Source organism: Phyllobates terribilis, unplaced genomic scaffold (genome assembly GCF_046119375.1).
Source record: "Phyllobates terribilis strain yellow unplaced genomic scaffold, ASM4611937v1 Scaffold_7__3_contigs__length_470593459, whole genome shotgun sequence".
Taxonomy (NCBI): Eukaryota; Metazoa; Chordata; class Amphibia; order Anura; family Dendrobatidae; genus Phyllobates; species Phyllobates terribilis.
The window spans coordinates 451655774-451799952 of record NW_027362767.1 but is presented as its reverse complement, the minus strand read 5'-3'; the positions used below and the strand labels follow the sequence as shown (position 1 = coordinate 451799952).

At 41.9% G+C, this 144179-nt stretch overlaps 1 protein-coding gene across 2 annotated transcripts; it reads left to right on the top strand.

Annotated features, from left to right (window-relative positions):
- The first annotated feature begins 23912 nt into the window (after positions 1-23912).
- On the top strand, positions 23913-136796 carry XPNPEP2 (X-prolyl aminopeptidase 2). 2 transcript variants are annotated; one of them, XM_073642185.1, is made up of 21 exons: positions 23913-24096; positions 25211-25275; positions 69957-70067; positions 70616-70679; positions 85002-85106; positions 88429-88515; positions 88894-89040; positions 90303-90404; positions 93739-93820; positions 94815-95010; positions 95318-95407; positions 96500-96609; positions 96944-97021; positions 97427-97498; positions 126247-126307; positions 127058-127127; positions 127481-127585; positions 128074-128133; positions 133888-133964; positions 134806-134904; positions 136430-136796. In XM_073642185.1, exons 1-21 carry the CDS (start codon positions 24024-24026, stop codon positions 136628-136630), a joined length of 2055 nt encoding a protein of 684 aa, XP_073498286.1. In that variant the 5' UTR covers positions 23913-24023; the 3' UTR covers positions 136631-136796. The 2 variants fall into 2 exon arrangements, with proteins under 2 accessions (XP_073498286.1, XP_073498287.1); XM_073642186.1 differs by having other exon boundaries at positions 23914-24081.
- The last annotated feature ends 7383 nt before the right edge of the window (positions 136797-144179 follow it).

Below are 144179 nucleotides of genomic sequence, written 5' to 3'. Positions count from 1 at the left end.
GTAATTCTCAGGGTTTCTTTCGGTGGGTCGCAGTTTTCGGCTGGCGTAAGCAATTACCCGTTCTCTCCCCTGCTGGATCTGGGACAGTACGGCTCCTAGCCCGATGTTACTTGCGTCGGTGTAGAGGATAAAGGGCTGGCTGTAATCCGGGTACGCCAGGATTTCATCCCCCGTGAGGGCCATCTTCAGCTGGCGGAAGGACTCTTCTTCCAGCTTCTCCCATCTGAAGGGCGGCTTCTGGTTCTTGGCCTTCCTGGACTGGCCTATCAGGAGGTCCTGCATAGGAGCTGCCATTTTGGTGAAACCGGGAATGAATCTTCGGTAGTAGCCTACCAACCCGAGGAACTGCCGCACTTCCTTTACGCTGGAGGGTCTTGGCCATTCCTTAATCGCGGTGATCTTATCAGGGTCGGGGGCCACTCCGTCAGCACTCACCACGTGTCCCAGGTACTGCACTTTTGGTTTTAGCAGGTGACACTTCGACGGTTTCACCTTCAGACCGTAGTTTGCCAGGGCTTCGAACACTTCCGCCAGGTGTTTCAGGTGGTCCTCGTAGGTTTTGGAATAAACTATAACATCGTCCAGGTACAGCAGGACCGTCTCAAAGTTCCGGTGTCCCAGACAGCATTCCATCAATCGTTGGAAGGTTCCTGGTGCGTTGCAGAGTCCGAACGGCATGCAGGTAAACTCGCTAAGTCCCATCGGGGTGGTGAATGCGGTCTTCTCCCGGTCCACCTCTGCGACAGGAACCTGCCAGTACCCGCTAGTGAGATCCAAAGTGGAGAAGAAGTTAGCAGATTTTAAAGCAGCCAAAGACTCCTCTATCCTTGGTAAGGGGTACGCATCTTTGTGTGTGATACGGTTGATTTTCCGGTAATCTACACACATTCTCATGGTGTTGTCTTTCTTTTTAACCAAGACTAGTGGAGCTGCCCAGGGGCTACAGCTATCCCTGATTACCCCAGCCTCCTTCATGTCTCTAAGCATCCCCTTGGCGTGTTGGTAGTGTGCAGGGGGTACGGGACGATACCTCTCCTTTATGGGAGGATGGTCTCCCGTGGGGATGTGATGTTCCACTCCCTTCACTCGCCCGAAGTCTAGCGGGTGTTTACTGAACACTCTCTCGTATTCCTGGAGCACCCGGTAGACTCCCTGCTTTTGGTGAGCGGGTGTGGAGTCAGTACCCAAATGCAGTTGCTGACACCAGTCCTCCATTTGTTGTTTAGAGCCGTTACCTTCCTCTGGATGAGATGGAGGCAAGGGTTCCACAGACTGTACAGAATTTTGGTTGATGGTATACAATTTGGCTAGCGTAGCATACCGGGGCAGGTACACTTCCCTCTTCCCGATATTTATTATGCGAACGGGCACCCTCCCATGGCGTACATCAACCACCCCCCGTGCCGTCAAAATGGTGGGCCTACTATCTGAGTAGACTGGTTCTACCATTGCCTGGTAATCTCTACCTCTCAGACCAATAGCTGCCCGGCACCAAATCATCATTTCACTTTTCGGGGGCATGGCAATAGGGAAAGGGTCACACATTCTCACGCTACCAATCTCACCACCGGAGAGTTCCACCTGTTGCCGTCGCATCAGTGCCCGGATCTCTTTTTGGAGCACTCGCTGCTGGCCGGAGCTGGCGTTCTTGGCAACCTGCTGTAAAATGAAAATCACCTCTGCAAGACAATTTTCAATCACATTAGTTCCTAGAGTTATCTTTGGGTGACTCTCGCGCTTGTCAATGTCCACAATGATCAGTCCCTGTGCTGCCAGTTCGACTTTACCGATTTTAATGGTCATCTCTTTAAATCCAATCTGTGGCACGGGCTGACCATTGCTGGCGATGATACTCAAGTCGTCGTCTGGGTAGCGGGTTATATCCGAGTCATTCCAGTACTGCTTGAAGAGCACGTACGGGATGGTGGTGACCTGTGACCCGGTGTCAAGTAGGGCACTCATAGGAATGCCATCCAGTACTACAGGCAAGACTGGACGTCCTCCCACGTATTTGTCACGCCAGTTCGATGGGCCTGGTGATCTTATTCCTAGGGGTTGGCCCTCTACCCCAGGTTGTGCCAGTTTAAAGGACAGTACCTTGCCATATGTCCGGGTTGATTGCAGCGGCGGCAGATGGGTTGTCCGTCCTCGTTGTATCGGTCGCTGGGTCTTCCTCTGGCCGGTGGGGTCCTCCTTGGTCGGCGCCACGGGATATCCTCCGGTCCGGATGCCAGCTGGATCTTCCCTGGAGTAGAAACCTGTAAAGACTGCACAGTTCGGGTTAGCGCAGCAACGCTTTTAGCTAGCTCTTGGACCTGATGGTGCAGGTCTGTAGCCGGGTCATTGTTTAAAGCCTGCGCATCAGCTCCCACAGGCCCTGCCGACAAGGGCGCCGCCTCCTGGTGGTAAGTGGTAGCAGGGCGTTTGTGGGTCACAGCGCCACCTGGTGCCGGTTCTCGGAGCACCCGGATGGCTCTGTCCTTGAACTGTGCAAAGTCCAGATGAGGGTCCTGTAAGGCCATTGCCCGCAACTGGGTTCGGTGGGCATTACAATGTAGACCCTCTATAAATTGTTCAGTCAACAGTTTGTCTTCGTTTCCCACGCCGTCAGGGTCGGCCTGCTTAATGGCTCTCAGGGCCTCTTGTAGGTTTAGCGCATAGTCCCTTATATTCTCATGTGCTCGCTGCTTGCACCCGTAGAATCTAAGCTTGATCTCGGCTGAGGTACGGGTATCAAAGGTGTCCTTCAGCCGGGCTAGTATCTCTGCGACAGTCCTCCTCCTCCCAAGTGGCCAGGACTTTACCTCCCTTTGGGCTGCCCCTGTTAATTGAGCCACCAGGATGCTCACTTTTTGCTCTTCTGTGAGGGGGTACACCTGGAAGAGGCTATCCAGCCTTTCTCTGAAGTCATTTAGGGTATGGGACTCCCCTGAGTACCGGGGTAGCCAGGCTGCCCCCGGGATGTAGGGCATGGTGAAAGGCATGACCGCAGCAGCGGTGGTGCTGGCGGTGGCTGTAGCAGTGAAGCTCTCCTCCGTATCCGACATCCTCCTCCCCCCTAGTGGACCGTGGCCTACCTTGCGATGATCCTCTTCCGTAGGCCGCGGCTCCGCAGTGGATCGTCAGGGTTGAGGACCTTCCGTCGCGCTCCTGTGACGTCGGCGTCTGCTGGGTTCCTTCCAGGACCTTACGCAACGTCCGGACGTGAGGCGGGGCTTCAGTTCTCGCGCGCTTTCGGAGTCCACGCCCCTCTTCTTCCCGCGCGGCGTCCTCAAGATGGCGTCCAATGGCGGGAAGACTCCACGGATGGCGGGAAGAAGGCAAAAGATGGCGTCGGATGGCGGGAAAACTCCACGGATGGCGGGAAGAAGGCAAAAGATGGCGTCGGATGGCAGGAATCTTCACCACAGGTAAGTTTAACAGTCTTTTTCAGGCACGCAGTACCCGGTGGTTGCGGGCACGAGATCCTGCCGACTACGCCAAAAGTTGACGCGCCCCCTGGGCCATGTTGTGTAGCGTTGCGCACTCGGGGAATACCCGGAGCCGGATCAGATAGGGGTAGTAGTCCTCGTGGCGGTGACCCGGTCCGTGCCCAGGGTGTCAAGCTAAGTGGCGATGTCTTTAGTGACAGATGTTATATTGTTCGACTACGCCACCTGTGGATTGCGGTCAGTGGGGACCGCCGCTGCACTGCAGACCGCTGAGGCTGATGTTGTTTGTGCAGCGCAGTATGGGATGACTCCCCACAGGAGGAGTATTGCCTCAGGGCAGCTAGTGTGGATGATGGGGATAGTGGAATTGCTCGCAGGCACCAGGAACCACTCAGAGACGGTGCGGTGTAGTTCAGGGTCTTTACTGGTGACAAAGATAGACCCTCCCGGGAGTACTGGCTAGCGGTCGGGATCTGGTCAGTCCGTGAGCAGACAGGATCTCCCCTGGCCAGGCGGAGTTGTAGGCCTCCCCAACTAACTGTACTCTTCTTGGCTACCTTGTTAGAAGCGGGTAAAAGTAGCCCACGTCCCTGAGTGTACCGTGTGGTGCTCACCCGTATGGCCGGTGACTCGGGGCCTTCTGGTAGCCTCCGCTCCACGACGGCGGTGCTGGTCCCTTGCGTGTGACCGTGCCTTCGGGTTTCTTGGCCAGAGGACCTGAAATCCCCTGCCGGTCGGTTTCTGCTGCTGGGTATGGAACAGTCCCCACAGCCTCGGACTCCGTGTCCGGTGGGATCTCTTCAGTCCGGACGAGCTCTACAGCTTCCAGTCCCGGACTCCTTTTATCACTGCTCCCACAGAGCTCCTGATCTTGCTCTCCCTGTATGAGCTCCACTCCAGACCAGACTGTGTCTCTGTCTGGGACTCCTCTTCTTCTCCCTAACCCTGCCTCAGCCCTAGTTTATATAGGGGAAGTTCTTCCCCTCCCAGGACTGGGCAGGAGGTGTGGCATGCTTAGGGTTCCTGACCAGGAGACCTCCCACCTGCTCACAGACGTAATACTGCTATTACTGTGGAAACCAGAACCCTGGGGTGCCACAAAAGCATCGCAGATATTAGAATATCATCTTCACATTTATACTCAATATTCAAGTGAAACACAGGATTTTCTTATTATGGCAGTAACTTTTTTGCAAAAACAAGGAGCCCCAATGGTCGCAGGTTTTTTTTTCTTCAATTTCAAAATATTTAAGTGTCCTCTTGGGAGGAGAAATACATTTTTTGCGTCTATGAATCCTTTCCCCTCCCATATCAGGTGGTGTAGTCGCTTCGTAGACGACCGGCTCCTGATATGGGAGGGAGATTTAAAATTCCGTTACTTCATTCATAGAATGTGTCAATCACAATGACATGAATTTAAAGTTCACGCATATTGTTCAAGAACATAACATTTATTACTTGGATATTACTTTGGAACTAATATAAGTTTCCCCCTTTAAGAAGGATGCAACAAAAAAATACTAGCCTCCTAGCCACTTCATGCCACTCCAAAAAAAGTTACTAAAAACATCCCTATAGGAGAACTAATAAGGGCTAAGAGGAATACGTCAATTAAGTTTAATGAAGAAGCGGATAGGGTAAAACAAAGAGCAAGGCTGTGTTCACACACGTTGTGTTTTGCTGCGTATTTTGCAGCAGATTTTAATGCAAATATTCAGCTGCAGCACCAGCAAAGTCTATGAGAAACCAGAATTCTCTGTTCACACGTTGCTTTTTTGTTTGCTGCGTATTTTCTGCCTTGCTTGCGTATTTGGAAAATAGAGCGTGTCACTTCTTGCGGCGTTTCTGCAGCAGAAAATGCATCTGCGTATTTGCTGTGTTTTTTCACCCATAGGAAGTAATGAGTGGTCAAAAAAAAACACAGCGAATAGGCAACAAAATACCCAGCTAAAAACGCAACAAAACCTGTTTTTTTTACGCAGCTGTTTTCCTGCCAGAGAAAAGTTAGCAGCACGAAAAAAAACACAACGTGTGTGAACATAGCCTAAAAGAACGAAAATATCCCAAATGGAAGTTGAAAAGAGCGGACACAATAGTGAATGATATTAATAGAGAGGAATTATTGGCAGAAAAAGAAGAAAAAAGTAGAAACTAACTATCTGGAATCAAAAACCAATGCTATTAATTTTGTGTCCACATATAGTCCTCAATTTAATAACAATAAAACAGATTATTATTAATAAACATTTACTCATTCTATATCAAGACAAAAAAACTTAAGGAAATCCTTTCAGATCCAGTGAGCTTTTCGGCTAGGAAAGATCCCACATTGGGAGATTTGTTATCTCCAAGACTTTTTTCAAATCATTTTCCTGCTCCAAATACTTGGTTGAATACTAAAGGTTTCTATAAATGTGGGCATAATGTTTGCACTTGTTACAATCATGCCGTTAATACAACGAAATGGAGTTCATCAGTTGCAAAAAAATCATATTATTGTAATACATCTTTTGTAGTCTATGTAATATTTGCAATGTGCAATAAATAGGATGTACAACCAACCCTCTAAAGCAGGGTTTTCAGGATTTCCTTAGTATTGCACAGATAATCCCATCACCTGCACAGGCAATAATCCCACCACCTGCACAGGCAATAATCCCATCACCTGCACAGGCAATAATCCCACCACCTGCACAGGCAATAATCCCATCACCTGCACAGGCAATAATCCCATCACCTGCACAGGCAATAATCCCATCACCTGCACAGGCAATAATCCCATCACCTGCACAGGCAATAATCCCATCACCTGCACAGGCAATAATCCCATCACCTGCACAGGCAATAATCCCATCACCTGCACAGGCAATAATCCCACCACCTGCACAAGCAATAATCCCATCACCTGCACAGGCAATAATCCCATCACCTGCACAGGCAATAATCCCATCACCTACACAGGCAATAATCCCATCACCTGCACAGGCAATAATCCCATCACCTGCACAGGCAATAATCCCATCACCTGCACAGGCAATAATCCCATCACCTGCACAGGCAATAATCCCACCACCTGCACAAGCAATAATCCCATCACCTGCACAGGCAATAATCCCATCACCTGCACAGGCAATAATCCCATCACCTACACAGGCAATAATCCCATCACCTGCACAGGCAATAATCCCATCACCTGCACAGGCAATAATCCCATCACCTGCACAGGCAATAATCCCATCACTTGCACAGGCAATAATCCCATCACCTGTGCAATACTGAGGAAATCCTGAAAACATGACCTGTTGGTGGTCCCAAGGACTGGAGTTGGGGAACCCTGCTCTAAAGGTTAGAATTAGGAGACATCTAGAGGATTCAGCTAAAAAATTAATCACTAAATGCTCTGAAGCTACGAAACACTTTTCCATTATGGACAATGGGGATTCTGCAGCAATGATGCGTGGACAGCGCGCAACGACGCGTGGAGCTTCATGTCAGCCAACCAACTTCTGCTAAAAGAGGTTCTGCAGCAGCTCTCTGAATCGTCACTCTGATGTTAGATTTCCGGATTACAGAGATGTCTCTCTAGATCATCCAACATTACTCCTCTTCATTATTCACAGAAGTCTACAGATTTTTTGTAGGTTTGGGGTCCTCTGAGTTGACCTTTTTGCTGCTGGTACAGATGGGGTTAATGTGAGAATTAACCCCTAAACCAGTAAATGTCTGTGGCCTTAGTTCAATTTTGCGCAGAACGTTCCCCTCGCAGTCTGAGCAGAGCGCTGCAACACTGGGTCCTTGTTCCTGAGGGTCCCTCCGTCCGGCAGCGAGAATCGGCCAATGAAAACACAGCGTCTGATACGTAGAAGCCGAGCGATCGGAAGAGGCCGCCATCACATCTGACCCCAGGTGACGGCGGCCGGAGCCCCCTCAGGTATAGGACTTCTGATGACTTACTGACGCGTCACATGTCCGGAGCCTCCCCCTGTCTGCATGAATGTGGCCTCTGCCCACCGATCACATCTGCGCAGCGCCCACATATACCGGCACATTGTATCATACAGACGAGCGCTTTTCAAATATCTTTCACCTAAGAGATGATGCGCAACATTAATAATCTGACACAGTAACCATTCTCTAGATGATTGTTGCAACCAGTGAAAAGTGTCAAAAATGGAACAAAAATGGCGCACGGCGAATCCGTGAGGATGAGGAGCGGTTCAGTAAGAAGACTGGTGCATTATACATAGCAAATCTCCAATGGTGTCTCCTCCACTCACACACAAAGCATAACGTCGTCTCTAGTCACACTCAAAGCATGATGTCTCCTCCACTCACACACAAAGCATAACGTCGTCTCTAGTCACACTCAAAGCATGATGTCACCTCCACTCACACACAAAGCATAACGTCGTCTCTAGTCACACTCAAAGCGAGGTCTGCTCCACTCACACACAAAGCATAACGTCGTCTCTAGTCACACTCAAAGCATGATGTCACCTCCACTCACACACAAAGCATAACGTCGTCTCTAGTCACACTCAAAGCATGATGTCACCTCCACTCACACACAAAGCATAACGTCGTCTCTAGTCACACTCAAAGCGAGGTCTGCTCCACTCACACACAAAGCATAACGTCGTCTCTAGTCACACTCAAAGCATGATGTCTCCTCCACTCACACACAAAGCATAACGTCGTCTCTAGTCACACTCAAAGCGAGGTCTGCTCCACTCACACACAAAGCATAACGTCGTCTCTAGTCACACTCAAAGCGAGGTCTGCTCCACTCACACACAAAGCATAACGTCGTCTCTAGTCACACTTAATGCATGATGTCTCCTCCACTCACACACAAAGCATAACGTCGTCTCTAGTCACACTCAATGCATGATGTCTCCTCCACTCACACACAAAGCATAACGTCGTCTCTAGTCACACTCAAAGCTAGGTCTGCTCCACTCACACACAAAGCATAACGTCATCTCTAGTCACACTCAAAGCGAGGTCTGCTCCACTCACACACAATGAATGATGGTCTGAGCTGTCAATCCAGCGGCTGTGCAGGAGGCCGTGGAGCTGTGCGCACTGATGTGATCACAGCTGATTATAATAAATGCAGCTCTGGCTGTGGCTGGAGGATGGAGCTATGGCAGTGACTGAGTATAAGCTGCTATACAGCAGAATTGTGAGTGCAGCTGTGGCTGGGGCTGGAGGATGCAGCTATGGTGGTGACTGAGTTTACTTTACAGCAGAATTGTGAATGCAGCTCTGGCTGTGTCTGGAGGATACAGCTATGGCGGTGACTGAGTATAATTTGCTATACAGCAGAATTGTGAGTGCAGCTCTGGCTGTGGCTGGAGGATGCAGCTATGGTGGTGACTGAGTTTACTTTACAGCAGAACTGTGAATGCAGCACTGGCTGTGGCTGGAGGATACAGCTATGGCGGTGACTGAGTATAAGTTGCTATACAGCAGAATTGTGAATGCAGCTCTGGATGTCGATGTAAAGGATTTTTATTAGACCTAATTGTTACTTTTGTCGGCTGATGGGAATATAAGAATCTACTGTCAGAGTTGTGAATTCAGCTCTGGATGATACTGGAGCAGTAGATGTCACAGGAGCAGCTCATCTGCTTAGCAGCAGAGTTATTCTTTAACCGAATACCATGTTTAGATGGACGCCCCGTAAACCAGTGCGGCAGCGCCCGCCGCTATCTGGCAGGTTTCGGCTGATCCCATTAATGATTGCACAGCAGCGGCGCTTTATGGTCATCTCACATGTCATCTTCTCCGTCACATCAGCGCAGCAGTAATCAGCGGTTAATCAGTCACTCGCTGCTAATCGTCTTCTATCTCCTCAGAAGGAATCTTTGAACTTTGTAACAAGTTAAATTATTTTTATAGACATTAAATAAATACCAAAAAGAATGAAATGTAGCAGAGCTGAATAAGTTCTGGAGGTCATGTTATAAGGAGACCTGCAGGCTGAGGAGCAGGAGGAGGTGGACGTCTGGAGGACCACGCTGCTGCGAAAGGAGCGGATCCGCCAGTGGTAATAGCTCAGGTCACTGCTTGAAGGGTTCGATACAAACCTGAAACGCGTCTATAAAAGTTACTTGAAGTATTATCACACGTGGATCCACTCTGTATTCACAGCAGCGCGGTCCACCAGAGCGTCCACCTCCTACTTCTCCACATTAGGGTCACGTTCACACAGTCAGTATTTATAAGCCAAAACCAGGAGTGGGTGATCAATAAAGAAGTGGTGATTTGTTCCTCTCCTGGTTTTGGCTTATAAATACTGATGAAAAATACTGATCATGTGAACGTGGCCTTACAGTGAGGCTGTCATATTGTGAAATAATAATGCAGTCCTATGTAACACCACAAATCACACAGTGATAACTCCCTGAGTACAGATAATGTAGTAGATGTCACCTGCAGTCCTATGTAACACCACAGATAACAGTGATAACTCTCTGAGTACAGATAATGTAGTAGATGTTACCTGCAGTCCTATGTAACACCACAGATAACACAGTGATCACTCTCTGAATACAGATAATGTAGTAGATGTCACCTGCAGTCCTATGTAACACCATAGAATACACAGTGATAACTCTGAGTACAGATAATGTAGTAGATGTCACCTGCAGTCCTATGTAACACCACAGATAACACAGTGATAACTCTCTGAGTGCAGATAATGTAGTAGATGTCACCTGCAGTCCTATTTAGTTAAAGGGGTTGTCCATATATAGTTACATAGTTACATATAGTTTATAAGGCCGAAAAAAGACAAGCGTCCATCAGTTCAGCCTATTTCTTGTGCACTGCAGCTATTCCGCAGCGTTGATCCAGGGGAAGGCAAAAAAAACCCATGCGGTATAGGCCAATTTACATCATTGAGGAAAAATTCACTTCCCGACTCCAATCTGGCAGTCAGATTAAATCCCTGGATTAATTAACTATCACTAAGCATAAGATGTAATTTTATTGTTCTCAAGAAAGGCGTCCAGGCCTCTCTTGAACTCATTAAGTGAGTTGGACATCACCACTTCCTCTCCCAGAGAGTTCCAGAGTCTCACGGCTCTGACCGTAAAGAATCCCCTTCTATGCTGGTGCAGGAACCTCCTTTCCTCCAGACGCATAGTGTGCCTCCTCGTCTTTGTCACCATCCTTGGTATAAACAGGTCATGGGAGAGATCTCTGTACTGCCCCCTGATGTATTTATACATGTTTATGAGGTCTCCCCTAAGCCTTCTCTTTTCCAACGTAAATAGGCCTAATTTTGACAACCTCTCTGGGTATTCTAGTCCCTCCATTCCCTTTATTACCTTAGTCGCCCTCCTTTGTACCCTCTCTAGCTCCAATATGTCTTTCCTGAGCACCGGAGCCCAGAACTGTGCACAATATTCTAAGTGCGGCCTTACCAGCGCTTTATACAGAGGAAGAACAATGTTCTCATCATATGCCCCTATTCCTCTTCTGATGCATGTCATGACTCTATTTGCCTTCGCAGCTGCTGCCTGACACTGGGCACTCCAATTTAATTTGCTGTTAACCAAGATGCCCAGGTCCTTCTCCATGTCAGATTTCCCCAACGGTTTCCCATTTAATATGTATGGGTGACTGCTGTTTTTCTTTCCCATGTGCATGACCTTACATTTATTGGCATTGAGCCCCATTTGCCATTTTTTGGCCCAACTCCCCAATTTATCTAAATCCTCCTGTAGCTGTGCCCTATCCTCATCTGTATTAACTACTTTACAAAGTTTAGTATCATCTGCAAATATTGCTATTTTACTATGCAACCCTTCCACTAGATCATTAATAAATATATTAAATAATATAGGGCCCAAGACAGACCCTTGAGGCCCCCCGCTAGTAACCCTGACACCCCCTGAGCTTACTCCATTGATAACCACCCTCTGCTTTCTATCACTCAGCCAGCTATTTACCCACTTGCACACATTATCCCCCAGACCAAGCATTCTCATTTTATATACCAACCTTTTGTGTGGCACGGTATCAAACGCTTTGGAGAAGTCCAGGTCTACAACATCCACTGCCTCTCCCCGGTCCAGCTGTGAGCTCACCTCCTCGTAGAAGGCCATCAGGAGCGATCCCTCATGAATCCATATTGATATGGAGTTAGACAGTTATTATCATTAAGATATTCTACAATAGCATCTCTAAGAAATCCTTCAAACAATTTACCCACCACAGACGTTAAGCTGACTGCTCTATAGTTCCCAGGGTCACTTTTAGACCCCTTTTTGAATATTGGTACCACATTTGCTTGGCGCCAGTCTAGTGGGACAGTCCCTGTCCATAAAGAGTGCTTGAATATAAGATACAGCGGTCTGTCTATCACATTACTTAATTCTTTTAGTACCCGGGGGTGTATGCCATCTGGGCCTGGTGACTTGTCTATTTTGATATTATTTAGGCGTTTCTGAACTTCCTCCTGGGTTAGGTGGGTGATATTTAGCGGAGGGTTTACTTTATCACTCTGCATTTCCTCCGATAAATTGTTTTCTTTTGTGAAAACAGTGGAGAAGAAGCTATTGAGTAGGTTTGCTTTACCCTCATCGCCCTCTATGATTTTACCCAGGTGATTTTCCAATGGGCCAACGCCATCAGTTTTAATCCTTTTACTGTTTATATAGTTAAAGAACAGTTTGGGATTCGTTTTACTTTCTTTGGCAATTAGTCTCTCTGTCTCCTCTTTTGCTATTCTTATTTGTTTCTTACAGATTTTGTTTTTTTCCCTATAAGATATTAGCGCTTCCTCGCTGCCTTCTTGTTTAAGTTTACCGAAAGCCCTTTTTTTGTTTTTCATTGCCCTCTTGACCTCCTTATTTAGCCACATTGGCTTCCTCCTATTCCTAGCCCTTTTATTCCCATAAGGTATGGACCTTCTACAGTGACTATGTAGGACTGTTTTGAACATTTCCCATTTTCTATCCGTGCTCCTATTACTGAAGATACTATCCCAGTCTATAAGGTGAAGGGCATCTCTTAGCTGAAGTTCAGTGTTTTTGTGACTCCCTTGCTGGGCACCTACTGAAGCACATGTGGAATTGTATCATGTTGTGGTCACTATTTCCCAGGTGCCCCCCGACCTGCACCTCAGTTATTCTGTCTGGCCTGTTAGTTAATATTAAGTCTAAAAGGGCCGTCCCTCTAGTTGGTTCCTGCACAAGTTGTGACAAATAATTGTCTTTGATAATTGACAGAAACCTGTTTCCTTTCGGAGATCTACAGCTTTCGGTTTCCCAGTCTATATCGGGGTAGTTGAAGTCCCCCATAATAATCACCTGGTTATTTTTTGCTACTTCGTCTATTTGTCTCATTAATAGACTTTCCGTGGCTTCTGCTATATTTGGTGGTTTATAACAGACTCCTATGATAATTTTATTACTGTTTTTTGCCCCATGTATCTCCACCCATAAGGACTCGACCTCCTCATGTCCCTCCCATACATCCTCCCGTATTGTAGGCTTTAGACACGTCTTTACATATAGACAGACTCCACACCCTTTCCGACTTCTTCGATCCCTTCTAAACAGACTGTAACCCTGTAAGTTAACTGCCCAGTCATAGCTTTCATCCAACCATGTCTCGGTTATTCCCACTATGTCATAGTTACCTGTAGATATTTCTGCTTCCAGTTCATCCATCTTGTTTGTCAGGCTTCTGGCATTTGCTAGCACGCAGTTTACACGATTTTGTTTTGTTCCAATCTTCTCCCTGTGGATTGTATTAGAAATTTTCTTACCTCCCTTCCAAGTATCTTGTCTTGGACCTTCTTTGTCGCACTTCATATCTTTCATTAGTATGTTCTCTGGTTGCATGTTCGTGTCCGGCGTTTTTCTTCCCATCCCCTCTTCTTCTAGTTTAACGCCCTCCTGATGAGTGTTGCGAGTCTCCTGGCGAATGTGTGTTTCCCGGGTTTGTTGAGGTGTAGTCCGTCTCTGGCAAGGAGTCCATCATAGAGGTAATTCACACCGTGGTCCAGGAATCCAAATCCTTGTTGTCTGCACCATCGTCTTAGCCAGTTGTTCACCTCAAGGATCCTGTTCCATCTCCTGACGCCATGCCCGTCTACTGGAAGGATAGAAGAAAAAACTACCTGCGCATCCAGTTCTTTTACTTTCTTCCCCAATGCTTCAAAGTCCTTGCAGATTGTCAGTAGGTCCTTCTTTGCCGTGTCATTGGTGCCAACATGTATCAGAAGAAATGGGTGGACATCCTTGGAACTGATGAGCTTCGGTATCCTATCGGTAACATCCTTGATCTTCGCCCCTGGGAGGCAGCATACTTCTCTTGCGGTTATGTCCCGTCTGCAGATAGCTGCTTCTGTTCCTCTCAGTAGTGAGTCTCCCACCACCACCACTCTTCTTCCCTTCTTGGCTGTCCTTTTTCTTGTCGCTTCTGGGTGTTTCTGGGTGCTCTTTCCTTTTTTGCTTGCTGGTAGTTCCTCATCCTTAGGTGTGCCATCTTCGTCCTCCACTAGTCCTTGGAATCTGTTTCTCAGTTGTGTGGTTGGTGGTGTCTCCATGGTCTTCTTGCTTCTTTTGGTCACTTGCCTCCACTTGTCTGCCTCTGGAGGTTCTCTGACGCTTCCTTCACTTTCCGTGACCAGTAGTGACGCTTCTGTTCTGTCCAGGAAGTCTTCATTTTCCTTGATGAGTTTTAATGTCGCAATTCTTTCTTCCAGTCCCTGCACCTTTTCTTCTAAAAGAGCCAGTAGTCTACACTTCTGGCAGGTGAAGTTGGTTTCAGCTTCTGGTCGATCTGTGAACATGTAGCACATGTTGCAGCTCACCATGTAGGTTGTCACATCTGCCATGCTGCTCCTTGTCCCTGCTAACTTGATGTCTGTCTTCTTTCTTGTGATACCCTAGGACAAACAAATTAAACAAATTCGGGCACCTGGAATATGCAAATTGTCCTCTTCAAGCTTCAATCCCTGGTTTGGCGATGCTTTCCAAGCAGCTGGTCCCGGCTGTACCCAACAATCTTCTAGCTGAAGGAGACTCTTCGCTTTTCCCAGAAGGCACCTGGAATATGCAAATTGTCCTCTTCAAGCTTCAATCCCTGGTTTGGCGATGCTTTCCAAGCAGCTGGTCCCAGCTGTACCCAACGATCTTCTAGCTGAAGGAGACTCTTCGCTTTTCCCAGAAGGCACCTGGAATATGCAAATTGTCCTCTTCAAGCTTCAATCCCTGGTTTAACCCTTCAAACCCTTCCACTAGATCATTAATAAATATATTAAATAATATAGGGCCCAAGACAGACCCTTGAGGCCCCCCGCTAGTAACCCTGACACCCCCTGAGCTTACTCCATTGATAACCACCCTCTGCTTTCTATCACTCAGCCAGCTATTTACCCACTTGCACACATTATCCCCCAGACCAAGCATTCTCATTTTATATACCAACCTTTTGTGTGGCACGGTATCAAACGCTTTGGAGAAGTCAAGGTATACAACATCCACTGACTCTCCCCAGAACTTTTAAAAATATACCACTGTGTTTTAATTAGTGATGAGCGAGCACTAAAATGCTCGGGTGCTCGATGCTTGGGTCGAGCACACTGGAATACTCGGGAGCTCGACCCGAGCAACGAGCCCAATGTAAGTCTATGGGAAACTCCAGCATTTTTCAGGCGGCTCTCCCCGGCGGTCTGCAGAGGGCCTAAAAATTGCCCAAATCGATAGGAACAGTGCTCAAATGACATGGGAACAGCATGGGGAAGACCCCTGGAAGCATTTCTGACCTCCAGGTCACTGCTGGTAACAACGTTGTCAGAGTATTACACCACTTTTACGGACTCACAATAAAACATACAACTAAACCAAAATGATTTTCCTGGGAAATATGTTAAGGAACATCCTTTCCAGGGTAATGACTTGTATATAATGCAAAATAAATAACCAAAAACAAAAATACTCCTCCACACCTTGGGCTATGTTCACACGTAGCGTTTTTGATGCATTTTTGCACTTTTGTATTGCTTTCAACCAAGACAAATGCATTCACCGGGAAATGTCATTTTAACATTTTACAACCTTATCTGGCCATGTGGTGTGTGACACATCATCAGACACATGCATACAGTGCTGAAAAGACATGGGAACAGCATGGGGAAGACCTCTGGAAGCATCTCTGACTCCCAGGTCACTGCCTAAAAGTGTGCCCATCAGAAGTGATCCATGGCGCATACGAAGATGCCTCCCGCCATGCACCTGTCGTTGCAGACTTGCAACAATCACCGTCCATGTCCTTGTCCCACTGCAGCGTTCAGTTGTCCCTACCCCATTCCTTGGAATACAAGCGCAAGTATGCAGCCAGCCACCCACCCACCCACAGGTTGCAATACTAAACTGCCAGATTTCTGGGCAGCTGCTTGCACTTGAAATGTTGCCTTTTAGGCTCGTGGAGGCAGAAGCTTTTCACAACCTCATGCCGGCGGCGGCCGGGTGTCCATACTCGGTCCCCAGCCGCCACTGTTTCTCCCGGTATCATCTCCGACTTCCACACGCACGGGTCCCACAACATTACCCGTGCCCTCCCCAGTGCACTTACTGGGAAGGACCGCCTAACCACAAACACGTGGACAGGTGAATGTGGCCAGGGACGGTACGGAGCCAGTCCACAACTTTTTTTGCTGAGAGTTGTATTTAGCTCGGTGAAAGCACTGGCATAGAGGGAAACCGTATCTACTCTGGGTGTCATTTCTCCGTCACCAGGTTCCGCCCATTATCACACATGACCATGCCTGGCTGTATGTTTAGCGGTGAGAGCCACAGATCAGGCTGCTGTGTTACAGCTTTCAACAACTCTGCAGCGCTGGGCGGTTGGTCAATTAAGCATTAAGCATGTTATCTTCAGCACAGCCGGTTGCCGCTTGGCCAAGGCAGTGCTGCAGTGCTGTCAGCTTGTGACTGATGTGGTCATTTCGGAGATGGAGGAGGAGGTGCATGAGCTGAACAATGTGAATACATTGAAGTTAAATTAGTGACGCTGTTTTTTATACTAAAGAAAGATCCTATTGTTTTGTTTTTTTTACGTTATTTTTTAAGACCAATGCATTCACTGTGAAATGTCATTTTAACATTTTACAACCTTATCTGGCAATGTGGTGTGTGACACATCATCAGACACATCCTGTTTTATTTATGATGGAGGGACTCTGAAAGTCATAAAGCCTATTTTATAGGGACATCAGACGGCCCTTACTATTCTTAAAAGGCCAGCAGTCGGCCCTCGCTATTGTTAGAGAGCCATCAGCCAGCTATGCTTTGTTGTTCCCATTATTAACAAGTGGGTCTCCTATACTTTTATTGCGCAAGGGCTGCCAAAAATTTGGACGCAACCCAATACCCCTTTGAAGAGACATAGAGGAGGGTCTCAGTAAAAAAAATGTTCCCATAATAAGGGAGCGGGTCTTCTATAGTGGTAATGCCCATGCTGTGACTGCAAGGGCTGCCAAAATTTGGGAAAAACCCCACTAAGAATTTAAAGACACATAGAGCAGGGCCACAGTAACAAGGTATGACATGTTCCCATTAGAAAGGAGAGGGTCTGCTATACAGTTATAGGGTATGCAGTGAGTCCAACGGCTGAACAATTTTAGGAAAAACCCCACTAAGAATTTAAAGACACATAGAGCAGGGCCACAGTATCAAGGTATGACATGTTCCCATTAGAAAGGAGAGTGTCTGCTATACAGTTATAGGGTATGCAGTGAGTCCAACGGCTGACCAATTTTAGGAAAAACCCCACTAAGAATTTAAAGACACACAGAGCAGGGTCACCGCAACAACAAATTCCCATTAGAAAGGAGAGAGTCTGCTATAGTGTTGGCCTATGCAGTGAATGCAAGGGCTGCCAAAAATTTGGAGGCACTTCAATGCCCCTTGAAAGAGACGTGGAGGAGGACCTCATAAAAAATGTTCCCATTAGAAAGGAGCGGACCTCCTATACTTGTAATGCACATGGACTAAGTGTATGGGCTGACAAACATTTACCCCTGGGGGGTATACATGAACATACTGTAGAAATTTTTTTTTTTACGGGCATCATATACACCCTTTAAAAAAATTATGTGGGTGTTGCATCACGTACCACGGTCACCCTGGTGATATGGTGGTGGAGGATGAGGATGAGGAGAAGGAGGAGGACAAGAGCAAATAGCCAAAATCAGGAAGCGTATATCCACGTGTGGGTGTGAGGAGGTGCATGGGAATACACCTCCCAAGAAAAGACACTGGATTTGAGTTTATGTTACGCTGCTATCATTCGGTGGTGTTGAGAAGTCTGGCCCAATCCAGCCCTTGTTCATTTTTATAAGAGTCAGCCGGTCAGTATTTTCAGTTGACAGGCGGATGCGCTTATCAGTTATAATTCCACCAGCGGCACTAAAAACCCGCTCTGATAAAACGCTGGCGGCAGGGCAGGCCAGCACCTCCAAGGCGTAGAGAGCCAGTTCATTCCATGTGTCCAGCTTGGATACCCAATAATTATAAGGCACAGCGGAATCACGGAGGACGTTGGTACGGTCGGCAAGGTACCCCCTCAGCATTTTCCCAAACTTTGCACTCCTTGTGAGAGTACCTCACGCCTCAGGGCCTGTGCGATGGGAGGTTCTGAGAAAACTCTCCCAGAACTTTGACAGTGTTCCCCTGCCTCTGCTGGATTGGAGTTGTGTCTCTCTCGCCTGTACTCCTTAGTTGTCCAACGAACTGTGACCTCTGCCGCCAGCGTTTTCAGAGGGGAATATTTTTAATTGTTCCCCAATAAGAGCCTTCTGGTACAGCCCCATTTTTGTAGACCTGTCCGCCTCAGGAATAAGAGCTATAATGTTCTCCTTGTAGCGTGGGTCTAGAAGTGTCACCAACCAGTAATGACTGTCACCCAAAATTTTGAGAACGCGAGGGTCATGGGAAAGGCAGCATAACATATACTCAGCCATGCGTGCCAGACTAACAGGCAAGACTTCCATGTCCTCACCAAGAGGATGACTGACCATGCTCTCCTCCTCCTCCTCCTCCTCTCTGTCCTCTGGCCATCCACGCTGAACAGATGGTATGACAGTTGTGCAGGTAGTACCGTCCATAGTGCATGAAACTAGCTCCTGTCCTTCCTCCTCTTCCTCATTGCCACCCAATCCACGTTGGGATGAGATGAGGCTGTGTGTAATCACCCTGTATGGTTCCTTGCTCCATCTCATTGTGCTCTGCCTGCAATGCATCCTCTTTGATTGTGAGCAGAGAGCGTTTCAGAAGACAGAGAAGCGGGATGGTGACACTAATTATGGCGTCATCGTCGCTCACCATCTTGGTGGAGTCCTCAAAGTTTTGGAGGATGGTACATATGTCTGACATCCATGTCATCTGTGTGACGAAGAAAACAGAGTTTTAAATACCTGGCCTGTAGGTAAGTAGTTTGAACAGCAAACTGCTGTGAATTGCTTCACTGACACACTGAAACAAATTTTTAATGAATGTCAGAAATGGCAGTATTTTCTGACAACGTATATGTGATCCGTGTGACGAACAAACCACAGTTTTAAATAGATGGATTTCTAATATGGAAAGGACCTGGCTGTATTCTGCAGTGCCAACAAGCAAATGGTGCAGAAAAACGGTGTTCTCTGGATTGCTTTTTAAGCAAATAATGAGGATTAAGATCCAAAAAAAATTATTCCTGGCCCCTGAGACCTGGGCCTTTGTATAGAAATATCTAACAGCAGCAGAAGGCAGAACTGGAATGGAGCCTCTTGTGCTATATGCACTGCAGTCTGCTATATACACTGCCTGCCTGCCTATATACACTGCCTGCCTGCCTATATACACTGCCTGCCTGATATCTCTGCAGATGGATTAGTCCTCAGAAGGACTGTTTGTTAAGATGGATATGTGTAATGTACGTTTTTATTACCTAATACACAAGCAAATCTCTCCCTGACGCAGCAGCAGCTCTCCCTACACTGTCTGATCCGGAGTGACTGTGACGAGCATGGCGGCGCCAGGTCTGATATACACCTGATGACACTGTGCGGCCAGCCAATCACTGTAATGCCACAACCAACATGGCTACGACATTACAGAGAGTGGCAGGCAATCCCTGCATGTTCATTGGCTCTGTAAAGAGCGCCAAACATGCAGGGAGGGGACCCAAGCATCCGCCCGAGCAACCCGGAAATACTTGGTGAGCGCCAAGCATGTCGAGCAGTGAGATGGGCGAGCGCAGAGCAGTAGCGAGCATGCTCGCTCATCACTAGTTTTAATGATAAATAGAAGCTTCTTTCTAATTACATCCTGGTGCTGTTTCTGCATGTGAGTGGCGCTATCACTGGCCGCTCACAGGCAGCATGTGCCCCCGGCTGCAGCCAGCTCTGACATCCGCTGACGTCATGACAAGTCCAGGTTGCAACCGAGGGTCCCTCTTTCGCGTTCCACTGGTGGCTGCTGGGTTGTGGGTGGGGTTATCCCGCGTGTGACACCCGGCATCCACCTCGCGCTCTGCCTCTCCCCATTCATTGGGAAAGCGCGCTGTGGATGCTGGGTGTGCTGGGAATAACCCTGCCCACAACCCAGCAGCCACCGCGAGGACACCAGCGCTGAGTCACGCCTCACTTGACATGACGGCAGTGGGGGGTCACGTGCTGCCTGTGAGCGGCCACTGATAGCTCCGCTCACAGGCAGAAACAGCACCAGGAGGTAATTAGAAAGAAGCTTCTATTTATCATTAAAACACATTGGCATAATTTTAAAAGTAGTGGACAACCCTTTTAAAAGAAAAAAATTGGTTTGGTACCGTGTGTCATGGAGATATTAAGGAAAATATTAAGGATTTCTCTCTTTCCCTGAAACCCCTCTCACCCCTCTCCAATTCCATTTGTCACAAGAGAAGATCTGACAATCTAAAAAGCAATCTCTCTGAAAATTATCACGCATAGCAGAAGTGGCTTAAACAAATGCTGACACAAGAGAGGTGCTACCAACCCAATTAAAATGCAAGTGTATTACGCCCTGGCAGAGGCAGGTGATAATTAGACAAAGGCTTGCAACAATTTACATGTAGCTGAGAAAGTTCTATTCCCAGGATGTCAAAGGGAATTTAACAGAGGTCTGACAGACGGCCGGAGCTGATACGAAATATGGAATATCTCAAGTTCCATAATTCTGATAATAATTGGACCTATATTTTAGTGATAGGGTCAGCTAGGGATCAATATGCTTATTTTCCCGTAGTTGTAAGCCCCTCCGGGGGGCTGTGGCGCAAAAGTACCAGAATAACGGATCGCAACTATGCCATGTGTAGTCTCTACGGAAAGGTAAATTCATAATGAAAAATATGGTATCACTTTCGTGCTTCTGCGGTCAACTAGTAAGGAGTTATTATAGAAGTTACAGTTTTTAATAAAAACATGAAGGGTGGAGCCCAGGCCACATGATGTCAGCACAAGGGGCGTGTGGGCAGGTCCCCTCTTCAGCATAAAAGATCCAACTGAAGATTGATCCATATTCATTGCCGGGAGTATATATCTATTATAGCAACGGATCCTGTTCGAGAATACTGAGTCGTCCCTGCGAACTGTATAGATTAAGTTTCTTCTTTAATCCTGTTTATTTTGTGTAACTGTATATTCTGTATTGTTTTGTCCCCTTTGTAAAATCTTTGTATATTTTTCATAACACTGCCTCCCTTTTGGATTAAATATAAAATGTAATAGTCCTGTTTCTTTTGCTCTGTAATCGTTCCCTTCCCCGAAGCCATATACGCTACCAGACCGCAGGCGTCCGTCCAGGCCAGTATTATATTATATTTCAAATCTGAATGGTGGTGGCAGCGAATAATAATAATTAGGCTATCATGAAGCTCACAGTGACCGTACGGGGGCGTATACACATATAACATAATCTTGCAGTTATGATACTTTTCAATGGCTGACAAAAATAAAATAAATGATGTTACAAGGCAAGCTTTCGGGACAACTTCGGTCCCTTCCTCGGGCATTGTATAACATGATATATGAAGAAACACAAATATATGCAGACAAAGAAAAAAAAAGAAAAGCAGATGCATGGCATAATAAATTAACATTTAGTTAAACAAACAAACTGTGCTTGGAGAGTGAGTCCTTAATTGGATTAGATTAGTGGTGTGAAAGTTTTATGGTCCCAATCAGGGCCGGACTGGCCATCTGGCAATTCTGGCAAATGCCAGATGGGCTGATGCCAGCTGTGGGCCTCTCCTTCGGGTACACCTGCATGACTGAAACCAGTGGTTCCTGAGAGAAATACAATTTATTTTGTCCTGGGTGCTACACTTTCAGTACAGCGGCTGGGCACCTTCATAATACTATTAACCTGCAGATTAACCCTATATCTGCAGGTAAATAGAGTTATCTGACCTGACAGGTTCCCTTTAAATTTCACATAGTGTTATTCTGTCTTCATAACAGTTTGCATTCTGTAAATGTGGTATATATCTCGAGGGATCCACAAAAATCTACGAACATTTATCACATTCACTTCAAAGCAAGTGGCCTGTGTGCTTGCAAATGCCAGGGATGAATTTAAGTCCCAGTCCGACCCTGGTCACAATATCCATGTAAGATCAGAGGCCTGGGGCCCTCACTGTCTCTGGAGTAGATTCCTCAGATTCTGTAGTGAGACATAAATCCTCCTGACAGATTTATTCCTGTGGGGGGGGGGTGAAAGACCCTAATCAGTTTGTATTCCCATACCCTTCGATGTTTTTACGATTTAAAGCAGGCTTTTAATATGACAACTTTCATATTGCTGATGTTGTGTCCTGGACCACGGAAATGTTTGGCCACCGGTACGTGGTTTTTTTTTATCTGTAATTGTGTGGCAATGAGACCTCATCCTTGCTCTCAGTTTCTGTCCTGTTTCTCCCACATAGAGACCCCCAATAAGACATAAAGTGCACAGAATTAAGTACACCACATTGGAAGAGGAACATGTGAATGTCCCGGGAACCTTAGATTCCTGCTGTGTGTTGGGAATCTGTATCCTGTCTTTGGTCTCTACATGGGTGCACCTCTTCACATTGCAGTCCTATGTAACACCAGAGATAGCACAGTGATAACTCTCTGAGTACAGATAATGTAGTAGATGTCACCCGCAGTCCTATGTAACACCACAGATAACACAGTGATAACTCTCTGAGTACAGATAATGTAGTAGATGTCACCTGCAGTCCTATGTAACACCACAGATAACACAGTGATAACTCTCTGAGTACAGATAATGTAGTAGATGTCACCTGCAATCCTATGTAACACCACAGATAACACAGTGATGACTCTCTGAGTACAGATAATGTAGATGCCATCTGCAGTCCTATGTAACACCACAGATAACACAGTGATAACTCTCTGAGTACAGATAATGTAGTAGATGTCACCTGCAGTCCTATGTAACACCACAGATAACACAGTGATAACTCTCTGAGTACAGATGATGTAGTAGATGTCACCTGCAGTCCTATGTAACACCACAGATAACACAGTGATATCTCTCTGAGTACAGATAATGTAGTAGATGTCATCTGCAGTCCTATGTAACACCACAGATAACACAGTGATATCTCTCTGAGTACAGATAATGTAGTATATGTCACCTGCAGTCCTATGTAACACCACAGATAACACAGTGATAACTTTCTGAGTACAGATAATGTAGTAGATGTCACATGCAGTCCCATGTAACACCACAGATAGCTCAGTGATAACTCTCTGAGTACAGATAATGTAGTAGATATCACCTGCAGTCCTATGTAACACCACAGATAACACAGTGATAATTCCCCGAGTACAGATAATGTAGTAGATGTCACCTGCAGTCCTATGTAACACCACCGATAACACAGTGATTACTCTCTGAGTACAGATAATGTAGTAGATATCACCTGCAGTCCTATGTAACACCACAGATAACACAGTGATAACTCTCTGAGTACAGATAATGTAGTAGATGTCACCTGCAGTCCTATGTAACACCACAGATAACACAGTGATAACTCTCTGAGTACAGATAATGTAGTAGATGTCACCTGCAGTCCTATGTAACACCACAGATACCACAGTGATAACTCTCTGAGTACAGATAATGTAATAGATGTCACCTGCAGTCCTATGTAACACCACAGATAACAGTAATAACTCTGAGTACAGATAATGTAGTATATGTCACCTGCAGTCCTATGTAACACCACAGATAACACAGTGATATCTCTCTGAGTACAGATAATGTAGTAGATGTCACCTGCAGTCCTATGTAACACCACAGATATCATACAGTGGTGGTCCTCTGTGAACGTCCTCAGAATTTGACTTTCGAGGCGACTTCCTCTGGGGTGACGGCGGTCAGGACGCAGGTGGGGATGGTACAGACGGGTCGGCTGCTTTCCTGCTGGGAGGTGCTGAACAATTATGGGATGGACTGAGGAGAGAGATGAGTTTATAATCTACAGCTGGGACTTTATAATCTCCGTCTTTCTTTCTTTCTGTCACTCTCTCCAAGCTGTAGATCCCATCACGGAGTAATGGAAGCCATGGAGGTCTCCATCTGGACCCTCAGCCTCATCCTCTTCATCGGTTGCGGTAGGTGCGATGCAGGTAGTTTTTGGCAGAGTTGGGTTTGTCCCGCGTTGCTCTGTGATTTTACATGGAATTACAACTTTCTTACTTCCTTCTCGTTTACAGTTATAATATTGCATAACTCCTGTACAGTTGTAGCAGAGCTGAGTCTGTCATTTGGCGCAGCTATAACTGCCATGTTTCACTGGAATATCTGGAAGGCAACAGAGATCAATCTCTCAGGAGACATGTTAAAGAAAAAAAAATAAAACAATTATGATTTTCCTATAAGATGTTGTAGAAGCTTTGCCTTATGTAGCCCAGGTGTAGCAGAGCTGACAGTGTCATTTAACAATCATTATGGTAGCACATTGTGTTACTGTAATATTACATGGGGCTGCAGGTATTTTTTTTCTATATAATCTGTACCCCGAGAACGTGACCAGCGCACAATGAAGGCAGCTCTGCTACATCAATAAATGCCTAATACAATACCCAACAAATGATCTCCTACATAAACAGAAAAAACGATGGAGTCCTGACTGACACATTGTAGCAAACTAACAGCTCTGTGCAGCTGGCGTCCTGGCTGCAGTTCACACTGGGTACAGTTGTATCCACTTCTCAGCTGAGCGCAGAACGTCTGTTCTCAATGACAACAATGATTTAGAAAATGGAGAAGAATTGTAACAAAGTATTTTCCATCATCAGTGTTAGACCACGTTCACACGTTCAGTATTTTCCATCAGTATTTGCAAACTAAAACCAGGAGTGGGTGATAAATACAGAAGTGTTGATTTGTTTCTATTATACTTTTCCTCTGATTGTTCCTCTCCTGGATTTGGCTACAAATACTGATGGAGAATACTGACCAAATACTGACGCTTCCCTTTAAGGCTTTCTTCTCTCAGGCCTCTACATGGAAACAAGAATGTTATTATTTACTGACAGCAAGTAAGTACCGTCCCTTTAAGGCTGAAGTACAATCCTGATGTTGTAGTTGAGCTATTGTGTAATTCAGTATCTTCTTAAAGGGGTTGATCACTTTGGTTAAGGCTCCACCTTTACTGCCGCCTCTCCCGTAGACAGTAGCTTTTATTTCTCTTTTATGTTTCCCGATTTGTTTCCAATTTATATTTAATATTTCTTTCAGGAATAACAGAAGGAATCCCGCAGCCCCGAGACCCGACCATAAGGAACTGCTCTGTCACCCCCCCAGTAAGACCCTCGTACCTAATATCACGGAACAGGTCACCTGTATACACTGAACTATCTGTGCAAGTCTTGGGCTACACGGCTGCTCCGGCCGCATGTAGCAATATATAGATACTAGTGATAAGCGAGCACTATAATGCTCGGGTGCTCGTTGCTCGGGTCCAGCACATTGGAATACTCGGGTGCTCGCCCTGAGCAACGAGCCCAATGTAAGTCTATGGGAAACTCGAGCATTTTTCAGGCGGCTCCCCCCGGCGGTCTGCAGAGGGCGTAAAATTGCCCAAATCGATGGGAACAGTGCTCAAATGACATGGTAACAGCATGGGGAAGACCCCTGGAAGCATTTCTGACTCCCAGGTCACCGCTGTCAACAACGTTGTCAGAGTATTACACCACTTTTACGGACTCACAATAAAACATACAAAAACAAAACCAAAATGGATTTTCCTGGGAAATATGTTAAAGAACATCGTTTCCAGGGTAATGACTTGTATATAAGGCAAAATAAATAACCAAAAACAAAAATACTCCTCCACACCTTGGGCTATGTTCACACGTAGCGTTTTTGATGCGTTTTTTGCACTTTTGCATTGCCTTCAACAGTGAAAAAAACATTTACGTGTAAATGTCATTTTAACATTTTACTACCTTATCTGGCCATGTGGTGTGTGACACATCATCAGACACATCCTGTTTCATTTATGAAGGAGGGACTCTGAAAGTCACAAAGCCTATTTTTATAGGGCAATCAGGCGGCCCTTGCTATTGTTAATGGGCCAGCAGTCAACCCTCACTATTGTTAGAGGGCCAGCAGTCAGCTATACTTTGTTGTTCCCATTATTAACCCCTTAAGGACCCTGGAATTTTCAGTTTTTGCATTTTCATTTTTTGCTCCCCTTATTCCCTGAGCCATAGCGTTTTTATTCTTTGGTCAATATGGCCATGTGAGGGCTTATTTTTTGTGGGACAAGTTGAACTTTTGAATGACATTACTGGTTTTACCATATCGTGTAGGGGAAAACGGGAAAAAAATTCCAAGTGCTGTGAAATTACAAAAAAGTGCAATACCACAGATTTTTATGTTTATTTTTTTACCATGTTCACTGAATGCTAAAACTGACCAGCCATTCTTATTCTCCAGGTCATTATGAGTTCGTAGATACCAAACATGTACGGGTTCTTTTTTATTTAAGTGGTGAAAAAAAATTGCAAATTTTGCTAAAAAAAAAGGCGCCATTTTCCAAGACTTGTAGCGCCTCCATTTTTTGGGATCTGGGGCCGGGTGGGGGCTTATTTTTTGTGGGCCGAGCTGAAGTTTTTATTGATACAATTTTGGGGTAGATCCAATGTTTTGATTGCCTGTTATTGCATTTTATTGCAATGTTGTGGCGACCAAAAATCGTAATTCTGGCGTTTAGAATTTTTTTCTTGTTACGTCGTTTACCGATCGGATTAATTCTTTTTTTTATATTGATAGATAGGGCGATTCTGAACGCGGCGATACCAAATATGTGTATGTGTTGTTTTTTTTTATTATTTTGAATGGGGCGAAAGAGGGGTGATTTAAACTTTTATATGTTTTTTATTTTTTTTTATATTTTTTAAAACATTTTTTTTTCACTGCTTGCTTGCTTCTATAGTCTCCATAGGAGACTAGAAGCAGCTTTTACCTGATCGCCTCTGCTACATAGAGATGATGAGCAGATCACCTCTATGTAGCAGAAATGCTCCTGTGCTATGAGCGCCGACCACTAGGTGGCGCTCATAGCGATCAGTACATGACAACCACTGGGGTCTGCTGCAGACCCAGGGTTGTCATGCCCACCCATCACGTGATAGGGTCACCGATGGGCGGGGTAAGTGACGCGCTTCCGCTGCGGAGATGTTAAATGCCACTGTCAGAGATTGACAGCGGCATTTAACGTGTTAACAGACGCGGGTGGATCGCGATTCCACCCGCGGCTGTTGCGGACACATGTCAGCGCTGTAATAATCAGCTGACATGTACCTGGTTGAGTGTGGGCTCAGCGCCGGAGCCCGCGCTGAGCAGGGGGTTCCCTATATTGTTAAGGGGTTAAGGAGCGGGTTCCCTATACTGTTATTGCGTATGCGGTGACTTCAAGGCCTGGCCAAAAATTGGACGCACTCCAATACCCCTTTGAAGAGACGTAGAGGAGGTCCTCATTAAAAAAATTGTTACCATTGTTAAGGAGTGGGTCTCCTATACTGATGAAAAACATTTACCCCTGGGGGTATACATGACCATACTGTATAACATACAGAATGTTAGAGGTAGGCCTCTAAAAAAAATTGCTACAGGCATCATAAACACCCTTAAAAAAAATTATGTGGGTGTTGCATCACGGTCACCCTGGTGATATGGTGGTGGAGGATGGGAAGAAGGAGAAGGAGTAGGACAACAGATCATAGCCAAAACCAGGAAGCGTATACCCATGTGTGGGTGTGAAAAGGTGCATGGGAATACACCCCCCCAAAAAAGCCACTGGATTTGACTTTATGTTACGCTACTATCATCCCGTGGTCTTGAGAAGTCTGGCCCAATCCAGCTCTTGTTCATTTTTATAAGAGTCAGCCTGTCAACATTTTCAGTTGACAGGCGGATGCGCCTATTGGTTATAATTCCACCGGCGGCACTAAAAACCCGCTCTGACGAAACGCTGGTGGCAGGGCAGGCCAAGACCTCCAAGGCGTAGAGAGCCAGTTCAGGCCAAGTGTCCAGCTTGGATGCCCAATAATTATAAGGTACAGAGGAATCACGGATGACATTGGTACAGTCAGCAAGGTACTCCCTCAGCATCTTCCAAAACTTTTCCCTCCTTGTCGGAGTACCCTGCGCATAAGGTCCTGGACGCTGGGAGGGTCTGAGAAAATTGTCCTACTCCTTTGACAGTGTTCCCCTGCCTCTGCTGTATCGTATTTTTGTCTCCCTTGCCTGTACCCCTTGGTTGTCCAACGAACTGTGACCTCTGCCGCCAGCGTTTTCAGATGGGAATTTTTTAAATAATTCCATAACAAGGGCCTTCTGGTACTGCAAAATTTTATTAGACCTCTCCGCCATGGGAAGGAGAGATAGAAAGTTCTCCTTGTAGCATGGGTCTAGAAGTATGACCAACCAGTAATTACTGTCGACCAAAATGTGTACAATGGGAGGGTCACGGGAAAGGCAGAGGAACATAAACTCAGCTATGTGTGGCAGACTATGAACAGCCAAGTTTTCTCTGTCCTGACCAAGAGGACGACTGTCCATGCTCTCCTCATTCTCCTCCTCCTCGTTCTCCCTCTCCTCAGGCCATCCACGCTGAACAGACAGTATCAATGTCTGGGTAGTATCGTCTGTTGCACAGGAAACCAGCTCCTGTTCCTCCTCTTCCTCCTCCTCATTATCACCCAATTCACATTGGCATGAGATGAGGCTGGGCTGTGTGGCCTCACCCTGTATGGTTCCTTGCTCCATCTCATCATACTCCGCCTGCAATGCCTCCTGTTTAATTGTGAGCAGCGAGCATTTCAGTAGACAGAGAAGTAGGATGGTGATGCTAATTATGGCGTCATCGCCGCTTACCATCTTGGTGGAGTCCTCAAAGTTTTGGGGGACGGCACAGATGTCTGACGTCCATTCCCACTCCTCATTTCTTATGTGTGGAGTCTGACCTGAATAATGAGGGGTGTGTTGAAGCTTGTACTCAACAACTACCCTCTGCTGCTTACAAATCCTTCCCAATATCTGAAACATTGAGTTCCAACACATGGTGACATCGGACACCAGTCGGTGAGTTGGAAGCTGCAAACGCTGCTGAAGCACGGCGAGGGCGGCAGAAGCTGTAGGTGACGTTCGAAAATGGGCACACATGCGCCGTACTTTGACAAGCAGCTCAGGCAGGTCTGGGTAGGTTTTGAGAAACCACTGAACCACTAGGTTGAGCACATGGGCCAGGCATGGTACATGTGCGAGCTTGTCTAGCTTCAGAGACACCAAAAGGCTCTAGCCATTATCACACACGACCATGCCTAGCTGTAGGTTCAGCGGTGACAGCCACAGATCTGACTGCTCTTTTATAACTATCAACAACTCTGCAGAGTTGTGTGGTTTGTCACCTAAGCATATTAGCTTCAGCAGTGCCTGTTGCTGCTTAGCCGAGGCAGTGCTGCGGTGCTTCCAACTGATGTGGTCATTTCAGAAATGGAGACTGAGGAGGAGGTGTAGGAGCTGTAGAATGCGAAGGCAGCCCTTATTGACCCAGGGCCAGCAATCCTCGGCGTCAGGAGGACGTATCCGTCCCAGGTACTGACTGGGTCCCGGCTTCCACTATATTAACCCAGTGTGTCGTAAGCGAGATGTACCATCCCTGGCCACAAGCACATGTCCATGTGTCCGTGGTTAAGTGAACCTTCCCAGTAACTGCGTTGTTGAGGGCACTGGTAATGTTCTGGGACACGTGCATGTGACATGAGGGGACGGCATACCGGGAGAAATAGTGGCAGCTGGGGACCGAGTATCGAGGTACAGCCGCCATCAGGCTGCGGAAAGATTTTGTCTCCATGAGCCTAAAAGGCAATATTTCTAGTGCACACATTCGAAAAATGTGTGAGTTTAGTATTGTGGCCTGTGGGGCGTTGGCTGTGTATTTGCACTTGCGTTCAAAGGACTGGGTTAGGGACAACTGAACGCTGTGCTGGGACAAGGACGTGGATGCTGACGGTGATGGTTGCAAGTGTGCAACGATAGATGTAGGGTGGGAGACATCTGCACAATGGACTGAGGATTGGCGTGCACGATCTGCTATACAGTGGTGTCACCCACAGAAAGGGTAGGACTGGGGCACCGGGACACTGGAAAATTCTCCGGTGGGCCCGGGTCCTCAGAAGGCCCCCGAGCTGGACACACGGGGGCCCCTGGTTAACATAGCTGCCGGTGCTCCGTGCTGGAAGGGCCCGGAGGGTCAGGAGGGCCCTTGCAGTGCGCCTGATGAGGGCAATCTGGCCTGCTTCTTGGACCCCCAGGCTACGGGGGGCCCATGGCCAGATTGCCCTTATCCTGTGCGGCGGGCAGGGAGCCATCCCTCCAGCTCCGCTGACGACAGGAGGAAAATGGGCTTCCTGCCCAGTGCTTCCTCCCTGACACAGGCTCATGCTGCTTGATGACGTCATTATGCAGCGCGAGCCTGTGTCAGGGAGAAAGATGCCGCGCAGAAAGCAGAGGACGAAGCTGCGGGCTGAGAGGTAAGTGTTTTTTTTTTTAAACTAATACACTGGACTGGAGATGGGGGAAATGGGGACAGCAATGGTGATGGAGGAGGTGGTGGGAGATGAGGGAGAGCAATGGTGATGGTGGGGGAGATGAGGGAGAGCAATGGTGATGGAGGAGGTGGGGGAGAACGAGGGAGAGCAATGGTGATGGAGGAGGTAGGGGGAAGAGGGAGAGCAATGGTGATGGAGGAGGTGGGGGGAGATGAGGGAGAGCAATGGTGACGGAGGAGGTGAGGGGAGATGAGGGAAAGCAATGGTGATGGAGGAGGTGGGGGGGAGATGTGGGAGAGCAATGGTGATGGTGGGGGGATATGAGGGAGAGCAATGGTGATGGAGGAGGTGGAGGAGGATGAGGGAGAGCAATGGTGATGGAGGAGGTGGAGGAGGATGAGGGAGAGCAATGGTGATGGAGGAGGCAGGGGGGAAGAGGGAGAGCAATGGTGATGGAGAAGGTGAGGGGAGATGAGGGAAAGCAATGGTGATGGAGGAGGTGGGGGGAGATGTGGGAGAGTAATGGTGATGGAGGTGGGGGCGAAGAGGGAAAGCAATGGTGATGGTGGGGGGAGATGAGGGAGAGCAATGGTGATGTATGAGGTGAGGGGAGATGAGGGAGAGCAATGGTGATGGAGGAGGTCAGGGAGATGAGGGAGATCAATGGTGATGGACGAGGTGGGGGAAGATGAGGGAGAGCAATGGTGATGGAGGAGGTGGGGGGAGATGAGGGAGAGCAATGGTGATGTAGGGGGTGAGGGGAGATGAGGGAGAGCAATGGTGATGGAGGAGGTGAGGGGAGATGAGGGAAAGCAATGGTGATGGAGGAGGTGGGGGGAGATGTAGGAGAGCAATTGTGATGGAGGAGGTGGGGGAGAAGAGGGAGATCAATGGTGATGGACGAGGTGGGGGAGATGAGGGAGAGCAATGGTGATGGAGGAGGTGGGGGAGAAGAGGGAGAGCAATGGTGATGGAGGAGGTGGGGGGAGATGAGGGAGAGCAATGGTGATGGAGGAGGTGGGGGGAGATGAGGGAGAGCATTGGTGATGGTGCGGGGAGATGAGGGAGAGCAATGGTGATGGTGGAGGTGGTGGGAGATGAGGTAGAACAATGGTGATGGAGGTGGTGGGGGGAAATGAGGGAGAGCAATGGTGATGTAGGAAGTGGAGGGAGATGAGGGAGAGCAATGGTGATGTAGGAGGTGGAGGGAGATGAGGGAGAGCAATGGTGATGTAGGATGTGGGGGGAGATATAGCATGGCGATGGGGGAGGTGGGGGGAGATATGGCATGGTGATGGAGGAGATGGGGGAGATATGACATGGCAATAGTGATGGAGGAGGTGAGGGTAGATATGGCATGGTAATGGAGGAGGTAGGGGGAGATATGGCATGGCAATGATGATGGAGGAGGTGGGGGAGATATGGCATGGCAATGATGATGGAGGAGGTGGGGGAAGATATGGCATGGCAATGGGGGAGGTGGGGGGGGATATGGCAATGATGATGGAGGAGGCGGGGGAAGATATGGCATGGCAATGATGATGGAGGAGGTGGGGGAAGATATGGCATGGCAATGGGGGAGGTGGGGGGGAGGGATATGGCAATGATGATGGAGGAGGCGGGGGAAGATATGGGATGGCAATGGGGGAGGTGGGGGAAGATATGGCATGGTGATGGAGCAGGTGGGGGAGATATGACATAGCAATGATGGAGGAGGTGGGGGAGATATGGCAATGATGATGGAGGACGAGGTGGTAGGCACAGATATGGCAATGATAATGGAGAAGGTGGGGGAGATATTGCGATGATGATGGAGAAGGTGGCGGAGATATGACTATGTTGGAGAAGGTGGGGGTGAGCAATGATGGAGAAGGTGGGGGAGAGCCATGATGGGGATGGGAGGGAGTAATGATGGAGGAGGTGAGGGGAGATGAGGGAGAGCAATGGTGATGGAGCAGGTGGGGGGAAGAGGGAGAGCAATGGTGATGGAGGAGGTGGGGGGAGATATAGCTTGGCGACAGGGGAGATGGTGGGAGATATGGCATGGTGATGGAGGAGGTGGGGGGAGATATGACATGGCAATGGTGATGGAGGAGGTCGGGGGAGATATGACATGGCAATGGTGATGGAGGAGGTGGGGGGAGATATAGCTTGGCGATGGGGGAGGTGGGGGGAGATATGGCATGGTGATGGAGGAGGTGGGGGGAGATATGACATGGCAATGATGATGGAGGAGGTGGGGGAAGATATGGCATGGCAATGGGGGAGGTGGGGGGGAGATATGCATGGCATGGTGATGGAAGAGGTGAGGGGAGATATTGTATGGTGATGGAGGAGGTGGGGGAGGTATGGCATGGCAATGATGATAGAGGAGGTGGGGGAAGATATGGGATGGCAATGGGGGAGGTGGGGGAGATATGCCTGGCATGATGATGGAGGAGGTGAGGGGAGATATGCATGGCATGGTGATGGAGCAGATGGGGGGAGATATATGCATGGCATGGTGATGGAGGATGTAAAGGGAGATATGCATGGCATGGTGATGGAGGAGGTGGGGGGACATATGCATGGCAATGGTGATTGAGGAAATGGAAGATATGGCATGACAATGAGGGAGGTGGGGGAGATATGCATGGCATAGTGATGGAGGAGGTGGGGGGGAGATATGGCATGATGATGGAAGAGGTGGGAGAGATATGGCATGGCAATGATGGAGGAGGCGGGGGAAGACATGGCATGGCAATGGGGGTGGTGGGGGAAGATATGGCATGGTGATGGAGCAGGTGGGGGAGATATGACATGGCAATGATGGAGGAGGCGGGGGAAGATATGGCATGGCAATGGGGGAGGTGGGGGAGATATGGCATGGCAATGGGGGAGGTGGGGGAGATATGGCATGGCAATGTTGATGGAGGAGGTGGGGGAAGATATGGCATGACAATGGGGGAGGTGGGGGAGATATGCATGGCATAGTGATGGAGGAGGTGGGGGGAGATATTACATGGTGATGGAGAAGGTGGGGGAGAGCAATGATGGAGAAGGTGGGGAGAGCAATGATGGGGATGGGAGGGAGTAATGATGGAGTAGGTGGGGGAGATGAGGGAGAGCAATGGTGATGGAGGAGGTGGGGGGGAAGAGGGAGAGCAATGGTGATGGAGGAGGTGGGGGGAGATATAGCTTGGTGATGGGGGAGGTGGTGGGAGATATGGTATGGTGATGGAGGAGGTGGGGGGAGATATGACATGGCAATGGTGATGGAGGAGGTGGGGGAAGATATAGCTTGGCGATGGGGGAGGTGGGGGGAGATATGGCATGGTGATGGAGGAGGTGGGGGGAGATATGGCATGGCAATGGGGGAGGCGGGGGAAGATATGGCATGGTGATGGAGCAGGTGGGGGAGATATGACATGGCAATGATGGAGGAGGTGGGGGGAGATATGGCAATGATGGAGGAGGCGGGGAAAGATATGGCATGGCAATAGGGGAGGTGGGGGAGATATGGCAATGATGTTGGAGCAGGTGGAGGGAGATATGGCAATGATGATGGAGGAGGCAGGGGAAGATATGGCATGGCAATGAGGGAGATGGGGGAAGATATGGCATTGTGATGGAGCAGGTGGGGGAGATATGACATGGCAATGATGGAGGAGGTGGGGGAGATATGGCAATGATGATGGAGAAGTGGGGGGAGAAATGGCAATGATGACGGAGGAGGTAGTAGGGGGAGATATGGCAATGATGGAGGTGGTGGGGGAGATATTGCAATGATGATGGAGAAGGTGGTGGAGACATGACTATGATGGAGAAGGTGGGGGAGAGCAATGATGGGGATGGGAGGGAGCAATGATGGAGTAGGTGAGGGAAGATGAGGGAGAGCAATAGTGATGGAGGAGGTGAGTGGAGATGAGGGAGAGCAATGGTGATGGAGGAGGTGGGGGAGAAGAGGGAGAGCAAAGGTGATGGAGGAGGTGGGGGGAGAAGAGGGAGAGCAATTGTGATGGAGGAGGTGGGGGGAGATATAGCATGGCGATGGGGGAGATATGCATGGCATGGTGATGGAGGAGGTGGGGGAGATATGGCATGGTGATGGAGGTGGTGGGGGAGATATGGCATGGCAATGATGATGGAGGAGGCGGGGGAAGATATGGCATGGCAATGGAGGAGGTGGGGGAAGATATGGCATGGTGATGGAGCTGGTGGGGGAGATATGGGAATGATGATGGAGCAGGTGTGGGAGATATGGCAATGATGACGGAGGAGGTGGGGGAGATATGGCAATGACGATGGAGGTGGGGGGGAGATATATCAATGATGATGGAGGAGGTGGTGGGGGGAGATACGGCAATGATGATGGAGGAGGTGGTAGGGGGAGATATGGCAATGATGGAGGTGATGGGGGAGATATTGCAATGATGATGGAGAAGGTGGGGCAGATATCACTATGTTGGAGAAGGTGGGGGAGAGCAATGATGGGGATGAAGGGAGCAATGATGTAGTAGGTGGGGGAGATGAAGGAGAGCAATGGGGATGGAGGAGGTGGGGGAGATGAGGGAGAACAATGGTGATGGAGGAGGTGAGTGGAGATGAGGGAGAGCAATGGTGATGGAGGAGGTGGGGGGAGAGGAGGGAGAGCAATGGTGATGGAGGAGGTAGGGGGAGAAGAGGGAGACCAATGGTGATGTAGGAGGTGGGGGGAGATATAGCTTGGCGATGGGAGAGGTGGGGGGAGATATGGCATGGTGATGGAGGAGGTTGGGGGAGATATGGCATGGCAATGATGATGGAGAAGGTGCGGGGAGATATGGCATGGCAATGATGATGGAGGAGGTGGGGGAATATATGGCATGGTGATGGAGGAGGTGGGGGAAGATATGGGATGGCAATGGGAGAGGTGGGGGGAGATATGCCTGGCATTGTGATGGAGGAGGTGAGGGGAGATATGCATGGCATGGTGATGGAGGAGATGAGGGGGAGATATATGCATGGCATGGTGATGGATGAGGTTTGGGGAGATATGCATGACATGGTGATGGAGGAGTTGGGGGGAGATATGCATGACAATGGTGATGGAGGAGGTGGGGAGAGAAATGGCAATGATGATGGAGGAGGTGGGGAAAGATATGGCATGGCAATGAGGGAGGTGGGGGGAGATATGCATGGCATAGTGATGGAGGAGGTGGAAGGAGATATGCATGGCATGGTGATGGAGGAGTTGGGGGGAGATATGCATGACAATGGTGATGGAGGAGATGGGGAGAGAAATGGCAATGATGATGGAGGAGGTGGGGAAAGATATGGCATGGCAATGAGGGAGGTGGGGAGAGATATGCATGGCATAGTGATGGAGGAGGTGGAAGGAGATATGCATGGCATGGTGATGGAGGAGGTGGGGGGAGATATGCATATCATGGTGATGGAGGAGGTGGGGGAGATGTGACATGGCAATGATGGAGGAGGTGGGGGAGTTATGACATGGCAATGATGGAGGAGGTGGGGGAGATATGACATGGCAATGATGGAGGAGGTGGGGGAGATATGGCAATGATGATGGAGCAGGTGGGGGAGATATGGCAATGATGATGGAGGAGGTGGGGGGAGATATGGCAATGATGGAGGAGGTGGGGGGAGATATGGCAATGATGATGGAGGAGGTGGTGGGGGGAGATATGGCAATGATGTTGGAGAAGGTGGGGGAGAGCAATGATGGGGATGGGAGGGAGCAATGATGGAGGAGGTGGGGGAGAGCAATGATGGGGATGGTGGAGAGCAATGATGGAGGTGGGGGAGAGAAATGATGGGGAATTATTTGGACTCTATATGCTGTTAATATCTGGTTTGGTCTCGGAGTGGTGGTATTTCTCCCTTGTATGTGGTATTATTCGGTCACTATGTGGTGGTAATATGTGGTCTGGTCATGGTGTGGTAGTATTTCTCCCTTGTATGTGGTATTATTCGGTCACTATGTGGTGGTAATATGTGGTCCAGTCATGGTGTGGCAGTATTTCTCCCTTGTATGTGGTACTATTGGTGTTGGTATAGTGGATTGTATTGTGTATGGCGGTCATTTGTTCTCTCTGATATTGATTAGGAGAAGCTTCTTTATTTCCATTAGTGATTAAATACTTGGAACAATATGCTCTTACAGGGGTTCTCCGGGGGAAAGCAATTAATCACCTCTCCACAGGATAAGTGATAAATTATTGATTAGTCGGGGTCTGACTACTGGGACCCGCACCGATTGGTAGAATGTGGAGCTTTTATCCCCATTAGACTGGAGCTCATGTGCGACTTGACCACTGATCCATTCATTCCCTCAGTGGCTGTTCTTGTTTTATTCTGGAAGCCCCAAAGAGAATGAATGGAGCTGCGGTCAGACGTCCCACCTGCTGCTGCAATTTAAAATGGGGATAAGTGTCCTGACAGGGATAAAACGTCCCCATTCTTCCAATCGGTGCGGTTTCCAATGTTCAGACCCAAGCGATCAATCAGTGATCACCAATCCTGTGGATCCCATGGATTGGTGATAACTTGCTTTAACCAAAGAACCCCTTTAATGCAAACTACTGTAATTGTACATCCCAGTTATAGTATGTGCACAGTATATGTGCAGGAGCCGCCTGTGATTTACAGCAGACGCTCCACTATAACGGGGATATCGGCTAACAGTTATTTGCATATTGCTGTAGGGTGGGCCCCGAGGATCAATTCCTCCTGTGGGCCCCAGACACCCCAGTCAGACACTGCCTAAAGACACTGTTTCTGGGCCCTGGCGTTCGGCCCAACTAGTCAGGTGCTTTGTCAGCATGTGCCTGAGCATGCTGGTGGTGGTCAGGCTGCTAGTTTTGTTACCCCTGCTGATGCAGGCATAGGAGAGGTTGCAAATGGCCTTTTTGGGGTTATCTGAACAGTCTTTAAAAAAGAGCCAGACTCTGGAAGACCTAACAGTTGTACTGGCAACTTCCGTGGTATTGGTGTTTTGGGGAACAGTTGCCCGCCTTGTGTCTGTGGCCACGACACTGCTTGTTCCTGCCTGTTGTGGTGCTACGCCTCTCTCCCTCTCTGTGCTGCTGTCCTCGCTCTGCATGTCACCTTGTCAGGTTGGGTCAATGACTTCATCATCCACCACCTCGTCTTCCACTTCCACACCCTGGTCCTCTTCCTTTCTGGCAATTGTGTCTTATCATCATCATCCACCTCTTGTGACACTTTCCCACTGTCGCTTTCGTATGACCGTGGCTGCTCAAATATTTGGAAATCACTACACGCGATCTCCTCTTGACCCGCTTGAAGCTGGCCGGGCGAGAGGCCCAAATCTATAAATGGAAAAGTGAACAGCTCTTCGGAGTGTCCAAGTGTGGGATCAGTCAGTTGTCTCCGGATACTCGGCATGGTGGGAGGAAGGAGGATCAGGGTGAGGAATATGCGGTCCAGACTCACGGCTACTGAGACTTGACCGTGTGGAAGACAGGGTGGTGGTGGCGGCAAAGTGACTGGAAGCATTATCCGCTATCCAGCCAACAACCTTTTCACACTGCTCTGGGTTCAATAGTGGTGTGCTGCGGTCGCCTAGAAATTGGGACAAGAAGGTAGTTCGACATGATGTGGGTGTTTGTTGTGCTCCCTCAGCAGGCACAGTTTCATCTTGCCCATGGCCTCTGCCTCGGCCTATGCGTGCACCGTCACCATCACGTCCACTTCCACGTCCCTTGCCACGCACCTTTACCATTTTAAATGGAGTGGAATATTTGGCACGCTCCACAAAATGTCGGTATTATTATCGCAGTAATATGGGATCACATTTGATTACCACGGTTTTAGGAACTGGCCTTATAGATGTGGTATTGGTCAGCGGCCAAGTGTGAATAGGTTCAACAAAACACAGATGGCTGACTTTAAATGGGGTGGAATATTTGGCACATTCCACAAAATATCACGATTATTACCGCAGTAATATGGGATCACATCTGGTGATGGAAAAGTTTCTCTGCTTCCATAATACAGTAAAGAGAATAAAATCACAAAAAAGCTGGCTGTATTCTGCTAACAAGCAAATGGAGCAGTAAAATGGAGTACTGTATTGCTTTTTAAGCAAATAAAAGCAAAAAAAATAGCCCTGATATGTAGGGCTATGGATATCTGTAACAGCAGCAGCAGCAGACAGGACGTGCAATGGACGCTTTTCTGCTCATACACTCTCCACAAACTCTGCCTGCCTCCTGCTATCACCACTGACTATATACAGCTGGATTAGTCCTCAGAAGGACTGTTAGTTCAGATGGATATATACTGTATATTAGAGATGAGCGTTGTTCTACTCGAACTGTTCGCCAATCTCAAATTCGAGCTGTTTTGGGCGGTGTTCGAGCCGTTCGGCGAACACGAACGATTTGAGAAAAATTCGGCTGTTCGAGGTTTTGTTCGATAACTGTTCGTGCACCAAAATCATAACTGGATTTTTTCTCAGTAATGATGAAAATTAATGTTAATACGCAGTTTGAGTGTACAGCGGGGCGGGGGGAGGGGCAGGGGATGGATCTCTGCAGGAATAATGAAGATCTCCATTTTTTTTTCTCTTTCCCGCATTTGCAGTGGGGAGGTGCAATCTGTCAGCCTATCAGCAGCGCACACACGGAGCGAAGTGCTTTTTTTCACACAAGCAAGGGCATGTGTGATTGGCAGTGTATGTCACATGTCCTTGCCCTATAAGACCAAGCCATCTTCCCCGTCGCCACCATTTTCTCACTGCTGCAGCTGCGTGTTAGACGGCACCGCTGTTGCTGTGTGCGCTATACCTTGTTAATTTCAAGCCAATTTTCGCACAAATCTACAGATAGCTTGGGAGTAGGGAATAGTTGTGATTGCAGTCCTTTTAAGGACTAGGTTACATCATTTCCTACGACTTTTATCAGGCAGGTCTGTGCTCTTAAATAGATAGATTGTGGGAGTAAAGACTAATTGTAATTGGAGTCCTTTTCAGGACTAGGTTACATCAGTTCCTATCAGTTTTTGCCAGGCAGGTCTGTGCCAGTGCTGTGCAAGTTTTTTTCACAGCATTTGGCTGAATCTAGCAAAGCTAATCCTTTTTGGCCTATTGCAGAGTGTGTTAGTCAGTGGAGTAGCCTATCTGTGTTGCAAGATATACCACCTGTGTATAGAATACCAATTTTTTTACTGCACCTAGTGAAGTAAAATCTTTTGGGCTTGCATCATTCTATTAGTCCATCTATACTGACCTCCACCAGGTTGCAAACTGAATATAATTTTTTTCTGCATCTAGCTCTGAAAAAATATTTGGGCTTCTAGCTGTGTGTGGGACTTGTTGTATTAGTCCATCTATACTGACCTCCATCAGGTTGCAAACTGAATATATTTTTTTCTGCATCTACCTCTGAAAAAATATTGGGCTTCTATCTGTGTGTGGGACTTGTTCTATTAGTCCATCTATACTGACCTCCATCAGGTTGCAAACTGAATATAATTTTTTTCTGCATCTAGCTCTGAAAAAATATTTGGGCTTCTAGCTGTGTGTGGGACTTGTTCTATTAGTCCATCTATACTGACCTCCATCAGGTTGCAAACTGAATATAATTTTTTTCTGCATCTAGCTCTGAAAAAATATTTGGCCTTCTAGCAGTGTGTGGGACTTTCTCTATTAGTCCATCTATACTGACCTCCATCAGGTTGCAAATTAAAAATAATTTTTATCTGCATCTAGCTCTGAAAAAATATTTGGGCTTCTAGCAGTGTGTGGGACTTGTTGTATTAGTCCATCTATACTGACCTCCATCAGGTTGCAAACTGAATATATTTTTTTCTGCATCTACCTCTGAAAAAATATTGGGCTTCTAGCTGTGTGTGGGACTTGTTCTATTAGTCCATCTATACTGACCTCCATCAGGTTGCAAACTGAATATAATTTTTTTCTGCATCTAGCTCTGAAAAAATATTTGGCCTTCTAGCAGTGTGTGGGACTTTCTCTATTAGTCCATCTATACTGACCTCCATCAGGTTGCAAACTGAATATTTTTTTTTCTGCATCTAACTCTGAAAAAATATTTGGGCTTCTAGCTGTGTGTGGGACTTGTTCTATTAGTCCATCTATACTGACCTCCATCAGGTTGCAAATTGAATATAATTTTTTTCTGCATCTAACCCAGCCAATAGTTTTGGCCTAATACCACAGTTTGGCCACTCAGCTCTGCTCGGTTCCCATCCATTGTTTTTTTGTGCAAACAACTCCAGAGTTGTGAATTAGTTAACCACCAAAATGCGTGGAAAAAGGCCTGCTGCTGGTGGAAAGGGGAATAGGCGTGTTGGGAAAGGGAAAAAAGGTTGTGTCCGTGTGGTAGGTGTTAAAGCAACATTAACATCTGCAGAAGAAAGACCATCTTCCAGCCAAACTAAAATGTCTACTTCTTTTAGCGGACAATGTGATAAGATCCCTTTCTTACGGCCACGCCAATCGCTACAAATTCCAGATGAGGCACAAAAACAGCAGGTGCTTCAACGGATATCAAGTGCTCCTTTAAGTGGGCTCTCCTCCACATCAACTTCAACATCACAAATACTCCAGTCCTCAAAGGTGTCACCCCAATCGCACTTGCTTCCTCACAGCTCCCAAGTCTCCAGCTGCCCGTCTGAGTATGAGGTAGAACAGATGGTTGAGTCTGCAGAGCTGTTTACTCATACTATAGCCTGGGAATCAGAGGTCGGCTCCAGCGCTTCTGTGAATCCAGACGAGGAAATGATCTGCACTGATGCCCAGAATCTTTATGAGTCGGATCCAGGACCAGACGCAGAAGGTTCTGACCATAATGTAGACCCTCATTCCCAAACTGTAACTCCTGTTGGTGGAGACAATGAGGAAGACGATGATGAGACTCAAATACCTGATTGGAGCGACAATTTTAGTTTTTTGTCAGGGCAGGAACAGGTTGGCTCTGAGGACGACGGGTGTGATAACGCACAGGGTGATGATGATGAGGTTGGAGATCCCACTTACTGTCAACCCACAGTCAGCCAAGAGATGAGGTCAGCAGAGGAGGTGGAGGAAGATGCTAGTGACGACGAGGTCAGGTTGCGCCTTCCTGGACAGAGACGTAGTACTGGAAGCACGTCAACAACTGCATCCTCAAACACAACTCTGCCTCTCACCACAAGTCGTGGTGGCTCTTCAGGTCGCATGGGTGCTAAGCCTTGCATAGCCTGAGCATTTTTTCAGATCGATAAAGATGACCCAACTCGTGTTATCTGTAACATTTGTCAGCAAAAGCTAAGTAGAGGCCAAAAAATACATAGTTTGAGTACTTCATGCATGAACCGGCACATGGACATGAAGCATAAGTTGCAGTGGGAAGCTCAGTGTGCTACAATGCGGCCTAGCCGGCCGGGCCAACCAGCGTCTGCCATATCTTGTGCATCCGTGGCCTCTTCATCCTCTGTGACTGGGGGGACAGCAGTCACACCTGTTTTGGGGCGCAGACCTGCCACCTCTTTACCCGCAACAGCCAGCATGATTGGCAGGTCATCATTTTCTTTGGAGGTGGTAACACCAGCTGGTGTTGAGCGCTGTCCGACATCGATAGCACCACCTTTGGATCAAGGCAACCTAACATGTCCGCCTGCATCTGACGCGCCCCCTGGGCCATATTCTTTAGGGGAATACCCGGAGCCGGATCAGATGGGGGTTGTAGTCTCCGAGTGGCTGTGACCCGGTCCGTGCCCAGGGTGTCAAGCTCAGAGTATGTGGCAGTCCTACAGATGTTACAAAGTTCGTTATGTCGACTACGCCACCCGTTGGATTGCGGTCACTACGGCCGCCGCTGCAGCAGGGTCCGCTGAGGCTGATGGTGTTGGTGCAGCTTTAGATAGTATAACCCCCAACGGGAGGGGTATGGCCTCAGGGGGTCAGGTGCAGAGGATGGGGGTTGTGGTAGTGCAGCGTAGATGATAATAAAGACAGAGTCGGGTTGTGCAGTTCAGGGTGTTTACTTACTGCAGATATTCCGGTCACTCCGGCCTTAAGTGACCACCCGAGCCGTGCTGCGTCCACCAGGTCCTGGATTCAGCCAACCCCCAAGCAAGTCCGGAGCGTGTCCCTGAGCCCTCCTTCTTGTCCTTTCTTCTGGCCGTCCCCACCAGGGATCCACCTAGGTCCAGCTCCCTCGGGCCTTCTGTTGGGAGACCCTTGGCCTTGGGTTCCCTGACCCTACATGTGGTTTGCCTTCAGGGTGGAAATGGTGGGTGGCCGTGGCAGATCCTGCCCACGGCCTCCGGTCTCTGGCTGAGGTATGCTTTAGCCCCCACCAGTTTGGGATCCGGTACCCTTTTGCCAACTCTTCACCCTAGGTTTGTATATGGGTTCTCAGAGTTCCTTCTGTTTCCCCCTCTGGGTCTTTCTTGCTCCACTCTCACTCTCTCTGGGGCTGCTCTGCTCCTCTGCTCTCTTCAGGTTACACTCTGACAGACTGACCCTGATCTTAGATGGTGCCCACCTTAAATACTCCCTCTATGTGTGAGCTCAGGTGACCAGCACCCAATGAGCTCCTATCTTTACCCAGGCTGCTCCCCCTATCTGCCCCTACACTACTGGGATGTACCACCCCCCCTCCCACTCCAGCCAGGAACAGACTCGATCGTACCTGCACATTTCTAAGTGGGAGTACCGTTGGTCTGTTCCTCGGAAATGGGATGTGTGTAGTGCATGCAGCTTTCTGAGCTCAGTTCCACACTCCATCCTTACCCGGGAGTGGAATATCACACCTCTGGGTTGAGGTGCAATACCCCTGTAGCAGCCGAATCCTCAGGGTGCTACATTCCCCCCTGGTAAATCACAGCACGTCCTCGGGCTGTAAGATATAAAACATCATCCAAACATACAATTTTTTTTTTTTTTTCATAAACAACATAATAAAACATATAAAACATATATATTAGCAGCATCATAAAACTTTTCATATTAACATTCTTGTTTCTGGTTCCTCCTCCGGACACTGTGCAACGTGTGCCCGGGAAAAGTGCAACAGTTTCTCTTAGAAAAAATGGTTTTCCTATAAAACCGGTAGGGGGCGCTTTAGGAAGCGCAACTATTTACAAGGGGTAGTAGGGCCGCTCTCAGTCCTCGGCCAGCTAATGGGAATAGGGATGACCGCTCTCAGTCCTCGGTCAGTGGGATTAAGGGAAATACGGGTAACAGTTCAATTCTCTGGTCCCAACGGGGACTATATTAGCAACAGTTCACTGTGCCCCGACGGGCAACTATATACAGCTTGTACTCTGCTGTACTTAACGACGGCGTCCTCCTGCTCTTTCTTTGTGGTTACCTTTAGCTTCAGACCCGTCCGGGTCCTCTTGCTCTTCCTCACACCGCAGCTCCTCCTCCGTCAGGCGATGCACATGGAGGGCGTAGGGTCCTTTGGCACACTTGTGCCGGGTGAAGGTGACCTCGTCCCCTATATACAGGTCACGTCCTCTGTGTCCCTCCGGTAGGTGGGACTCAACGTCTCTTCTTGTCACGAAGACGTCGCCTGGGGTGCGGTGATCTCGGATGAAGCCCCACCCGTGCTGCATATTAAACTTGATCACAGTCCCGGTGGAAGGGGGACCATGAGCTGCACGGGGACTCCTCCTGGCCCGGCTCTTCTGCTCCGCGCTCTTTATTTGGGCTTGTTGTTCCCGGACCCGCCTCTCTCTCCGCTCCCTCTCAAAGACCTCGAGCTGCTGGCGGCAGCACTCTGCACGCTCCGCTGCGGCTGCCCGAGTCTCCTGAGTGAACCCCATGAGGTCTTCTCCGGTGGGGTCCCACTCGAACTGTGCCTCCTCCAGCGGGGGCGAGGTCCTCTTTACGGGCTTCGGAGCCGGAATCAGGGGCTCGTCTAGGGCTCTCTCTTTCCGGAGTCGGGGATGGTGAAACTCCGGTGGCCATATAAAGGGCTGCCCATCCGGGCACGTATGTTGGGCGAACAGATCTTCTCCCAGATGCGGCACTCTTGATTTTATGGGCGTGGTGGTGGTGGTGCCCGGGTTGCCCAGGCCTTGCGGCCAGGCCTGGGGCACCTGGAAAGTGAAGGGCACCGTAAGGACGGCGGCGCCCTGGGCTACTTGGCCCTGCGACCAGGCCGGTGGCTCCGCGGAGGTAGGGGGCGCTGTTGGTATTGCGGCGCCCGGGGGTACTAGGCCTTGCGACCAGGCCGATGGTACTTCCTGCTTGGTCACGCTCGGGGTCGAGACGTGTGACGTCACAGGGGTCGCGGCTCCCGTTTGAGGCCTAGTCTGCGGCGGTGACGTTGCAGCGACGGGCACGGCAGGGGATACTTCGGGCTCTGCGACGGGGAGCTGGGGCAGGTACACGGTTTCCCGGTTTGGGGTAGAGACATCCCCTTTACCTGCCTCCCTTCGTTCGGCTCCCTTCTCGGCGCCGTCTCCGGCCTTCAGTCCTCCTGCGCCATCCTCAGAGGCGGTCTGTCTCCTCGTCTCGGGTGGCGTGCTCCGCTGACGGGTTCTTGTCTGCTGGGCCATCTCACGGCTCCACTCCGCCAACGTCTCTCGCTGCACCCGGGCCATCCTCCGTGCGAGGCCCTCCAGCGCAGTCTGTGCACACTCCCGATCTCGGGGGAGCTGTGCCAAGACCTCCACTAAGCCTAGTGGGGTCGTTGCTTCTAGCAGGCTCCTGACCAACGGGTCGGTGCTGCTCTGCTCTCCTCTCGTTGTCTCCAGCAGGCTCCTGGCCAGCGGGCCGGTGCTGCTCTGCTCTTCTTCCATCTCCGGGTAAGCTTCTTCTGGACTCTCCTCCAGACGTCTTGTCTCCGGGTGCGCTCTCTCCAGACTGCTCCAGGCGACACCCATCTTTGCTCTCTCCTTCTCAGTCCTCCCACTTCGAGGGCGGTCCCGGGGCCACTTGGTGATTGTCAGTTCCAGGGGCAGTTCTTTCACGCTGACAGACACCTCTAGCATCACAGTCTCTGTTGGTGGGGGCGGTTTCCACTTTTGGCGCCATTTTCGGTCCTGGCCCACGATGGGAGGTGGCCTCTTGCCACCCTCTGGCACGCCCATAATGGCGTCCGCTCTTCCAAGGCGGGAAATCCTTGGAAATGGCGGGAATCGTCTCCCAGTGGCGGGAAACTCCATGGATGGCGGGAAAAAGCTGCAAATGGCGGACAACCGGCGGGAAACGACCTGTGATGGGGCCCGTTGGCGGGTACCCTCCGGAACCGGCAGGAGACTTCTTTTTGAGGTAACGGTGTACTTTTCTTCAGGCACGCAGTACCCGGTGGTTGCGGGCACGTGATCCTGCCGACTACGCCAAAGTTGACGCGCCCCCTGGGCCATATTCTTTAGGGGAATACCCGGAGCCGGATCAGATGGGGGTTGTAGTCTCCGAGTGGCTGTGACCCGGTCCGTGCCCAGGGTGTCAAGCTCAGAGTATGTGGCAGTCCTACAGATGTTACAAAGTTCGTTATGTCGACTACGCCACCCGTTGGATTGCGGTCACTACGGCCGCCGCTGCAGCAGGGTCCGCTGAGGCTGATGGTGTTGGTGCAGCTTTAGATAGTATAACCCCCAACGGGAGGGGTATGGCCTCAGGGGGTCAGGTGCAGAGGATGGGGGTTGTGGTAGTGCAGCGTAGATGATAATAAAGACAGAGTCGGGTTGTGCAGTTCAGGGTGTTTACTTACTGCAGATATTCCGGTCACTCCGGCCTTAAGTGACCACCCGAGCCGTGCTGCGTCCACCAGGTCCTGGATTCAGCCAACCCCCAAGCAAGTCCGGAGCGTGTCCCTGAGCCCTCCTTCTTGTCCTTTCTTCTGGCCGTCCCCACCAGGGATCCACCTAGGTCCAGCTCCCTCGGGCCTTCTGTTGGGAGACCCTTGGCCTTGGGTTCCCTGACCCTACATGTGGTTTGCCTTCAGGGTGGATGTGGTGGGTGGCCGTGGCAGATCCTGCCCACGGCCTCCGGTCTCTGGCTGAGGTATGCTTTAGCCCCCACCAGTTTGGGATCCGGTACCCTTTTGCCAACTCTTCACCCTAGGTTTGTATATGGGTTCTCAGAGTTCCTTCTGTTTCCCCCTCTGGGTCTTTCTTGCTCCACTCTCACTCTCTCTGGGGCTGCTCTGCTCCTCTGCTCTCTTCAGGTTACACTCTGACAGACTGACCCTGATCTTAGATGGTGCCCACCTTAAATACTCCCTCTATGTGTGAGCTCAGGTGACCAGCACCCAATGAGCTCCTATCTTTACCCAGGCTGCTCCCCCTATCTGCCCCTACACTACTGGGATGTACCACCCCCCCTCCCACTCCAGCCAGGAACAGACTCGGTCGTACCTGCACATTTCTAAGTGGGAGTACCGTTGGTCTGTTCCTCGGAAATGGGATGTGTGTAGTGCATGCAGCTTTCTGAGCTCAGTTCCACACTCCATCCTTACCCGGGAGTGGAATATCACACCTCTGGGTTGAAGTGCAATACCCCTGTAGCAGCCGAATCCTCAGGGTGCTACACATCTTCCTCACAGACCGGCAGTTTGCCGGGGACACCCTTATCAACCCCGTCTAAGCACAATAGCCAGCCCTCGGTCCCTCAGATGTGGACAAGTAAAAGACCATTTCCTCCTAGCCATGAGAAAGCTAAGAGGTTGAATTTCACCATCTGCAAGCTCTTGGCTACAGAAATGCTGCCTTTCCGCCTGGTGGACACAGAGGATTTTCGAGACCTTATGTCCGTCGCAGTGCCCCAGTACCAGATGCCCAGTCGGCACTACTTCTCAAAGAAAGGTGTGCCTGCGCTCCACCAGCATGTCGCACACAACATCACCGCTTCTTTGAGAAACTCTGTGTGTGACAGGGTGCATTTCACCACAGACACTTGGACGAGTAGGCATGGACAGGGGCGTTACATGTCGCTGACTGGGCACTGGGTAACTATGGTGACAGCAGGACAAGGGGCTGCTGTCCAAGTCTTGCCGTCCCCACGAGTTGTGCGTCAATCCTCTTTATGTCAAAGTTCCTCCACTGCTTCTGCCTCCTCAACCTCCTCTCGGTCTTCCACCTGCACCCAAAGCCTGTCTGGTCATGCCACAAGCTTTCTAACTGCGCAGAAGGGATCCTGCACACCTCCTTACTATGCTGGCAGCAGGGCTCAACGTCATCAGGCGGTTTTTACTTTGAAATGTCTGGGAAATGTGAGTCACACAGCTGAGGAGTTGTGGTCAGCTCTGGAGAACCAATTTCATGAATGGTTGTCTCCACTGGACCTGAAACCAGGGAAGGCCGTGTGCGACAATGCTGCAAACCTGGGTGCGGCCCTTCGCCGGGGCAATGTCACACACGTGCCTTGTATGGCTCACGTGTTGAACCTGGTTGTCCAGCAATTTTTAGCCCACTATCCCAGACTAGATGGCCTTCTGCAGAGGGCACGGTCGCTGTGTGCTCACTTCCGCCGTTCGCATCCCGCAGCTCAGCGACTTACATCTCTACAGAAGTCGTTGGGCCTGCCACTTCACCGGCTAAAATGCGATGTGCCTACCCGGTGGAATTGAACTCTGCACATGTTGCAGCGACTGTGGCAGCACCGACAAGCCCTGGTGCAATACGTTCTGACGTATAGCCTGGGCCAACGAGATTCAGAGGTGGGGCAAATCACGCTGGAGGAGTGGTCTCAGATCAGGGACCTATGCACCCTTCTGCACAGTTTTGAAATGGCGACGAAGATGTTTAGTGCTGACGATGCCATTATCAGCATGACTATTCCGGTGATTTACATGCTGGAGCACATGTTAAACAGAATTCGGAGTCAGGTGGTGGCACAAGAGGAGGTGGAGGAAGTAGAGGAGGAGGAGTTGTATGCGGAAGGGCTAACATCTGCAAGGTCCAGACGGTCGGCAGCACCAAGGCGGCAGGCATGTGAGGGTGGGGGAGATGGTTTTACCAGGGCGCATGGTAGCAGCCAAACTAGTGAGGAAGGTGCAGGAGCCCAGGAAGAAGTGGAGGACGAACTGATGGAAGACTCATCAGATGAGGGAGACCTTGATCACATTTCTGTTGTGCGAGGTTGGGGGGAGAGGACAGAGGAAGGAAGCATGATTGTTACCTCGCCACCAACACAACAGGGACTTGGTGCTCCTGGATGCGCAACACACATGAGTGCCTTCTTGCTGCACTACCTGGAACATGACCCTCGAATTGGGAGAATTAGAAATAACCCTGACTACTGGGTTGCCACACTGTTAGATCCCCGGTACAAAAGTAAATTTGCAGAAATTATTCCTGCCATAGAAAGGGATGCACGCATGCAGGAGTATCAGCAGAGACTGTTGCAGAATCTTACATGTGCTTTTCCACAAAACACCAGTGGTGCACGTAGTGAATCTCACAGTTCCAACTTGCCAACCGTGGGACCGTCAAGTGTTCAGCACTCAAACCGTAACAGAACCACAGTATCTGCTGGTAACATCAATTTTGCGGAATCATTTCACCACTTTTTTAGCCCATCCTTTGCAAGGCCACAGGAGACAAGAAGTCTGACACATAGTCAACGCCTAGAGACGATGGTACAGGAGTATCTCCAAGTAAACATTGAAGCCATGACTGTGTCACTGGACCCTTGCTCTTTTTGGGCTTCCAATCTGGATAAATGGCCGGAGCTAGCCACTTACGCCTTGGAGATCTTGTCATGCCCCGCAGCCAGCGTTCTGTCTGAACGTGTGTTCAGCGCTGCTGGTGGTGTGCTGACAGATAAGCGCACGCGGCTCTCCACTGATAATGTAGACAGACTCACGTTCATAAAGATGAACAAATCATGGATCCGAAACGACTTTTCTACCCCTGTGTCATCCTGGGGAGAGTAAAAGCTTGATGATTGGTTAAAATCACCCTACCAACCGTTTTAAGCTTTCAAATTACTAATCATGTTTATCTGTATCTTGGCTGGAAAATTATTTGGGCTTTGTAGCAGTGTGCAGCACTGATCCTATTAGGCCATCTATACTAAGCTCCACCAGATTTAAAATTAATAATAATTTTTAGCTGCATCTAGCCCGGAAAATAATTTTGGGGCTCCGAGATGCGCAAGACACATAAGTGCCTTCTTGCTGCACTACCTGCAGCATGACCCTCATATTGTCAGAATTCGAAGTAATCATGACTACTGGGTTGCCACACTCTTAGATCCGCCAAACTTTTCGATCAACCTTTTCATTTTAATAAAGACCAAAAAAATGGTCATTTTTGAAATTATAAGCATTAGCAGGTTATTAGAAACTGAAATCAAACAGTTTTCAACTCAAAACTTTATTCTAGGTGATGTTACATTTTCACATAGGACCCCTTGTTCGAAAGGAGCTTCTGAACTCTCTCGTCCATTGAATTTGTCAGGTTTTGGATGGTTTCTGCTTCAATTGTTTTGCATGAGGACAGAATACCCTCCCAGAGCTGTTGCTTAGATGTGAACTGCCTCCCGCCATCATAGACACTCCTTTTGATGATGCTCCAGAGGTTCTGAATGGGGTAGAGGTCAGGGGAGCATGGGGGTCACACCATAAGTTTGTCCCCTTTTATGCCCATAGCAGCCAGAGATGCAGATGTTTTATGTGCAGCATGAGATGGTGCATTATCATGCAAAAAAATGATCTTGCTGTGGAATACACGGTTCTTCTTCTTGAACCATGACAGGAAGTGCTGTTTGAGAAAATTCACATACATTATGGAGTTCATCTTTAGCACCTTCAGGGATCCTAAAGGGGCCGACAATCTCTCTCCCCATGATTCCAGCCCAAAACATTACTCCACCTCCTCCTTGTTGGCGCTGTAGCCGTGTTTGCGTGGGGTGTCCATCAACCAGCCATCCTCCACTCCATTCATCTGGACCATCGAGCGCTGCACGGCACTCATCCGTGAACAAAACAGTTTTGAAATCAGTCTTCATGTAATGTTTGGCCCACTGGAGCCGTTTCTGCTTGTGTGAAGTGGATAGAGGAGGTCGACAGGATGGCGTATGCACAGCTGCAAACCTCTGAAGGACCCTGCATCTTGTTGTTCGGGGGACGTTGGAGGCACCAGCAGCTTCAAAAACTTGTCTGCTGCTATGACAAGGCTTTTTTGCCGCTGCTCTTTTAACCTGACGTAATTGCTTGTAGGAAAGAGTCCTCAATTTGCCCTTATCAGCACGCACACGTGTGTACTGTGAATCAGCTACATACTTCTTGATTGCCAAGACACTTCATCCTGATCATCGCACAATGTTGATTGTAGTCATGCCTTGACCTAAACACTCCACAATTTGTTGCTTCTCAGCAGCCGACACATCCTTTTTCTTTCCCATTTTGGCAGAAAATGTAGGCTGCTTAATAATGTGGGACAGCCTTCTTAAGTAGTCTTGCCTTTCATTGGACACACCTGCCAAACTAATTAGCACAGGTGTCTGCAATTGCTTACAGTGATATAAAGAGCCCTGACACACATCACCATCAATGAGTTTAACTGACAAACAAACAAATTCTTCCCTTATCACTCCTAAACACTTTTTGCATAATAATTTGGAACGCGGTGTACATGTGCTTTTCCACAAAACACCAGTGGTTCACGTAGTGAATCTTACAGTTCTAACTTGCCAACCGTGGTCTGTATGGAATTGTTCAATAAAGGGCCCAAAATTAAGGTAACATAGATGGGAGAGGTCTCTATGAATAGGAATTCCTAAGTATTTGATACCCTGTGAGGGCCAGGCAAAGGGAAAGTTGGACTGGATGGAATCCTATATGGATTTGGGGAGGGAGACATCGAGGGCCTCAGACTTCGCTGCATTGATTTTAAAATTTTACCATGTAACAAAGTGATGTATTTCAGCCATAACAGCATGGATGGATATATGTGATTGAGTGATATATACTAGGACATCATCAGCAAATAGAGAGCACTTGTACTCGGTGCCTCCCACCTCAATCCACCTAATATTGGGGTTATGGCGAATTGATGAGAGCAGGTGCTCCGTCACTAGGATGTATAAGAGAGGGGACAGAGGACATCCCTGCCTTGTCCCATTGGTGATTGTGAAAGGTGATGAAAATGTTCTGATGCACCCCCTGGGCCTTGGGACACCCGGAGCCGGACCCTTTTTGGTGGATGCTGGTGGTTGTAGTCTTCGTGGCGGCGACCCGGTTCCGTGGCTCAGGGCGGTCAAACCAGTGGCGGAACTATTTATGTGGTTTTGATGTTTAAATGTCCGACTACGCCACCCGTGGATTGCGGTCAGAGTGAACCGCCGCTCCAGGGCAGACCGCTGAGGCTGGTGTTGTGGGTGCAGCAGAGCGTAGCATAACTCCCCACGGGAGGAGTATAGCCTCAGGGCAGTGTATGCGGAGGATGGGGGTGATGGTGCAGGGCAGCAGCAGTAACGACACGGAGTCAGTGATGCAGTCCAGGGCCTTTACTCACAGTTCTTATTATCCAGACCACGTCTGCAGGTAACGGCTGCCCACGTCGTACTGTGCTCACCAGGTGAGGGGCTCAGACAACTCCTAGATAACTTTGGAGCGCTTCACAGGACCCCCTTTGTGTGTCCTTTGTCTGGCCTTTCTTACCAACCCTTCTGTCCGGCTGCCTCGGGCCTCCTCTTGGTAAACTTGGCGCCAGTTTCCCTGACCCTATGTGGTGCCTTCCTAGAGGGTGTAGCGAGGGGCTGCGCCACATAAAATGTCACAGCCTCCGGTTTCTAGCTGAGGGTCGTTTCCTGCCTCCACTAGTTTCGGGGACCGGTCTCCCCCTTTGGCCTGACCCCTCCACGCAGGTGGATTCGGGCGTGCGGTGGCGACTCGCCCGTCCGCACCCCTGGGATCCCTTCATTCCTCGTTCCTGGAGCCTTCTCCGCTCCTCTTCCTTCCTTCTCCCTCTTCCAGGCCTGGGCCTCTGTTACTAGGCCCGCCTCCGGAGCAGAGCTCATGCAGAGCCCCTGCTCCCTGCCACTTCTGCTCAGACTTCTCTGCACTGAACTAAGATGGTGCCCACCTTTTATACTCCTTCTCAATGCACCCAGGAACTGCTTCCTCCCTGCTCCTGCACTACAGGGTTCCCCTTCCTCAGTGTTCCCTCCCCCCACTCCAGCCAGGGACAGGGACTGTCGTGCCCATCTCAGGGGCATATTGGTCGCCCTGCCCCACCGCAATGTGGTGTAATGCATGCAGGTGTCGGGTCCTGATCCACACTCCATCATTACCTGAGAGTGAGATATCACACCTCTGGGTGAGGTGCAATACCTCTGTAGCAACCGAGCCCTCAGGGTAATACAGTTCCATTTATCTTCAGCCTAGGTGACGTATTGCGATACAGGGCCGTGATTTTGGCTATAAAAGGATCCCCTAGACCCCTACCCCAAGCTTTTTAAGAGAATCATATATGGCGTGTGTTAGAACCTTGCTGTTAGGTTTTTTTTCCTTTGCTGGTCACATGACCTTGTTGGCCTATTTAATCCTGCTCCGCCCTTCTGGCTTTGCTGGACTTCATTGTATATCTACTTTCTAGCTAGCCTGTGCTCTGTATCTAGCTCTGTTAGTTTGCTTGGTCTACGGACCTCTATGTTCTATCTATTTTGTTTGTTCGTCTGTCTGCTACTATTTCTGTTAGGAGGTGTCCCATATTCCTCCCAGTCCTTAGTACTTGTAGGGATTCCCTCCCCACATCTATAGGTCTCCGTACAGACTAGATTAGGACTTTAGCAGGTCTGATCGCAGGATCAGGTTCCCTGTTACATCGTAGGGATTCAGCTGAGTCCTATAGTAGGGACAGATCTCCTCTCTTTCCTTAGCTTTGGTAGCAGAACATAACAGTAAGTCCAGCCAGCAAATTCTCTAAGGAAAGATTTTTCTGTTCCATCATGGTGTCGGTTCAGGATTTGGCTCATTGCCTGCAGGGACTCTCTCTGGAGGTGGCCGAGCTCCGTCAGCACGTGAGTAACTGTCCTGGAGCACATTTCTTGGAGCCTAAGGTATGTTTGCTGGATTTATTTTTTGGTGAACATCGAGAATTTTTTTCATTTAAAAATGCTTGCTTATTGTATTTTCGTTTGAGACCTAAGTCCTCTGGGGATGAATCCCAGCGCGTAGGGTTCATAATGTCACTTTTGCGCAAAGAGCCTCAGGAGTGGGCCTTTTCTTTGCAACCTAGTGATTCATGCTTCAGATCAGTGGATAGTTTTTTTTCTGCTTTGGGACTATTATATGATGATCCTGACCGTGTCGCATCAGCTGAGACTGAGTTGAGACGTTTAAAACAAGGATCGGGTAATGTGGAAAAATATTGTACACATTTTCGTCGTTGGTCCACTCAAACAGGGTGGAACGATTCTGCTCTGAAAAGTCTATTTCTTGCTGGGCTCAGTGAAAGGGTTAAAGACCTGCTAATTGCTTATCCTACACCTGAGGATTTGCAACAGGCTATGCAATTAGCTATACGGGTGGATAGAAGACTGCGTGCTAGGGTTAATGAGAGCAAATCCTCTGCTATGTCAGTTTCTGGTTATGATAATGTGTGTATTAACAGTGGTGAACCGATGGAGATTGGATCGGTGGCACCTCGCTCTCAAGAAAAAGACCGTCGTTTTTCGGAAGGCTTGTGTTTCTATTGCGGAAAATCTGGTCATTTGATTAAAGGCTGTGAGCTTCGTATGAAGAAAGAAAAAAAAATGGTCAGTCACGCCCGTATTGCCTGTTTAAATTCCAAGGGTATATTTTTAGCTGCTTCCACGATTGCTCAGGAAAAATTGATGGAATTTCGGGTGTTTGTTGATTGCGGGTCTACACTGAATGTAATTGATGGGGGATTCGTGGAAAAACTCAATTTAAAACCTGAACCTTTATCATCCCCCATTGCTGTGGTTTCTGTGGATGGCTCCCCTTTGAAGAATATTACTCTCAAGGTCAGTGAATTTCCTCTCACTATTAATGGTGTTCACCATGAGAAATTGGATTTGGTAGTGTTGAATAACTTGCCTTCTCCAGTAATATTGGGTTTGCCCTGGTTAAAATTTCACAATCCTGTACTGGATTGGTCTACCAGTGAAATTAAATCCTGGAGCCATAAATGTTATGACAAGTGTTGTAACGGGCGTATTGCAGCTGTTGATAGGGGGGAATTGCCTGTTCCTATTCAGGATTTTTGGAGAGTTTTTTCTGAGAAGGAATCGCAGGTTTTGCCTCCCCATAGAGACTATGATTGTTCTATTGAATTTGTCCCTGGAGCGACTCTTCCTAAGAGTCGTTTATTTAACCTTACTATTCCTGAGAGGAAGGCTTTGGAGGAATACATACAGACAAGTTTGGCCGCCGGTCACATTAGACCCTCTAAGTCTCCTGTGGCGGTTGAATTTTTTTTTGTAAAAAAAAAGGACGGCGGTTTACGTCCTTGTCTGGATTTTCGTGAGATTAACAAAATTACGGTACGCAATCCTTACCCACTGCCATTGATTCCTGATCTGTTTAACCAGTTATTGGGGGCCAAGTGGTTCTCTAAAATTGACCTTAAGGGGGCATACAATCTGTTGCGCATGAAGGAGGGTGATGAATGGAAGACTGCTTTTAACACTCCTGTGGGTCATTTTGAGAATCTGGTTATGCCTTTTGGTCTTACTAATGCTCCTGCATTTTTTCAGAATCTGATTAATGACATCCTTAGACCTTTGATCGGTAAAAATGTGGTTGTGTATTTGGATGACATTTTGATTTATTCGCCAGATCTGGAGTCTCATTGGCGGAGCGTGCGTGAGGTATTACAGTTATTAATGGACAATTCGCTTTTTGCTAAGCTGGAGAAATGTGAGTTCGCTGTACAGAGAATTAGTTTTTTGGGCTACATTATCTCCAGCAAAGGTTTTGAGATGGATCCGGTTAAGGTTCAGGCTGTGCAGGAATGGCCTAGGCCTATTGGTTTGAAATCGATACAGAGGTTTTTGGGTTTCGCCAATTACTATAGAAAATTCATAAAAAATGTTTCTAGTATTGTCAAACCTCTGACTGATCTCACCAGGAAAGGTGCTGATGCGGTTCAGTGGTCTTCTGAGGCCATTGAAGCTTTTGTGTATCTCAAGGAGAGGTTCACCTCTGCTCCCATCCTTATGCAGCCTGATGTGACTAAGCCGTTTTTGGTTGAGGTTGATGCTTCCTCTGTGGGGGTTGGCGCAGTATTGTCTCAGGATAACGGGGATGGATTACATCCCTGTGCCTTTTTTTCAAAAAAATTTTCGGAGACTGAACTGAATTACGATATTGGTAATCGGGAATTATTGGCTATTAAACTCGCATTTGAACACTGGCGCCACTTCTTGGAAGGTGCGGAATTTCCCGTTCAGGTTCTTACGGATCATAAAAATCTGATATATCTTGATGCTGCCAAGCGCCTGAATGCCCGTCAGGCTAGGTGGGCACTGTTTTTCTCGCGGTTTAATTTCTCCGTTACTTACATCCCTGGTACTAAGAATGTTAAGGCGGATGCCTTGTCTCGCAGTTTTTCTCCCATAGTCGGTGGTGAGAAAGAGGAGAACATTTTACAAGAAGGTGTTGTGATAGCTGCTTTAGACTCCGTTTTGGAAGATGAGATTCTTAAAGCTCAGGAGAATGCCCCTTCTAACACTCCTCATGGGAGGTTGTTTGTGCCTGGGACCTTTAGGAGAGATTTGTTTGTTGAGTGTCACGAATCTCGGTTGGCAGGTCATCCCGGAATCTCTGAGACCAAGAGACTGGTGGGTCGCAGTTTTTGGTGGCCTGGATGGCAGAAGGAAGTCATTAAGTGGGTGCGCCAATGTACTATATGTGCTAGATCTAAGTCCTCACATACTCCTGCTGCGGGGTTGCTTTGTCCTTTGGAGGTCCCCAGTGCTCCTTGGACACATTTGGCTATGGACTTTATAACTGACCTTCCCCCCTCTGAGGGTTTTACTGTCATCTGGGTGGTCGTGGACCGTTTTAGCAAGATGTGTCACTTGGTTCCCTTCGTCAAACTGCCCTGCGCTAAAACTCTCGCTAAGGCCTTTGTCAAGGAAATTGTCAGACTTCATGGCGTTCCTACTGACATTGTTTCTGATAGGGGTCCTCAGTTCGTGGCTCGTTTTTGGCGTGCCTTTTGTGACAGGTTGGGAATTCATTTGTCGTTTTCGTCCGGATATCATCCTGAATCTAATGGCCAGACAGAAAGGAAAAACCAGGATGTTGAGCAGTTCTTGCGTTGTTTTGTGGCAGACAATCAAGAGGGGTGGTCTGAGTTTCTGCCACTTGCCGAATTTGCTCTGAACAATCATACATCTTCTTCTGCTGGTTGTTCGCCTTTTTTTTGTTGTTCTGGGAGACATCCGTCGTTTGGGTCGTTCTCCAAGTTGGGATCTGCCGTGCCTGAGGAGGAGAATTTTTCCGGTGATTCGGAAAGAGTTTGGACGGATGTGCGTGGTAATCTTCAGGAGGCCAACAGAAAATCTAAAGACTACTTTGATAGGAAACGACAGGAGGTTTTGTTCGCTGTTGGTGACATGGTTTGGTTGTCCTCTAGGAATCTGCGGTTGAGGATTCCTTCTAAGAAATTGGGTCCCAAGTTTGTAGGGCCCTTTAAGGTGCTTCAGGTTGTCAACCAATCTGCTGTTAGGTTGGAGGTTCCTACCTCCTGGAGAATTAATCCGGTCTTTCATGTCTCTCTGTTAAAAAAAGCTGTTGTGTCGGATGGTGACGCCTCTGCCTCTGTTCCTCCGGTGGTGGAGGACGGGGAATATGAAATTTCTCGCATCCTTGACTCTAGACGGTATAGAGGTAGTTTGCAGTATCTTGTGGCCTGGAAAGGTTTCGGACCCGAGGATAACTCTTGGGTGAGGTCAGATGATGTTTCCGCGTCCAGACTTATCAGAGCGTTTCACAGGAGATTTCCTGATAAGCCTGGTCCTAGGGGATCCGGAGGATCCTCTTAGAAGGGGGGGTACTGTTAGAACCTTGCTGTTAGGTTTTTTTTCCTTTGCTGGTCACATGACCTTGTTGGCCTATTTAATCCTGCTCCGCCCTTCTGGCTTTGCTGGACTTCATTGTATATCTACTTTCTAGCTAGCCTGTGCTCTGTATCTAGCTCTGTTAGTTTGCTTGGTCTACGGACCTCTATGTTCTATCTATTTTGTTTGTTCGTCTGTCTGCTACTATTTCTGTTAGGAGGTGTCCCATATTCCTCCCAGTCCTTAGTACTTGTAGGGATTCCCTCCCCACATCTATAGGTCTCCGTACAGACTAGATTAGGACTTTAGCAGGTCTGATCGCAGGATCAGGTTCCCTGTTACATCGTAGGGATTCAGCTGAGTCCTATAGTAGGGACAGATCTCCTCTCTTTCCTTAGCTTTGGTAGCAGAACATAACAGCGTGCCAGGAGACTCTATGGAATGCTTTCTCAGCATCCAACGAGAGTATCTAATTACAAATTTTTAACTGCATCTGTGGCACCCCAGGGGTCTGGTCTCCACAGTAATAGCAATGTTATGTCTGAGAGCAGGTGGGAGGTCTCTTGGTCAGGAATCCTATTCATGCCACACCTCCTGCCCGGTCCTGGGAGGGGAAGGACTTCCCCTATATAAAACTGGGGCTGAGGCAGGGTTGGAGAGAAGAAGAGGGGCAGCTTAGGAAAGAAAGATCAGGAGCTCAGTGGGAGCAGTGCTAAAAGGAATCAGGGGCTGGCAGCTGAAGAGCTCGCCCTGATTGAAGAGTTACCACCGGACCCGGAGTCCGAGGCTGTGGGGATTAACCCTGACCCAGCAGCAGAAACCGACCGGCAGGGGATTTCAGGTCCTCTGGCCAAGAAACCCGAAGGCACGGTCACACGCGTGGGACCAGCACCGTCGTCATGGAGCGGAAGCCACTAGAAGGCCCCGAGTCACCGGCCATACGGGTGAGCACCACACGGTACACTCAGGGACGTGGGCTACCTTTACCCGCCTCTAGCAAGAAAGCCAGAAGAGTACAATTAGTTGGGGAGGCCTACAACTCCGCCTGGCCAAGGGGGATCCCATCTGCTCAAGGACTGACCAGGCCCCGACCGCTAGCCAGTACTCCGGGAGGGTCTATCTTTGTCACCAGTAAAGACCCTGAACTACACCGCATCGTCTCTGAGTGGTTCCTGCTACCCCCATCATCCACGTCGGCTGCCCTGAGGCCATACCCCTCCCGTTGGGGGTTACACCATCCACGCTGCACCATCCTTCCACCGGCCTCAGCAGTCTGCCCTGCAGTGGCAGCTCCATAGCTGCATTCAACGGGTGGCGTAGTCGTCCTACATCTACTGCTAATATACCGCCACTTAGTCTGACTCCCTGGGCACGGACCGGGTCATCGCCACGAAACTACTACCCCTATCCGATCCGGCTCCGGGTAGGTTCCCGCGTGCGCAACGCTGCGCGACTCAGGCCCTGGGGCGCGTCAGCTTTTGGCGTAGTCGGCAGGATCTCGTGCCCGCAACCACCGGGTACTGCGTGCCTGAAAAGAGAGACTTTTAAACTTACCTGTGGCGAAGATTCCCGCCATCCGGCGCCATCTTCAGCCTTCTTCCCGCCATCCGTGAAGTTTTCCCGCCATCCGGCGCCATCTTCTGCCTTCTTCCCGCCATCCGTGGAGTTTTCCCGCCGTTGGACGCCATCTTGAAGACGCCGCGCGTGAAGAAGAGGGGCGTGGATTCCAAAAGCGCGCGAGAACTGAAGCCCCGCCTCACGTCCAGACGTCGCGTAAGGTCCTGGAAGGAGCCCAGCAGACGCTGACGTCACAGGAGCGCGACGGAACGTCCTCAACCCTGACGATCCACTGCGGAACCGCGGCCTACGGAAGAGGATCATCGCAAGGTAGGCCACGGTCCACTAGGGGGGAGGAAGATGTCGGATACGGAGGAGAGCTTCACTGCCTCAACCCCCGCCAGCGCCAGCGCTGCTGCAGTCATGCCTTTTACCATGCCCTATATCCCGGGAGCAGCCTGGCTACCCCAATACTCAGGGGAGTCACATACCCTGAATGACTTTAGAGAAAAGCTGGATAGCCTCTTCCAGGTGTACCCCCTCACAGAGGAGCAAAAAGTGAGCATCCTGGTGGCCCAACTAACCGGGGCAGCCCAAAGGGAGGTAAAGTCCTGGCCACCTGGGAGGAGGACTGTCGCGGGGATACTAACCCGGCTGAGGGACACCTTTGATACCCGCACCTCAGCCGAGATTAAGCTTAAATTCTATGGGTGCAAGCAGCGAGCACATGAGAGTATAAGGGACTATGCACTAAACCTACAAGAGGCCCTGAGAGCCATTAAGCAGACTGACCCCGACAGCGTGGGAAACGAGGACAGGCTGTTGACCGAACAATTTATAGAGGGACTATATTGCAATGTCCACCGAACCCAGTTGCGGGCCATAGCCTTACAGGATCCTCATCTGGACTTTGCACAGTTCAAGGACAGAGCCATCCGGGTGCTCCGAGAACCGGCACCGGGTGGCGTTGTGACCCACAGGCGCCCAGCTATCACTTACCACCAGGAGGCGGCGCCCTTGTCGGCCGGGCCTGTGGGGGCTGATGCGCAGGCTTTGAACAATGACCCGGCTCCAGACCTGCACCATCAGGTCCAAGAGCTAGCTAAAAGCGTTGCTGCGCTAACCCGAACTGTGCAGTCTTTACAGGTTTCCACTCCAGGGAAGATCCAGCTGGCATCCGGACCGGAGGACATCCCGTGGCGTCGACCAAGGAGGACCCCACCGGCCAGAGGAAGACCCAGCGACCGATACAACGAGGGCGGACAACCCATCTGCCGCCGCTGCAATCAACCCGGACATATGGCAAGGTACTGTCCTTTAAACTGGCACAACCTGGGGTAGAGGGCCAACCCCTAGGAATAAGATCACCAGGCCCATCGAACTGGCGCGACAAATATGTGGGAGGACGTCCAGTCTTGCCTGTGGTACTGGATGGCATTCCTATGAGTGCCCTACTGGACACCGGGTCACAGGTCACCACCATCCCGTACGTGCTCTTCAAGCAGTACTGGAATGACTCGGATATAACCCGCTACCCTGATGACGACTTGAGTATCATTGCCAGCAATGGTCAACCCGTGCCGCAGATCGGATTTAAAGAAATGACCATTAAAATCGGTAGAGTCGAACTGGCAGCACAGGGACTGATCATTGTGGACATTGACAAGCGCGAGAGTCACCCAAAGATAACTCTAGGAACTAATGTGATTGAAAATTGTCTTGCAGAGGTGATTTTCATTTTACAGCAGGTTGCCAAGAACGCCAGCTCCGGCCAGCAGCGAGTGCTCCAGAAAGAGATCCGGGCACTGATGCGACGGCAACAAGTGGAACTCTCCGGCGGTGAGATTGGTAGCGTAAGAATGTGTGACCCTTTCCCTATTGCCATACCCCCGAAAAGTGAAATGATGATTTGGTGCCGGGCAGCTATTGGTCTGAGAGGTAGAGATTACCAGGCCATGGTAGAGCCAGTCTACTCAGACAGTAGGCCCACCATTTTGACAGCCCGGGGGGTAGTTGATGTACGCCATGGGAGGGTACCCGTTCGCATAATAAATATTGGGAAAAGGGAAGTATACCTGCCCCGGTATGCTACGCTAGCCAAATTATATACTATCAACCAAAATTCTATACAGTCTGTGGAACCCTTGCCTCCATCTCATCCGGAGGAAGGTAACGGCTCTGAGAAAATAATGGAGGATTGGTGTCAGCAACTACATTTGGGTACTGACTCCACTCCCTCCCACCAGAAACAGGGAGTCTACCGGGTGGTTCAAGAGTACGAGAGAGTGTTTAGTAAACACCCGTTAGACTTCGGGCGAGTCAAGGGGGTAGAACACCACATCCCCGCGGGAGACCATCCTCCCATAAAAGAGAGGTATCGGCCCGTACCCCCTGCACACTACCAACATGCCAAGGGGATGCTTAGAGACATGAAGGAGGCTGGGGTAATCAGGGATAGCTGTAGCCCCTGGGCAGCTCCACTAGTCTTGGTCAAAAAGAAAGACAACACCATGAGAATGTGTGTAGATTACCGGAAAATTAACCGTATCACACACAAAGATGCGTACCCCTTACCAAGAATAGAGGAGTCTTTGGCTGCTTTAAAATCTGCTAACTTCTTCTCCACCTTGGATCTCACTAGCAGGTACTGGCAGGTTCCTGTAGCAGAGGCGGATCGGGAGAAGACCGCATTCACCACCCCGATGGGACTTAGCGAGTTTACCTGCATGCCATTTGGACTCTGCAACGCACCAGGAACCTTCCAGCGATTGATGGAGTGCTGTCTGGGACACCGGAACTTTGAGACGGTCCTGTTATACCTGGACGATGTCATCGTCTACTCCAAGACCTACGAGGACCACCTGAAGCACCTGGCGGAAGTGTTTGAAGCTCTGGCAAGTTACGGCCTAAAGGTGAAACCTTCTAAGTGTCACCTCCTGAAGCCAAAGGTGCAGTACCTGGGACACGTGGTGAGTGCTGACGGAGTGGCTCCCGACCCTGATAAGATCACCGCAATTAAGGAATGGCCAAGCCCCTCCAGCGTAAAGGAAGTGAGGCAGTTCCTCGGGTTGGTAGGCTACTACCGAAGGTTCATTCCCGGTTTCACCAAAAAGGCAGCTCCTATGCAGGACCTCCTGATAGGCCAGTCCAGGAAGGCCAAGAACCAGAAGCCGCCCTTCAGATGGGAGAAGTTGGAAGAAGAGTCCTTCCGCCAGCTGAAGATGGCCCTCACGGGGGATGAAATCCTGGTGTACCCTGATTATAGCCAGCCCTTTATCCTCTACACCGACGCCAGTAACATCGGGCTAGGAGCCGTACTATCCCAGATCCAGCAGGGGAAAGAACGGGTAATTGCTTACGCCAGCCGAAAACTGCGACCCACCGAAAGAAACCCTGAGAATTACAGCTCATTTAAGCTAGAGTTCCTGGCAGTGGTGTGGGCAGTCACCGAACGCTTTAAGCACTACCTCGCTTCTTCCCGGTTCACCGTGTACACGGATAACAACCCGTTGACACACCTGGACACTGCAAGACTCGGTGCCCTAGAGCAGAGATGGATGGCCCGCTTGTCCATCTATGAGTTTACAATCAAATACCGGGCAGGACGCTCCAATACCAACGCAGACGCCCTGTCCAGGATGCCAAACCTACCGGACGTAGGGGAAGATTCAGAGGAACTGGAAGAAGTTGAGCTCCCCGCGTTCCACCGTAATGGGACTATCCAGTATTCCCACCGTGTAAGAAGTAAGCAAACCGCTACGTTCAACCCCTTACCTCATTACAACTGGGCGGAGACGCAAGATAGTGACCCTGCCGTCCGTCTGGTAAAGGAGATGCTGACTCGGCCAGATGCACGCCTTGACCCAGACGCTCCGGAGGAAGCCAAGCAACTGTGGGCTGAGAAGAGTCGACTGTTCCTTTACAAGGGAAAGTTGTGCCGCAGAATGGTTAACTCCCGGACGCATGAACTAATCTGGCAAGTAGTGGTGCCAAGAAGAGACGCAGCTATGGTGATGGAGGCATACCACGACGGAGCTGGGCATTTCGGATGGAAGAAGCTGGAGTTCCTGCTGCGCGGGCGGTTCCACTGGGTAGGCATGAGAGGAACCATCGAGAGGTGGTGCAGAGACTGTGGCCCATGCAACTTAAGAAGGAGGGACCGTGCCAGCCAGAAGACTCCCCTGCAGTCCATCATCACCAGACAGCCGTTGGAACTGGTAGCCTTGGATCATGTAAAACTGACCCCAAGCAGAAGTGGCTACGTCTACGCGTTAACCATCGTGGATCACTACTCCCGGTTCTTGGTTGTCGTCCCCGTCAAGGACTTAACGGCTCACACAGCAGCTAGAGCCTTCCAGCAGCACTTCTGCCGTCCGCATGGATACCCGGAGCAGGTGCTGACGGACCAGGGGCCTGCCTTTGAAGCGGAGGTATTCCAGGAGTTCTGCACCCTGTATGGATGCCGGAAGATAAGAACAACACCCTATCACCCGCAAACTAATGGACTTTGTGAGAAAATGAACCAGGTGGTGATAGATCTCCTGAAAACATTGCCCCTGGAGGAACGCAGTCTGTGGCCTGAGAAGCTGCCCGACCTGGTGGACCTATACAACCACATCCCTGTAGGTTCCACCAACTGTACCCCGGCTTACCTAATGAGGGCAAGACCTGGTAAGCTTCCTGTTGATCTGGAGATGGGAGTCCTGACACCCGAGGACACTTCACCAGAAGCCAACTGGGACACAGAGAGGCAGCAGCAATACCGAAAAGTACAGGAGAGCGTGGAGCGTAGTCTCTGTCAAGCTAGGGAAAGACAAGAGAAAACTTACAACCAGTATGCTCCCGCTGTTCCCCTGGTGCCCGGAGAGCAGGTCTTGAAGAGGAAAAGACGGCTCCACAAGTTGGACGACCAATGGGAGAAGGACCCGTACACCGTACTGCCCTCAAGCCACGACAACCCAAAGATCTGTACAATCAGTAAAGACGGAGGGGAAACCACAGCCATTGTATCCCGGGATCACCTAAAGAAGTGTCCCGAACAGCTACGGAACCCTGAAGAGGAACAAGAGGACCCTCGACCCGTAGAGGAAAGGGAAGATATGGTTAGTACTGTGCTCGGAGACTTCCCTCGGTCTTGGACTCAAGTCAATGGTGCTGTTGTGGTACCCGTCCTCACGTTCCTCCAACCAGCATCCCAAGTGCCTACGGAGACACAGGTAGAACTGGAAGAACAGCCGGTCCAGGAGGCAGAAGGCCCCACACAAGCAGACCAGGAAAATCAACCCTCTGCTTATAGTGAGCCTGCCATACCCCTAGTGAGCCAAAGAGTCCGTAGATGGCTGCCCAGTTTACCCTTGACAGCTCCTATACCCTGTAGCTCAGGACCAATCAACCAGCTCCGTAGGTCCACTAGGGTCACTAGAGGCCAGCTGCCCATACGGTGGAGGATCTAAATGTTCAAGCTATTTTATTAATGTTTACCTGTTTATTGTTGCTTGTGTATAATTATGTGTTTCTAGTTATTTATAGGAGTCTTTGGTGGATTTACCGGGAATCCTTTGTGCATATAGTTGGAGCGTAACCCAGGACGGACTGAAAGACTGTTAAGGACTCGGGGCAGGACAGACCCCTACCTGGTTACGTCTCCCTGTGTTGGTGAAATGGACACCCTTGTTTTCCTCAAAAGTTACACCCGGTTGCGGACACGCCGTGACCACCTTATGTGTTGTCTCTATCAGAATGGTATTGTTTGCACCTTGTTATGTTTACAAAAGTATGTTTAGTCCCGGAGTACTAACTTTCACTAGGGGGGAATGTGGCACCCCAGGGGTCTGGTCTCCACAGTAATAGCAATGTTATGTCTGAGAGCAGGTGGGAGGTCTCTTGGTCAGGAATCCTATTCATGCCACACCTCCTGCCCGGTCCTGGGAGGGGAAGGACTTCCCCTATATAAAACTGGGGCTGAGGCAGGGTTGGAGAGAAGAAGAGGAGCAGCTTAGGAAAGAAAGATCAGGAGCTCAGTGGGAGCAGTGCTAAAAGGAATCAGGAGCTGGCAGCTGAAGAGCTCGCCCTGATTGAAGAGTTACCACCGGACCCGGAGTCCGAGGCTGTGGGGATTAACCCTGACCCAGCAGCAGAAACCGACCGGCAGGGGATTTCAGGTCCTCTGGCCAAGAAACCCGAAGGCACGGTCACACGCGTGGGACCAGCACCGCCGTCGTGGAGCGGAAGCCACTAGAAGGCCCCGAGTCACCGGCCATACGGGTGAGCACCACACGGTACACTCAGGGACGTGGGCTACCTTTACCCGCCTCTAGCAAGGAAGCCAGAAGAGTACAATTAGTTGGGGAGGCCTACAAATCCGCCTGGCCAAGGGGGATCCCATCTGCTCAAGGACTGACCAGGCCCCGACCGCTAGCCAGTACTCCGGGAGGGTCTATCTTTGTCACCAGTAAAGACCCTGAACTACACCGCATCGTCTCTGAGTGGTTCCTGCTACCCCCATCATCCACGTCGGCTGCCCTGAGGCCATACCCCTCCCGTTGGGGGTTACACCATCCACGCTGCACCATCCTTCCACCGGCCTCAGCGGTCTGCCCTGCAGTGGCAGCTCCATAGCTGCATTCAACGGGTGGCGTAGTCGTCCTACATCTACTGCTAATATACCGCCACTTAGTCTGACTCCCTGGGCACGGACCGGGTCATCGCCACGAAACTACTACCCCTATCCGATCCGGCTCCGGGTAGGTTCCCGCGTGCGCAACGCTGCGCGACTCAGGCCCAGGGGCGCGTCACATCTAGCCCAGGAAATACTTTGTGCCTAGTAGCAGTGTCTGCTAGTCAGCGGATTATCCCGGCTGTTAAGCAAGCTACACCACCTGTAGTTTTGACACTTAATTTTTTCAAAGGAAATGCTTCGGGACCACGGGATACTCAGTGAAGAGCATCAGGAGGCACCCCAAGGCATAGGGGCTGGGACTGGCAGTAGGATGCCTTGCGGTGGACAGCCGAGCTCGATCCTTCTAAAAGCTTTTTAACTGCAGCAGCTTTAGTGGACGCTACTGGAGCTGGAATTACGCGGCTGCTGGCATGAGACTTGCCCTCCAATAGATCCTTGTAAATGGATTTAAAGTGTATTCATTCAAATTAGAGAGACAATTTAAATTAAAAAGCTTAGAGCTGCCTCCACCACAGGGGGGCTCGCTTGACCCACCAGCGGACAGGCACCAGTATTGGGAGAGGGGGGCTGGCCGTCAGGGTTCACCGCGGCTCTGGCACAAACCCGGCGACACGGAGGTGGCACGGGCAGGAGCGGACTGAACGTGTCGGCTTCTCACTTTTTGGATTTTAGAAGGGCATGACATGCCTATATCTGTGTCTCCCCCTCCTTTTACTCCTCCACCTCTTTTCTTTTCGCATGACTATATGTACTTGTCACTTTTCCATGTGTTAGTTATGTCTTCTGAGCAGTTTGTCAGCTTTTGGACACCTTTGAAGGTGTTTTCTATGTGTTTCTATGTGTTTTTGTTTGCCTGCCATTGGTTTTAACGGTGTTCGAAGGTGTTCGACGAACCGAACCGAACTCGAACACTACGGGGGTGGCTCAACACTACTGTATATATGTTGTGGAATACCTATACTAACTATAAACAGGCAAATCTCTCCCTAGCTCAGCAGCAGCTCCTCTCCCTACACTGTCTGATTCCGGAGTGACTGTGACGAGCATGGCGGCGCCAGGTCTGATATACACCTGATGATGCTGTGCGGCCAGCCAATCACTGTAATGCCACAACCAACATGGCTACGGCATTACAGTGACTGGCTGGCAATCCCTGCATGTTCATTGGCTCTGTAAAGAGCGCCAAACATGCAGGGAGGGGACCCGAGCTCCCGCCGAGCAACCCGGAAATACTCGCCGATCATGTCGAGCAGGGTGATGATCGGGTGAGTATTGAGGAGTGTCGAGCAGTGAGATTCTCGGGCGAGCACCGAGCAGTAGTGAGCATGCTCGCTCATCACTAATAGATTCATATTAATGATCTGAGTTTTGTTCTCTTGCTGTGCACAGTAATAATCATATCACTAGAGCACACTGACACTTTCTGCTTTCTGCAGCTCACTTGCCAGCTGTGCTGTATAGACTGGGGCAGAAAAGCCATCTCATTATCAATAGAGGTGAGGAGGTCAGTGCTGGTTATGTAGCTGGAGGCTTTGATAAGACCAGATAGTAAGACACACACAAGGCTCTGGATGCAGCTCCTCTGGTTTTTGGGGACAGGTCGTATTCCTTTACCTTCTGGAGACTGTAATAACTTATAAAGTAAAGGTTATGCCCATCATCATTGTAGTGCCATTAAAGTGCAAAGTGCAGATTGTTACAGCAAGAAAGTGTGTGTTTCCAATATTTCTCCATCAGGAAACAAATGCTACATTTAACTAACAAGGAAACACAGTGCTCCCCTCCTAGAGACTAAAATCAGAAGAATCTCTACTGTAACATTCACATTAAATTGTTTGCAACCAGATGTTTCATTCATTGCTGCAGAGCATCTCAAATGTAAAAGATAAAGTCAATTTTTCAACTTGTCTAAATATTCTACCGTTTTGTGTATGCAGCTCCTATTCAGACCTAGATGTTTCCATGTTTACAGACTAGAAAACAAACCCTGTTTCCTCTGATCCTGCAGCCATGTGTTACTTTCTTCTGTCTTCTTTCTTGTTTACTGATTGTTGTTTACAAAATTTTGTGGAAAAAAATGACAAATTGACCGTTAGACAGGGCAGAGCGGCGTAGATATGACCGTGCGCAGGGCGTGGCTTTCAAACCTTTCATCCATCTTCATCTGACATACACTGTGTGTGGCCACAGTACTATAAAATCTCATGGCCAGACACTTTACATAACTGTCATACAAGATTCTTTTGGGAGTCATTTATCTCACATTGTTAAAAAATACAATTTTGGACCCGAATTCTGGCGCAAAACTCCTGGTAATGTTACACACTTTCTGCAGAACTTTTAGTTGCAGGAAAATGTTGTGACTTGTCATTTTTATGCCAATCCCAGTCAGTGCCGCCAAATTTTTGAAATTTATGCAGATGTTCAAGGTAAGAAGCGCAGTTTGCAAATTTCTCATAATTCATGCCACAAGTGTGAATTACGGCAGAGATGTACTCCGGCCCCTGACTGCGATACATTGTTCTGGTGGCGCAAAGCAGCCGAAGGACGCGCCAAATTCATAAAGAGGAGCAAACACCCTTCACCAAGACGGGCTTACAGAATGCCAGTCGTGATGAATCAGGGCCTAAGGCCACGGCCCCACTATCAGTATTTGGTCAGTATTCGGTCAGTATTTGTTCTCAGGAGTGGGTGATAAATGCAGAATTGGTGACTTGTTTCTATTATAGCTTTTCTCTGATTGTTCCTCACCTGAGAAAAAAATACTGACCAAATACTGATAGTGAGGCCGTGGCCTTAATGGTGAAACTGCACAGGTCCGATCCTTCTTTCCCTGACTCACTTAGACCCCATAACGTAAGACAGATGACAACTTCTGCCGCCTCAGTGGGCCCAGCGGACATTAATCTGATGTGTTTGGCAGTGTTTGCTTACGTTCCTGGTATGACGGCTGAAAAGGATCAGTCTCGTGGGGTGATCACGTCCATGACATTTCCTTCCTTCTCTTTCTTGCATTTTTTGTCTTCTAATTTTCTGCCATCTTTGTCTTCTTGTTTTTCCAGCCTCCTCTATATCTAACTTATTTCTTCTTCTCATTCGCACTTTTCTTTATCCTTCTTCTTTGTCCTTTATTGTTTTTGTTAATCTTCCTAATTTTTCTCCTTTCTTCCTTCTCTCTTTTACTTTTGTTGTAGTTCTTCTCTGATGTTTCCTTCTCTTCATTCTGCTTCTTTTTCTTCTCCTTATGTTTTCTCAAGTCTTTTTATCCTTTTTCTTCTCATTGAATCTTTTATTTTCTTGCTCTATCTTTTCATTCTTTTTCCTTTTTCTTCTCCTTGTCTTTTCTTGTTCCCTTTCTCATTCTTCTTCTTGGTCATTCTTTCTATCCTTTAATCCCTTACCTTCTTTTTTCTTGCTCTTTTTTGCTTCATTCTTCTTTTTTTTCTCCTCATTCTCCTCCTTTACTTTCTTACTCTTGCTCTCATCTATTTTTTTGTTCTTCTTTTTTCCTCGCGGTCCCTTTCTCCTTTTATTCTTCATTTTTGCTGCTCATCTTATTCTACTGATCCAAATTGTTTCCTCTTTCTTTTCCCTTCCTTGTGCATCTTCAATCTTTCTATATTTTCTCTTTCTTTCCTTCACTCTCTATTTCTTTCTTGCCATTCTCCATCATCCTTTCTTTATTCTCCTATTTCTTCTTGTTTTTCTTTTTTCCCTCTTTCTGCTCATTATTCTTTTCTTCATTCTCCTCTTTCCTTTACTTTTCTTTCTTGTTTTATTTTAGTTTTCCTCTTCTTTCTTTTCTTTCATTTTCTCTATCCTTGCTCACTTTGTACTTCCTCTCCTTCCTGCTATTCTTCATCTTCTCCTCTTCCTCCTTCTTTCTCTTTCTCCTAATCCTCTGTGCTGGCCTTTTTACTTCTTTATACTTCATGTTCTACTTTTTCTTCTTTTTCTTGCTCTTAATTTTCTTTCCTTTTCCTCTTCCCTTTTATTTTTCTTACTGTCATTCTCCATAATCTCTTCTTTCTCTTTCTGCTCTTCTTTATTGTCTCCTCTTCCTTCTCCTTCTTCCTCTTTCCTTTTTTCTTTCTCTTTCTCCTTTTTCTCCACTTTTCAGTCCTTTTCTTTCTTTTCATGGCTTGGCTCTTATCTCTCGTCATTTTTGTGTCTTTTCTTCTTTATCGATCTGCTCATCATTTTTTGACCTTCATGATTTCTTATTCTCTCTCTTTATTTCATATCCAGTATATTCCACCAACTGCAAAAATCTCCACTGAAGACCTGAACAATCTTCGCCAGCAAATGAGGATGAACAACGTCTCGGCTTATATTATCCCAGCCACTGACCCGCACCTGGTGAGGAATAATGCGATGTCTTCTGGGTGATTAGCAGGATCACACATGAAGATGATGATGGTGCAATCGGGAAAACTAAGTAATGATATTGTGGGGCGTCATAGACAGAGTTACTTAGTGGAGGAGCAGGAGATGAGTTACACAATGGAAGCGGTAGAGCCCCCAGCAGCACAGAGTATTTCAGGAAATGAGTGAACTGATCGTGTGGGAGGTAAGTGGCTCTAAGTTACGTAGCTGAAAAGGCAGGGTCCCCAGCAGCACAGAGCATTTAAGGAGAAATGTCTGCTTTTGTGGGCAGTTTCTATGTCCATCGAGGGGCTTCACCAGCACAGAGTATTTAAGGAGATGCCTTTGCTTGTGTGGGCAGTTCCTATGTGCATCTGTGTTATGATTGTAGGGAGGACAGAGCCGCATGTAGCCGGAGTCACGATGTAAATGGAGATAATAGGAAAGTGACATACATTAGAATAGCGCCACCATGTTGGACAGATTCAGAGCAGATGTGGAAGTTGTTTTCTTTCTAATCTCATTTTCCATTGTATATTCAGGGAGAATACACCGCGACCCGCGAGAAGCGCAGACAATGGCTGACCGGCTTCACCGGATCCTCAGGTACCGAATCCTCAGCACTAGAAGGAGCCGGACGTCACCAGTCAGTGAAATGGTGACATTGCACCAGCACTGCCAACGTGGTGGACGATATCTACACCAGTCATTGTCACATTGTATTCACTGTAAACTGTGACCGGTGCCCATAGTAATCATCATCATACATGGACTACTACTCCCTGTAGATTCTGTGCTCTCTGTCTCAGGTGAGGACCCCCAAAATTACCACCGAGCCCCCGACACGGGCCCTCGAATAAGGAAGCTCAGACCAGATCACCATGTCGGGGGTGACAGAGACGAGAAGGGGCCGACTTGTCCCAGCAGCCGGTGGTGCCGGTCAGAACCGTCCTGTCTCTTACTTCACTTACTATTGTACAAAGTCACCAGTGGGAGTTTCCCTGAGTGACCGCAGGACGTCATGAGTGGATGATTCACAGACAGATGAGGAACCTGCACTTTATCTGTGAGAGAAGGAGAGAAACGGAATCAACAGCAAAAGTTACATTGTATCTGATGGGGGTTCGGCCTTATTACATTGTATCTGATGGGGGATCGGCCTTATTACATTGTATCTGATGGGGGTTCGGCCTTATTACATTGTATCTGATGGGGGTTCGGCCTTATTACATTGTATCTGATGGGGGATCGGCCTTATTACATTGTATCTGGTGGGGGATCGGCCTTATTACATTGTATCTGATGGGGGATCGGCCTTATTACATTGTATCTGATGGGGGATCGGCCTTATTACATTGTATCTGATGGCGGATCGGCCTTATTACATTGTATCTGATGGGGGATCGGCCTTATTCCATTGTATCTGATGGGGGATCGGCCTTATTCCATTGTATCTGATGGGGGATCGGCCTTATTACATTGTATCTGGTGGGGGATCGGCCTTATTACATTGTATCTAATGGGGGATCGGCCTTATTACATTGTATCTGATGGGGGATCGGCCTGATTACATTGTATCTGGTGGGGGATCGGCCTTATTACATTGTATCTGATGGGGGATCGGCCTTATTACATTGTATCTGATGGGGGATCGGCCTTATTACATTGTATCTGATGGGGGATTGGCCTTATTACATTGTATCTGATGGGGGATCGGCCTTATTACATTGTATCTGATGGGGGATCGGCCTTATTACATTGTATCTGGTGGGGGATCGGCCTTATTACATTGTATCTGATGGGGGGATCGGCCTTATTACATTGTATCTAATGGGGGATCGGCCTTATTACATTGTATCTGATGGGGGATCGGCCTTATTACATTGTATCTGGTGGGGGATCGGCCTTATTACATTGTATCTGATGGGGGATCGGCCTTATTACATTGTATCTGATGGGGGATCGGCCTTATTACATTGTATCTGATGGGGGATCGGCCTTATTACATTGTATCTGATGGGGGATCGGCCTTATTACATTGTATCTGATGGGAGATCGGCCTTATTACATTGTATCTGATGGGGGATCGGCCTTATTACATTGTATCTGATGGGGGATCGGGCTTATTACATTGTATCTGATGGGGGATCGGCCTTATTACATTGTATCTGGTGGGGGATCGGCCTTATTACATTGTATCTGGTGGGGGATCGGCCTTATTACATTGTATCTGATGGGGGATCGGCCTTATTACATTGTATCTGATGGGGGTTCGGCCTTATTACATTGTATCTGATGGGGGATCGGCCTTATTACATTGTATCTGATGGGGGATCGGCCTTATTACATTGTATCTGATGGGGGATCGGCCTTATTACATTGTATCTGATGGGGGATCGGCCTTATTACATTGTATCTGATGGGAGATCGGCCTTATTACATTGTATCTGATGGGGGATCGGCCTTATTACATTGTATCTGAAGGGGGATCGGGCTTATTACATTGTATCTGATGGGGGATCGGCCTTATTACATTGTATCTGATGGGGGATCGGCCTTATTACATTGTATCTGGTGGGGGATCGGCCTTATTACATTGTATCTGGTGGGGGATCGGCCTTATTACATTGTATCTGATGGGGGATCGGCCTTATTACATTGTATCTGATGGGGGATCGGCCTTATTACATTTTATCTGATGGGGGATCGGCCTTATTACATTGTATCTGATGGGGGATTGGCATTATTACATTGTATCTGATGGGGGATCGGCCTTATTACATTGTATCTGATGGGGGATCGGCCTTATTACATTGTATCTGATGGGGGATCGGCCTTATTACATTGTAGTTGACGGGGGATCGGCCTTATTACATTGTATCTGATTGGGGATTGGCATTATTACATTGTATCTGATGGGGGTTCGGCCTTATTACATTGTATCTGATGGGGTATCGGCCTTATTACATTGTATCTGGTGGGGGATCGGCCTTATTACTTTGTATCTGATGGGGGATCGGCCTTATTACATTGTATCTGATGGGGGATCGGCCTTATTACATTGTATCTTATGGGGGATCGGCCTTATTATTGTATCTGATGGGGGATCGGCCTTATTACATTATATCTGATGGGGGATCGGCCTTATTACATTGTATCTGATGGAGAATCGGCCTTATTACATTGTATCTGATGGGGGTTCGGCCTTATTACATTATATCTGATGGGGGATCGGCCTTATTACATTGTATCTGATGGGGGATCGGCCTTATTACATTGTATCTGATGGGGGATCGGCCTTATTACATTGTATCTGACGGGGGATCGGCCTGATTACATTGTATCTGATGGGGGATCGGCCTTATTACATTGTATCTGATGGGGGATCGGCCTTATTACATTGTATCTGATGGGGGATCGGCCTTATTACATTGTATCTGATGGGGGATCGGCCTTATTACAATGTATCTGATGGGGGATCGGCCTTATTACATTGTATCTGATGGGGGATCGGCCTTATTACATTGTATCTGGTGGGGGATTGGCCTTATCACATTGTATCTGATGGGGGATCGGCCTTATTACATTGTATCTGACAGGGGATCGGCCTTATTACATTGTATCTAATGGGGGTTCGGCCTTATTACACTGTATCTGACGGGGGATTGGCCTGATTACATTGTATCTAATGGGGGATCGGCCTTATTACATTGTATCTGATGGGGGTTCGACCTTATTACATTGTATCTGATGGGGGATCGGCCTTATTACATTGTATTTGATGGGGGATCGGCCTTATTACATTGTATCTGATGGGGGATCGGCCTTATTACATTGTATCTGACGGGGGATCGGCCTGATTACATTGTATCTGATGGGGGATCGGCCTTATTACATTGTATCTGATGGGGGTTCGACCTTATTACATTGTATCTGATGGGGGATCGACCTTATTACATTGTATCTGATGAGGGATCGGCCTTATTACATTGTATCTGATGGGGGATCGGCATTATTACATTGTATCTGATGGGGGATCGGCCTTATTACATTGTATCTGATGGGGGATCGGCCTTATTACATTGTATCTGAAGGGGGATCGGGCTTATTACATTGTATCTGATGGGGGATCGGCCTTATTACATTGTATCTGATGGGGGATCGGCCTTATTACATTGTATCTGGTGGGGGATCGGCCTTATTACATTGTATCTGGTGGGGGATCGGCCTTATTACATTGTATCTGATGGGGGATCGGCCTTATTACATTGTATCTGATGGGGGATCGGCCTTATTACATTTTATCTGACGGGGGATCTGCCTTATTACATTGTATCTGATGGGGGATTGGCATTATTACATTGTATCTGATGGGGGATCGGCCTTATTACATTGTATCTGATGGGGGATCGGCCTTATTACATTGTATCTGATGGGGGATCGGCCTTATTACATTGTAGTTGACGGGGGATCGGCCTTATTACATTGTATCTGATTGGGGATTGGCATTATTACATTGTATCTGATGGGGGTTCGGCCTTATTACATTGTATCTGATGGGGTATCGGCCTTATTACATTGTATCTGGTGGGGGATCGGCCTTATTACTTTGTATCTGATGGGGGATCGGCCTTATTACATTGTATCTGATGGGGGATCGGCCTTATTACATTGTATCTTATGGGGGATCGGCCTTATTATTGTATCTGATGGGGGATCGGCCTTATTACATTATATCTGATGGGGGATCGGCCTTATTACATTGTATCTGATGGAGAATCGGCCTTATTACATTGTATCTGATGGGGGTTCGGCCTTATTACATTATATCTGATGGGGGATCGGCCTTATTACATTGTATCTGATGGGGGATCGGCCTTATTACATTGTATCTGATGGGGGATCGGCCTTATTACATTGTATCTGACGGGGGATCGGCCTGATTACATTGTATCTGATGGGGGATCGGCCTTATTACATTGTATCTGATGGGGGATCGGCCTTATTACATTGTATCTGATGGGGGATCGGCCTTATTACATTGTATCTGATGGGGGATCGGCCTTATTACATTGTATCTGATGGGGGATCGGCCTTATTACATTGTATCTGATGGGGGATCGGCCTTATTACATTGTATCTGGTGGGGGATTGGCCTTATCACATTGTATCTGATGGGGGATCGGCCTTATTACATTGTATCTGACAGGGGATCGGCCTTATTACATTGTATCTAATGGGGGTTCGGCCTTATTACACTGTATCTGACGGGGGATTGGCCTGATTACATTGTATCTAATGGGGGATCGGCCTTATTACATTGTATCTGATGGGGGTTCGACCTTATTACATTGTATCTGATGGGGGATCGGCCTTATTACATTGTATTTGATGGGGGATCGGCCTTATTACATTGTATCTGATGGGGGATCGGCCTTATTACATTGTATCTGACGGGGGATCGGCCTGATTACATTGTATCTGATGGGGGATCGGCCTTATTACATTGTATCTGATGGGGGTTCGACCTTATTACATTGTATCTGATGGGGGATCGACCTTATTACATTGTATCTGATGAGGGATCGGCCTTATTACATTGTATCTGATGGGGGATCGGCATTATTACATTGTATCTGATGGGGGATCGGCCTTATTACATTGTATCTGATGGGGGATCGGCCTTATTACTTTGTATCTGATGGGGGATCGGCCTTATTACATTGTATCTGATGGGGATCGGCCTTATTACATTGTATCTGATGGGGGATCGGCCTTATTACATTGTATCTGATGGGGATCGGCCTTATTACATTGTATCTGATGGGGATCGGCCTTATTACACTGTATCTGACGGGGGATCGGCCTTATTACATTGTATCTAATGGGGGATCGGCCTTATCACATTGTATCTGATGGGGGATCGGCCTTATTACATTGTATCTGACGGGGGATCGGCCTTATTACATTGTATCTAATGGGGGTTCGGCCTTATTACACTGTATCTGACGGGGGATTGGCCTGATTACATTGTATCTAATGGGGGATCGGCCTTATTACATTGTATCTGATGGGGGTTCGACCTTATAACATTGTATCTGATGGGGGATCGGCCTTATTACATTGTATTTGATGGGGGATCGGCCTTATTACATTGTATCTGATGGGGGATCGGCCTTATTACATTGTATCTGACGGGGGATCGGCCTGATTACATTGTATCTGATGAGGGATCGGCCTTATTACATTGTATCTGATGGGGGATCGGCATTATTACATTGTATCTGATGGGGGATCGGCCTTATTACATTGTATCTGATGGGGGATCGGCATTATTACTTTGTATCTGATGGGGGATCGGCCTTATTACATTTTATCTGATGGGGGGATCGACCTTATTACATTGTATCTGATGGGGGGATCGACCTTATTACATTGTATCTGATGGGGGATCGGCATTATTACATTGTATCTGATGGGGGATCGGCCTTATTACATTGTATCTGATGGGGGGATCGACCTTATTACATTGTATCTGATGGGGGATTGGCCTTATTACATTGTATCTGATGGGGGTTCGGCCTTATTACACTTTATCTGATGGGGTATCGGCCTTATTACATTGTATCTGGTGGGGGATCGGCCTTATTACATTGTATCTGGTGGGGGATCGGCCTTATTACATTGTATCTGACGGGGGATCGGCCTGATTACATTGTATCTGATGGGGGATCGGCCTTATTACATTGTATCTGATGGGGGATCGGCCTGATTACATTGTATCTGATGGGGGATCGGCCTTATTACATTGTATCTGATGGGGGATCGGCCTTATTACATTGTATCTGATGGGGGATCGGCCTTATTACATTGTATCTGATGGGGGATCGGCCTTATTACATTGTATCTGATGGGGGATCGGCCTTATTACATTGTATCTGGTGGGGGATTGGCCTTATCACATTGTATCTGATGGGGGATCGGCCTTATTACATTGTATCTGACAGGGGATCGGCCTTATTACATTGTATCTAATGGGGGTTCGGCCTTATTACACTGTATCTGACGGGGGATTGGCCTGATTACATTGTATCTAATGGGGGATCGGCCTTATTACATTGTATCTGATGGGGGTTCGACCTTATTACATTGTATCTGATGGGGGATCGGCCTTATTACATTGTATTTGATGGGGGATCGGCCTTATTACATTGTATCTGATGGGGGATCGGCCTTATTACATTGTATCTGACGGGGGATCGGCCTGATTACATTGTATCTGATGAGGGATCGGCCTTATTACATTGTATCTGATGGGGGATCGGCATTATTACATTGTATCTGATGGGGGATCGGCCTTATTACATTGTATCTGATGGGGGATCGGCCTTATTACTTTGTATCTGATGGGGGATCGGCCTTATTACATTGTATCTGATGGGGATCGGCCTTATTACATTGTATCTGATGGGGGATCGGCCTTATTACATTGTATCTGATGGGGATCGGCCTTATTACATTGTATCTGATGGGGATCGGCCTTATTACACTGTATCTGACGGGGGATCGGCCTTATTACATTGTATCTAATGGGGGATCGGCCTTATCACATTGTATCTGATGGGGGATCGGCCTTATTACATTGTATCTGACGGGGGATCGGCCTTATTACATTGTATCTAATGGGGGTTCGGCCTTATTACACTGTATCTGACGGGGGATTGGCCTGATTACATTGTATCTAATGGGGGATCGGCCTTATTACATTGTATCTGATGGGGGTTCGACCTTATAACATTGTATCTGATGGGGGATCGGCCTTATTACATTGTATTTGATGGGGGATCGGCCTTATTACATTGTATCTGATGGGGGATCGGCCTTATTACATTGTATCTGACGGGGGATCGGCCTGATTACATTGTATCTGATGAGGGATCGGCCTTATTACATTGTATCTGATGGGGGATCGGCATTATTACATTGTATCTGATGGGGGATCGGCCTTATTACATTGTATCTGATGGGGGATCGGCATTATTACTTTGTATCTGATGGGGGATCGGCCTTATTACATTTTATCTGATGGGGGGATCGACCTTATTACATTGTATCTGATGGGGGGATCGACCTTATTACATTGTATCTGATGGGGGATCGGCATTATTACATTGTATCTGATGGGGGATCGGCCTTATTACATTGTATCTGATGAGGGGATCGACCTTATTACATTGTATCTGATGGGGGATTGGCCTTATTACATTGTATCTGATGGGGGTTCGGCCTTATTACACTTTATCTGATGGGGTATCGGCCTTATTACATTGTATCTGGTGGGGGATCGGCCTTATTACATTGTATCTGGTGGGGGATCGGCCTTATTACTTTGTATCTGATGGGGGATCGGCCTTATTACATTATATCTGATGGGGGATCGGCCTTATTACATTGTATCTTATGGGGGATCGGCCTTATTATTGTATCTGATGGGGGATCGGCCTTATTACATTATATCTGATGGGGGATCGGCCTTATTACATTGTATCTGATGGAGAATCGGCCTTATTACATTGTATCTGATGGGGGTTCGGCCTTATTACATTATATCTGATGGGGGATCGGCCTTATTACATTGTATCTGATGGGGGATCAGCCTTATTACATTGTATCTGATGGGGGATCGGCCTTATTACATTGTATCTGATGGGGGATCGGCCTTATTACATTGTATCTGACGGGGGATCGGCCTGATTACATTGTATCTGATGGGGGATCGGCCTTATTACATTGTATCTGATGGGGGATCGGCCTGATTACATTGTATCTGATGGGGGATCGGCCTTATTACATTGTATCTGATGGGGGATCGGCCTTATTACATTGTATCTGATGGGGGATCGGCCTTATTACATTGTATCTGATGGGGGATCGGCCTTATTACATTGTATCTGATGGGGGATCGGCCTTATTACATTGTATCTGGTGGGGGATTGGCCTTATCACATTGTATCTGATGGGGGATCGGCCTTATTACATTGTATCTGACAGGGGATCGGCCTTATTACATTGTATCTAATGGGGGTTCGGCCTTATTACACTGTATCTGACAGGGGATTGGCCTGATTACATTGTATCTAATGGGGGATCGGCCTTATTACATTGTATCTGATGGGGGTTCGACCTTATTACATTGTATCTGATGGGGGATCGGCCTTATTACATTGTATTTGATGGGGGATCGGCCTTATTACATTGTATCTGATGGGGGATCGGCCTTATTACATTGTATCTGACGGGGGATCGGCCTGATTACATTGTATCTGATGAGGGATCGGCCTTATTACATTGTATCTGATGGGGGATCGGCATTATTACATTGTATCTGATGGGGGATCGGCCTTATTACATAGTATCTGATGGGGGATCGGCCTTATTACTTTGTATCTGATGGGGGATCGGCCTTTTTACATTGTATCTGATGGGGATCGGCCTTATTACATTGTATCTGATGGGGGTTCGGCCTTATTACACTTTATCTGATGGGGTATCGGCCTTATTACATTGTATCTGGTGGGGGATCGGCCTTATTACATTGTATCTGGTGGGGGATCGGCCTTATTACATTGTATCTGACGGGGGATCGGCCTGATTACATTGTATCTGATGGGGGATCGGCCTTATTACATTGTATCTGATGGGGGATCGGCCTGATTACATTGTATCTGATGGGGGATCGGCCTTATTACATTGTATCTGATGGGGGATCGGCCTTATTACATTGTATCTGATGGGGGATCGGCCTTATTACATTGTATCTGATGGGGGATCGGCCTTATTACATTGTATCTGGTGGGGGATTGGCCTTATCACATTGTATCTGATGGGGGATCGGCCTTATTACATTGTATCTGACAGGGGATCGGCCTTATTACATTGTATCTAATGGGGGTTCGGCCTTATTACACTGTATCTGACGGGGGATTGGCCTGATTACATTGTATCTAATGGGGGATCGGCCTTATTACATTGTATCTGATGGGGGTTCGACCTTATTACATTGTATCTGATGGGGGATCGGCCTTATTACATTGTATTTGATGGGGGATCGGCCTTATTACATTGTATCTGATGGGGGATCGGCCTTATTACATTGTATCTGACGGGGGATCGGCCTGATTACATTGTATCTGATGAGGGATCGGCCTTATTACATTGTATCTGATGGGGGATCGGCATTATTACATTGTATCTGATGGGGGATCGGCCTTATTACATTGTATCTGATGGGGGATCGGCCTTATTACTTTGTATCTGATGGGGGATCGGCCTTATTACATTGTATCTGATGGGGATCGGCCTTATTACATTGTATCTGATGGGGGATCGGCCTTATTACATTGTATCTGATGGGGATCGGCCTTATTACATTGTATCTGATGGGGATCGGCCTTATTACACTGTATCTGACGGGGGATCGGCCTTATTACATTGTATCTAATGGGGGATCGGCCTTATCACATTGTATCTGATGGGGGATCGGCCTTATTACATTGTATCTGACGGGGGATTGGCCTGATTACATTGTATCTAATGGGGGATCGGCCTTATTACATTGTATCTGATGGGGGTTCGACCTTATAACATTGTATCTGATGGGGGATCGGCCTTATTACATTGTATTTGATGGGGGATCGGCCTTATTACATTGTATCTGATGGGGGATCGGCCTTATTACATTGTATCTGACGGGGGATCGGCCTGATTACATTGTATCTGATGAGGGATCGGCCTTATTACATTGTATCTGATGGGGGATCGGCATTATTACATTGTATCTGATGGGGGATCGGCCTTATTACATTGTATCTGATGGGGGATCGGCATTATTACTTTGTATCTGATGGGGGATCGGCCTTATTACATTTTATCTGATGGGGGGATCGACCTTATTACATTGTATCTGATGGGGGGATCGACCTTATTACATTGTATCTGATGGGGGATCGGCATTATTACATTGTATCTGATGGGGGATCGGCCTTATTACATTGTATCTGATGGGGGGATCGACCTTATTACATTGTATCTGATGGGGGATTGGCCTTATTACATTGTATCTGATGGGGGTTCGGCCTTATTACACTTTATCTGATGGGGTATCGGCCTTATTACATTGTATCTGGTGGGGGATCGGCCTTATTACATTGTATCTGGTGGGGGATCGGCCTTATTACTTTGTATCTGATGGGGGATCGGCCTTATTACATTGTATCTGATGGGGGATCGGCCTTATTACATTGTATCTGATGGGGGATCGGCCTTATTATTGTATCTGATGGGGGATCGGCCTTATTACATTATATCTGATGGGGGATCGGCCTTATTACATTGTATCTGATGGAGAATCGGCCTTATTACATTGTATCTGATGGGGGTTCGGCCTTATTACATTATATCTGATGGGGGATCGGCCTTATTACATTGTATCTGATGGGGGATCAGCCTTATTACATTGTATCTGATGGGGGATCGGCCTTATTACATTGTATCTGATGGGGGATCGGCCTTATTACATTGTATCTGACGGGGGATCGGCCTGATTACATTGTATCTGATGGGGGATCGGCCTTATTACATTGTATCTGATGGGGGATCGGCCTGATTACATTGTATCTGATGGGGGATCGGCCTTATTACATTGTATCTGATGGGGGATCGGCCTTATTACATTGTATCTGATATGGGATCGGCCTTATTACATTGTATCTGATGGGGGATCGGCCTTATTACATTGTATCTGATGGGGGATCGGCCTTATTACATTGTATCTGGTGGGGGATTGGCCTTATCACATTGTATCTGATGGGGGATCGGCCTTATTACATTGTATCTGACAGGGGATCGGCCTTATTACATTGTATCTAATGGGGGTTCGGCCTTATTACACTGTATCTGACAGGGGATTGGCCTGATTACATTGTATCTAATGGGGGATCGGCCTTATTACATTGTATCTGATGGGGGATCGGCCTTATTACATTGTATTTGATGGGGGATCGGCCTTATTACATTGTATCTGATGGGGGATCGGCCTTATTACATTGTATCTGACGGGGGATCGGCCTGATTACATTGTATCTGATGAGGGATCGGCCTTATTACATTGTATCTGATGGGGGATCGGCCTTATTACATAGTATCTGATGGGGGATCGGCCTTATTACTTTGTATCTGATGGGGGATCGGCCTTTTTACATTGTATCTGATGGGGATCGGCCTTATTACATTGTATCTGATGGGGGATCGGCATTATTACATTGTATCTGATGGGGGATCGGCCTTATTACATTGTATCTGATGGGGGATCGGCCTTATTACTTTGTATCTGATGGGGGATCGGCCTTATTACATTGTATCTGATGGGGATCGGCCTTATTACATTGTATCTGATGGGGGATCGGCCTTATTACATTGTATCTGATGGGGATCGGCCTTATTACATTGTATCTGATGGGGATCGGCCTTATTACACTGTATCTGACGGGGGATCGGCCTTATTACATTGTATCTAATGGGGGATCGGCCTTATCACATTGTATCTGATGGGGGATCGGCCTTATTACATTGTATCTGACGGGGGATCGGCCTTATTACATTGTATCTAATGGGGGTTCGGCCTTATTACACTGTATCTGACGGGGGATTGGCCTGATTACATTGTATCTAATGGGGGATCGGCCTTATTACATTGTATCTGATGGGGGTTCGACCTTATTACATTGTATCTGATGGGGGATCGGCCTTATTACATTGTATTTGATGGGGGATCGGCCTTATTACATTGTATCTGATGGGGGATCGGCCTTATTACATTGTATCTGACGGGGGATCGGCCTGATTACATTGTATCTGATGAGGGATCGGCCTTATTACATTGTATCTGATGGGGGATCGGCATTATTACATTGTATCTGATGGGGGATCGGCCTTATTACATTGTATCTGATGGGGGATCAGCATTATTACTTTGTATCTGATGGGGGATCGGCCTTATTACATTTTATCTGATGGGGGGATCGACCTTATTACATTGTATCTGATGGGGGATCGGCATTATTACATTGTATCTGATGGGGGATCGGCCTTATTACATTGTATCTGATGGGGGGATCGACCTTATTACATTGTATCTGATGGGGGATTGGCCTTATTACATTGTATCTGATGGGGGTTCGGCCTTATTACACTTTATCTGATGGGGAATCGGCCTTATTACATTGTATCTGATGGGGGTTCGGCCTTATTACACTGTATCTGACGGGGGATCGGCCTGATTACATTGTATCTGATGGAGGATTGGCATTATTACATTGTATCTGACGGGGGATCGGCCTGATTACATTATATCTGAGGAGGGATCGGCCTTATTACATTGTATCTGATGGGGGATCGGCCTTATTACTTTGTATCTGATGGGGGATCGGCCTTATTACATTGTATCTGATGGGGATCGGCCTTATTACATTGTATCTGATGGGGGATCGGCCTTATTACATTGTATCTGATGGGGATCGGCCTTATTACATTGTATCTGATGGGGATCGGCCTTATTACACTGTATCTGACGGGGGATCGGCCTTATTACATTGTGTCTGATGGGGGATCGACCTTATTACATTGTATCTGATGGGGGATCGGCCTTATTACATTGTATCTGGTGGGGGTTCGGCCTTATTACACTGTATCTGACGGGGGATCGGCCTTATTACATTGTATCTGATGGGGGATCGACCTTATTACATTGTATCTGATGGGGGATCGGCCTTATTACATTGTATCTGATGGGGGGATCGGCCTTATTACATTGTATCTGATGGGGGATTGGCCTTATTACATTGTATCTGATGGGGGATCGGCCTTATTACATTGTATCTGATGGGGGATCGGCCTTATTACATTGTATCTGATGGGGGATCGACCTTATTACATTGTATCTGATGGGGGATCGGCCTTATTACATTGTATCTGATGGGGGATCGGCCTTATTACATTGTATCTGATGGGGGGATCGGCCTTATTACATTGTATCTGATGGGGGATCGGCCTTATTACATTGTATCTGATGGGGGATCGGCCTTATTACATTGTATCTGATGGGGGGATCGGCCTTATTACATTGTATCTGATGCGGGATCGGCATTATTACATTGTATCTGATGGGGGGATCGGCTTTATTACATTGTATCTGATGGGGGATCGGCCTTATTACATTGTATATGATGGGGGATCGGCCTTATTACATTGTATCTGATGGGGTTTCGGCCTTATTACATTGTATCTGATGGGGGATCGGCCTTATTACAATGTATCTGATGGGGGGATCGGCCTTATTACATTGTATCTGATGGAGGATCGGCCTTATTACATTGTATCTGATGGGAGATCGGCCTTATTACATTGTATCTGATGGGGGATCGGCCTTATTACATTGTATCTGATGGGGGATCGGCCTTATTACATTGTTTCTGATGGGGGATCGGCCTTATTACATTGTATCTGATGGTGTTTCGGCCTTATTACATTGTATCTGATGGGGGATCGGCCTTATTACAATGTATCTGATGGGGGGATCGGCCTTATTACATTGTATCTGATGGAGGATCGGCCTTATTACATTGTATCTGATGGGAGATCGGCCTTATTACATTGTATCTGATGGGGGGATCGGCCTTATTACATTGTATCTGATGGGCTATCGGCCTTATTATATTGTCTTATGGAAGGACATTAGAATGTTACAGCCCTTCTAGTTATACGATAATTAGAAATAAAGATTCCGATAAGAGTTGACGCTCTAGACTTATCGAGGCTTGTCGCGTGTTTTATCCCTGATGTCTCCAGAGAATCTCTGTTCTGTCGTTTCAGGTACCGCAGCAGTGACTCTGACCAGAGCTGCCGTCTTCACCGACAGCCGATACTGGACCCAGGCGGAGCGAGAGATGGACTGTAACTGGGAACTTCAGAAGACACGTCAGTAAATCCATTGTGAATATTACAAGTCTATATCATAAATGGGGAAATTATCGACTACTAAAAATTATATGCGAGTATAGAGAAGCCATTCAGGAGTCTGGGAAAGCTGTGTGAAAAATATGTAGCAATCTTAAAGGCAAAGAAAATGCAGGAAGTGGAGAACTGAGGAGCCGTTGTTTTCTTGATCCTGTAGTTATAACGTTACGGTTCTACTATTATATTCTGCATCAGATTTATGTCATGTATTATCCCATTATATTATAGTCGAATAATAATAATAAATAATTAGAAATGAGCAAATTAATTCATAAGAAAATCAAATTTAGCTTTGAATTTTAGAAAAAAAAAATTGGATTCACAGGAATTTAACGTTTGCAATTTACTTTGGCAAATTCAGATAAATGGCGGCTGGACGGCCAGTATTAAAAGGGTCAGAACAAGGTTAAAAAAGCCAAATAAAAATGATAATTTCTCCCTCTCTGTAGCCCTCACCTGTCCCTCTGCACCGTCTCTCGCTTAGTCCTCTGGTCCTCATCCATCTTCATTTTAAAGAGGCCTGTTGGACCGGAGGTGAGCTGTGTGGGGGAAGTCAGGGCTGGGGAGAGGGGAGCAGGTGTATGTGTATATGTACAGTACAGACCAAAAGTTTGGACACACCTTCTCATTTAAAGATTTTTCTGTATTTTCATGACTTTGAAAATTGTACATTCACACTGAAGGCATCAAAACTATGAATTACCACATGTGGAATTATATACTTAACAAAAAAAGTGTGAAACAACTGAAAATATGTCTTATATTCTAGGTTCTTCAAAGTAGCCACCTTTTGCTTTGATGACTGCTTTGCACACTCTTGGCATTCTCTTGATGAGCTTCAAAAGGTAGTCACCAGAATTGGTCTTCCAACAATCTTGAAGGAGTTCCCAGAGATGCTTAGCACTTGTTGGCCCTTTTGCCTTCACTCTGCGGTCCAGCTCACCCCAAATCATCTCGATTGGGTTCAGGTCTGGTGACTGTGGAGGCCAGGTCATCTGGAGTAGCCCCCCATCACTCTCCTTCTTGGTCAAATAGCCCTTACACAGCCTGGAAGTGTGTTTGGGGTCATTGTCCTGTTGAAAAATAAATGATGGTCCAACAAAACGCAAACCGGATGGCATAGCATGCCGCTGCAAGATGCTGTGGTAGCCATGCTGGTTCAGTATGCCTTCAATTTTGAATAAATCCCCAACAGTGTCACCAGCCAAGCACCCCCACACCATCACACCTCCTCCTCCATGCTTCATGGTGGAAACCAGGCATGTAGAGTCCATCCGTTCACCTTTTCTGCGTCGCACAAAGACACCGTGGTTGGAATTAAAGATCTCAAATTTGGACTCATCAGACCAAAGCACAGATTTCCATTGGTCTAATGTCCATTCCTTGTGTTCTTTAGCCCAAACAAGTCTCTTCTGCTTGTTGCCTGTCCTTAGCAGTGGTTTCCTAGCAGCTATTTTACCATGAAGGCCTGCTGCACAAAGTCTCCTCTTAACAGTTGTTGTAGAGATGTGTCTGCTGCTAGAATTCTGTGTGACATTGACCTGGTCTCTAATCTGAGCTGCTGTTAACCTGTGATTTCTGAGGCTTGTGACTCGGATAAACTTATCCTCAGAAGCAGAGGTGACTCTTGGTCTTCCTTTCCTGGGGCGGTCCTCATGTGAGACAGTTTCTTTGTAGCGCTTGATGGTTTTTGCAACTGCACTTGGGGACACATTCAAAGTTTGCCCAATTTTTCGGACTGACTGACCTTCATTTCTTAAAGTAATAATGACCTCGCGTTTTTCTTTACTTAGCTGCTTTTTTCTTGCCATAATACACATTCTAACAGTGTATTCAGTAGGACTATCAGCTGTGTATCCACCAGGCTTCTGCACAGCACAACTGATGGTCCCAACCCCATTTATAAGGCAAGAAATGCCACTTATTTTGAGAAGGTGTGTCCAAACTTTTGGTCTGTACTGTATATGTGGGTGTATACAGTACAGACCAAAAGTTTGGACACACCTTCTCATTTAAAGATTTTTCTGTATTTTCATGACTATGAACATTGTACATTCACACTGAAGGCATCAAAACTATGAATTAGCACATGTGGAATTATATACTTAACAAAAAAAGTGTGAAACAACTGAAAATATGTCTTATATTCTAGGTTCTTCACAGTAGCCACCTTTTGCTTTGATGACTGCTTTGCACACTCTTGGCATTCTCTTGATGAGCTTCAAGAGGTAGTCACTGGAAATGGTTTTCACTTCACAGGTGTGCCCTGTCAGGTTTAATAAGTGGGATTTCTTGCCTTATAAATGGGGTTGGGACCATCAGTTGTGTTGTGCAGAAGTCTGGTGGATACACAGCTGATAGTCCTACTGAATAGACTGTTAGCTGCTTTTTTCTTGCCATAATACAAATTCTAAGTAAAGAAAAACGAGTGCCCTAGAATATAAGACATATTTTCAGTTGTTTCACACTTTTTTGTTAAGTATATAATTCCACATGTGTTAATTCATAGTTTTGATGCCTTCAGTGTGAATGTACAATTTTCATAGTCATGAAAATACAGAAAAATCTTTAAATGAGAAGGTGTGTCCAAACTTTTGGTCTGTACTGTATATACGTGTCTATATATGTATATCAATGTTTTAGACCTACGTAGACTCACTTTCTGTGCACTAGTTTTGCTTAATCCCATTGTTAATGAATGTGGCGCGTCTTTCAGCTGCCTCGTGCAATAAATGTAATGCCGTCATGGACGTTTGTGTCGTAATTTACACCACCTTTGCGGCTTACATTATGATGAACCTGCCGCGGGCACGTGTCGATGCCTCCTACAAGCTAAGTTTACTCACTTTTCCAAAAGTTTCTGGATTTGGCATAAAAACACCAAAAGTTGCAAATGTTTGGTACAACTTCTAGATTGCGTGACTCCCTAATTTAGCAACTTCTCAAGCAGCTTTATGGTAGAAGACTGGCAAGTGTCTCCTGATGGATCCAGGTCTATGTTACTGTGTCTGGAGAGATCTCAGTGTGACACAGAACATCAGATCCACATTGTGAATGGAATTTCCTGACCGAATTCCTACAAATAACAGGAATAATAATAGTAATTGTACAGTATCATTGTTATAATTCCTATTAATGATTATGATACTGTTATATAACCTTGGCTGTCTTGTATATATTGTATCTCGTCATCACTATTATAGCGGTACATTATCGCTGATGTTTGTTATTCGCTGTTATCACTATTATTGTTTGTCTTCTAATAAGTTACTTTTGTATCCAGTTTCCGCTTCTGAAGTTGTATCCTGGATCCTACAAGAACTGAAGGATGGGGATGAGATCGGCTTCGACCCGTTCCTCTTTTCTATAAGTATGTTGTCACTTTATAGAGGTGAAGATATCTGACCTTGATCACAATGGGGACCTCACTGTGGAGGACAAGTCAGTGCAGCGATCGGAGGCAGTCTCTTGTACTCTTCAGCACATGTGTAGATGAAGAGACTTCCGGTGTAGATCTGAACTTATCTATAGGCAGAACACGATCTCGTATCTCCACAGAATCGCAACGAAACTCGAAACATTGTAGATTTAGCTGAATGGAGGTTGTGGATCCCGACTGATCAGACGTATTTCTCTACGTTCTCCCCATTGAGTCACCGGCGCACTAGATTCTGTATATTGCGGCCACGTAGCCCAGAAGGTGGATCCTAGGTAAGAAGCCGATGACCCGGTGTCGTCTCTCTCCTAGATGACTGGCAATCGTACAACGGTTTACTGGAGGATTCTGGGAAAGTTCTCCGCTCGATACCCACTAATCTGGTGGACGAGGTGTGGGGGATGCAGCGCCCCGCTCTGCCCGACAATGACATCTACTCCATCCCCAATGACTTTGTAGGTAAGGAAGTTGTGCCGTCACAATGTAACATTTCTCACATAGACAGCAGTGCAGACAGGAGATATCTAAGGAGACAGCATGGATACAAAGTGATTCTGACATGTTTCCTGGTGCACAGTGACAGGGCGGTGTGTAATCATTTTATTACTTCAAGGCTGTGTTCACATGTTGCACTTTTGCAGCGTTTTTTTTAATGCATAAGTTAAGCTGCGTTTAAGCTGTTTACAAAAAGCAGGTTTTGCATAGTTTTTGCTCCATTTTTTGGCACCAAAAATGCATCAAAACCTGATACCTGCATTTTTTTTGCAGCGATTTTTCACTACCCATAGCTTTCAATGGGTGAAAAACGCTGAAAAAGTGACATGCTGCATTTTGCAAAAATGCAGCTGTTTGACAAAAGAGTCAGGAAAAAAAAAACAATGTGTGTGCAGAAGATTTCTGAAATCTCATAGACTTTGCTGGTTCTGTAAAACGCAGGTAAAAATTTGCATGAAAAAAACGCTGCAAAAATGCTACATGTGAAAAAGCCTAAGGACGGATCACTCCTCTCTACCACTTATAGCCAGGATACCCTGGGATCACATGTGACTGTATGGTATAAAAGGTCCCGTACTTCTCAGGCCTCTTTTACCCTCCATATGTAGATCAGGCAATGTTTCATCACCAGCCTGCTATGCCAGCGAGCAGCGGGTGGCCGCAGTGAGATGAATCCAGCAACATTTCACATGCAGCTCCTGATGTGACTAGAGCAACACATGTAAAAATGTGCGAACGTTTCTCCTTGTGGAGAGTGACAAGCCAGGCATGTCAGAGTGAGGAGACTTATAGGCCATGCATGCTCCTCTGGTAAATTAAAGATGCAAATTGCCTCTTCAGCGCCACCTATTGGAAGTAGTGATCCTAAAAAGTCAACCTTTACAAGAAACGATAAATCTGACGATGAAGAAAGCAAGAGAATAGTTGTTGTTTTTTTTATATTTCATGCAAATGAAGATTCACTTCCCATAATGGAGCGGTCAATGTGCCGCTATACCGTGACGTGCTGGCCGTTCACTTTACTATGTCCAGTGTGTCTGTACGATGGAAGATTGAGGAGGGGGCCCTGAATCTGGTGGTGGGTTTGGTCATCTCCCCTTGGTATCTATTGGGGTATACAGCGAATGTCCTGTCTGCAGTCTCCTCACTTTCATTTATACAGTGATTTTTTGGCTTTATGAGATGTGATTTTTTTCCATATCACTGCATTTTCCATTCTTTTCCAGACAGCACCTGGCAGGAAAAAGTGACTGATATCCGGAAACAAATGGAACAACATTCCCAGAAGCCGACGGCGGTCCTGCTGTCAGCGCTGGAGGAAAGTGCATGTAGGTGCCGCCATCAGGAGAGTAAATGCTCGCACCCCTCCCATCATAGAGGCAATGGGGTCACTGCAGGGAGATGGGGTCCATGGGGTCATTCAGGGTCTCAGTCCTCGCACTCCTCCCATCATACAGGCGATTGGGTCACTGCAGGGAGATGGGGTCCATGAGGTCGTTCAGGGTCTCAGGCCTCGCACCCCTCCCATCATACAGGCAATGGGGTCACTGCAGGGAGATGGGGTCCATGGGGTCGTTCAGAGTCTCAGGCCTCGCACACCTCCCATCATACAGGCGATGGGGTCACTGCAGGGAGATGGGGTCCATGGGGTCGTTCAGGGTCTCAGTCCTCGCACTCCTCTCATCATACAGGCGATGGGGTCACTGCAGGGAGATGGGGTCCATGGGGTCGTTCAGGGTCTCAGTCCTCGCACTCCTCTCATCATACAGGCGATGGGGTCACTGCAGGGAGATGGGGTCCATGGGGTCGTTCAGGGTCTCAGTCCTCGCACTCCTCCCATCATACAGGCGATGGGGTCACTGCAGGGAGATGGGGTCCATGGGGTCGTTCAGGGTCTCAGTCCTCGCACTCCTCCCATCATACAGGCGATGGGGTCACTGCAGGGAGATGGGGTCCATGGGGTCGTTCAGGGTCTCAGTCCTCACACCCCTCCCATCATACAGGCGATAGGGTCACTGCAGGAAGATGGGGTCGTTCAGGGTCTCAGTCCTCGCACCCCTCCCATCATACAGGCGATGGGGTCACTGCAGGGAGATGGGGTCCATGGGGCTGTTCAGGGTCTCAGTCCTCGCACTCCTCCCATCACATGGATGATGTGGTCTCTGTAGGAAGATGGGGTCGTTCAGGGTCTCAGTCCTCGCACTCCTCTCATCATACAGGCGATGGGGTCACTGCAGGGAGATGGGGTCCATGGGGTCGTTCAGGGTCTCAGTCCTTGCACTCCTCCCATCATACAGGCAATGGGGTCACTGCAGGGAGATGGCGTCCATGGGGTCGTTCAGGGTCTCAGTCCTCGCACTCCTCCCATCTTACAGGCAATGGGGTCACTGCAGGGAGATGGGGTCCAATGGGGCCATTCAGGGTCTCAGTCCTCGCACTCCTCCCATTATATGGATGATGTGGTCTCTGTAGGAAGATGGGGTCCATGGGGTCGTTCAGGGTCTCAGTTCTCTCACTCCTCCCATCATACAGGTGATGGGGTCACTGCAGGGAGATGGGGTCCATGGGGTCGTTCAGGGTCTCAGGCCTCGCACCTCTCCCATCATACAGGCGATGGGGTCACTGCAGGGAGATGGGGTCCATGGGGCCGTTCAGGGTCTCAGTCCTTGCACTCCTCCCATCATACAGGCAATAGGGTCACTGCAGGAAGATGGGGTCCATGGGGTCATTCAGGGCCTCAGTCCTCGCACTCCTCCCATCATATGGATGATGTGGTCTCTGTAGGAAGATGGGGTCCATGGGGTCGTTCAGGGTCTCAGTCCTCGCACTCCTCCTATCATACAGGCAATGGGGTCACTGCAGGGAGATGGGGTCCATGGGGTCGTTCAGGGTCTCAGTCCTCGCACTCCTCCCATCATACAGGCGATGGGGTCACTGCAGGGAGATGGGGTCCATGGGGTCGTTCAGGGTCTCAGTCCTCGCACTCCTCTCATCATACAGGCGATGGGGTCACTGCAGGGAGATGGGGGCCATTCAGGGTCTCAGTCCTCGCACTCCTCCCATCATATGGATGATGTGGTCTCTGTAGGAAGATGGGGTCCATGGGGTCGTTCAGGGTCTCAGTCCTCGCACTCCTCCTATCATACAGGCAATGGGGTCACTGCAGGGAGATGGGGTCCATGGGGTCGTTCAGGGTCTCAGTCCTCGCACTCCTCACATCATACAGGCGATGGGGTCACTGCAGGGAGATGGGGTCCATGGGGTCGTTCAGGGTCTCAGTCCTTGCACTCCTCCCATCATACAGGCAATAGGGTCACTGCAGGAAGATGGGGTCCATGGGGTCATTCAGGGCCTCAGTCCTCGCACTCCTCCCATCATACAGGCAATGGGGTCACTGTAGGGAGATGGGGTCCATGGGGTCGTTCAGGGTCTCAGTCCTTGCACTCCTCCCATCATACAGGCAATGGGGTCACTGCAGGGAGATGGGGTCCATGGGGTCATTCAGGGTCTCCGGCCTTGCACCCCTCCCATCATATGGATGATGTGGTCTCTGTAGGAAGATGGGGTCCATGGGGTCGTTCAGGGTCTTAGTCCTCGCACCTCTCCCATCATTAGGTGATGGGAGTCACTGCAGGGAGATGGGGTCCATGGGGTCGTTCAGGGTGTCAGCCTTCACCGCAGAGAAGACATAATGGGGTCTCTAGTTCCTGGTGACCGGGGCTGAATTACCGGCCAGACACCGCCTTACACAGCCCACGTCCTGTCTTCTCTGCCCATTAGACTGCACCGTACATACATAGGTCACAGGAGCTGCAGATGTAGCAGAGCTGAATTTGCTTTGTGCACAGTGATAAATCAGTGATGTGGAGGAACCACCCGCTGCAATATTCTGCAACTAATCCACTATAGCAGGTGTTTCTATTCTTTCCCAACTTGCAGTCAGTGAATGGAAACTTTCTTGTTTATTCCAACTCCAAAGCATTTCAAGGTCGAATCCTCATGGATTTTACATGATTTTCTGTTGGTTTTCGTAGGATATTTTTTTATTATTTGCGCCTTTATTCATTATATAATTTGCGCCTGCTTTTAGCTTATCACATTGTGCTTTGTACTTTTTCCTTATTTAGATGTTTTAGTCTAATTCATCAATTGTGAGTTTTAGAAAGTTAAAAAAAGAAAAATTGGTGACTTTGCTCTCCACCGTCCAAGAGACAAAATCTTCTTTAATTATGCAGTTGTAGACTAAGCTGAGTGAAAGGATTGAGACACTTTTTACTCAAACATTCTGCCACCATTTTTATTAATCTGATGAAAAATTCACCAGCACAAAAAGAAAAAAAAAAATGCAATATATACAGAAGACACGATAACACGGCGTAACTGCAGGACGGGACTAATTGGTTAGAAAAAAACGTTTCCAGACTTTATTTAAATCTATTAGTCCAATCTGATTGTGAATCAGAACGCTCATCCCCAGATGTTGTACCCAGTGAAAAACTCAGCTCTGCTACAATGTACAGCGTTCCTGCAGATCCCTAATATTCAGGAGTGATACATTGTTTATCTCCTATAAATCTATGTTGTGGTTTTCTGCGGAGACCCCCGGAGATCCTGCTACACGGTGCAGAATATTATGTCACTCGTCCTTTCTCTTTCCCGCAGGGCTTTTCAATCTTCGCGGACAGGATATTCCATATAACCCGTTCTTCTACTCGTATTCGCTGCTGACCACCGACTCCATCAGGTAGTGAAGCCACCGCCGTGATAACCACAGATCACCGCACCAGTACCAGACGGCCGAAGATCAGATGCGCCATCTGTCACATCGCACTTCTGATCAGATTTATTGATTTTTTTTTTTTTTTTTGGAGAGGGAGAGAAATAATTAAATCAGAAACCACAAGTCAGCCTTTCCCAATTAAAGTAGCAACATTTTTTAAAACACATCAAAACTAAGTAAAAACAACCAAGTAATGTGAACCTTGACTGGAGTTTTATTTCCCTTTAATAATTCACTTCCGGATCACATCTGGTCACAGCTTTTTGTCTAAACAAAAATGATACAAAAGTGCAGTATTTTTCCTGGAAAATGTAGGTGTGAGAGCAGCTGCAGGGATCTTCACGGATAGAGTCACCTTGCAGTGTACGTGGCTTTCTAATTAGGGATGACCGGACCCGTGGAAGTTCGAGTTCTCGTACCCAACCCAAAGTTTATTTCAAAGTTCGGTTTGGGTACCCGAACCCCATTGAAAACAATGGGGCCCGAACTTTTGAGCTGGAAAAATCTCTCTCTCTCTCTGCAACGGATTTGCCGGAGAAGTCCGTGTTCAGCGTTTAATACCGGACACTGAGTGTCTGGTACGAGCCCTGAACTTTTAACTCCGGGTTCGTTCATCTCTATTTCTGATATATTTTGGTGCAATCGCTCAGACATTTCTCTATCCGCTGTCAGTGAATGGAGACATTTACAAAGGAATTAATACTTTGTTCTGACCTACTGAGCTGACACAGGAGCAGCACTCGCTACAATGTATCACTCCTCTTCTGTGGAGGGTCAGGAGGAGTTTTCCTTCTCTGCTGTTCATTGACAGCGTGCAGTGATGATTGGAAAGATAAAGTCTATTAGAAAGATGTAGAATCTTTATTAAACGGTGATTATGGTAAGTCGTATGTAAATGGACGGACCCCTTACGATTACCGGACCCTCCGGATACATTAGTTTCTCCTGCGTCTTCCAGTTTATTCGTGAATGGCAGCCGGATCCCTGAAGACGTTCGCATCTACTTATCTACTAATTGCCCGGCGTCGAAGTGCGTTCAGATCCTGGACTATGATAAAGTGCGTGAAACGGTGACGGAGTACGTGAAAGGGAACGTGAAAGTCTGGATCGGATCGAGTTACACCAACTACGGAGTCTATGAGGTTATCCCAAAGGTAAATGCCAGAAAATTGAGAAACCTATAAAATCATCTTCCAAAACATCCACGTGACCCCGGACACCGGTAATAAACAGCATGAGGGGATCCTATAGCGAGTTCAGACCCTTTCGTACGGCCCAGAGATTTCCACCAAGGTCCATTCAAATCCATGGCCCACGTCCGTCATTGCCAGATGTGGCGAGCGCTCCTCTCAGAATGGAGATTAATATATAGATGTGACGCTGAATAATGACAAATGTGTCAGTTATGATACAAATATTCAGAGATGCATTTCCAACCTTGAGATATATTTTTTCCCCCAGAATAAACTTGTGTCTGAGAATTATTCTCCCATCATGATGACGAAAGCTGTGAAAACGGAGAAGGAGCAAGAATTATTAAAGCAATGTCACGTAAGTAAAAGCCGCGTCCGAGAGAGGGAGAATGTTACTGTGACTTGTGCAATAGGACGGCCTATTTCTGGCCATTATGTGACTTGTATCCTGCATTTTCACCAGTTTTCCCCTCTGCAGACTCTGTCTCTAATGTTCAGTTGCTTGTAAGCTAGTGGGTGGAGATGAGCTGCCAGACTTGAGGGATTCCTGCTCCCGTCTCTAAGTAGCTCAGATTTAGCAGCAGCAGCAGCACTGAGCAGTGTAGATGTGAATACAGCATTACGGGGAGATTAAACACTTACTGTAAAGCTAAAACGTGGAGAACGTTACATAATAGGACTGAGCAGTGTATATCTGAATCCACCATTATGGTAAACACTTACTAGAAAGATAAAACATTACACGGTAATATTGAGCGATGTAGATGCATATCCAGCTCTGGAGTGAGATAAAACATTCACCAGAAAGCAGCAGCATGGAGAACATTATAAAGCACAGTACTAAACTGTGTAGCTATGAATCCTGCACTGTACTGAAAATAGACACTTTCTAGAGGGGATTATCAGCTTGAAGGACATTATATAGTATTGAGCAGTGTAGGTATGAATCCAGCTCTGAAGTAAAAAAACATTTACAAGAAAGAAGCATCAGCACTGAGGACATTATATAGGTGTACTGAGTAGTGTAGCTGTTACTGCAGCTCTGGGGTGAGATAAAACACTTACTAGAAAGCAACAGCATGGTTCTCTGTGTGTCTCTCTGGTGTCGTCTCTCACTTTGCACCACCCTCCTCTCCATCTTTCTCGCCATAGACTTTAACAAGCAGCTGTAATCTGATCCCTCAATGATCTGGTTGCCTGTACTAACGGTAGAAATATTAATGAGTGCTAGTAGTGAAAGTGGGAGTAATATCAGAAAGTAGATGAATTTTAGCTGATGAGTCCAGGAGGCGGGGCAAGTGGAGAAGTGGCTCATAAGTGGAGAAAGGAGCCGATTTCTCTGATAAGGTGTATTACAAAGTATCTTATATTTGCTTGTACTATTGATTTTTGAAATGACGGCACCCATTTAATTCTAGACTTTTGCATTATTTTTATATTAATATGTTAGATCCGTGATGCTGTGGCGGTCGTCGAATACTTACTTTGGCTGGAGAAAAGTGTGCCAAAAGGCATGGTGACCGAGATAAGTGGAGCGAGTTATGTCGACGGGCTGCGAGCGTAAGTGTTCCAGACAATTAGGGAAGCGGGCGCTAAAAAAGCGTCAGTAATCACATCATGCGACGGCTGCACTCCAATAGGAGAGAATGGGAAGCGTCCCGCAGCAGGCGACGTGCTGCGCTTTGTATCACATCCACCAGTGCAGAGGTAACAGCACTGAGCAGCAGCGCTGCGCCCACGGACAACCTCAACGCCCTCCATGCGACTCGGCTGCGTCATCTGCACCCCAGGAAAACGCCGGCGCTCATAGGAAGGCACCGATGTCATACGTGGAAGACGCTGAGGATTCACCGCACAGAAACAGCATGAAAAAATGTCATTTTCTACATTTCAGGCAACAAGCAAATTTCAAAGGACCCAGTTTTGGAACGATTTCCGCTGGAGGCCTCAACGCAGCTCTGCCGCACTACAGGTAACAGCAGAGGCGTGTAATAATAATAATAGAATCATTGTGAATCTTTTATCAGAAAATTACCCCCAAAAATCTAAAAATGTAAAAAATAGTATTTTATTTATAGGGGTTCATATAGGAACGAAGAAGTCGCCAGAAGGGTCCGTCACTGATCAGACAGTGGGGTCACAAGGATGGAGGCTAGCGAGGTCCCATCAAATAGTGCTCAGTGTTACCCCCCCATAGTGCCGCCATATACTGCTGTACTGCCTATATGGAGAGCGTTGGGCGCTGTGCGCACCTCTGTGATGGCCGCGTCCAGTATTTCAGGAGATTCCTGTTTAGCATCTGATTAACCACTAGATGAAATTGAGATAATTTAGTAATAAAATCCTGATGCCAGAAATTGTCTTCATGTTTTTTCAGACCAGATAATCAGACCTACCGCAAACTCAGCGCGAAAGAGATGTACCTGGTGGACTCCGGGGGGCAATACTAGTGAGTACGAGGCCAGAGACTGCTGGGGTCACACGGCCGCCGGGGGGCTCAGCCGTGTCAGGAGGGAAATCAGGAGCGGACTGGGGAAATATGGAGATAGTGGAAGGAAACACAAAAACGGTAGTAGCTCGAAAAGTATTAAAACTACTAGTATCATTAGTATCATTAGTAGTAATAATAGTACTATCATTAGTATCATCAGTAGTAATAATAGTAATATCATTAGTATCATTAGTAGTAATAATAGTAATATCATTGGTATCATTAGTAGTAATAATAGTAATATCATTAGTATCATTAGTAGTAATAATAGTAATATCATTAGTATCATTAGTAGTAATAATAGTAATATCATTAGTATCATTAGTAGTAATAATAGTAATATCATTAGTATCATCAGTAGTAATAATAGTAATATCATTAGTATCATTAGTAGTAATAATAGTAATATCATTAGTATCATTAGTAGTAATAATAGTAATATCATTGGTATCATTAGTAGTAATAATAGTAATATCATTAGTATCATTAGTAGTAATAATAGTAATATCATTAGTATCATTAGTAGTAATAATAGTAATATCATTAGTATCATTAGTAGTGATAATAGTAATATCATTAGTATCAATAGTAGTAATAATAGTAATATCATTAGTATCATTAGTAGTAATAATAGTAATATCATTAGTATCATCAGTAGTAATAATAGTAATATCATTAGTATCATTAGTAGTAATAATAGTAATATCATTAGTATCATTAGTAGTAATAATAGTAATATCATTAGTAGTAATAATAGTAATATCATTAGTATCATCAGTAGTAATAATAGTAATATCATTAGTATCATTAGTAGTAATAATAGTAATATCATTAGTATCATTAGTAGTGATAATAGTAATATCATTAGTATCATTAGTAGTGATAATAGTAATATCATTAGTATCATTAGTAGTAATAATAGTAATATCATTGGTATCATTAGTAGTAATAATAGTAATATCATTAGTATCATTAGTAGTAATAATAGTAATATCATTAGTATCATCAGTAGTAATAATAGTAATATCATTAGTATCATCAGTAGTAATAATAGTAGTATCATTAGTATCATTAGTAGTAATAATAGTAATATTAGTATCATTAGTAGTAATAATAGTAATATCATTAGTAGTAATAATAGTAATATCATTAGTATCATTAGTAGTAATAATAGTAATATCATTAGTAGTAATAATAGTAATATCATTAGTAGTAATAATAGTACTATCATTAGTATCATTAGTAGAAATAATAGTAATATCATTAGTATCATTAGTAGTAGTAATAGTAATATCATTAGTATCATTAGTAGTAATAATAGTAGTATCATTAGTATCATTAATAGTAATAATAATATCATTAGTATCATTAGTAGTAATAATGGTACTATCATTAGTATCATTAGTAGTAATAATAGTAATATCATTAGTATCATTAGTAGTAACAGTAATATCATTAGTAGTAATAACAGTAATATCATTAGTATCATTAGTAGTAATAACAGTAATATCATTAGTATCATTAGTAGTAATAACAGTAATATCAATAGTATAATTAGTAGTAATAATAGTAATATCATTAGTAGTAATAATAGTAATATCATTAGTAGTAATAATAGTAATATCATTAGTATCATTAATAGTAATAATAGTAATATCATTAGTATCATTAGTAGTAATAATAGTAATATCATTAGTATCATTAGTAGTAATAATAGTAATATCATTAGTATCATTAATAGTAATAATAGTAATATCATTAGTATCATTAGTAGTAATAATAGTAATATCATTGGTATCATTAGTAGTAATAATAGTAATATTAATAGTATCATTAGTAGTAATATCATTAGTAGTAATAATAGTAATATCATTAGTATCATTAGTAGTAATAATAGTAATATCATAAGTATCATTAGTAGTAATAATAGTAATATCATTAGTATCATTAGTAGTAATAATAGTAATATCATTAGTATCATTAGTAGTAATAATAGTAATATTAATAGTATCATTAGTAGTAATATCATTAGTAGTAATAATAGTAATATCATTAGTATCATTAGTAGTAATAATAGTAATATCATTAGTATCATTAGTAGTAATAATAGTAATATCATAAGTATCATTAGTAGTAATAATAGTAATATCATTAGTATCATTAGTAGTAATAATAGTAATATCATTAGTATCATTAGTAGTGATAATAGTAATATCATTAGTATCATTAGTAGTAATAATAGTAATATCATTAGTAGTAATAATAGTAATATCATTAGTATCATCAGTAGTAATAATAGTAATATCATTAGTATCATTAGTAGTAATAATAGTAATATCATTAGTATCATTAGTAGTAATAATAGTAATATCATTAGTAGTAATAATAGTAATATCATTAGTATCATTAGTAGAAATAATAGTAATATCATTAGTATCATTAGTAGTAGTAATAGTAATATCATTAGTATCATTAGTAGTAATAATAGTAGTATCATTAGTATCATTAATAGTAATAATAATATCATTAGTATCATTAGTAGTAATAATGGTACTATCATTAGTATCATTAGTAGTAATAATAGTACTATCATTAGTATCATTAGTAGTAATAATAGTAATATCATTAGGATCATTAGTAGTAATAATAGTAATATCATTAGTATCATTAGTAGTAATAATAGTAATATCATTAGTATCATCAGTAGTAATAATAGTAATATCATTAGTATCATCAGTAGTAATAATAGTAATATCATTAGTATCATCAGTAGTAATAATAGTAATATCATTAGTATCATCAGTAGTAATAATAGTAGTATCATTAGTATCATTAGTAGTAATAATAGTAATATCATTAGTATCATTAGTAGTAATAATAGTAATATCATTAGTAGTAATAATAGTAATATCATTAGTAGAAATAATAGTAATATCATTAGTAGTAATAATAGTACTATCATTAGTATCATTAGTAGAAATAATAGTAATATCATTAGTATCATTAGTAGTAGTAATAGTAATATCATTAGTATCATTAGTAGTAATAATAGTAGTATCATTAGTATCATTAATAGTAATAATAATATCATTAGTATCATTAGTAGTAATAATGGTACTATCATTAGTATCATTAGTAGTAATAATAGTACTATCATTAGTATCATTAGTAGTAATAATAGTAATATCATTAGTATCATTAGTAGTAATAACAGTAATATCATTAGTATCATTAGTAGTAATAACAGTAATATCATTAGTATCATTAGTAGTAATAATAGTAATATCATTAGTAGTAATAATAGTAATATCATTAGTATCATTAATAGTAATAATAGTAATATCATTAGTATCATTAGTAGTAATAATAGTAATATCATTGGTATCATTAGTAGTAATAATAGTAATATTAATAGTATCATTAGTAGTAATATCATTAGTAGTAATAATAGTAATATCATTAGTATCATTAGTAGTAATAATAGTAATATCATAAGTATCATTAGTAGTAATAATAGTAATATCATTAGTATCATTAGTAGTAATAATAGTAATATCATTAGTATCATTAGTAGTAATAATAGTAATATCATTGGTATCATTAGTAGTAATAATAGTAATATTAATAGTATCATTAGTAGTAATAATAGTAATATCATTAGTATCATTAGTAGTAATAATAGTAATATTAATAGTATCATTAGTAGTAATATCATTAGTAGTAATAATAGTAATATCATTAGTATCATTAGTAGTAATAATAGTAATATTAGTATCATTAGTAGTAATAATAGTAATATTAATAGTATCATTAGTAGTAATATCATTAGTAGTAATAATAGTAATATCATTAGTATCATTAGTAGTAATAATAGTAATATCATTAGTATCATTAGTAGTAATAATAGTAATATCATTAGTATCATTAGTAGTAATAATAGTAATATCATTAGTATCATTAATAGTAATAATAGTAATATCATTAGTATCATTAGTAGTAATAATAGTAATATCATTGGTATCATTAGTAGTAATAATAGTAATATCATTAGTATCATTAGTAGTAATAATAGTAATATCATTAGTATCATTAGTAGTAATAATAGTAATATCATAAGTATCATTAGTAGTAATAATAGTAATATCATTAGTATCATTAGTAGTAATAATAGTAATATCATTAGTATCATTAGTAGTAATAATAGTAATATCATAAGTATCATTAGTAGTAATAATAGTAATATCATTAGTATCATTAGTAGTAATAATAGTAATATCATTAGTATCATTAGTAGTAATAATAGTAATATTAATAGTATCATTAGTAGTAATATCATTAGTAGTAATAATAGTAATATCATTAGTATCATTAGTAGTAATAATAGTAATATCATTAGTATCATTAGTAGTAATAATAGTAATATCATAAGTATCATTAGTAGTAATAATAGTAATATCATTAGTATCATTAGTAGTAATAATAGTAATATCATTAGTATCATTAGTAGTAATAATAGTAATATCATTAGTAATAATAATAGTAACATCATTAGTATCATTAGTAGTAACAATAGTAATATTAATAGTATCATTAGTAGTAATAATAGTAATATCATAAGTATCATTAGTAGTAATAATAGTAATATCATTAGTAGTAATAATAGTAATATCATTAGTATCATTAGTAGTAATAATAGTAATATCATTAGTAGTAATAATAGCGATATCATTAGGATCATTAGTAGTAATAATAGTAATATCATTAGTATCATCAGTAGTAATAATAGTAATATCATAAGTATCATTAGTAGTAATAATAGTAATATCATTAGTATCATTAATAGTAATAATAGTAATATCATTAGTATCATTAGTAGTAATAATAGTAATATCAATAGTATCATTAGTAGTAATAATGGTACTATCATTAGTATCATTAGTAGTAATAATAGTACTATCATTAGTATCATTAGTAGTAATAATAGTAATATCATTAGTATCATTAGTAGTAATAACAGTAATATCATTAGTATCATTAGTAGTAATAACAGTAATATCAATACTATCATTAGTAGTAATAACAGTAATATCATTAGTATAATTAGTAGTAATAATAGTAATATCATTAGTAGTAATAATAGTAATATCATTAGTAGTAATAATAGTAATATCATTAGTATCATTAATAGTAATAATAGTAATATCATTAGTATCATTAGTAGTAATAATAGTAATATCATTAGTATCATTAGTAGTAATAATAGTAATATCATTAGTATCATTAATAGTAATAATAGTAATATCATTAGTATTATTAGTAGTAATAATAGTAATATCATTGGTATCATTAGTAGTAATAATAGTAACATCATTAGTATCATTAGTAGTAATAATAGTAATATTAATAGTATCATTAGTAGTAATATCATTAGTATTAATAATAGTAATATCATTAGTATCATTAGTAGTAATAATAGTAATATCATTAGTATCATTAGTAGTAATAATAGTAATATCATAAATATCATTAGTAGTAATAATAGTAATATCATAAGTATCATTAGTAGTAATAATAGTAATATCATTAGTATCATCAGTAGTAATAATAGTAATATCATTAGTATCATTAGTAGTAATAATAGTAATATCATTAGTATCATTAGTAGTAATAATAGTAATATCATTAGTATCATTAGTAGTAATAATAGTAATATCATTAGTATCATCAGTAGTAATAATAGTAATATCATTAGTATCATTAGTAGTAATAACAGTAATATCATTAGTATCATTAGTAGTAATAATAGTAATATCATTAGTATCATTAGTAGTAATAATAGTAATATCATAAGTATCATTAGTAGTAATAATAGTAATATCATTAGTATCATTAGTAGTAATAATAGTAATATCATTAGTATCATCAGTAGTAATAATAGTAATATCATTAATATCATCAGTAGTAATAATAGTAATATCATTAGTATCATTAGTAGTAATAATAGTAATATCATTAGTATCATTAGTAGAAATAACAGTAATATCATTAGTATCATTAGTAGTAATAATAGTAATATCATTAGTATCATTAGTAGTAATAATAGTAATATCATTAGTATCATTAGTAGTAATAATAGTAATATCATAAGTATCATTAGTAGTAATAATAGTAATATCATAAGTATCATTAGTAGTAATAATAGTAATATCATTAGTATCATTAGTAGTAATAATAGTAATATCATTAGTATCATTAGTAGTAATAGTAGTATCATTAGTATCATTAGTAGTAATAATAGTAATATCATTAGTATCATTAGTAGTAATAATAGTAATATCATAAGTATCATTAGTAGTAATAATAGTAATATCATTAGTATCATCAGTAGTAATAATAGTAATATCATAAGTATCATTAGTAGTAATAATAGTAATATCATAAGTATCATTAGTAGTAATAATAGTAATATCATTAGTAGTAATAATAGTAATATCATTAGTATCATCAGTAGTAATAATAGTAATATCATTAATATCATCAGTAGTAATAATAGTAATATCATTAGTATCATTAGTAGTAATAATAGTAATATCATTAGTATCATTAGTAGTAATAATAGTAATATCATTAGTAGTAATAGTAGTATCATTAGTATCATTAGTAGTAATAATAGTAATATCATTAGTATCATTAGTAGTAATAATAGTAATATCATAAGTATCATTAGTAGTAATAATAGTAATATCATTAGTAGTAATAATAGTAATATCATTAGTATCATCAGTAGTAATAATAGTAATATCATTAATATCATCAGTAGTAATAATAGTAACATCATTAGTATCATTAGTAGTAATAATAGTAATATCATTAGTATCATCAGTAGTAATAATAGTAATATCATTAGTATCATTAGTAGTAATAATAGTAATATCATAAGTATCATTAGTAGTAATAATAGTAATATCATAAGTATCATTAGTAGTAATAATAGTAATATCATTAGTATCATTAGTAGTAATAATAGTAATATCATTAGTATCATTAGTAGTAATAATAGTAGTATCATTAGTATCATTAGTAGTAATAATAGTAATATCATTAGTATCATTAGTAGTAATAATAGTAATATCATTAGTATCATTAGTAGTAATAATAGTAATATCATTAGTATCATTAGTAGTAATAGTAATATCATTAGTATCATTAATAGTAATAATAGTAATATCATTAGTATCATTAGTAGTAATAATAGTAATATCATTAGTATCATTAGTAGTAATAGTAATATCATTAGTATCATTAATAGTAATAATAGTAATATCATTAGTATCATTAATAGTAATAATAGTAATATCATTAGTATCATTAATAGTAATATCATTAGTATCATTAGTAGTAATAATAGTAATATCATAAGTATCATTAGTAGTAATAATAGTAATATCATAAGTATCATTAGTAGTAATAATAGTAATATCATTAGTAGTAATAATAGTAATATCATTAGTATCATTAGTAGTAATAATAGTAATATCATTAGTAGTAATAATAGCGATATCATTAGGATCATTAGTAGTAATATTAGTAATATCATAAATATCATTAGTAGTAATAATAGTAATATCATAAGTATCATAAGTAGTAATAATAGTAATATCATTAGTATCATTAGTAGTAATAATAGTAACATCATTAGTATCATTAGTAGTAATAATAGTAATATCATTAGTATCATTAGTAGTAACAATAGTAATATTAATAGTATCATTAGTAGTAATAATAGTAATATTAATAGTATCATTAGTAGTAATAATAGTAATATCATTAGTATCATTAGTAGTAACAATAGTAATATCATAAGTATCATTAGTAGTAATAATAGTAATATCATTAGTATCATTAGTAGTAATAATAGTAATATCATTAGTATCATTAGTAGTAATAACAGTAATATCATTAGTATCATTAGTAGTAACAATAGTAATATTAATAGTATCATTAGTAGTAATATCATTAGTATCATTAGTAGTAATAATAGTAATATCATAAGTATCATTAGTAGTAATAATAGTAATATCATTAGTATCATTAGTAGTAATAATAGTAATATCATTAGTATCATTAGTAATAATAATAGTAACATAATTAGTATCATTAGTAGTAACAATAGTAATATTAATAGTATCATTAGTAGTAATAATAGTAATATCATTAGTATCATTAGTAGTAATAATGGTAATATCATAAGTATCATTAGTAGTAATAATAGTAATATTAATAGTATCATTAGTAGTAACAATAGTAATATTAATAGTATCATTAGTAATAATAATAGTAACATAATTAGTATCATTAGTAGTAACAATAGTAATATTAATAGTATCATTAGTAGTAATAATAGTAATATCATTAGGATCATTAGTAGTAATATTAGTAATATCATAAATATCATTAGTAGTAATAATAGTAATATCATAAGTATCATTAGTAGTAATAATAGTAATATCATTAGGATCATTAGTAGTAATAATAGTAATATCATTAGTATCATTAGTAGTAATAATAGTAATATCATAAGTATCATTAGTAGTAATAATAGTAATATCATTAGGATCATTAGTAGTAATAATAGTAATATCATAAGTATCATTAGTAGTAATAATAGTAATATCATTAGTATCATTAATAGTAATAATAGTAATATCACTAGTATCATTAGTAATAATAGTAATATCATTAGTATCATTAGTAGTAATAATAGTAATATCATTAGTATCATTAATAGTAATAATAGTAATATCATTAGTATCATTAGTACTAATAATAGTAATATCATTAGTATCATTAGTAGTAATATTAGTAATATCATTAGTATCATTAGTAGTAATAATAGTAATATCATAAGTATTATTAATAGTAATATCATTAGTATCATTAGTAGTAATAATAGTAATATCATTAGTATCATTAGTAGTAATAATAGTAATATCATTAGTATCATTAGTAGTAATAATAGTAATATCATTAGTATCATTAATAGTAATAATAGTAATATCATTAATAGTAATAATAGTAATATCATTAGTAGTAATAATAGTAATATCATTAGTATCATTAATAGTAATAATAGTAATATCATTAGTATCATTAGTAGTAATAATAGTAATATCATTAGTATCATTAGTAGTAATAATAGTAATATCATTAGTATCATCAGTAGTAATAATAGTAATATCATTAGTATCATTAGTAGTAATAATAGTAATATCATTAGTATCATTAGTAGTAATAATAGTAATATCATTAGTATCATTAGTAGTAATAATAGTAATATCATTAGTATCATTAGTAGTAATAATAGTAATATCATTAGTGTCATTAGTAGTAATATCATTAGTATCATTAGTAGTAATAATAGTAATATCATTAGTATCATTAATAGTAATAATATTAATATCATTAGTATCATTAGTAGTAATAATAGTAATATCATAAGTATCATTAGTAGTAATAATAGTAATATCATTAGTATCATTAGTAGTAATAATAGTAGTATCATTAGTAATAATAATAGTAACATCATTAGTATCATTAGTAGTAACAATAGTAATATTAATAGTATCATTAGTAGTAATAATAGTAATATCATAAGTATCATTAGTAGTAATAATAGTAATATCATTAGTATCATTAATAGTAATAAAAGTAATATCATAAGTATCATTAGTAGTAATAATAGTAATATCATTATTAGTAATAATAGTAATATCATTAGTATCATTAGTAGTAATAGTAATATCATTAGTATCATTAGTAGTAATAATAGCGATATCATTAGTATCATTAGTAGTAATAATAGTAATATCATTAGTATCATTAGTAGTAATAGTAATATCATTAGTATCATTAATAGTAATAATAGTAATATCATTAGTATCATTAATAGTAATAATAGTAATATCATTAGTATCATTAATAGTAATATCATTAGTATCATTAGTAGTAATAATAGTAATATCATAAGTATCATTAGTAGTAATAATAGTAATATCATAAGTATCATTAGTAGTAATAATAGTAATATCATTAGTAGTAATAATAGTAATATCATTAGTATCATTAGTAGTAATAATAGTAATATCATTAGTAGTAATAATAGCGATATCATTAGGATCATTAGTAGTAATATTAGTAATATCATAAATATCATTAGTAGTAATAATAGTAATATCATAAGTATCATAAGTAGTAATAATAGTAATATCATTAGTATCATTAGTAGTAATAATAGTAACATCATTAGTATCATTAGTAGTAATAATAGTAATATCATTAGTATCATTAGTAGTAACAATAGTAATATTAATAGTATCATTAGTAGTAATAATAGTAATATTAATAGTATCATTAGTAGTAATAATAGTAATATCATTAGTATCATTAGTAGTAACAATAGTAATATCATAAGTATCATTAGTAGTAATAATAGTAATATCATTAGTATCATTAGTAGTAATAATAGTAATATCATTAGTATCATTAGTAGTAATAACAGTAATATCATTAGTATCATTAGTAGTAACAATAGTAATATTAATAGTATCATTAGTAGTAATATCATTAGTATCATTAGTAGTAATAATAGTAATATCATAAGTATCATTAGTAGTAATAATAGTAATATCATTAGTATCATTAGTAGTAATAATAGTAATATCATTAGTATCATTAGTAATAATAATAGTAACATAATTAGTATCATTAGTAGTAACAATAGTAATATTAATAGTATCATTAGTAGTAATAATAGTAATATCATTAGTATCATTAGTAGTAATAATGGTAATATCATAAGTATCATTAGTAGTAATAATAGTAATATTAATAGTATCATTAGTAGTAACAATAGTAATATTAATAGTATCATTAGTAATAATAATAGTAACATAATTAGTATCATTAGTAGTAACAATAGTAATATTAATAGTATCATTAGTAGTAATAATAGTAATATCATTAGGATCATTAGTAGTAATATTAGTAATATCATAAATATCATTAGTAGTAATAATAGTAATATCATAAGTATCATTAGTAGTAATAATAGTAATATCATTAGGATCATTAGTAGTAATAATAGTAATATCATTAGTATCATTAGTAGTAATAATAGTAATATCATAAGTATCATTAGTAGTAATAATAGTAATATCATTAGGATCATTAGTAGTAATAATAGTAATATCATAAGTATCATTAGTAGTAATAATAGTAATATCATTAGTATCATTAATAGTAATAATAGTAATATCACTAGTATCATTAGTAATAATAGTAATATCATTAGTATCATTAGTAGTAATAATAGTAATATCATTAGTATCATTAATAGTAATAATAGTAATATCATTAGTATCATTAGTACTAATAATAGTAATATCATTAGTATCATTAGTAGTAATATTAGTAATATCATTAGTATCATTAGTAGTAATAATAGTAATATCATAAGTATTATTAATAGTAATATCATTAGTATCATTAGTAGTAATAATAGTAATATCATTAGTATCATTAGTAGTAATAATAGTAATATCATTAGTATCATTAGTAGTAATAATAGTAATATCATTAGTATCATTAATAGTAATAATAGTAATATCATTAATAGTAATAATAGTAATATCATTAGTAGTAATAATAGTAATATCATTAGTATCATTAATAGTAATAATAGTAATATCATTAGTATCATTAGTAGTAATAATAGTAATATCATTAGTATCATTAGTAGTAATAATAGTAATATCATTAGTATCATCAGTAGTAATAATAGTAATATCATTAGTATCATTAGTAGTAATAATAGTAATATCATTAGTATCATTAGTAGTAATAATAGTAATATCATTAGTATCATTAGTAGTAATAATAGTAATATCATTAGTATCATTAGTAGTAATAATAGTAATATCATTAGTGTCATTAGTAGTAATATCATTAGTATCATTAGTAGTAATAATAGTAATATCATTAGTATCATTAATAGTAATAATATTAATATCATTAGTATCATTAGTAGTAATAATAGTAATATCATAAGTATCATTAGTAGTAATAATAGTAATATCATTAGTATCATTAGTAGTAATAATAGTAGTATCATTAGTAATAATAATAGTAACATCATTAGTATCATTAGTAGTAACAATAGTAATATTAATAGTATCATTAGTAGTAATAATAGTAATATCATAAGTATCATTAGTAGTAATAATAGTAATATCATTAGTATCATTAATAGTAATAAAAGTAATATCATAAGTATCATTAGTAGTAATAATAGTAATATCATTATTAGTAATAATAGTAATATCATTAGTATCATTAGTAGTAATAGTAATATCATTAGTATCATTAGTAGTAATAATAGCGATATCATTAGTATCATTAGTAGTAATAATAGTAATATCATAAGTATCATTAGTAGTAACATTAGTAATATCATTAGTAGTAATAATAGTAATATCATTAGTATCATTAGTAGTAATAATAGTAATATCATTAGTATCATTAGTAGTAATAATAGTAATATCATTAGTATCATTAGTAGTAATAATAGTAATATCATTAGTATCATTAGTAGTAATAATAGTAATATCATAAGTATCATTAGTAGTAATAATAGTAATATCATTAGTATCATTAGTACTAATAATAGTAATATCATTAGTATCATTAGTAGTAATATTAGTAATATCATTAGTATCATTAGTAGTAATAATAGTAATATCATTAGTAGTAATAATACTAATATCATTAGTATCATTAGTAGTAATAATAGTAATATCATTAGTATCATTAATAGTAATAAAAGTAATATCATAAGTATCATTAGTAGTAATAATAGTAATATAATAAGTATCATTAGTAGTAATAATAGTAATATCATAAGTATCATTAGTAGTAATAATAGTAATATCATTAGTATCATTAGTAGTAATAATAGTAATATCATTAGTAGTAATAATAGTAATATCATTAGTATCATTAATAGTAATAATAGTAATATCATTAGTATCATTAATAGTAATAATAGTAATATCATAAGTATCATTAGTAGTAATAATAGTAATATCATAAGTATCATTAGTAGTAATAATAGTAATATCATTAGTATCATTAGTAGTAATAATAGTAATATCATTAGTATCATTAGTAGTAATATTAGTAATATCATTAGTATCATTAGTAGTAATAATAGTAATATCATTAGTATCATTAATAGTAATAATAGTAATATCATTAGTATCATTAATAGTAATAATAGTAATATCATTAGTATCATTAGTAGTAATAATAGTAATATCATTAGTATCATTAGTAGTAATAATAGTAATATCATAAGTATCATTAGTAGTAATAATAGTAATATCATTAGTATCATTAGTAGTAATAATAGTAATATCATTAGTATCATTAGTAGTAATAATAGTAATATCATTAGTATCATTAATAATAATAATAGTAATATCATTAGTATCATTAGTAGTAATAATAGTAATATCATTAGTATCATTAGCAGTAATAATAGTAATATCATAAGTATCATTAGTAGTAATAATAGTAATATCATTAGTATCATTAGTAGTAATAATAGTAATATCATAAGTATCATTAGTAGTAATAATAGTAATATCATTAGTATCATTAGTAGTAATAATAGTAATATCATTAGTATCATTAGTAGTAATAATAGTAATATCATTAGTATCATTAGTAGTAATAATAGTAATATCATTAGTATCATTAGTAGTAATAATAGTAATATCATTAGTATCATTAGTAGTAATAATAGTAATATCATTAGTATCATTAATAGTAATAATAGTAATATCATTAGTATCATTAATAGTAATAATAGTAATATCATAAGTATCATTAGTAGTAATAATAGTAATATCATTAGTATCATTAGTAGTAATAATAGTAATATCATAAGTATCATTAGTAGTAATAATAGTAATATCATAAGTATCATTAGTAGTAATAATAGTAATATCATTAGTATCATTAGTAGTAATAATAGTAATATCATAAGTATTATTAGTAGTAATAATAGTAATATCATAAGTATCATTAGTAGTAATAATAGTAATATCATTAGTATCATTAGTAGTAATAATAGTAATATCATTAGTATCATTAGTAGTAATAATAGTAATATCATTAGTATCATTAGTAGTAATAATAGTAATATCATTAGTATCATTAATAGTAATAATAGTAATATCATTAGTAGTAATAATAGTAATATCATTAGTATCATTAATAGTAATAATAGTAATATCATTAGTATCATTAATAGTAATATCATTAGTATCATTAGTATCATTAATAGTAATATCATTAGTATCATTAGTAGTAATAATAGTAATATCATTAGTATCATCAGTAGTAATAATAGTAATATCATTAGTATCATCAGTAGTAATAATAGTAATATCATTAGTATCATTAGTAGTAATAATAGTAATATCATTAGTATCATTAGTAGTAATAATAGTAATATCATTAGTATCATTAGTAGTAATAATAGTAATATCATTAGTATCATTAGTAGTAGTAACAGTAATATCATTAGTATCATTAGTAGTAATAATAGTAATATCATTAGTATCATTAGTAGTAATAGTAATATCATTAGGATCATTAGTAGTAATAATAGTAATATCATTAGTATCATTAGTAGTAATAGTAATATCATTAGGATCATCAGTAGTAATAATAGTAATATCATTAATATCATCAGTAGTAATAATAGTAATATCATTAGTATCATTAGTAGTAATAATAGTAATATCATTAGTATCATTAGTAGTAATAATAGTAATATCATTAGTATCATTAGTAGTAATAATAGTAATATCATTAGTATCATTAGTAGTAATAATAGTAATATCATTAGTATCATTAGTAGTAATAATAGTAATATCATTAGTATCATTAGTAGTAATAATAGTAATATCATTAGTATCATTAGTAGAAATAACAGTAATATCATTAGTATCATTAGTAGTAATAATAGTAATATCATTAGTATCATTAGTAGTAATAATAGTAATATCATTAGTATCATTAGTAGTAATAATAGTAGTATCATTAGTATCATTAGTAGTAATAATAGTAATATCATTAGTATCATTAGTAGTAATAATAGTAATATCATTAGTATCATTAATAGTAATAATAGTAATATCATTAGTATCATTAGTAGTAATATTAGTAATATCATTAGTATCATTAGTAGTAATAATAGTAGTATCATTAGTATCATTAGTAGTAATAATAGTAATATCATTAGTATCATTAGTAGTAATAATAGTAGTATCATTAGTATCATTAGTAGTAATAATAGTAATATCATTAGTATCATTAGTAGTAATAATAGTAATATCATTAGTATCATTAGTAGTAATAATAGTAATATCATTAGTATCATTAATAGTAATAATAGTAATATCATTAGTATCATTAATAGTAATAATAGTAATATCATTAGTATCATTAGTAGTAATAATAGTAATATCATTAGTATCATTAGTAGTATTAATAGTAATATCATTAGTAGTAATAATAGTAATATCATTAGTATCATTAGTAGAAATAATAGTAATATCATTAGTATCATTAGTAGTAATAATAGTAATATCATTAGTATCATTAGTAGTAATAATAGTAATATCATTAGTATCATTAGTAGTAATAATAGTAATATCATTAGTATCATTAGTAGTAATAATAGTAATATCATTAGTATCATTAGTAGTAATAATAGTAATATCATTAGTATCATTAGTAGTAATAATAGTAATATCATTAGTATCATTAGTAGTAATAATAGTAATATCATTAGTAGTAATAATAGTAATATCATTAGTATCATTAGTAGAAATAATAGTAATATCATTAGTATCATTAGTAGTAGTAATAGTAATATCATTAGTATCATTAGTATCATTAATAGTAATAATAATATCATTAGTATCATTAGTAGTAATAATGGTACTATCATTAGTATCATTAGTAGTAATAATAGTACTATCATTAGTATCATTAGTAGTAATAATAGTAATATCATTAGTATCATTAGTAGTAATAACAGTAATATCATTAGTATAATTAGTAGTAATAACAGTAATATCATTAGTATAATTAGTAGTAATAATAGTAATATCATTAGTAGTAATAATAGTAATATCATTAGTAGTAATAATAGTAATATCATTAGTATCATTAATAGTAATAATAGTAATATCATTAGTATCATTAGTAGTAATAATAGTAATATCATTAGTATCATTAGTAGTAATAATAGTAATATCATTAGTATCATTAATAGTAATAATAGTAACATCATTAGTATCATTAGTAGTAATAATAGTAATATCATTAGTAGTAATAATAGTAATATCATTAGTAGTAATAATAGTAATATCATTAGTATCATTAATAGTAATAATAGTAATATCATTAGTATCATTAGTAGTAATAATAGTAATATCATTAGTATCATTAGTAGTAATAATAGTAATATCATTAGTATCATTAATAGTAATAACAGTAATATCATTAGTATAATTAGTAGTAATAATAGTAATATCATTAGTAGTAATAATAGTAATATCATTAGTAGTAATAATAGTAATATCATTAGTATCATTAGTAGTAATAATAGTAATATCATTAGTATCATTAGTAGTAATAATAGTAATATCATTAGTATCATTAGTAGTAATAATAGTAATATCATTAGTATCATTAATAGTAATAATAGTAACATCATTAGTATCATTAGTAGTAATAATAGTAATATTAATAGTATCATTAGTAGTAATATCATTAGTAGTAATAATAGTAATATCATTAGTATCATTAGTAGTAATAATAGTAACATCATTAGTATCATTAGTAGTAATAATAGTAATATCATTAGTAATAATAATAGTAACATCATTAGTATCATTAGTAGTAACAATAGTAATATTAATAGTATCATTAGTAGTAATAATAGTAATATCATAAGTATCATTAGTACTAATAATAGTAATATCATTAGTATCATTAATAGTAATAATAGTAATATCATTAGTATCATTAGTAGTAATAATAGTAATATCATTAGTATCATTAATAGTAATAATAGTAATATCATTAGTATCATTAGTAGTAATAATAGTAATATCATTAGTATCATTAGTAGTAATAATAGTAATATCATAAGTATCATTAGTAGTAATAATAGTAATATCATTAGTATCATTAATAGTAATAATAGTAATATCATTAGTAGTAATAATAGTAATATCATTAGTATCATTAGTACTAATAATAGTAATATCATTAGTATCATTAGTAGTAATATTAGTAATATCATTAGTATCATTAGTAGTAATAATAGTAATATCATTAGTATCATCAGTAGTAATAATAGTAATATCATTAGTATCATTGGTAGTAATAATAGTAATATCATTAGTATCATTAGTAGTAATAATAGTAATATCATTAGTATCATTAGTAGTAATAATAGTAATATCATTAGTATCATTAGTAGTAATAATAGTAATATCATTAGTATCATTAGTAGTAATAATAGTAATATCATTAGTATCATTAGTAGTAATATCATTAGTATCATTAGTAGTAATAATAGTAATATCATTAGTATCATTAATAGTAATAATATTAATATCATTAGTATCATTAGTAGTAATAATAGTAATATCATTGGTATCATTAGTAGTAATAATAGTAATATCATTAGTATCATTAGTAGTAATAATAGTAATATCATTAGTAGTAATAATAGTAATATCATTAGTATCATTAGTAGTAATATCATTAGTATCATTAGTAGTAATAATAGTAATATCATTAGTATCATTAGTAGTAATAATAGTAATATCATTAGTATCATTAGTAATAATAATAGTAATATCATTAGTATCATTAGTAGTAATAATAGTAATATCATAAGTAGTAATAATAGTAATATCATTAGTATCATTAGTAGTAATAATAGCGATATCATTAGTATCATTAGTAGTAATAATAGTAATATCATAAGTATCATTAGTAGTAATATTAGTAATATCATTAGTAGTAATAATAGTAATATCATTAGTATCATTAGTAGTAATAATAGCGATATCATTAGTATCATTAGTAGTAATAATAGTAATATCATTAGTAGTAATAATAGTAATATCATTAGTATCATTAGTAGTAATAATAGCAATATCATTAGTATCATTAGTAGTAATAATAGTAATATCATAAGTATCATTAGTAGTAATATTAGTAATATCATTAGTAGTAATAATAGTAATATCATTAGTATCATTAGTAGTAATAATAGTAATATCATTAGTATCATTAGTAGTAATAATAGTAATATCATTAGTATCATTAGTAGTAATAATAGTAATATCATTAGTATCATTAGTAGTAATAATAGTAATATCATTAGTATCATTAGTAGTAATAATAGTAATATCATAAGTATCATTAGTAGTAATAATAGTAATATCATTAGTATCATTATTACTAATAATAGTAATATCATTAGTATCATTAGTAGTAATAATAGTAATATCATTAGTATCATTAGTAGTAATAATAGTAATATCATTAGTATCATTAGTAGTAATATTAGTAATATCATTAGTATCATTAGTAGTAATAATAGTAATATCATTAGTATCATTAGTAGTAATAATAGTAATATCATTAGTATCATTAGTAGTAATAATAGTAATATCATTAGTATCATTAGTAGTAATAATAGTAATATCATAAGTATCATTAGTAGTAATAATAGTAATATCATTAGTATCATTAGTACTAATAATAGTAATATCATTAGTATCATTAGTAGTAATAATAGTAATATCATTAGTATCATTAGTAGTAATAATAGTAATATCATTAGTATCATTAGTAGTAATAATAGTAATATCATTAGTATCATTAGTAGTAATAATAGTAATATCATTAGTATCATTAATAGTAATAATAGTAATATCATTAGTATCATTAATAGTAATAATAGTAATATCATAAGTATCATTAGTAGTAATAATAGTAATATCATAAGTATCATTAGTAGTAATAATAGTAATATCATAAGTATCATTAGTAGTAATAATAGTAATATCATTAGTAGTAATAATAGTAATATCATTAGTATCATTAGTAGTAATAATAGTAATATCATTAGTATCATTAGTAGTAATAATAGTAATATCATTAGTATCATTAATAGTAATAATAATAATGTCATTAGTATCATTAGTAGTAATAATAGTAATATCATTAGTATCATTAGTAGTAATAATAGTAATATCATTAGTATCATTAATAGTAATAATAGTAATATCATTAGTATCATTAGTAGTAATATTAGTAATATCATTAGTATCATTAGTAGTAATAATAGTAATATCATTAGTATCATTAATAGTAATACTAGTAATATCATTAGTATCATTAATAGTAATAATAGTAATATCATTAGTATCATTAGTAGTAATAATAGTAATATCATTAGTATCATTAGTAGTAATAATAGTAATATCATAAGTATCATTAGTAGTAATAATAGTAATATCATTAGTATCATTAGTAGTAATAATAGTAATATCATTAGTATCATTAATAATAATAATAGTAATATCATTAGTATCATTAGTAGTAATAATAGTAATATCATTAGTATCATTAGTAGTAATAATAGTAATATCATAAGTATCATTAGTAGTAATAATAGTAATATCATTAGTATCATTAGTAGTAATAATAGTAATATCATTAGTATCATTAGTAGTAATAATAGTAATATCATAAGTATCATTAGTAGTAATAATAGTAATATCATTAGTATCATTAGTAGTAATAATAGTAATATCATAAGTATCATTAGTAGTAATAATAGTAATATCATAAGTATCATTAGTAGTAATAATAGTAATATCATTAGTATCATTAGTAGTAATAATAGTAATATCATAAGTATCATTAGTAGTAATAATAGTAATATCATTAGTATCATTAGTAGTAATAATAGTAATATCATTAGTATCATTAATAGTAATAATAGTAATGTCATTAGTATCATTAGTAGTAATAATAGTAATATCATTAGTATCATTAGTAGTAATAATAGTAATATCATTAGTATCATTAGTAGTAATAATAGTAATATCATTAGTATCATTAGTAGTAATAATAGTAATATCATTGGTATCATTAGTAGTAATAATAGTAATATCATTAGTATCATTAGTAGTAATAATAGTAATATCATTAGTATCATTAGTAGTAATAATAGTAATATCATAAGTATCATTAGTAGTAATAATAGTAATATCATTAGTATCATTAATAGTAATAATAGTAATATCATTAGTATCAGTAGTAATAATAGTAATATCATTAGTATCATTAGTAGTAATAATAGTAATATCATTAGTATCATTAATAGTAATAATAGTAATATCATTAGTATCATTAATAGTAATAATAGTAATATCATTAGTATCATTAGTAGTAATAATAGTAATATCATTAGTATCATTAGTAGTAATAATAGTAATATCATTAGTATCATCAGTAGTAATAATAGTAATATCATTAGTATCATTAGTAGTAATAATAGTAATATCATTAGTATCATTAGTAGTAATAATAGTAATATCATTAGTATCATTAGTAGTAATAATAGTAATATCATTAGTATCATTAGTAGTAATATCATTAGTATCATTAGTAGTAATAATAGTAATATCATTAATATCATTAATAGTAATAATAGTAATATCATTAGTATCATTAGTAGTAATAATAGTAATATCATTAGTATCATTAGTAGTAATAATAGTAATATTAATAATATCATTAGTAGTAATAATAGTAATATCATTAGTATCATTAGTAGTAATAATAGTAATATCATTAGTATCATTAGTAGTAATAGTAATATCATAAGTATCATTAGTAGTAATAATAGTAATATCATAAGTATCATTAGTAGTAATAATAGTAATATCATTAGTATCATTAGTAGTAATAATAGTAATATCATTAGTATCATTAGTAGTAATATCATTAGTAGTAATAATAGTAATATCATAAGTATCATTAGTAGTAATAATAGTAATATCATTAGTATCATTAGTAGTAATAATAGTAATATCATTAGTATCATTAGTAGTAATAATAGTAATATCATTAGTATCATTAATAGTAATAATAGTAATGTCATTAGTATCATTAGTAGTAATAATCGTAATGTCATTAGTATCATTAGTAGTAATAATAGTAATATCATTAGTATCATTAGTAGTAATAATAGTAATATCATTAGTATCATTAGTAGTAATAATAGTAATATCATTAGTATCATTAGTAGTAATAATAGTAATATCATAAGTATCATTAGTAGTAATAATAGTAATATCATTAGTATCATTAATAGTAATAATAGTAATATCATTAGTATCATTAGTAGTAATAATAGTAATATCATTAGTATCATCAGTAGTAATAATAGTAATATCATTAGTATCATTAGTAGTAATAATAGTAATATCATTAGTATCATTAGTAGTAATAATAGTAATATCATTAGTATCATCAGTAGTAATAATAGTAATATCATTAGTATCATTAGTAGTAATAATAGTAATATCATTAGTATCATTAGTAGTAATAATAGTAATATCATAAGTATCATTAGTAGTAATAATAGTAATATCATTAGTATCATTAGTAGTAATAATAGTAATATCATTAGTATCATCAGTAGTAATAATAGTAATATCATTAGTATCATTAGTAGTAATAATAGTAATATCATTAGTATCATTAGTAGTAATAATAGTAATATCATTAGTATCATCAGTAGTAATAATAGTAATATCATTAGTATCATTAGTAGTAATAATAGTAATATCATTAGTATCATTAGTAGTAATAATAGTAATATTAATAATATCATTAGTAGTAATAATAGTAATATCATTAGTATCATTAGTAGTAATAATAGTAATATCATTAGTATCATTAGTAGTAATAGTAATATCATAAGTATCATTAGTAGTAATAATAGTAATATCATTAGTATCATTAGTAGTAATAATAGTAATATCATTAGTATCATTAGTAGTAATAATAGTAATATCATAAGTATCATTAGTAGTAATAATAGTAATATCATTAGTATCATTAGTAGTAATAATAGTAATATCATAAGTATCATTAGTAGTAATAATAGTAATATCATAAGTATCATTAGTAGTAATAATAGTAATATCATTAGTATCATTAGTAGTAATAATAGTAATATCATTAGTATCATTAGTAGTAATAATAGTAATATCATAAGTATCATTAGTAGTAATAATAGTAATATCATTAGTATCATTAGTAGTAATAATAGTAATATCATTAGTATCATTAGTAGTAATAATAGTAATATCATTAGTATCATTAATAGTAATAATAGTAATGTCATTAGTATCATTAGTAGTAATAATCGTAATGTCATTAGTATCATTAGTAGTAATAATAGTAATATCATTAGTATCATTAGTAGTAATAATAGTAATATCATTAGTATCATTAGTAGTAATAATAGTAATATCATTGGTATCATTAGTAGTAATAATAGTAATATCATTAGTATCATTAGTAGTAATAATAGTAATATCATTAGTATCATTAGTAGTAATAATAGTAATATCATTAGTATCATTAGTAGTAATAATAGTAATATCATAAGTATCATTAGTAGTAATAATAGTAATATCATTAGTATCATTAATAGTAATAATAGTAATATCATTAGTATCATTAGTAGTAATAATAGTAATATCATAAGTATCATTAGTAGTAATAATAGTAATATCATTAGTATCATTAGTAGTAATAATAGTAATATCATTAGTATCATCAGTAGTAATAATAGTAATATCATTAGTATCATTAGTAGTAATAATAGTAATATCATTAGTATCATTAGTAGTAATAATAGTAATATCATTAGTATCATCAGTAGTAATAATAGTAATATCATTAGTATCATTAGTAGTAATAATAGTAATATCATTAGTATCATTAGTAGTAATATCATTAGTATCATTAGTAGTAATAATAGTAATATCATTAATATCATTAATAGTAATAATAGTAATATCATTAGTATCATTAGTAGTAATAATAGTAATATCATTAGTATCATTAGTAGTAATAATAGTAATATTAATAATATCATTAGTAGTAATAATAGTAATATCATTAGTATCATTAGTAGTAATAATAGTAATATCATTAGTATCATTAGTAGTAATAATAGTAATATTAATAGTATCATTAGTAGTAATATCAATAGTAGTAATAATAGTAATATCATTAGTATCATTAGTAGTAATAATAGTAACATCATTAGTATCATTAGTAGTAATAATAGTAATATCATTAGTATCATTAGTAGTAATAATAGTAATATCATTAGTATCATTAGTAGTAATAATAGTAACATCATTAGTATCATTAGTAGTAATAATAGTAATATCATTAGTATCATTAGTAGTAATAATAGTAACATCATTAGTATCATTAGTAGTAATAATAGTAATATCATTAGTATCATTAGTAGTAATAATAGTAATATCATTAGTATCATTAGTAGTAATAATAGTAATATCATAAGTATCATTAGTAGTAATAATAGTAATATCATTAGTATCATTAGTAGTAATAATAGTAACATCATTAGTATCATTAGTAGTAATAATAGTAATATTAATAGTATCATTAGTAGTAATATCATTAGTAGTAATAATAGTAATATTAATAGTATCATTAGTAGTAATAATAGTAATATCATAAGTATCATTAGTAGTAATAATAGTAATACCATTAGTATCATTAGTAGTAATAATAGTAATATCATTAGTATCATTAGTAGTAATAATAGTAATATCATTAGTATCATTAGTAGTAATAATAGTAATATCATTAGTATCATTAGTACTAATAATAGTAATATCATTGGTATCATTAGTAGTAATAATAGTAATATCATTAGTATCATTAGTAGTAATAATAGTAATATCATTAGTATCATTAGTAGTAATAATAGTAATATCATTAGTATCATTAGTAGTAATAATAGTAATATCATAAGTATCATTAGTAGTAATAATAGTAATATCATTAGTATCATTAATAGTAATAATAGTAATATCATTAGTATCAGTAGTAATAATAGTAATATCATTAGTATCATTAGTAGTAATAATAGTAATATCATTAGTATCATTAGTAGTAATAATAGTAATATCTTTAGTATCATTAATAGTAATAATAGTAATATCATTAGTATCATTAATAGTAATAATAGTAATATCATTAGTATCATTAGTAGTAATAATAGTAATATCATTAGTATCATTAGTAGTAATAATAGTAATATCATTAGTATCATCAGTAGTAATAATAGTAATATCATTAGTAGTAATAATAGTAATATCATTAGTATCATTAGTAGTAATATCATTAGTATCATTAGTAGTAATAATAGTAATATCATTAATATCATTAATAGTAATAATAGTAATATCATTAGTATCATTAGTAGTAATAATAGTAATATCATTAGTATCATTAGTAGTAATAATAGTAATATTAATAATATCATTAGTAGTAATAATAGTAATATCATTAGTATCATTAGTAGTAATAATAGTAATATCATTAGTATCATTAGTAGTAATAATAGTAATATTAATAATATCATTAGTAGTAATAATAGTAATATCATTAGTATCATTAGTAGTAATAATAGTAATATCATTAGTATCATTAATAGTAATAATAGTAATATCATTAGTATCATTAGTAGTAATAATAGTAATATCATTAGTATCATTAGTAGTAATAATAGTAATATCATTAGTATCATTAGTAGTAATATCATTAGTATCATTAGTAGTAATATCATTAGTATCATTAGTAGTAATAATAGTAATATCATTAATATCATTAATAGTAATAATAGTAATATCATTAGTATCATTAGTAGTAATAATAGTAATATCATTAGTATCATTAGTAGTAATAATAGTAATATTAATAATATCATTAGTAGTAATAATAGTAATATCATTAGTATCATTAGTAGTAATAATAGTAATATCATTAGTATCATTAGTAGTAATAGTAATATCATAAGTATCATTAGTAGTAATAATAGTAATATCATTAGTATCATTAGTAGTAATAATAGTAATATCATTAGTATCATTAGTAGTAATAATAGTAACATCATTAGTATCATTAGTAGTAATAATAGTAATATCATTAGTATCATTAGTAGTAATAATAGTAATATCATTAGTATCATTAGTAGTAATAATAGTAATATCATAAGTATCATTAGTAGTAATAATAGTAATATCATTAGTATCATTAGTAGTAATAATAGTAACATCATTAGTATCATTAGTAGTAATAATAGTAATATCATAAGTATCATTAGTAGTAATAATAGTAATATCATTAGTATCATTAGTAGTAATAATAGTAACATCATTAGTATCATTAGTAGTAATAATAGTAATATCATAAGTATCATTAGTAGTAATAATAGTAATATCATTAGTATCATTAGTAGTAATAATAGTAATATCATTAGTATCATTAGTAGTAATAATAGTAATATCATAAGTATCATTAGTAGTAATAATAGTAATATCATTAGTATCATTAGTAGTAATAATAGTAACATCATTAGTATCATTAGTAGTAATAATAGTAATATCATAAGTATCATTAGTAGTAATAATAGTAATATCATTAGTATCATTAGTAGTAATAATAGTAATATCATTAGTATCATTAGTAGTAATAATAGTAATATCATTAGTATCATTAGTAGTAATAATAGTAATATTAATAGTATCATTAGTAGTAATAATAGTAATATCATAAGTATCATTAGTAGTAATAATAGTAATATCATTATTAGTAATAATAGTAATATCATTAGTATCATTAGTAGTAATAATAGTAATATTAATAGTATCATTAGTAGTAATATCATTAGTAGTAATAATAGTAATATCATTAGTAGTAATAATAGTAATATCATTAGTATCATTAGTAGTAATAATAGCGATATCATTAGGATCATTAGTAGTAATAATAGTAATATCATTAGTATTATTAGTAGTAATAATAGTAATATCATTAGTATTATTAGTAGTAATAATAGTAATATTAATAGTATCATTAGTAGTAATATCATTAGTAGGAGCATCATTAATAGTATAGTTAGTAGTAGTGAAACTAGTAGTATCATTAGTAATAGTATCATTAGAAGTAATAACCTACAAAACAAGCAGTTGTTACCATCCACCTTTCGTGTCTCCCCCATTTCCTCATAGATTGTAGCTTGTGAGCAGCGGGGTCCTCGCTCCTCCTGGTATCTGTTGATTTATGTGATCATCGTTATTCTGTAATGTATTTTATTGTCTGTACAAGTCCCCTCTAAAATGGAAAGTGCTGCCGAATATGTTGGCGCTATAGAAATAAAAATTATTATTATTAATATTATTATTAATATCATTAGTAGTAATACTAGTAGCATAATTAGCAGTGTCATTGCTAGTAATAATAATAGAAGTATTCAGCTATTAAACAATGATACTATTCATAGGTAAGTAAATAGTAATTATAGGAGTAGTATTAGTAGTAATAATAATTGCAGTGATACAGTGGGTACGGAAAGCATTCAGACCCCTTTACATTTTTCACTCTTTGTTTCATTGCAGCCATTTGGTAAATTCTAAAAAGTTCATTTTTTTTCTCATTAAAGTCCACTCTGCACCCCATCTGGACTGAAAAAAACTGAAATGTAGAAATGTTTGCAAATTTATTAAAAAAGAAAAACTGAAATATCACATGGTCATAAGTATTCAGACCCTTTGCTCATATTTAAGTCACATGCTGTCCATTTCCTTGTGATCCTCCTTGAGATGGTTCTACTCTTTCATTGGAGTCCAGCTGTGTTTAATTAAACTGATAGGACTTGATTTGGAAAGGCGCACACCTGTGTATATAAGACCTCTCAGCTCACAGAGCATGTCAGACCAAATGAGAATGATCAGCTCAAAGGAACTGCCCAAGGAGCTCAGAGACAGAATTGTGGCAAGGCACAGATCTGGCCAAGGTTACAAAATAATTTCTGCATTACTCAAGGTTCCTAAGAGCACAATGGCTTACATAATCCTTAAATGGAAGAAGTTTGGGAACACCAGAAGTCTTCCAAGACCTGGCCGTCCAGCCAAACTGAGCAATCGTGGGAGAAGAGCCTTGGTGAGAGAGGTAAAGAAGAACCCCAAGATCACTGTGGCTGAGCTCCAGAGATGCAGTAGGGGGATGGGAGAAAGTTCCACAAAGTCAACTATCACTGCAGCCCTCCACCAGTCAGGCCTTTAAGGCAGAGTGGCCCGATGGAAGCCTCTCCTCAGTGCCAGACATATGAAAGCCCACATAGAGTTTGCTCAAAAACACATGAAGGACTCCCAGTCTATGAGAAATAAGATTCTCTGGTCTGATGAGACGAAGATAGAACTTTTTGGTGATAATTCTAAGTGGTATGTGTGGAGAAAACCAGGCACTGCTCATCACCTGCCCAATACAATCCCAACAGTGAAGCATGGTGGTGGCAGCATCATGGGGGTGTTTTTCAGCTGCAGGGACAGGACGACTGGTTGAAATTGAAGGAAACATGAATGCGGCCAAGTACAGAGATATCCTGGATGAAAACCTCTTCCAGAGTGCTCTGGACCTCAGACTTGGCTGAAGGTTCACCTTCCAACAAGACAATGACCCTAAGCACACAGTTAAAATAACAAATGAGTGGCTTCAGAACAACTCTGTGACCATTCTTGACCGGCCTAGTCAGAGCCCTGACCTAAACCCAATTGAGCATCTCTGGAGAGACCTGAAAATGGCTGTCCACCAACGTTCACCATCCAACCTGACGGAACTGGAGAGGATCTGCAAGGAAGAATGGCCGAGGAACCCCAAATCCAGGGGTGAAAAACTTGTTGCATCATTCCCAAGAAGACTCATGGCTGTACTAGCTCAAAAGGGGGCTTCTCCTCAATACTGAGCAAAGGGTCTGAATACTTATGACCATGTGATATTTCAGTTTTTCTTTTTAATAAATTTGGAAAAATTTCTACATTCTGTTTTTTTTTCAGTCCAGATGGGGCAGAGTGTACATTAATGAGAAAAAAATGAACTTTTTAGAATTTACCAAATGGCTGCAATGAAACAAAGAGTGAAAAATGTAAAGGGGTCTGAATACTTTCCGTACCCGCTGTAGTAATATCAGAAATCACAATAGTACAAATAGCAGCCGCAGTAATAGTAGTAATTGTCGGTGCATGAGCAGTAACAGCAGTGATTGGATGAGATCAGTGCTTGTAGTTGTGATTCCAGTACTAACATCAGTAATAGTAGTAATTATAGTCACAGCCATCGCTAGTAATGGTGGAATCTGCACCAGAACCTGATGCTCAGTAATAACATTTACTCTGTAAAGTTCAGTTTGTCCTTCTGGTTTTCAGTGACGGGACCACGGACATCACCAGGACGGTGCACTGGGGGACGCCCACGGACTTTGAAAAGGTGAAATGTCTGTTCTTTGTGAGACGTAAACCGTGAGAATGACCGGAGCGAGGACTCAGGGAAGAATCCGGATATTATGTGGCCGTCTTTATGTGATGAGCAATGTTTCCTCCTGTCGCTCTATAAAGTCTGACTCTAAATGATATTATTGGAAAACTTGGTGAATTCAGGAGGTTGTGACTGCCGCCCCCTGTGTGACTTGTAGTACTGTGTCCCCCCCCACACCCAGGAGGGTCCGTCTGAGCAAAGCACGGGGACGATTATATAATGTATAAGACCATGTGCACATGAAGGTGTTTGAGGACTTTTTTGTAGTTTTAAAATCCACCAGAAAAATTACTAAAAAAAAAAAACACTTGAAAGACTCTTCCTTATTCGTTTCTACTAGAAAACCACTTGTTCACGTTTCATCTTTTGAGCATTTTTTTTTTCACTTCAAGTTTTAATAAACTCCAGATGGGAGAAAGGAAAGCGAATGTGTCTTCTAGGAAGCGGCTCCTGATGGAAAACGCTCCAAACGAGGCGCTGTCCAATCTGAAGCTGCGAAAATCAGAACTATTCCAAAACTTCTTCAGGAAATGAAAAAACTTCTAAAAATCTCCCAGATTTCCGGAGCGTTTCCTGTAGAAAACTCATCAAAAAAAAAAAGCCAATGCATGTGCACACGGCCTTAGATAAGCTGCAGACATTGCTTCCTAACGTAGGAGGACTCGAACCCCTGACCTTTCCTGTTGTATCTCTGTCCTATAGGAGGCGTATACGCGGGTCCTCATGGGGAATATCGAGCTGAGCAGACTTGTGTTCCCACCTCGCACTGCCGGTATCTTCATTTAATTACTTTTTATGGCTTTTATTATCATTGTGGAGTAACGGAGAGTGTCGGCATGGCCTCTTCTGCAGCGCAGAGCGGGGGGGGGGGGGGTGAAGTATCTGGTAATGTATCAGAAATGGTGAAACAATGTATCAATATTCTCAGTGACTCCACACTGTTACCATTGCTGGCCGCCTTTATTAACCAGTACCTGATAATCATACATATTTCCTGACAAATATTCCTTAGAGTTCTGATGATAAATCATTTACCAGGACTTCCCTTTAATATCCTCTAATCTGATTTTTTTCGGATCCCCTCCCGGCTCGTGCGACGGATGTTTGTGTCTTCCTTATTTGCAGGCAGAGCCATTGAATCAATAGCCAGACGAGCCCTATGGGAGGTGGGACTGAACTTTGGCCACGGCACCGGACACGGGATTGGAAACTTCTTTGCTGTCCATGAATGTAAGTGAACCCCTGGGAACAGCAGCGCGGGGGGGGGGGCACCGCTAGTATAGATTCACATGTAGCGGTTTTGATGCATTTCTTTTTTTTGTGAAGAACAGACTTTGGCTGAAATTCTCGGCATTTTGATGAGGTTTTTGTGCAGTTTTTGTTGGGATTTTTCTGCTGCATTTTTTTTTTGCTGTCTCAAAGGGGAAAAACTGCAGTAAAAACACTGAACAAATTATCGAAAATACAAAGAAAAACTACGTCCCTTCATGAGAGATTTTTAGAAATCTCATTATTTTGCTGTTGCTGTAAAACACTGTTTTCTGCCTGAAAAAAAAGGATGGAAAAACACCTCAAAAGCGCTCCATGTGAACGCGTCCTTCCTGTTATTGCGCTTGTTACTCTGTATAATATTTCTATTCTCGGTCGTACATTAATTACTATTGTGACTCCTGCTTCGCTCCAATATTTCTATTTCTCCATATTCCTGGATATTTTAGGGCCGGTCGGACTTCAGACCAACAACATCCCTCTGACAAAAGGCATGTTCACATCTATCGGTGAGTCCGGCCTCTAATCGCTGACGTTTCCTGCAGGTGATTGCTCTTTATTCTGGATCTATAGGGGGCGCTGTGCCTCCATTCTTCATTCTGGATCTATAGGGGGTGCTGTGCCTCCATAATACACTGATACTACACTCCTCAACATTTACAAGAATTACAGATTACAAGAATGGTGGCAGTGATCCCCTCCGTCCTCTGAGTGATGGACGTGTCTACACAATCCATCGGGAGGTGTCTGCACAACATTGTGGCTACTAGCCGGACCTCCGGCTATAACTGCTCCATTGACTTCACACTATAGCTTTCAAAGGCTGTCATGTGCAGAGCAAGACAGCAATGGAGGTCCGTCCTTCTCAGCGACGAGTCTCACTTTTGTCTTGAATGTTAAGTATAAGAAGAGGGGTGCACCATATACCAATTTATTTAAGGATGAGTGCAATATCCTGCATTGGATATAGCAACAATAAAGGGGAGAAGGAAAGAAACAATGCAAAAAGGAATATGCACATCAAGTAGCAGAGCATAAATATCCAAATACAAAAGTAAGAATCAAAATATAACCACAATAATCATACATTTGCAAAAATAAATATTGCATATAAGCCCAAACCCTGGCATCCCTGAGGATGGGTAGCTAATAGTATTATGCCCAAACTGTACAGATACAGTGCCTACAAGTAGTATTCAACCCCCTGCAGATTTAGCTGGTTGACACATGCGGAATTAACTTGGCATTGTGACATTTGTACTGTAGATCAGCCTGGAAGTGGGAAATGCACTGCAGCAAATTTTTTTTTTTTTTTTTTTTAAAAACGTTAAAAGTTAATTCAGAGTGTCATTTATTATTCAACCCCTCAAACCACAAGAATTCTGTTTGGTCCCCCTAAAGTATTAAGAAGTAGTTCAGGCACCAAGAATAATGAGCTTCACATGTGTGGATTAAAGATCTCTTTTCCCAGCCTTTTCTGACTATTTAAGACCCTCCCCAAACTTGTGAACAGCACTCAGACATGGTCAACATGAGAAAGACAAAGGAGCATTCCAAGGCCATCAGAGACAAGATCGTGGAGGGTCACAAGGCTGGCAAGGGGTACAAAACCCTTTCCAAGGAGTTGGGCCTACCTGTCTCCACTGTTGGGAGCATCATCCATAAGTGGAAGGCTTATGGAACTACTGTTAGCCTTCCATGGCCTGGACAGCCTTTGAAAGTGTCCTCCCGTGCCGAGGCCAGGCTTGTCCGAAGAGTCAAGGCTAACCCAAGGACAACAAGGAAGGAGCTCCGGGAAGATCTCATGGCAGTGGGGACATTGGTTTCAGTCAATACCATAAGTAACGTACTCCACCGCAATGGTCTCCGTTCCAGACGAGCCCGTAAGGTACCTTTACTTTCAAAGCGTCATGTCAAGGCTCGTCTACAGTTTGCTCATGATCACTTGGAGGACTCTGAGACAGACTGGTTCAAGGTTCTATGGTCTGATGAGACCAAGATCAAGATCTTTGGTGCCAACCACACACGTGACGTTTGGAGACTGGATGGCACTGCATACGACCCCAAGAATACCATCCCTACAGTCAAGCATGGTGGTGGCAGCATCATGCTGTGGGGCTGTTTCTCAGCCAAGGGACCTGGCCATCTGGTCCGCATCCATGGGAAGATGGATAACACGGCCTACCTGGAGATTTTGGCCAAGAACCTCCGCTCCTCCATCAAGGATCTTAAGATGGGTCGTAATTTCATCTTCCAACAAGACAACGACCCAAAGCACACAGCCAAGAAAACCAAGGCCTGGTTCAAGAGGGAAAAAGTCAAGGTGTTGGAGTGGCCTAGTCAGTCTCCTGACCTTAACCCAATTGAAAACTTGTGGAAGGAGCTCAAGAATAAAGTCCACATGAGACACCCAAAGAACCTAGATAACTTGGAGAAGATCTGCATGGAGGAGTGGGCCAAGATAACTCCACAGACCTGTGCCGGCCTGATCAGGTCTTATAAAAGACGATTATTAGCTGTAATTGCAAACAAGGGTTATTCCACAAAATATTAAACATAGGGGTTGTATAATAATTGACCCACACTTTTATGTTTAAAATTTAATAAAATTCAACTGAGCAACATAACTTTTTGGTTTGTAAGATTTATGCTTCTGTTCATAAAACCTACTCTCGTTTTCTGTTTGAAGGCTCTAACTTATTTGTATCTTATCAAACCAGCTAAATCTGCAGGGGGTTGAATACTACTTGTAGGCACTGTACATATAAGGGTATGTAGGTGTATACCAATGTGTGATAAATCGGGCTCAACTGAGCCTAGCTGAGACCTGATCCCAAGGGACTGAGTCAAATCATATACCCATAGATGCAAATTGAAACAGGAAAAATAGATTACCAAGTGGAATACCAATTGGGGAAAGCGAATGGTATAAAGTATCGAGGTTCTACATGAGGCCCATGCGTATCGCCGTCCAAGCGGCTTCATCAGGGCAGGGACCTATATTTTGATTCTTACTTTTGTATTCATGCATGGTATTACGGGGTTGCATTGGTTTTGATCCTGTATTTTCTGGATCAATATTACTTGCAATAACTATTTTTTTGCACATGGTCTACATTATGGTCTGTGGTCTCTGTTTTTAATTGTTTTTAGTGTTTTTTGGTGTGCAACAAAATTAGTTAAAACTTCTTGATATTTATGGTCTGTCACTTGATGTGAATATTCTTTTTGCATTGTTTCTTTCCTTCTCCACTTTATTGTCACTTTTGTCTTGGATCCTGCCCGCCAGTCTGTCTAACAGTCCTGCCGGCCAGTCTGTCTAACAGTCCTGCCGGCCAGTCTGTCTAACAGTCCTGCCGTCCAGTCTGTCTAACAGTCCTGCCCGCCAGTCTGTCTAACAGTCCTGCCCGCCAGTCTGTCTAACAGTCCTGCCCGCCAGTCTGTCTAACAGTCCTGCCCGCCAGTCTGTCTATCAGTCGAGCCCGCCAGCCTGCCTACCCGGAGCACCTGCCAAGTTACCTGCCATACCCGCGCCTGCTCGTTTACCCGGAGTACCCGTCTGGCTATCCACTGTACTCGCCTGCTTGTCTTCCCGGATCACCCGCTAGCCTACCTGCCGTGCTCATCTGCTGTACCCGTCAGCTCCTGTCATCTGACCCGTGGGATTCACCTGCTCTCACACAAAGTCGGTCCCAGAGTGGCACCTGGTTCACCTGCCCGGTCCCTCCCTGGTTCACAGAGTCGACTAAGCCGCCGTGTGACCTGGGTCGGTCCGAGTAGGCACTTAGTCACGCCCCTCTGGTCCCTCCTTGCATCAAAGCGCAGAGGTTCCACCACCCGAATCCGTAACACAAGGTTCCCAGCCCAGACATCGATGGTCAAGCCCCGAAGACCCGAGCGACGCTAGTCAAGGTTCCCAGCCCAGACGTTAACGGTCAAGCCCCGAAGATCCAAGCGACGCCAGTCAAGGTTCCCAGCCCAGACGTCGAAGGTCAAGCCCGCGAAGATCCAAGCAACGCCAGTCAAGGTTCCCAGCCCAGACGTCGACGGTCAAGCCCCAAAGACCCGAGCGACGCCAGTCAAGGTTCCCAACCCAGATGTCGATGGTCAAGCTCCAAAAACCAGAGCGATGCCAGTCAAGGTTCCCAGCCCAGACGTCGACGGTCAAGTCCTGAATATCCGAGCGACGCCAGGCAAGGCTCCCAGCCCAGTCGTCGACGGTCAAGCCCCAAAGACCCGAGCGACACATGTCAAGGTTCCCAGACCAGATGTCGACAGTCAAGCCCCGAAGATCCGAGCGATGCCAGTCAAGGTTCCCAGCCCAGACATCAACGGTCAAGCCCCGAAGATCCGAGCGACGCCAGTCAAGGTTCCCAGCCCAGACGTCAACGGTCAAGCCCCGAAGACCCGAGCGACGCCAGTCAAAGTTCCTCACCCGGGTGACGTTGGTCGACAAAACGGGAGCAGGCTGCGGTGGCACGGTTCTCAGACGTCAGTAGCAGGACGTCGCAGGAGCTCCGGAAGTGTCAGATCAGAGATTCACGGTCGGGTCGGTGACCAGGAAGGACGTGCGAGATGGGCCCTTACCTCTGATAGAGACATATGGTACCGGGCGCGGATAGAGGGAAAGACAGGAGTCAGACGGGGACCAGCAGACGCCAGAGCGGCATCGCGAAAGTGGATAGAGCGTTACGGGGGAAACGGGCAGCGAGTTGTGATAGGAGCAGAGTATTGCCAAAGATTTAAAAGACTGCAGCTCGCCCAGTAAAGTTCATATAGTTCCCCTTCCCTCCAGTAGATCATTATAAACCACCAGCCCTGAATTCTAGTGTATTCTGACCATTTATTCTGTTCTGTGATTTCCTGCTTATTTTACTGTCAAACGTTGTAAAGAAATTGTTACCATATAATACGTGTTTTACAATTAATATTAGTTGTTAAATAAATAAAAGAAATATCCTGTTGTTTTTCCTGTTTCTCCGCTGTTGCATACTTTACCTGCATTATATTAATCGGGACGTCATTAGGCAGTGATTACACAGAAGCTGCTGGCAGCAGATCTTGATGATTTGTACATTTAACAGCAGAACCTTCCTCAGGCAACCATTAATGACCTCAGTGACAGCAGCCGAGGCTGGAGGTGCCGGGATTTCTGCACGAGGTTCAGACACCGGACTTGAGATATCCAGATGGTTTAAGATATTTTGTTCCCATTTTTTTCAGATCAGTAACTTGTCTCTATCCTATGATTTCTAGAATTCCACCACTTTTAAATCTTGGTGTTGTAATTCCAATGTTAAGGAGTGTATTACAGGGGCACTGTGGCTGGCATTATTACGGGGGCACTGTGGCTGCCACTATTACGAGGGCACTGTGGCTGTCATTATTATGGGGGCACTGTGTCTGTTATTACAGGGGCTGGCTGTCATTATTACGGGGACACTATGGCTTGCACTATTACAGGGACACTGTGGCTGTCATTATTACGGGGGCTCTGTGGCTTGCACTATTACGGGGGCTCTGTGGCTTGCACTATTACGGGGGCACTGTGGCTGTCATTATTACAGGGGCACTGTGGCTGTCATTATTACAGGGGCACTGTGGCTGGCACTATTACAAGGGCACTGTGGCTGGCACTATTACGAGGGCACTGTGGCTGTTATTATTACAGGGGCTGGCTGTCATTATAGCGGGGGCATTGTGGCTGTCATTATTACGGGGGCACTGTTGCTTGCACTATTAAAGGGACACTGTGGCTGTCATTATTAAGGGGGCACTGTGGCTGGCACTATTACGGGGGCACTGTGGCTGGCACTATTACTGGGGCACTGTGGCTGGCACTATTACTGGGGCACTGTGGCTGGCACTATTACTGGGGCACTGTGGCTGGCACTAATACTGGGGCACTGTGGCTGGCACTATTACTAGGGCACTGTGGCTGGCACTATTACGGGGGCCCTGTGCCTGGCACTATTACGGGGGCCCTGTGGCTTGCACTATTATGAGGGCCCTGTGTCTGGCACTATTACGGGGGCACTGTGGCTGTCATTATTACGGGGGCTCTGTGGCTGGCACTATTACGGGGGCACTGTGGCTGGCACTATTATGAGGGCCCTGTGGCTGGCACTATTACGGGGGCACCGTGGCTGGCACTATTACACTGGGGCTTCTACCCTAGCAGCAGCTTTGTGGTTGGACTGTTGCTGGGGGGGCACTGCAGCCATTGCCCCCTCACACCTTCACTATCCCCCTTTCTTTCCTAGAGCCCGGTTACTATCATGATGGAAGCTTCGGGATTCGTATTGAGGACATTGCTGTGGTGGTGGAAGCTGAGACCAAGGTTTCTTTCTTTCCATCTCTTTTGTATCTATTTTTTTGCTATGTAGAATAATATCAGGGCTCAGAGTATACAGAGTATATAAGGGCTGAATCTGAGAAAGAATAACACAAGTATTAAGGTATAATTGTTACATTGTATCGCACCTCCCCGTACCCGTCAGTGTGGATAGTGGGCGCTGTCGCTTAGTCCGGATGGGCGTATGTCACAGTCCGTATACAGACCGCAGCGGTCGGACTGACCTGAACTTACAACCTTGTGGTCACATATGGGCTTGTTAGTTCAGGTTGGGAGACCCCGGGGGGCGATCCGGCAACTGCAGACCATGAAATACGTCCATCTGAACCTGGTCTTTACAATCTCAGTACTCATATATAGCACCAACCTACTCCGTAGCGCTGTACAGGGAGTATGCTCACACTGCCCCATGTCCTAACCTTGGTTCACAGTCTACGGCTCCTAATCCCAGCGGACAAACACGAGTCGCCATTTCTATGTTAGAGACGTTCATCGTGTCCAGCAGTGATCTGTGCGCACAGAGGGAGGACATCTTACACACAGGACACTGATGGAGCCGAAGAATAAAGTCTGAACTGGCATCTAGATTGAGATTTCTCCTGGTTGTCGAATGTGACGATGGCCACTAGAGGGCAGTCTGCTTTCTCCAATGATTCCTATGGCTTCATTGTGTGTCCAGATGAGAATGACTTTGTGTTTAGTATTTCTCCAATGTTTATGATACATTTAGATACATAGTAACGCTGGATTGTGAGGGGATGATTAACCCTTTCTGTTCTCTCGCCCCTTCCCTTCTCAATATCTCCTTCTTTCTCTCTGACTGCAGAACATTTTTGGAGGGGAGAAGTATCTCACATTTGAGACTGTGACCTTAGTCCCATATGACAGAAAGTTAATTGACACGAGCATAATGACCGACGTGCAGGTGAGTAGTGAGCACAACCAATAGAACAGCAGGACTCCTGGCAGAGGACCTAGCGGATACAATTGATTCCTGGCAGAGGACCTTGCGGATACAATTGATTCCTGGCAGAGGACCTTGCGGATACAATTGATTCCTGGCAGAGGACCTTGCTGATACAATTGATTCCTGGCAGAGGACCTTGCGGATACAATTGATTCCTGGCAGAGGACCTTGCGGATACAATTGATTCCTGGCAGAGGGCCTTGCGGATACAATTGATTCCTGGCAGAGGACCTAGCGGATACAATTGATTCCTGGCAGAGGACCTTGCGGATACAATTGATTCCTGGCAGAGGACCTTGCGGATACAATTGTTTCCTGGCAGAGGACCTTGCGGATACAATTGATTCCTGGCAGAAGACCTTGCGGATACAATTGATTCCTGGCAGAGGACCTTGCGGATACAATTGATTCCTGGCAGAGGACCTTGCGGATACAATTGATTCCTGGCAGAGGGCCTTGCGGATACAATTGATTCCTGGCAGAGGACCTTGCGGATATGATTGATTCCTGCCGGAGGACCTTGCAGATACAATTGATTCCTGGCAGAGGACCTTGCGGATACAATTGATTCCTGGCAGAGGACCTTGCGGATACCATTGATTCCTGGCAGAGGGCCTTGAGGATACCATTGATTCCTGGCAGAGGACATTGCAGGGTCCTGGTGACATTCCTGTGTGTTTCCTGGCCGGATCAGATCTCAGTCAATGATCCCCATCTGGGTGCATCAGTCACAGCGTTGTGATCACTGATCTTCCACATGGAACCATAGACCTCAATACTGGGACCATTATAAGACTGATGGCAAACTGGTCGTAGTGTTGGAAGAGTTAGTTATACCACGTGGGCATGGGTCAGATGGTCGAGGGCATTAGTTGGTGGCCATTGGCCTGTAGGTAGCAGTAGTGAGGCAGTGGTAATAGTGTTGGTCCTACTCTACCATTATGGCAGCGTTCACATTATGACTGTAGTGCTGGGACACAGATCACATCACTGCGGGCCTCAGGCAGATGGATAACGTCTATGGAAGGGTCACCGATTATGCCCCTGGGGGCAGCGATCGCATAGTTAAAGGCAATGTTGGGGTATTGATCATACCATCGGGGGCAGACATTTAAAGGCAATGCACCTGACAGTAATTATACCATTAGTAGAACTAACCAGACAGTTAAAGGCAATGTTTGCGGCACTGATCATATCATTGGGGGCAGCGATCAGATAGTTAAAGGGAGAGTTTAGAGCAGGGATAATACCGTTTGGAGCATAGATACTATAGTGTGAGGCAGAGTTTGGGGCACAGGTGGACACAGATAGATGATGGCCCCTTCTTTGGAGGTGGTAGTGGCCCCCTGACCTCTCGGGCCCCTGTGCGACCGTACAGGTTGCACTGGTGATATGTCCGCCCCTGGTTTGGGGTACTCACTATATAGAGAGGGCTCTAGTGATAGAGACAAGTCCACATCATACATTTTGTCTTCTTGTGTAGATTCAACATGTGGACAAACATTATGAGAAGATCCGAAAAACTCTGGGACCCGTATTACAAAAACAGGAACGTCACGAGGCATTCCGATGGCTGGAGGCAAACACCAAACCCCTGTCGCATGGAGCCGTCATGGCAGCCTCCATCGGAGTCCTCATTGTAACCTCCATCACCAGCCTGTGCATACACCTGACCACGGCGTGAGATAATGTCGCCATCCCCCCGTCCAGGCACCGTGCGGCCGTCACTACGAATAGACATTCATCAGACTGTATGTAATCCCTCTGCAGCGAGGAACGAGGCGCCATGTAGATCGCACCCCGGGGTATGAAGGCAGGGACTCCTCATAATAAATGCTGGGGAGGAATCAGATCTGGTCTGTGCTTTATTGTTTCTGCATAAAGATATTGCATTAATAAATATGTTGGTGGCTGTAGAGGATTCTGCAGGGAGGACATCGCATGAGGCCAGCCTCCTCGCCACTCCCCATAGAAACCTATGGAAAGTTCACCCCCCGGGACCTGATAAACAGCCACCGAGCTATTGCCCAAGTACAGGAATCCTACACTTGTAGTTATTGCAGGATTCCTGTATTACACATTAAATACCATTATACAGAATTAACAGCACAAGTTCGGAGTATTAGGATTTTCCAGTATTCTGCTTTTCGTGACTGTTGTGTGTAGTGATGTCCACTAGAGGGCAGACAACTCCCTGTGACAGTGCCACCAGCACAGAGCCGCTGCTGACAACCTAAGACGGAGCCGCTGCTGACAACCTAAGACGGGGCCGCTGCTGACAACCTAAGACGGAGTCGCTGCTGACAACCTAAGACGGGGCCGCTGCTGACAACCTAAGACGGAGCCGCTGCTGACAACCTAAGACGGGGCCGCTGCTGACAACCTAAGACGGGGCCGCTGCTGACAACCTAAGACGGGGCCGCTGCTGACAACCTAAGACGGAGCCGCTGCTGACAACCTAAGACGGGGCCGCTGCTGACAACCTAAGACGGAGTCGCTGCTGACAACCTAAGACGGGGCCGCTGCTGACAACCTAAGACGGAGCCGCTGCTGACAACCTAAGACGGGGCCGCTGCTGACAACCTAAGACGGGGCCGCTGCTGACAACCTAAGACGGGGCCGCTGCTGACAACCTAAGACGGAGCCGCTGCTGACAACCTAAGACGGGGCCGCTGCTGACAACCTAAGACGGGGCCGCTGCTGACAACCTAAGACGGAGTCGCTGCTGACAACCTAACACGGGGTCGCTGCGGACAACCTAAGACGGGGCCGCTGCTGACAACCTAAGACGGGGCCGCTGCTGACAACCTAAGACGGAGCCGCTGCTGACAACCTAAGACGGAGCCGCTGCTGACAACCTAAGACAGGGCCGCTGCTGACAACCTAAGACGGAGCCGCTGCTGACGACCTAAGACGGAGCCGCTGCTGACGACCTAAGACGGAGCCGCTGCTGACGACCTAAGACGGGGCCGCTACTGACAACCTAAGACGGAGCCGCTACTGACAACCTAAGACGGAGCCGCTGCTGACGACCTAAGACTGATTTGTCCAGCTCCCACTGTGGAGGGAAATATTGTATAATAAATGCAAAGAAATAGTTTTTCAAATTCCTAAACAGAGTTCATCCTCCCAAATTATAAAGTGATCAGACAAATCTCAACAATTTCCTGAATGGATATTAGACTGGTGATCTACAGACCCCAGAGGAGAGCACCAATCATCACTGCGAAGGAGGGATTACACACGGTTATTGGCATCTGTGGATTACGCGCTGTTATGGGGGGATCTGTGGAGACGCGCTGTTATGGGGGATCTGTGGATGACGCTCTGTTATGGGGGATCTGTGGATGATGCGCTGTTATGGGGGATCTGTGGATGACGCTCTGTTATGGGGGATCTGTGGATGATGCGCTGTTATTGGGATCTGTGGATGACGCTCTGTTATGGGGGATCTGTGGATGACGCCCTGTTATGGGGGATCTGTGGATGACGCTCTGTTATGGGGGATCTGTGGATGATGCGCTGTTATTGGGATCTGTGGATGACGCGCTGTTATGGGGGATCTGTGGATGACGCGCTGTTATGGGGGATCTGTGGATGACGAGCTGTTATGGGGGATCTGTGGATGACGCCCTGTTATGGGGGATCTGTGGATGACGAGCTGTTATGGGGGATCTGTGGATGACGCCCTGTTATGGTGCTGTTATGGGGGATCTGTGGATGACGCACTGTTATGGGGGATCTGTGGATGATGCGCTGTTATTGGGATCTGTGGATGACGCTCTGTTATGGGGGATCTGTGGATGATGCGCTGTTATTGGGATCTGTGGATGATGCGCTGTTATTGGGATCTGTGGATTACGCGCTGTTATGGGGGGATCTGTGGAGACGCGCTGTTATGGGGGATCTGTGGATGACGCGCTGTTATGGGGGATCTGTGGATGAAGCACTGTTATGGGGGATCTGTGGATGATGCGCTGTTATGGGAGATCTGTGGATGACGCGCTGTTATGGGGGATCTGTGGATGATGCGCTGTTATGGGGGATCTGTGGATGACGCGCTGTTATGGGGGATCTGTGGATGACGCGCTGTTATGGGGGGGCCCAATCAAAATCTTGCAACAGTGTGATGCAGCAGCAAAAAAGGCAAGCACAATTCTGGGATGTATTAACAGAAGCATACAGTCTAGATCACGTGAAGTCATTATCGGTCTTTACTCCTCTTTGGTCAGACCTCATCTGGAATACTGTGTACAGTTTTGGGCACCACATTTTAAAAAAGACATAGACAAACTGGAGCAAGTTCAGAGAAGAGCGACCAGAATGGTGACTGGTCTGCAAACCATGTCCTATGAGGAACGGTTGCAGGATTTGGGAATGTTTAGCTTGCAAAAAAGAAGACTGAGAGGAGACTTAATAGCTGTCTACAAATATGTCAAGGGCTGTCACATTGTAGAAGGATCATCTTTATTCTCATTTGCACAAGGAAAGACTAGAAGCAATGGGATGAAACTAAATGGGAGGAGACACAGATTAGATATTAGAAAAAACTTTTTGACAGTTAGGGTGATTAATGAGTGGAACAGGCTGCCACGAGAGGTGGTGAGTTCCCCTTCAATGGACGTCTTCAAACAGAGGCTGGACAGACATCTGTCTGAGATGATTTAGTGACTTCTGCATAGAGCCGGGGGTTGGACACGAGGACCCTGGAGGTCCCTTACAGCTCTGACATTCTAGGATTCTATGATCTTATATTCCTGTACATAGGGGGCAGTATTATAGTAGTTATATTCTTGTACATAGGAGCAGTATTATAGTAGTTATATTCTTGTACATAGGAGCAGTATTATAGTAGTTATATTCTTGTACATAGGGAGCAGTATTATAGTAGTTATATTCTTGTACATAGGGGCAGTATTATAGTAGTTATATTCTTGTACATAGGAGCAGTATTATAGTAGTTATATTCTTATACATAGGGGCAGTATTATAGTAGTTATATTCTTGTACATAGGAGCAGTATTATAGTAGTTATATTCTTGTACATAGGGGGCAGTATTATAGTAGTTATATTCTTGTACATAGGGGCAGTATTATAGTAGTTATATTCTTATACATAGGGGCAGTATTATAGTAGTTATATTCTTGTACATAGGGAGCAGTATTATAGTAGTTATATTCTTGTACATAGGAGCAGTATTATAGTAGTTATATTCTTGTACATAGGGAGCAGTATTATAGTAGTTATATTCTTGTACATAGGGGCAGTATTATAGTAGTTATATTCTTGTACATAGGAGCAGTATTATAGTAGTTATATTCTTATACATAGGGGCAGTATTATAGTAGTTATATTCTTGTACATAGGAGCAGTATTATAGTAGTTATATTCTTGTACATAGGGGGCAGTATTATAGTAGTTATATTCTTGTACATAGGGGCAGTATTATAGTAGTTATATTCTTATACATAGGGGCAGTATTATAGTAGTTATATTCTTGTACATAGGAGCAGTATTATAGTAGTTATATTCTTGTACATAGGGGGCAGTATTATAGTAGTTATATTCTTGTACATAGGAGCAGTATTATAGTAGTTATATTCTTGTACATAGGGGGCAGTATTATAGTAGTTATATTCTTGTACATAGGGGGCAGTATTATAGTAGTTATATTCTTGTACATAGGGGGCAGTATTATAGTAGTTATATTCTTGTACATAGGAGCAGTATTATAGTAGTTATATTCTTGTACATAGGAGCAGTATTATAGTAGTTATATTCCTGTACATAGCAGCAGTATTATAGTAGTTATATTCTTGTACATAGGGGGCAGTATTATAGTAGTTATATTCTTGTACATAGGGGCAGTATTATAGTAGTTACATTCTTATACATAGGGAACAGTATTACAGTAGTTATATTCTTGTACATAGGGGGCAGTATTATAGTAGTTATATTCTTGTACATAGGGGCAGTATTATAGTAGTTATATTCTTGTACATAGAAGCAGTATTATAGTAGTTATATTCTTGTACATAGGGGCAGTATTATAATAGTTATATTCTTGTACATAGGGGCAGTATTATAGTAGTTATATTCTTGTACATAGAAGCAGTATTATAGTAGTTATATTCTTGTACATAGGGGCAGTATTATAATAGTTATATTCTTGTACATAGGGGCAGTATTATAGTAGTTATATTCTTGTACATAGGAGCAGTATTATAGTAGTTATATTTTTGTACATAGGGGCAGTATTATAGTAGTTATATTCTTGTACATAGGGGCAGTATTATAGTAGTTATATTCTTGTATATAGGGGCAGTATTATAGTGGTTATATTCTTGTACATAGGGGGCAGTATTATAGTAGTTATATTCTTGTACATAGGAGCAGTATTATAGTGGTTATATTCTTGTACATAGCGGGCAGTATTATAGTAGTTATATTATTGCACATAGGAGCAGTATTATAGTAGTTATATTCTTGTACATAGGGGCAGTATTATAGTAGTTATATTCCTGAACATAGGAGCCGTATTATAGTAGTTATATTCTTGTACATAGGAGCAGTATTATAGTAGTTATATTCTTCTACATATGAGCAGTATTATAGTAGCTATATTCTTCTACATATGAGCAGTATTATAGTAGTTATATTCTTGTACATAGGATCAGTATTATAATAATTATATTCTTGTACATGGGGCAGTATTATAGTGGTTATATTCCTGTACATAGGGGCAGTATTATAGTAGTTATATTCTTGTACATAGGAGCAGTAGTATAGTAGTTATATTCTTGTACATAGAAGCAGTATTATAGTAGTTATATTTTTGTACATAGGAGCAGTATTATAGTAGTTATATTTTTGTACATAGGAGCAGTATTATAGTAGTTATAGTCTTGTACATAGGAGCAGTATTATAGTAGTTATATTCTTGTACATAGAGGCAGTATTATAGTAGTTATATTCTTGTACATAGAGGCAGTATTATAGTAGTTATATTTTTGTACATAGGAGCAGTATTATAGTAGTTATAGTCTTGTACATAGGAGCAGTATTATAGTAGTTATATTCTTGTACATAGAGGCAGTATTATAGTAGTTATATTCTTGTACATAGGAGCAGTATTATAGTAGATATATTCTTGTACATAGAGGCAGTATTATAGTAGTTATATTCTTATACATAGGGGACAGTATTATAGTAGTTATATTCTTGTACATAGGGGGCAGTATTATAGTAGTTATATTCTTGTACATAGGGGCAGTATTATAGTAGTTATATTCTTGTACATAGGGACAGTATTATAGTAGTTATATTCTTGTACATAGGGACAGTATTATAGTAGTTATATTCTTGTACATAGGAGCAGTATTATAGTAGTTATATTCTTATACATAGGGGACCGTATTATAGTAGTTATATTCTTGTACATAGGGGGCAGTATTATAGTAGTTATATTTTTGTACATAGGGGTAGTATTATAGTAGTTATATTCTTGTACATAGGGGCAGTATTATAGTAGTTATATTCTTGTACATAGAAGCAGTATTATAGTAGTTATATTCTTGTACATAGGGTCAGTATTATAGTAGTTATATTCTTGTACATAGGGGCAGTATTATAGTAGTTATATTCCTGTACATAGGGGGCAGTATTATAGTAGTTATATTCTTGTACATACGAGCAGTATTATAGTAGTTATATTCTTGTACATACGAGCAGTATTATAGTAGTTATATTCTTGCACATAGGAGCAGTATTATAGTAGTTATATTCTTGTACATACGAGCAGTATTATAGTAGTTATATTCTTGCACATAGGAGCAGTATTATAGTAGTTATATTCTTGTACATACGAGCAGTATTATAGTAGTTATATTCTTGCACATAGGAGCAGTATTATAGTAGTTATATTCTTGCACATAGGAGCAGTATTATAGTAATTATATTCTTGTACATACGAGCAGTATTATAGTAGTTATATTCTTTTACATAGAATCAGTATTATAATAATTATATTCTTGTACATGAGGCAGTATTATAGTGGTTATATTCCTGTACATAGGGGGTAGTATTATAGTAGTTATATTCCTGTACATAGGAGCAGTATTATAGTAGTTATATTCTTGTACATAGAAGCAGTATTATAGTAGTTATATTCTTGTACATAGGGGCAGTATTATAGTAGTTATATTCCTGAGCATAGGAGCACTCTTATAGTAGTTATATTCTTGTACATAGGAGCAGTATTATAGTAGTTATATTCTTCTACATACGAGCAGTATTATAGTAGTTATATTCTTGTACATAGGATCAGTATTATAATAATTATATTCTTGTACATGGGGCAGTATTATAGTGGTTATATTCCTGTACATAGGGGGACGTATTATAGTAGTTATATTCTTCTACATAGCAGCAGTATTATAGTAGTTATATTCTTGTACATAGGAGCAGTATTATAGTAGTTATATTCTTGTACATACGAGCACTATTATGGTAGTTATATTCTTGTACATAGGAGCGGTATTATAGTAGATATATTCTTGTACATAGGATCAGTATTACAGTAGTTATATTCCTGTACATAGCAGCAGTATTATAGTAGTTATATTCTTGTACATAGGAGCAGTAGTATAGTAGTTATATTCTTGTACATAGGGGCAATATTATAGTAGTTATATTCTTGTACATAGAGGCAGTATTATAGTAGTTATATTCTTGAACATAGGAGCAGTATTATAGTAGTTATAGTCTTGTACATAGGAGCAGTATTATAGTAGTTATATTCTTGTACATAGAGGCAGTATTATAGTAGTTATATTCTTGTACATAGAGGCAGTATTATAGTAGTTATATTCTTGTACATAGGAGCAGTATTATAGTAGATATATTCTTGTACATAGAGGCAGTATTATAGTAGTTATATTCTTATACATAGGGGACAGTATTATAGTAGTTATATTCTTGTACATAGGGGGCAGTATTATAGTAGTTATATTCTTGTACATAGGGACAGTATTATAGTAGTTATATTCTTGTACATAGGAGCAGTATTATAGTAGTTATATTCTTGTACATAGGGGCAGTATTATAGTAGTTATATTCTTGTACATAGGGGCAGTATTATAGTAGTTATATTCCTGTACATAGGAGCAGTATTATAGCAGTTATATTCTTGTACATAGAAGCAGTATTATAGTAGTTATATTCTTGTACATAG

Bases quoted from the DNA above. Each gene is read 5' to 3' on its own strand.
- XPNPEP2 (XM_073642185.1), top strand. From the start codon at position 24,024: ATGGAAGCCATGGAGGTCTCCATCTGGACCCTCAGCCTCATCCTCTTC. The intron at 70,068-70,615 runs GTGAGGAATAAT...TTGTATATTCAG, and splicing joins CAGCCACTGACCCGCACCTG to GGAGAATACACCGCGACCCG. The intron at 88,516-88,893 runs GTATGTTGTCAC...TCTCTCTCCTAG, and splicing joins CCCGTTCCTCTTTTCTATAA to ATGACTGGCAATCGTACAAC.